The following is a 139259-nucleotide window of genomic DNA, read 5'->3' as shown; positions in this document are numbered from 1 at the left end:
TATTTCTACTGGATAGTAAAGCACAAACCGCGGAAATAACTAAGCAAAGAAGCTGAAATGACATTTTTGAGGTTATGTTTGACTTTAAAGCTGTTTTTAACCTCAAAAACTTAATCAATCTGAAGTTTTTCACACACAAATTCTCAACTGTGTCAAGGAAAAGAGAAATATTCCCAATTTAAATACAATTTTGAGGGTTATTTGAACACCAAAATCTGTCTTAAATCAAACACATAACCTAGAAAAGTAGAAGATTTAATTAGAAATTTTTTCTATTTGTTGCATTCTTTCTAAACTCTCTGCTTCTTCAGATACAAATTGCACCTCATCTCGCCCAAACCATTGCTCACGGTGTAGAGTTGAGGAAGTGAAGGCTTTGTAGCTGTTGTTTTGCCTCATTCGGAATGCGCCATCCCCAGGATGAGGGATGCACGGACGCGGGGAGGCGCGAATCTGTACCGAGAGAGCAAAGGCTGGAGAAGAGGAAGTTGGAAAAAGCACAATATGAATAAGAGGCAGCAAATGGCAATTTATCAGGGGAGAAAATTTCCATCCAATTCATTAGCATATTATTCTAATGCCAAATCTTTCTCCCAATGTCTTGTGTACTGAATTAAGTGCGGTGGCTGTGGAGATGCTGATGGGCTGAAAAGGTGTCAATGGCCCAGGTCGATTGATTGCGATTGATCTGTTTTACTTTGCCTCTTGACGCGACCGAGTCGCGCGGCGCATTATCATATGCTGATCGCGCATGAGTTGGCCGCGCGCGCGAGTGGCTGTGTTGTGGTTGAGATGCTGGAGCTGCATTTAGAGTCCCTCCCGCATGTCTTCCTGCGCATTCAAGGCGAGGTCGTCGAACATCGCGCGTATTGTAGGCGTCGCGAGTCTGGAGGAGCGACCTCAATTATCATCTCGCTTGGGCCGATATCTGCCATGCAAATAAATTCAAATGGGAGAGAAATTGCTATTCAGCGAAATACTTGTCGTCTCTTCTGCTTGAAATTTCAAATGCAATCAAATTTAGACTCGCGCGCACACAACACAGATATCAATTTCGATGGCTTTGGGGGATTTACGCTGTTATCAGTTCCCTCAGAAACTCAAAACTTTCCCACAGGGCACTTCTGCTAGCCCAACACTTTCCCACGCACCACCACAATGCGTCGGTTTGTCCGTCACCCCAACTTCTTGTGCAAATTCCATCCAATCCGCGAATTCCCACACACTCAATCCCCGCGGCATTCCGTCATCCAGGCCCGCCAGATTGCCTCTATTGGCCTCTCTCGCCCTGGCAAACACTGCGCGCCGCGAGAAAAACTCACCCTAAATCAACAATTCGCCCGATGAATACGTCGCGGAGACAACGATCGACTGATAAGGGCCACTTTCAGTGCCACTCTTTTTCTCACGCGCCATTCGCGCTCCCTCGCGAACGCTGAGACTCTGGATTAAGACTCCCTTCGCGATGGCCACACCTTTGCCATTTGCCAAAATCGGCGCGCATGGGAAAATCTTGGCGCGAACGACATGACAAGCGCCGCTTCTTTATACACTCCACTGAATTATGTTATGCTCTTTCGATGGACCATAAAGTCTCTTGAGTATAATTGCGTTCGGATCAGGTTTCTTTACTTAACAAGACTCCAAAATCTCTCCTCCAGTGCCAAACTGTTGGTGTGAAGTAAGATATTTTGAAAAAAAATGAGAAGCAATTTTTATCAAGTATTGCCCAAAATGGCGGAATCTGAGAAATTAGAATGTCAAGACATTATTGATAACTGAGCTTGAGAAGTTTCCAATTGTCAAGGGCATTTTTGAGTCACAATTACACATTGAGTATTTTCCCATCAAAAACCGTAGTATTTGCATTTGTCAATCATTCCATATCGCCGACTGTGGAGTTTGATATCAAAACAACGATAAACTTTTGAAGTGCATTTTATCACATAATATCGCACATTCGCGCCAGTGAGTTTTATCAGCGCAACACCGCAATTGGTGAACACGTGATGAGACATGGAATAATGCTTCCTTGGTTGTGCTTCCAATGGAAATTTCATACATGTAAAGTGACGGATTTCAGTGGGCAAATGTGGCAATAAATTATTCGCTCAACAAATATGTTTGACGTGAAAATTGAACAAAAATCATAAATTGTACAGCCGGAGAGGTGACTTTGCTTGGGATGTTAAATGCTTTTTGTGTCACAGTCTGGAGGAGAAGGGATCCGATGGGATCTTGAGCCTCTCCGGATCGCCTCCGACTCGTGGCACAAAGAATGGGAAAAGGAAGAAGGCATTTGAGCACGTGGCAAGATGTTTTCATTGTTAAATCGCGCCCACGATACAAATTGCACACACATTAGAGATTTGCACGGTGAGAAATGGGAAGGAGAGGAGAATTTCTGTGCCTTCCACGGGATTTGTGCGAAGAAATATCTTATACTCCACACGCTGGGCAATTTATGATCATTTCTAACTGTGTCGGGCAAAGAGAAGAATCTCCGCCAACAACAGCATATGGCGTTTGAGCGTCTTATAGAGGTACAAATTTACCAAACATCTTTCTCACCTTTTCCCTCCCCTTTGATTTCTTAGTCTTCCACACCAGAAAGATATTTCCCTCTTGTGCTCCTTCGTATATGAAATCTCTTTCTTGTCAGCTTTTTTGCACCATTCCTCCGGTATGTTGGCGCATTCGGGGCCCTTTAAATCATTTCGTTAAACCGCAAAATATTACGGTTGTTTATGTTGAACATGCCTCCCGGAATTGTGAGGTACAAATAGCACCACTGCACATTATATAATGAACGACAATAGAGGACAGATTCAGTTACTGTTGGCAAAGCCATTTATCGAGTGATGAATGAAACATCCAGCTGGGCATTTTAAATTGTCTCTGCAGCTCAATGCAAACATTCGAGGGGCTCCGAGGGCAAGAAAGAGCATAATACGATTGAAAAAAACGCGTGATTGAGGGTGAGTGGAGGGAATTGTGTTAGAATTCAGTCTGCACGGCGTGTTAAAAAGACATAACATTTTCAATTAAGGTGATGTGAATGCTTAATAACCTTGCGCGTAGAACAAAATGCCTGGTGAAAATTGATGTGATTCCTCTTAATATGCTCAAATGGCCTCACCACAGAGCTCCATTATCGGCGTCCCGTGGCATTGCGTGTGTTCCTTTTGTTGAGACGTGAAAACACACACCACGACTGTGTATATCAATGGAGTTATGTCGGCCGTTTGTCACCCCATAAATTTCGATATCGTCCACCCAGTCACCTCCCAATGCAATAAGCATCTCCTCAGAGGTGACTTATTGAACGGTTTAATCACTGGCGGATGGTTCGACATGATTTTCGTGGGCGTGCGATGTGACTCTCAAAGTTTGTTTTACATTACACACTCCACCGCGAGTCGCACAAATGGCTCTTAATGTCACGATAGGTGAGTTCACGCTATAAAATACCAAACTGACTTATTCGACGGAGGTGGCTCTCTTACACTCAGCACTTTGATAAATTCCATCATCCATAATTCACCAGCCGAGCATTCTTGGTCGGCGTTCCTTCCGTCCTTCCTGGGAACCCATTTCCAGGTTCCTCGCTTGCGTCATTCAAGTCTTTCGATTTCACACGCCCTGCCCAGCGAGATTATCGCCGAAACTGTTACGACAATCTCTTTAGAATGAGGGAATTTGATGGATTTTTAAACTGAAAGTGACTTAATATTTGTCTCACACAATTCTTCCACACGTGTAATCACTTAATCTTAAGTCTTTGCGGCCGTCCTCAGAGTGTGGTCTATGCTTCACAGTGACATCAACCTTTCTGAACCTCATCAAAGCTATGAAGGCTTTTTTTTAGAAACGATTTTTTGGGAAATGTGTCTTAAAATTTGCAAGAGATTTTCTAAGCCAAATATTTTATATTTTCTGATAAATAATCTAATAATTTTTCTAAAAATAATAATCCTCACACACAAAGTTTATTGAATTATAATCAAATATAGTTCAGATCTGAATTTTTAAGAAATTGCATGAGTTTCTTGTTCAAGTTTCGTTTCCGTTTTTGTTTTTTTTTTTTTCAAATTAATAAGATATTCTTTAATATATTTAGTTTGTCCTGTTCTTAATCGTGCCTCGTTTGGAAATCTGACAGTTTCCATTTATGTAATATTTTTCCAAGCTTCTTGCAAGTCAATGAACTTTTTTAATTCTTTAACGCAATTTACGTTTTTTCTATTTAGGTCTGGTTTAAGCGTTGGTTTTAAAATCAAGTTTATTTTTATTTTTCTACAAGTGTTTTGGTATATTAAAAAAAATGAATTTTGAGAAAATCTGATGAATTATTTTCAATAAATTTTGATGTATTGAAAAATAATTTAAAGAAATAAATCAACACAGCTTTTTCTCTGATAAAATTTAGAAGCTTGTTCAATTTTCACCCCAAAATTTTGACCCAGAAATGTATTTTTCTGGCATAATAATTACTCTCTAATCGCTTTTCTAAAAATATTCATATCAAGTGCAATCTTGAGCACACATTGTCCAACTGATAACATTCCGAAGAGGTCGCTTTGGTGTTCTAGAATGTCATCGCGCGAGAAGTGCAAATTCCACATAATTTCACTCACTGTGTCATCAATCGTCCGTCTGGGCACGGATTTGTCTCTCTGTGGCCCTCAATATATCAAACAATCACAAACTCATTATTTGCATAAACACATGTTTAACAAACAATGCTATTCAAATATACACATAGAAGAACACCTAAAGAGTCCCACAAAGTCGCACAGAACCTTTTTTATCGCCTTGCCACTAAAATATAGTGGTGTATTTGACAACCAGTGAAGGCATGAGTGAGCTGAAAAAATAATTCCGGTTGAGATGAAGAAGGTGAGAGAGAGAGAATTTGTATGAACCTCCCACGATTCCTTTCAGTCTCTTTTTCCAACCTCTCGACTTCTCTCTCCACATGCGAAGACAATCCACGGCCGAATGCAATATTGTACGCGCGGGAGAAGCGACTTTTCTCCAAGATAGAGAACCGTTCAAATATTTTACTGTCAACAGCAAATATTTACAAATATTTAAATACTTTCCACACATTAGCTGAGGCGATTTGTTTGTTGTACTACTCGGACGTTGGAGGATTGAAAATTATTATTTAGTTGATGTTTGTAAACAAATTCAAAGATTGATGGCATACCAGCGGTGGTCGCGAGATCACCATCATTGCTTGGTGGACGATAAATTGAAAAGAGCCAATTTTCCACCAATTATCGCGCGATGGTGAAATGTTCATGGCGAAAATGGACACTTTGGTGTCAATTTGAGGTGCGAGTGAGTGTTATGGGAAATTGAGGGGCAATTTTGGGTTCGATCGCGAAAGAATGATTCAACAGTATAATGTGGATTTTTGTGAAAGTACCAATTTGATCTTCTCACGAGATTTTTCACGCAATTCTCGATGGCGTGCAGATGGTGAAAAAAAGGCACTAAATCATTTCATGGGCAGAGATGAAAAACAACAGTGAGACACTCTAATCTGTTTCTACCAGCACCAGTCATCAAATTACCACGGCGAGAGATCATAAAAAATTGCTGCCGCGATGAGTCTCAAAAGAGAGAGATTTTGGGTGGACGCGTCACGAGAATGGCTTCGGAGATGAGCCTGAAAGAGGAAGGTGAAACAGGTGAATGTGGAGGAGTGGCTTTTATATTGTATAATATGGCTTCATTGTTGTGGATAAAAATGTTAAGAAACTCTTTCCAAGATATTTGGTGAGGAGACGCGGGGAAAAAATTCGACAACTCAATTTATTAAAACAAGGCATCAAGTGCTCGCGAGCATCAATATAAAACCATATATACGAGAAGAGAAGATCGACCATTTTTATGGGCATCCCGAGAAATATTCTTTTCTCGAAATCGTGTAAAAAGATACAATTTCCTGCTTAGTTTTTTGATATATCGACAGAGAGAAATTGAGCATGCGGGCTCGCATGGGAGAATGAGAATTTCTTGGATCGCCGCAACAAGAAGTGATCTTGGAGGTGAAAAAGTCACTCGAGCGATCAACAATTGCGACAAAAACACGTCACACGGCAATTTAGGGGGGAAAATTTATTGACTCTGCGCAGCCTTAATCTTGTTCTCCAAATAGAAATCGTGTGAAAATATATCAGAAAAGTTTTTAGATTGCTCACGTCGCGATCTTCTGCAAACCATCCCGACGAAATTGATGTGTGAAGACTGGAAAGCCCCCAAAAATCATGATTGTATCCAGTAGTGTGCCTAATCATCTCTTCAACACTGTAAAAATGCGCCGTTCGCTGCAAAAAAAGAATCTATCATGCCACTGAAGATGGCAAAAATCTATTTATGAAAGTGATGTGAAGAAAGTGGAAGACTTACCTTGAGATCGGCCGAAATTTTCGATGTGGGCAAAAAAGAGCATCTCTGATGGCTCCATTTCATCATTTTCCACAGAGCCTGGCATGCGATCACTTCATGATTAATATGTTCATATATTTCTGGGCGGAGAGCTTAAGGTGCAAAAATCGTCAACATTAAAACCATTTCATAACACAACGACGAGTGAATGTGAAGAAAAAGCCATTGGCCAGTGAAGGGTTCCTCCATTTCCTGGACTTTTTGCCGTGCGGCGCTTTTTCGAAGAGGGGAAAAATACGGGTGTCCTTGTAGAGACACTCGCGATGGTGTTTATTGCAATCATTCCGACATATATAATTAGAAGAAGCCATAACACAGCGAACACTATTTAATTTTAATGAAGTGAGAAACCGAAGAGGACAATTGACCTGCGCCAGTTTCACACAGATGCTTTCGAGGCCCAGAAACTGTTAGAGAGTTATTCCACTGCTTCTTGTCACGTCTGTCACGTTGAAGTTATTGAAATGATCGACACTTATCGATACGAATTACGTGCAATTTCCTTATTTTCAGACAATTTTAGGCAGGAAAAAGGCTGACAACGAATAATCAATCTTCAAACTGTGGATTTTTACTATTATTTCCCTGAAACTGTCTAAAAAACCAAACTTGCAAGTAGTTCTTGTCGATAAGTGTCGATATGTTCAACCACTTTAATTTCAAGTGGGACAAACGACTTGAGTTAAATATCAAAGGCATCGTAACAAGCATCATATTATTTCATCGCGTAAAAGCGCTTCTTCTTCGATACATTTGTCTGCATTTGTCTTATGAGAGGCAGATCAATTGTCGCCCTCTGTGTCCGAGTGTATTGTTGGAAAAAAGCCCAAGTTCGGGAGGGAGAAGATGTGCTATTGTGGAAAAAGAACCACCGAAACTCCCCAAAGCCCCAAAGTGATTTGGGTGAAGAAACCTCAGCAGCGCTTTGTTTCTTGTGGCGCATCTGAGACGAGGCGAGACCATAAGTTAAATATATGGGATGGAAAAGGAAAAAGCGTGTGTGAGGGCCGAAAAAAGCGCGATCGAAATGTACATCGTGACTCGGGGCGATCTTTTGGTTGAAAATGTGGAATTGGCGTATCGCTGAGGAACTGGTGCGCCACAAGAGGGCAATTTAGGGATCTCCAGCCCATTCCATCATCTCGCGGACGCTCATTTGGGCATCACAGCATCCCTGCGAGTGCAGGCGAGAGATACCATGCAATGCTGGGAGATGAAGCGTCCCGTGTGATGGCGATATTATGGAATTATTACAATATTGTGGTGGTCTTTTTGCTCCTGACGCCCCATTTATCTTGGCTGTTGCACCAACGGCAGCCGCAGAAGCTGCAGCCGAAGTAGCCAAAGTAGCAGCAGAAGGGAAATAATAATCATCATCTTCTCTCCTTGATGTTCTTCTTCCTCTCATTTCAGCCGTGTGGTGCACATGAAGAATTTCAATACACCTTCGCAAGTGGATGGGATTTAATGAAACCTCCATCACTCGGCGACCTCAGCGGCGTCCGGGCGGAGGGAATCCATCTCTGGCAACATTTAAGGTGTAATGATCAGGTTGCCAAGATCGCTCGTCCTAGAGAGTCATCTTTCATGTGCTGCTCGAGCATTTACTCCCCCGAGGGCATTTCTGGCCTCATTCATGCGTCTCTCGGCCGCGTCTCTCCTCCGCGCGGACTCCTTGGCCGCTCGCCCACCACTCGCTCTCCACCCGGCAGCGACCCACGCGATCTCGCAGCCGCCAATTTGGTGTGCGTGCTCGAGAGCAGCTTCCAGGGTGGAAAACACGCAAATGCGGGAAAATTATCGGAAATGCTCTGAGCGATGTATTTACGGTTTCCCATTCTCCACATCCACGGTCAGTCATGAAAGACTTCAATGCCGAATTCAAATATGCTCGAAATGTGCAACAAAGAAGTTGAGTTTCCCCAAGGGGGAGATAATATGCCTTGAATCTGTACACCACTTCATAACACTTCCTCAGCCTCTGTGCAGAATCTTTAACACTTCAGTCACTTCTGGACGACTTTAAATGCATTTTCTATCGCTTTTTAGACTTCTTCAACTGATTCTTTTATCTATTTCTGACTTATCACAAATCTAATCCGGGTTTTACCTTTTCAAGAGGGTTAGGCTCTTCAAATGCTTGGATTAAAGATCGGTTGAACTGACCTTAATGCCTCGCATTTTGTTCATGAAAAAATTCTGCCTTGATTTCCTAGTTTTGTCTTCGAAAAATGCTTAGAAAAAATTTGACCAAATTATGAGGTTATGAAAACTGGATTTAAATCATTCTTGGATTAATTCTAATCGTACCTTGGATATGAATGAATATAGCGAATTTCCCAATGCTTTCACTGAATAATAAATACAATTTTGACGATTTTTAGGGTTATTTTAACACCAAAATCTGTCTTAAATCAATCACATAACCTATAAAAACAATAAAATTGATTTTTCTAAGCTAAATAATTTACAAAATGCCACAATTTGTTGAAACAGAAGCTTTTGCACTGCAAATATTCTAAATATTTTAACACTTCCATTTCCTAACACTTCCGTGAAGTTGTACGCCATTTTCAACCAGAATATCTGCCCCTTGCGTTTCCCCATGTCTCACCTTTTCTGGACAGAAAGTCATGTTTCTGAAGTGAATTCTGCCCTTAATAGTATCATTACTTTCAGTTATTCGTCATTTTCGAAATGCAGCTCAACTCATTTGCATAGCGCTTTCGCGGAGGGGTTGGGATGTGTCATGAGGAGAGGTAAAATGGACAAAGGCGGATAGGCAGATATCTCTGGTCGCGAGCAATTTCGTATCACTTTGATTGATGAGGATATAAATGGCGGGAAAAATTGGGAGTCTGCTCAGCATGTTTGATGGGCGAAAAAAGCCGCCCCACCGCCAAGACGGCCGAAGCCATGCAACAAATTCAGTGAATGAGTGCTGCAGATATAATTGATTCCAGTCCATCTAGAGAGACGCGCACGGCTCAAGATGACTGCGGGGAAAAAATTAAATGGCCAATCGAGGAAATTACAGCGCCAGAAGTGAGAGAGACGAGCTTCGGATGGACTTTTACTTCTGAAAAGTGCCAGCAGCTAGAGACGATGCGGATCGCCTGCTCTCCTCCGCAATTAAGCCAGGGGAAAAGGACATAGGATTTCATTGATAGACGCGCTGCAACATGTTGGAGGAAATGGAAAAAGGGCCCACAAAATTGGAACTGCAGAAACAATGATGATGGGGCTTCGATTGTGATCTCCGCCCAGTCTAAACGTTTTCGCTCTGGACTCTTGAGCCTCGGCGTGCTATTAAAGTGTGATTAGAGGTAGACCCAAATCTCTCTATTCCTTGAGGATGTGACGCTCGAGTTCCTCCTTCGAAGCCCCAATACGATGAAATGACCCAAAATTATCAGACTCTCTCTCCCACTTTTTTGGCATCTCGCACGCGATTGAAGCCACGCATCGCCGAAAATTCCATCAAGATGCACCTCTCAGATGGTGGCTGAAAAAAGCCGTGCATCTCACCGGAATGCTCCGGGTGTCTCGTTCCCTCTGCAATCGCAAGATGATTGCCAGTGACACGAAATTAAGTTTGTCAATTAGCGCACAGCAGAATCATGCAGCCGCCGAGAATGTTTATAATTCTTGCCCATGCCGAAGAATGGCATGGACTTCCGGTGGCCTGTCGCTGGACGTCTCCGCGAGGCGCTAATTGAGCGACCGTCTCTGGCAATTTAGCCTTATCTCACTTCACGCTCTCTGGACAGCTTTCGAGTGCCAGCAGCCTAAATAGGTCATGATAGAGACGATTAAGAGTGTCTCGCGGGGAGGCAAATCTCCGCGAAATGCCAAGCGAAGCAGCAGCGTCACTCGCAGCACTTGTTCGCCCCTTTGGAAGTGATCAGAATGCATAAGAATATCTTCCATGAATGAATGCCTCTAGGCTAAAATCAAAGACACTCGGAAGAGATGATGAGAATTGAGAAAAAGCCACTGAATTTTTGTATATCAAATCGATTCAATTTCCTCTGAAGTCGAGATAAAAAGCGACTGGAAAGATTCCCCGGGGAAGTTGAGAACCTCCGAAATCTGTGGCGGTTCTTGTCTGTCTATGTGGCGTCTCTGGGCATGCCAATATGTACAGGTGTTGTGTGCTTCACAAAGGCTCGAGTGGCTGTGAAAAAAAATCAAACTTGCGGCTCACGGGGACAATTTGCATAAATTTTAATTCATCGATGTCATTATATGCAAAATGAGGGGCAGAGGCTCCAAATTGATAGCGCTTTGGCGTCCCACACTCCGTCAGGAGGTCACCACCACGCGTTCGGGGCAGGCAAATCCGAGAAAGGTGGGCGACCGGAGGTCAACCGAATTGATTGGGCGTCGAGCAGATGTTGTAATTTCCAGTTCGTGGGACACTTTTTTACCCATTTCACGGCATTTCTTTTCCTCCTGTGCGCGCGCAACCCTCGAAGACAGGGCGCAAGGCCATTTCCGTTGTGGCAGCGCGGCTCATCCATCCGCTCTTGAAGTCTCATAAGTCCACTGGAGGAACCGTCGCAACACAAAAGGAGGGTGCGCAATTTCAACAATGCCATCAGAATTCCGATGCTTCAATCCGATTCCAAACTTTATTCGCCCAGACGCACAAAGGCTGAGATTGAGTGAAAAAAAATACAACGAGGCAAGGAGGGGTGAAATTTATGCAAAAGAAGGGTGGCTAAAAAATCAGAGGGTGAGCCGTACAATTGAGGCCCATCTAAAGTTTATCTGTTGCGTCAACGGAACCATCCGACTGTCTTAATATCGCAATTTCATCGCATTTGCCACTATGTGGACGGATTCGGGGAGGGATGATTCCCAAGGAACATCCGAGAACACACACCTGGATCGCAAGGGCGTCGGACAAAGGCGGCGGAGGGACTCGAAGGGTGGCTTTGAGAAGTGAAATTGTAGATGACAATGAGAACGAAGAAATGATATTGTGTAAAAACACGATGATTGATTCAGTTTTGCACAGTCTTAAGCTGAATGCGAACCAACGGAAACAGATAAATTGATACACGCTTATGTAATGCAAGAAATGAAGATCAAAATCAAGATGTCAATGTCTAAAATCTTGATATTCAAAGGACCAATGAGATAATTTTGACGATATTATTTCCCCAAAATTGAAATATCCGAGTAAACGTGATATTTTCTTGAATTTGATTGCTTCTAATTGTCAGTAAGTTACTGAACTTACTTAAAAAGCACTTCCAAAGCGCCATCCAAAGTTCATGTGTGATAAATCCGTTAAAGAAGAGTAGAAAATGAAAATCATTAGTTAATTTCCTGTATGAATATTTCAGAAACAATTGTAAAGTAAAATAATTAGGTTTATCTCTGTTGCAAGTGAAACAAGACTTGAGACTCTTTTAGTGCCACTTATTCTCTTAAAAATTTAATCTCAAAATCAAGTGATTGTGGCTGAGGTTGACCAATTACGCCGAAGGTGAGTAATTGGGCGTTTTCTCAGAGTCTTCCACAGGCAAACTGATGGATCTGGAGAAGAAACTGATTAAATTTTTGGCTAATCGGCATTCCATCGAACGGAAAAGAGAAGCAAGTGATCCAAGACGATGAACAGTATCGCTCCACGGTCGAGTCAATTTCTCCATCCATCATCTCTTATTCGTTTGCTGTTTCTAAGTCACTTCCAATCGGCCGCAATTAGAATATTTTTCCCACGAGTGAATTTGGGTTTCCACACTGCACATCAAAACGTGAAAGACATCGATTTGTGTGTGGCGGTGGAAAAAAACAATTGTTTGTGCGTTACACTTTGTAAAATCAATATAAATTTGTATGTGGAAACTGAGTGGCGGCAAAAAGTGCTACTCATTGGAAATGTTGGAAATCATTGATGGATTTCGGAAGAGGCGCACAAATTCACAGGGGTTTTATCCATAAAATTCTCAATTTGCGCCGATATCTCTCCAATTCTCCCACTTGCTCTTCCACGGCTTTTCTTTTTTCCATCGCGTCTTTCGGTCGGAATTTTTGGGTGAGTTCTCTTTTTTTCTTCGTCGGAGCCTCGAGAGTCGCGCTCTTGTTTTTCAAGAGGTCATCCTATTGACGCGAGATGATGGTAGCCCGAGAGGTGAATTACTTACGTGGTGGTGTACTAGAAAATGGGTGGAAAGAATGGTGGAGAAGGAAAAAAAAGATGATTTATAGCTCATTGTGGAGGCTCCAACTCACGACAGGAGAGTGGTTTCAGATGATTTCCATTGAAATTGCTCCACTTGAGACTTCTCCCGCTCCTCACAAGTAATCGCCCTCCAAATCCATGCCTTCCTTCTCAATTAATTGATTTTTGTCTTCTCGATTGAGATTCTCACGGCAATGTCTCATTAAGCAAGTCTCCTTTTCTCCATCGATCGCTCAAGTGTGAAATTTCTTGGCTTATCATGGGCGAGAGACTCTTGTGTGCGCAGCAAATCCTGCACAGATCGTCTTAGAGAGACAATTTCCGAATGATTTACAGCACTTTGATTGCACTTCCGAGCGGGAACTTGATGAAATTCCATCTCTTGTGGCCCAGAATATCGGCATATTAATGATTTTATGGGCAAACGTGGAGGAATTGTATACCTGGGCGAACAAGAGGAAATCCGGAGTCGGTTGAAAACGATTTTCAAATCCATTTTAACACTGCGGTGATGCTTATACAGAAAAATAACAATCAAGGTGAATTAGCATATAAATTCACGTCTCACGTGTTGTCTTCGTCTTTTTTCCGCTCTGCAGCCAAAAAGGAGCGTCTCGAGTATCGGGATTATTAACTCCCTGATGTGCGCTTCCTTGGAAGACGCTCTCGATAGCACGTGCGAATTTCTGTGTAAGAAACTCTTCTTTTCTTCTGCCATCGTACGTTTTATCCATACGCCAAACATATGGCACAGCCGATTCACTCAAAATGTTCCAAAGAAGACATGAAAGAAGTCGATCCACGCGAGAGATCACAAGTGTGAAGATGCAGGAGAGCGTCTTATGATAGAGTCACCCTCGATCGAGAGTGAAATTTTATCGCAAAAGAAGTACTTCTTTTTTTACCAATTGAGAGGGTGAAGAATCTCATCCGTTACGAAGGCAGCTGGAATGCTTTCTTTGCCTCTGGCCAAGGAGAGCACAATGGGCTCCCATTACGATGAGATCCCGAGGATTTGAAGCTCACTTCAAGGATGACACGGTTCATTAAGTACCCACCCAGATTTCATGAGAAGAAAATCCATCTTCCACCCCGAAGAACCGGCTTTCCACCCCATGTTTCTGCCACCGAGGAAGACACTCACTCTCTTCCTAGTGGAGATTATAAATATTTCCGAGGCAGATGTTCAAAGCACTTTGGGATTGCGTCACATCAAAATTCCCTCGCTCACCACCACCCCACCCAAAGTTCCGCTCTTCTCACCCTCGGCCGAAGACCAACAATTGCCGCAAATACGCACCTCAATGGAAGGGTGCAATTTTCTCACGGTGAACGCCACCGTCTTCCCTCCCGGAGGAAAAACCTCTTGCGAGACATTGCAGAATCCAGCAGAGAATGCCGGAGAATAGAAATCACGGTGCAACAATGGATGGAATTGTTAATTTATTACACGGCAGAGTCATTGAATAGGTGGAATCGCCACCCCATTCCCGTGATTATTCCCCTCGACGTCTCTAACAATATCCAACTCTCTTTCTCACCAGCGCGCTGGGATTTACAAAGACGGAGAGATTGAGGACTGTGTTTACGTCGTTTACGTGAGTGCATGGAACAAATTCATGCGGTGACAAGGAGCACCCAGCTGGACAAATACTATAACTTCTGCACGATACAGTGCAAGTTGCGCGATGTTGTATTCAATTAGGGGAGAGAAGGGGAGAATGGGAGAGGGTTGAGAGGCCAAGGAATGAAACCACTGAGCGATCAAAGGTCTCTAAAGGCTACATTAGCACAGATATTATAGAATGTCTTGAAGGCATATAATAATTTCTTACACACTTAGCGCAAAAGTTGTACGGTTCTTGTGGATCTCTTTCGATCATGTCTTTCACTACGAGTGGGGCAGCTTCAAACCTACAGATAATTGAACTTAAGTCAAGTATTTTCACTACTTTCAATTATATAGCACTAATAAAGTTTAAAACCTTGAAAATGAAAATGAAAATCCTTATGTTTTCCCTCCATTAGATTATCCATTGGTTATGAAATAATATTCTTCAATCCTCTAAAGGCTTTCTTTATAATTTCTTCAGGATTTGACTATAAAAATAACTGGAAAATTGTCCGAAATCCTTGCATTTTCTGACCCTAAAACTAAGCAGGGTTTTTTGAAGCTCATAACTAAGAGAATTCAGAAGACCAAATAAAATTTCCTTCAGTGGAAAATGCATCGAAAGTCTGCACTAAAATTTTCGCCCCGCTCTCCCCTACTTTTGCACCTAAATTGGGTGCAGTTGTTCAGTTGGGTCCTCAAGGAAATCTGATGGATTCGCAAGAGCCCTTGGTAGGAGGGATGGCTGAATTTGTTAGTTCTCCATTGTCCCGCGCTCTCCCTCTTGCTTCACGTGCAAAAGGCGTCCCGAAGTAAATTGCGTCTCGTTGTGTAATTGCGCCTCTGCGTCCCCCTGAAGGCATTCTTGACAGTGTGTGGGAAAGCAGTGGACAATTTTCTGAGACTCTCTTGGCGCGCTGTTTTCCCCTGCACAAATCAGCGGCTCTGTGGCCAGTCGATGGAAGAGAGGAAGAAGGGAAAGAGTGTGGATATATATGGTGAAAAAGTTCCCACACCTACAACAAAAGCTTTTGGTTCAACAACCGAAAATGTGTATCTCAAGAAAAAAATATCTCCAGCAACAATCAATTTGATCTGTCTAGATTTCATTCTGTTTCATTTTGTGTCTTTCTCTGTGGATCTCCTTTTTTCCCGCGGATGCTTCATCTGCTAAACTTGTTTGGTGTATAATCACCACGTTGTCGCCTGCAGAGAAGAATTGACTGTGGTCGATCGAGAGATGGCCACTTGACTGATGAATTCTCTCCCATTTCATTTTCCCTCGATAATTTCTCAAGTCAGCGCAGATGAAATACAAAAATTCCACTCGTGTTTTGTCTTCATTTCCAAAATGCAGCCATCCAAGAATTTGGTGAAAAACCCATGACTAGCGCGAGAATCTCTGCTACCCAGAAACACTACACAGCTTATGGTAATCATACTTTGCTTCCTCCTCCACGAATCTCTCTTTTTTCCGCGTCAAAATCCATCTTCATGATGGTTAGGCACAATTTGGTTCTTCACCATCGCCAATGTTCAATTCATTGCCCGACTTTATAAGTAGCCACTATACGGGCTTCCTCCTTTTTCTGCCTCTTGTATTCACTCTCACTGACTTCTCGAGAGGAATCACAAGACGAAGACGGAGACCGAGAAGAAGAGGAGATCTTATCTCCACCGCAAATTGCTGCTGCATCTAAATTATACCGTAGCTCAAGAATAAAAGTTGGAGGAGCTGCGGATGGAGGGAAAAAAACGACGACAAGCTCCTATTGGGGGATGGTGATTGTTGAAACTACCAGAGAGACGATGAAATTACCATAAATTAAGGATTTGCTGCGCGTCAAGAAGGCAAATTATTGTCCTTTCCGGGACACTCGCGCACACACACTTTCGATATCGAGTGAAGAATGCGAAAATTCACCGTAATTCCAGTTGCATTTTCTATTTTATTATATATTTTAAAGTATGTCGGAATGCCAAAGCAATATATATATAGGTAGGCGCTCTCTGGTCACATTTTATGGGCGTCTCGAGAGTCGCGGACAGAAAAATCCCCGCACAAGAGAAGAAGCGCGTCGTGGAATTAGCAAACAATTGAACAATTCCAATCGAATTTAAAATGCAATTTTACCACACAATTTGCAATTTCTCCGATACCTTTAAGACTCCACTCGTCTTTTTTATGCTTCACTTCTTGGTCAATTTCTAACACGCATGATAAATTATAGACCAGCAATTGTGAGAAACTTCCCACAAAATTACCGCCAGTCAAGCAGCAGTGCCAAATCCAATAAAATCCACCACTGATATCAGATTTACGTTACCTTTTTTCTGCATAATTCTAAAAATAATCAAAAAATCAAGATCTTCAAGCCCAACAAGAGCCAATAACCCAAGTTAAGAGCTCACCTTTTTCCAATATCTCGCGCTCCTCACAATCAGATAATCCCCAAAACTATGTTCAGCTCCTCTTCCTATTAATTAATAGCACATTCATCTTTTGGCCGAAGAAATTTGTGGCCTTTTTTTCTTCACTCATCCACGCCATTTTTATGGTCGGTGGACAGTTTCGCGTGAATCTGGTGGTGGGCCTGCAAAAAAATCAATTAGTATCTTTATTGTCTGAAATAAATTGCCCTCGAAATGGTTTGTAGAGTGTCTCTCGTTAGTTTCTGGGCGGAAGATGGCATAGCGATAAAACCCATGCAGATAGCAATTAACATAAAAATTCGCTTTCTTAATTAATCAGCAATGAAAGTTTATTCCTTGGAGGCTTGCCACAACCTTGCTCAACTCCTTTCGTTACTCCCTCAATTTTTTTCTGCCTGGCAAATTAAATCCAAGAAGTGCGTTTTCGGTTTTTGTTGAATATCTCATGGTTAACTCTTTACAGCAAATTCTGCGCAAATTTGAACTTGTGCAAAACATCGACTTTGACGTAGTAACATCTTGAAGATTCATTCAAATTTTGACTCATTTGGGATCATGGGTGGCAAATATTTAGTTGTTTTTTTAATAGAGACAGTTTTTCTGCCATCATTCCAGGGCAAAGATGTATGACTAGTTGTTAGAAATGAATTTACGCATTTATTCACGTATTTTTGCGCAGTTCATAGCAAACCTTTCGTACTTAATTTGAATTCTTTATCTCACTGACGAAGAGAGTGCATTTTTGGGAGAGAGAGTTGCTCTCTCCCTCCCACACTCTTGGGACAACGTGCATCTTCCCTCTCGCTTTGCCAAGGCGGCGAGTGCGCGAGTGCAAAGCGTGCGACCCTATGTGACTCTGGGTTCTCTCATTCCCACCCTCGCCGTGGAGTTTGACGCTCTTCAAGTGGCTCTGGCCTGCGCGTTACGTAATTACGCGAGTGTTCGTGGGGGTAGAGGCCATCTCGCTCCCCCACAGTCACCGCCAGAGTGAGATGGTGAGAGATTTGGCACATGGCGAGGCGCCTCGCGGCCATGAGAGGGACAGAGAGAGGGTGGGACACCTCAATTCGCAAAACCCGCCACGCACTCTCTCACTCGCGAGAGTGGCTCTCCCAGTGCGAGTGTGTTGGCACTGAGATTGAGCGAGTGTGCGGCCTCTCTCACGAACACTGTTGCGCGAGAGAAAGAGAGAAAGAGCGGACGAAGAGAGAGAAGAGATAAGCGCACTCCTCGTGCTCGTCATTGGGAGAATGTGAAAGAATGAGAAGTGCCGTGTTGGATTGCGAGAGTCGCGACACAACATCGGGCAAGTCAGTGTCGGTTTGGACGCCGACTAGAACCTTTAGTTTATTTCTCACCCGAAACTCGTCTCTATTGTCGCCTTCGTATCGATGCGGTGCGGGTCATTTCTTGTTATTTGCCAAACAATATCGCAATACTTTTATCACAACACAGCACACAGTTGTCCCTGAACTGCAGCCACCGACACAGTTTTCACTCCGCCGCAGCGCGAACAAGTGGTGGGAAAAAGAACATTCGGAGCGCAGGAAGTTTGGCGGAAAAGTGTGTGACTTCCGGCAAAACCACCCCCCCAAAGTAAGAGAAGAACCCAACAAAGATTTCCAACGTCCAGGGACTGCAAACCACGCCGATTGTGGGCAGATAAATCATCTGTTGGAAGTCAACAATTAACGGTTTTGCTTTTATTACGACCGATAAATAAACATTTGTATCAATCCGAATGGCAAGTCTCGCGAGAGTGAGTGTGGAAAGCACGGAAAATGTGACAAATCAGCAATAAGTTATGTTGGCTCATATGAATCGAAAAATACGTTGTGATAGTGACAGAGTGTTATGCGATCCACCCCCGAAAAAGCCACAAATCCGAGTGATTAATCTCATGTGATTGAACTAAAACTTGACACTGGTATTTGCGACACGACTTGGCGAAATACTCGAAAGGATTCATCTCTTAATATTTTACGAAATAACGCCCTCAATTGCTGACCAACTGATATAAGCTCCTAAATATATATTTCTGATAACAATCAATCTATGAATAACTGTGTAAAGTCGAGACTATCTTCCTTCCCAAAGTTATAATACTTTTTAAAACTAAACAAGAATACGCTAAAGTGCAGTGCTTGAGAACACTTCAACAATAAGATTATACGAAGAAAAAAAAAGTTTGAAAGTACCTCAATTTAATGCTTAAATAGCACAAATTACTCTTACGAAAAGAAGCGGAAAAACGTGGAAAACTTTAATACAATTAACCACACGATATTCTTCCATGCAAAACTTTGGTGAATAGCAACGAGATATATTTATCGCAACAGCCAAATAATCAATTTTGACAACATTATAAGCAATATATTGGAAATATCTTATGAAATTAACGATATTCGTTAACTTCGCTCGTTCAATTTCCCGTCAAAAGCGTCCATGCGTTGATGACGCAGCGGAGATTTCGACGTGAAGCAGAAATTAAAACAGCAGCAACAAAGTGTCTTAAGAAATTGGTGATATAAGAAGAGGAAGACAAAAAAAAACACACACGAGAAGAAGAGATGAAAATACAGAAACACATAAGTTTAAAGTAAAAAAGGAATCCCTATTAAGTCTCCTCAAGTGCGAGTGAAATTCCCAAATGTGCTAAACACGTTAATATAATTAAAACTTGATAATTGTTTTAGTAAGAAGTAAAACATATATATATATATTTGATAGGCTAGAGAGACGACAGAGTCGCGCGTTTTTACACATGATGCGAAGTAAGATGTCACAAGTTGTAAACCATGAAAATTTATTCGTAGCCGAGAAGACTGAGTGTTGATTGCTGGATTCACCGACATTTAGTGCATTTTCTTGAGAGTGCTTCTGGGCATCTTTGTGTGCATTGCACGTGGACCAAAAGGCTGTCCATCATCGGGCGAAAAGGTCCTGCTCGCCAGCGCGCGCCATCCAAGAAAAGTTGTATGCAGATACAGACCAAACAGTGCGGAACGGATAAATTCCTGCAGGAGCCGAACACTCCCGTTGCAGTGGTGAGTACATTGAGCATATCAAATGGCCTTCCACAGACACTTTTTTTCTACATCTCGAGAGACTTCCTTGGCACACTGGGGTCGGATTATTGCAATTCCCACATAATGAGGGTGGAGACTAATTAGCTCAGGGCAATAAAACTTTACCGTCGCCCCGAAAATTTCACCAACACTCGGTGTCGTCGCCTCCGGTCGAAATGCTGCGAATGTTTCCTGACTCGTTTTACCTGTGACAACTTCGCCCACAATTTACCTGTCCGGTCATTACTGGGGCGTCTCGGAAAATTCCTAATGCACTCAATGGCTTTCCAATGAATAATAGCTGAGGAGTGATTTGGCTCCCCCTTGAGAGAGCCAATCGGGGCATTATGTGAAGTTGCAACAATAAATTAATAAACTCTCAATTCCACCTTCTCGATTGGAATTCAATTGTAACCGCATTTTGTAACAGTATCTGTCAAGCAGCAAGTTAATTTAAGAATTTTTGAAAAATCGCCTGACACTATCAACACATTGAGTGAACCGTTTTCTTAATTTGAATACCACCCAGGGCTTCTTTTCGGCAAAACTGCATACTTAATATGCGCTTTTTTGTCTCGAGCAACGAATTAAGCCATAAGACTTTGGCCCGTATCTGTGCATCGTGAGCGAATGTGGGTGGACTGAAAGAGTCGCTCGGGAGCCCCCAAAATTTCAATCAATCATCGCCCAAGCCTGACACAATTGGCATGGTTAATTGACGCCTCAACCTGCGTCTCGAAGTTGCATGCAATTAATTGCAGGTAACGCGTGCGAGAGTGTGTTTCTATTGTTAAGCACAGACCTCTTAATGGGTCACCAGTGGTAATTTGTCAAGAAATTCTTTCGTCTACTTTGCCTTTTCACGTTTTATGAATTGATTTTCGATGACAGTGCATGGGAGAAGTGTAGACGCGGGGGCGATTTCACAATTCTGTGTGACTTTAGAGGCACTTTGTTGACGCAGCAAACACAAGAGTGGCTTTTTAGATATGAATTCCGTAAAAAAGAAGAAGTTCATACTAAAACATATTGAAGAAATCCATCTCGTTGAAACATTCCCGAAATGCGTGAAATAATATTTGCTCTATTGTCTCTTCTTCACTCTCAATTATCAATACACACCATTTCTTCTGGGCAAAAATTTATATAGCTTGAAGATCCCACGATTTTTCCATCATTTGTCACTCTATTTAATGAGTGACATCACAATCATTGGAAAAATCAGTCAATAATTTCAATAATTAAAGAGCATGGACGCCTGAGTCAGCATGATTTTTATTCTTTCCACAGCCATTTTTTTCCTCCTTATTTACCTATCTTCACATAAAAATTAATTCCGATTAATTTTATATGTTGGCCTGTTGTGTGTGGCTTGAAAAAGTTGTGAGCCGGCGGGTGGCTCTCTTTCATATTCATTCTCTCGCTCAAGTCTTTCACAGTGTATGAATTGAAAATAAATTTTCGCTGACTCTTGTGGCCTGTCTCTCAAGGCGCACACAGCGCTCGCGTCTCAGCCGAATCGTCATATTCACATCAAAAACCACCCGCATATTTGTTTACCACCTTCTTTGTCCGGAGCCGGAATGCCATAGCCAATTGTTGGGCAACAGCCGGAGATGACACACAAATAATTCTGCGCTAAATGGCCATCGGCGGAGAGTCATACATGAATATGCTCATTTTGATGCTCACGAACTGGGCGATGTTGATGAAAATCGCATTTTCAATCAATACTCATTATTTACAACGCACAAATTTGCGGTTGGCAATATTATTTCTGCACTGCGACAACTTTTTTCGTCACTTCTATTATTCACTCTCTCTCTCACTGTTCAAAATTGACCCACACTGCAACCGGTCAGTTGGAAAAAAGTATGCAACATTAGTGCGAGTGTGAATTGTTGGGCAATTAGTGAACAAATTAGATTTAGTCGGAGGGGAGAGATTAACCTGGGGAATGTGCGGAGGAAACGGTGCGGAAAATGAAGGGATCATGTGAAAGATTGCGTGTTGCTTGAAGACTGCGCGATTGTCAATGATGTACAGTTGTTTTAAAAGCTTTTGCAGAGTTGGACAGAAAACGCACAGAAATAATTTCCGCAAAATTTGAACATTAAAAGAAGTCTTATTTCTGCATCAGAAATATTACCTAGAAAACTTGCGATCTTTGCTAAAATTCTTCAAAATAACTGCGATGAATACAAGCCACGCACGCTGACTTCACACACAAAACGTCGAAGCGCATGAAAAAGGGATTCGCGATACGCAAGATGTGTGTATCCTCAAGCCTTCTAGTTTATTGCCTTCCTTGCCACCTTTTCTGCCTTGGCGAAATATGCAACAGAAGCCACCAATTTTCCACCCAACGGCGCAACTCGACCCGTGCAGGGTTTTATGTTCCTCCACGGCGATTGTTAATTGGCACTCAATTGTACAGGAGTGCAATTAATTCACGATTTATGGGTGTAGCAATCGTTCGTGAGTGCGTGCGCGGAACTTTCGCGAATTGACCGCAAAAGTGTCAAAAGTATTATGTTCTGGGCGAGCGCTGGCAAGTGCATAAAGGGCATGGGTGAGTGAGAGAGAGGTGGATCAGGAGTGATGCTTGTTTATTGAGCACCGCATTTTACACATTAAATTTTTAACACTCAATATTCAATAAACACCTGAGCACAGGTGAGAGAGAGTGAGAAAGAGCGCTCAAATTGACTTTTATTGTGAGATTGCGTGCCTGATTTATTTGTGTAGAGAGAGAAATAAATATATAAAGTCGATTTTGTATGTATAAAATATAAAATTATAAAGCGTCGCTCTTTTTGTCTTTTACACTCATATCTCTTACTCTCTGTGGCGTTGCTTGGCCATCATCAAAGCTTCCTTCGGCATATCACTTTTCTTCCCGCCGTTGGGCGCTGCGGTGCAAATGAGGAGAAAGGGTTAAAGGGTTTCCCATTGCGTGCCTTATGATTAACAACCTCACACAGCGCACACGGTCATATTCAAACACCTCTACTCTCCTGCGGACTCGCCGGGGAAAATTGCTGTGCACACGAAAATGCCGTTGCTCAGGTGTTAAATTTGAAATTAAGAAAGAAACCAAAACCTTCTTTGTCGTGCTCTCGCGCGCGAGAGAGAGAGAGAGAGAAAGGAAACTGGGGAGAAAACACACAGAATCTCATGCTCTTGGCACAAGATGTGTGTGCTCAAGATACGGGATGAGTGAGAGGTGATCAGAAGAAAGAATTCTCCTCCTTTTTTTGCACCTCCACGAAACCCGCTGCGGTTCTTGGGCTCTCTTGGTATGTCTTGTGTCACGCATCCGGTGTGGGTGCTGCATTCCACAGAAAAACCACTCGCTCTCTCTCGCGCGCCGGGGAAAAAGGCCTTCCATGTCTCCTATAATACACCAGCGCACATTTAGCAACTAATGTAAAATTACCCAGCACGATTAAAAGCGCTCTCACCGGACTTTCCGCACGCCAAATTGCCCCGAAGCCAAACACTGTCGTGTTTCTCGGATCGATGTGAAAAATTTCGAAAAATTTCTATGTCCCTCCGCAAGCTCATTCTTAATTGCTAAACACACCGGCTAAAATTCTTGTCCGCTTTTTGTGTCTCAACCACTTTTATGACCTTATACAGTTGGGGCGATGTTTATTGATTCACTGGGCTTTTCCAATATATGACTCGATTTGTGTGCGCGCTCAATTCATCCCACAAGTGCCATTTGTCCGGAACGGTTAATTGAACCCATTCTTCACCCTCTGCCGAAGGTGAAACAACCTTCTTATGCCTCTTTAGAGACACGTGAATGCTTCCTCGCCCAAGAACCTCTCTTCATCTCTAATCGCACCTCTATAGACGTCTTCCGAAAAAGTTCTATAGGATGATTAGAAGATGTTGAGTGACCAGCAAAAAATGCGATAAAAACGACGTGCTGGAGTCCGTTAAATTGGAATGCTGGAAAAAATCTCAGTCTGTTTCCATTTGAATATGATTAAGATGCTATAATTCACAATTATTAATACTTTTCCCGCTCATTCGCGCGCGCATCTTCCCTTTTATTTCGCACTCCATCTGCCAAAATGTAACGGCGCGGCGAATTTTCGGCTCAAGTCAATCGTAAAAATGCTCAATGAGATGATTTCAATGGAAACGCCCTCGCAGATCTTTCCACACACCAAGATCCATGGGAAAAATGTGAAGAAGCTGCGCGCGGAAAGCGAGCTTGTCCATTTTGTCAGTATGGAATTAGTCTGTGAGAATCTCTCCATGACAATTTGCCGCCACAATTAATTATGCCAAACATTTTTATTAATAATATATTCAGGCGTGTATGCCTTTTGCCCAAATGGCACCGTCTCGAGCAGTTTTCTCCCTCTCTCTGTCGCTCTGGCGCGGATGAGAAAAGTCCATTAAGAAAGCTCTTACTGCGAGTTGTGCTTTGTGTGAACGGTGACGGAAATGAGATGGAAGATCACAATTTGTAGATCAATAATTAAATTCGAGTCAATGATTAGTTGGAAGATGTTTTTCTTGTGTTCCTCTCCACTCTATTTCACTGTTATCTCTCCCTTTTGCCCCCAAGCCAGCTTCGCAAGATGTGCGACTGAGACAGTGTGCTCTCTCGGCTATCACATGGAATATTTGAAACATTTTGTCTCTGCGTCATACCCGAGAGGCTGCCTCTAGTTGTCCCACTCCTGCCCGTATTGTTGTTAAATATGTAGTGTTGTGGGAAAGATCAGCGGGAATATACAATGATATGAAAAAAAGGCTGAAAAAGAAAATTGAGAGGAATATACAGCAACAGAAAAAAGATCAAACTGCCCGGCACGGAAGATGGAAGAAGTAGCAACCGGAGAAACGATCGTCGATGGATCGATTATTCGATTGCTGGTGTTTCATTTTTTTTAACTGTACGTACATCTGTGATGCACGCGAAAAAACCGGGGAATCGAAAGTGCGATTGTCTTTCCATGGGATCTCTTAGAATAACATGTTAGGAAGTTACTAAAGATATCATTTGTGATGAATTTTGTCCAGAAACACGAACCAGTTGCGCTAATTAAGGTCACCAAGGGGAAGATAGTACGGCTCAAATCTGTACACCACTCTCTGTCACATTTCAGAACTTCAGACTTTATGCATTGTTTGTAACAAGATTAAAATCAACTGCTAACTTACTGAAATCTAACCGAATTCTGACAGTTTTATAACTCTAATTTTTAGGCTTTCCTTAATTAGAATCTTTCTGGCTCAAAATTTGGTAGTTTGAAGTGAAAAATTGAGGTTATGTTTAATACTTACTACTCAGTTTCCAGAATTGCGATTTGCATTGAGTGAAAATGCTCAATTCTACTAATTAAATGAGAAATAATTTCGTGTTTCATGCAAGAATTTAAAGATTAAACTCTCTTTTTGTTTCTAAAAAATCACATAACCTAGAAAATATATCTCAAAGTTGAATAATGAAAGCTATGAGCCAAACTTCTGACCATATTATCTCCCCCTTGAATGTCACTAATGTCTATTCTGTTTTTCTATTTGATTAATTATTCCTCTTTACTAATGTTTAAATTAAATTCCGAACTCATAACTATTTAATGCTTGATCACAATCTCGATTTCCGCTCGCGGTTCACATTCCAAATGTTGATTTTTCACAGTGTACAATTCAAATGAACTGTGATGGTCTTCATCTCCTCCCGCATATTTCCCACTTAATTCCCTCGTCTTGGCCACTCTTCGTTCCACCATCTCCGTGCTGAACGGGAGGGAGGTAAGAGAGAGAAAAAAATCCCGTCGTATAATAAATAGCCAATTACAAAATACATTTCAATACATTTATACAAAACATTTCTTGCTGCGCGGTGTCCGCGCGTAATTGGTGTGAGGGAGATCGAGCGACTGGGGTATGGAAATATCCGATTCAGACATAAAAAAGGGGAACACAGCGCCAAACAGCAATAACCCGAAAAGAAGAGATGATGATGGTTCGGGAAAAAAGGAGAATTAACCATCCTCTCGCCGGTGAGAGCGCGCGAGACTCGGCAGAGGCGCGCAGACAAAAAGTCCCAAGAGACATGAAACAAGTAAAAGAAATCCACCTCCAATTTGAGTACAAATACAAGGAGAGCCAGAAGCCGAAGCCAAGAAGCATTAAATTCTCCTAAGAGGGAGATCATCAAGAGTGGCGCGCGGAGTTGAAGATCTTTTTCAGCAGTAAAATGGGGAATAATGATGAAAAATACTGGACGACGCCGATGGTGAACAATGATGGAAACAAGTGCATAAATCCGTGATACTAATTTTATTGGGAGAAGCAGGTGTCAAGATTGGGTATCTCAGCAGTGTCTCACTCAGAATCGCGAGAGAGAGACAGACACACACTCATCGAATCGTGGGAAATTGTCAGGCATCTTTCGTGGATCAATTTGAGTGGATTACTGTGGCAATAAATGCTCGAACAGTGCGATTTCGCGTATCGATTAATCCACTCTCACATAAGATCTCAAGTCGAGGGGCGAACAAATGGTGAGATTTCTGCTCAATTGACTGAGAAATCTGTTCAAATCGTCGCCTAATTGGGCGCTTCGCGGGTTGTTTATTATTTTATGACGCCAATGTCGCGTCTAGAGCGCGAGTTGCTCGCCCCTCGGCTGCCTCCCGTCCAGATGACCCTGGGAAATCTTTTTTCGCACTCACAGCGAGAGAATTGATCACAATCAATAATTTATCTTTCCGTTGGGTCCACGGTGGATTTCGAGCAAAAGGCGGAGGGGGAGAAAAGCTCACTTAACGGCAAAAGAAGCGGGAGAAAGATGGAAGAGAGGCGAAGAAGTCCATTGGTAGCATAAATTTGGCCCGCCAGATCTGTCCAACATAGCCAGTGTTGGACCTCAATCGGTCTCAAATTCACCTCAACTTGCACTTAATGCGTGTGTGTTTTGAGTGATGCTCTCTCTCCCTCTCTCGTCGCGAGATAGTGAATGACGATCGTCCAGTAAATAAATTTTTATGTGCAATGAAACACATTATACGATCAGTCAACGATTGCGCGCGGCTATTTTTTGCCTTTTCTTTCATTTTATTTTAATCGCCTCTCGTTGAGTGTTTTGTATTTACGCGAGCGAATTGATAATGAGCGATTCCGTAGAGAGAGAGGAATTGGTGTTTAGAAAAAGAGTAGGACAGAGAGGAGAAACGAGAATGAGGAGATAAACATGAGGTGCACAAAAGGACATTACAAATAGGCAATACGACCATTGTCTTCAAAAGCCACGACATATCTTTTTATCTTTCTCCAAGAATTTCACTGCATCTTTTTTCACCGCCGTGCACTTCTTATTTCGCTGCAAAGTGTCTGGGCGCGTACAGTGGGTGGCGACAGATTAGCGACAGTCATTGATGTTGTGCTGGGAAATCTTGCAATTTTTCCTCTGCGCTGATCGTGAAATTCTGCCACAGACTGTTAGACATCGTGTTGCATTCTTCTTCCTCAGAAATCATGCGGGAAAAACTAAGTGTGTATGACGCCGAGTTTCTAAGATTGTTGGAGGTTGTTGGGAAAATGACTGAAGATTCCGCGACGCAAATCGAGAAGGGGGAAATTATCAATATAGTTTGTGTGACAAAGCACTTGATAAGGCCACTCTGACACACTTCACAGAATTTCCTCCCGCAAAGACGCGCGCGCGGGCTTTTGTGTGCGAGTGTGTTTGTGTGTGGTTTTCTGGGAAGAACATTTATTCTGTTCCTTTTGAAATATCTGCGGTTTTCCCTTCATGCGAGGAGGAGATGAAGAGAGGCGAAGAGGCGGATTGAAGTGTGAAATATTTCATACTGAAAACAAGCCAAACAATGACACAAATTTTTCCTTTCTTTCCACTTGCTGGATGATTGCGTGAATGTGCGGTTTTTCGTAGTGGAAAGCCGCGGAGAAGTGGACAAAAGCACGCAGATATGTCTGAGGCAATGTCGAAGCTTGGCGAGTTTAAATGTGATATTATAAATAATTTATGTTCCCATTTTGATCGTTGACAATGCAACAAATAAAACAAGGCAACAGCAATAACAATAATGGCCAACAATAATAATATAAACATTAAGAAGTTCCCCAACATGATGTTTGTGAGTGAGAAGGTGAAGAAGTGAAGATAAATAAGAGGAATGTCGGGATGGCGGTGGAGGTGAAAAAAAAAATCATAATAAAGGGGAACCTGTTTGTATTCATTCTTCCTCCCGCCGCCGATGTCCCGTTCCGCTGCGCCGCGGCCAATGCCTCGAGGGCCGCGCGACGCCCCTGTCCCTTTTTCGCCCCACCTCATTGGCATCATTCACAAATTTTTCACCCAACTTGTACCCCAACTCGCCGCGCCAACATTTCCACATGCCACACAGCGCACTCATTTCCACTGAATAGCTGTTGATCGTCCATCCGTCCAAACGGCTATTTAGCAATTCAATCTGTCGACAATATATTAATTATTCATTGAAATGTGCAATTCGATAAATAAATCAGCCAGCACAAGGAGCACCACCACAAGTGTATGTTGGCCGAGAGGCAAATATTGTGGGGCAGTAGAAGAATCTTCGCCGATGGCCACGAGACGAGAGATTTAAAGACAAAGGCGCACAAGGAGAAAATGTCACCCGGTTTGGCAACTTTATTGTCGCACAGCTCAAAAGAACGGCGACACTGCCACAGAATTGCTAAATGCAACCATCACGTGGACCCCAAATGGGCTTTTGGGAGCACGAGAGATGAGATATTTAGAACCGGAAGAGTGCAAACTTGACCACAATCTGGGCTATCGAGAACAATAGTTAATATGTTGGATGCAATGCTGTGTATTGAATTATCTGATTTAACCATTTTCCTACATACAACAAATGATCGTCATGTTTGGACGTCAGGTGTTTAATGCTCTCTCTCTCTCTGTGAGCATAAACTTGCAATCAGACACAAATCTGTGCTCAAATACAAAAGATGTTGCCATTACGAGTACAAGGAAACCTCTAAAAATCAGCAAGAATTTGTTTTTACCCTTGTTAAGGGAATTGCTTAGATTTGCATGAATATGGATCAATTCTTAGTAAGACACTGGAAGTTTAACATTCAAAATGCTCATGGAAAAATAAGCTTAGTATTCTCACTAAAACAGTGTGTTACTGTAAAGAAGTTTTGAGCGATTCCACATTGTGTAAAAGCAGGAAAATTGTGAAATTTGCCAAAGTTATTAAAAACTCAAGAAAATAATCAGTAAATTTGTGATAAAAAGGATTTGTTGCAAATATATTTCATGTTAATGCTTCAAAATTAGAGCCACAATCACAGATATTGATCCATCTTTGGAAGTCAGTTTAAAATAACACATTCAGATGGATCATTTAAAGTTTTAAAACTGTTTTAAACTAATATAACACATTTTTATCATCTCTTGTTTGAGTGACAATCGCGCTATAAATTAAATTATTGATCATTCAAATATCAAACTTTTTGCATATCATAAGACCAAAGTTTCGTCTCTATTTTCAACAGTCACAAGAGTGTTTTGGGAAAGAAATTCGGCAAAATCAAGAACGCAATCAATTATCACAAAATTTCCCATGCGTTGTCCGTTAATATTGAAATTTATTGATACGAAGCAGTGGGGAAAATCGTTTTTTGCCGCTTTTCCGTAAATAAATAAATAAGTCTCGAATAATGTATTCAAACATATGAATTTAACATTAATTCTAATCAAATTGGATACAATATTGAATTTATTTCAGTGTGAATGAGTGCTTCTAGATTTGAATCGCGACTTGATGCAGAATTAAGTGATAAACATCGGGAGAATTGAATTTATTGAATTTATCTATTTACATCGCGCGAGAGTTGCGGTCAAAGTGGCTGAGAGAGTGAGAGAGAGAGGAGAGAGAAAGAGAGGGAGAGTGAGAGAATTCAGTGTCTGGATGAAATGAGAATAAGCACAGACACTTGTTATTTAATCCTATGAAATCCTGCTTTTCACCTTGGCTTTTTCGTTAGTCTTCATGGACAATTCCGACTCCCACGATATTTCTTCGGTCATATTTATCAGCGCACGAGAGTGAGAACGTCTCCAGCGACTATCTTATCGCTTGCTTTTCTTCTCACTCCAACAGTCTCTCGATGAAATGTGATCTGTTGATCATTATTTCTCTCCTCTTCGTCGTTTTTTTTTTGTTCATCCATCGTCTGTATAATTAACAAAAACTCGAGGTTTCTCTTATTTCACATACACCCTCAATTCATTCTCTCTCTCTCTCTCGCGCGCGCTGGATAAATTCATATACATTGGAAATTTTGAGAGAGACTTTTCAGCACGATCGCATGAAAAAAGTTATTTCTCAAGATCGCATCATTATGCTCTTGAGAGAGTCCGCCTTATTTATTATCAGTAGAAATTTTTATAAATAATATCCCTCGACATCGGTAAATTCTCATACAGACACCGATTGGAATTATAAATTCATGATCATCAATCGACAAGAGATATAAACCACTGTTTTTTAATGTCTTCTCCTCCATTTATTTCTTTTCTTCTCTTGGGCTTCTCATCGATGTTCGACATATTCTGTGTGGCGAAAGAGTTGAAAGTTCAATTGGGAGTTTGGGAAATAGAAGCGGTTGGAAATCTGCATAAAAATGGTGAGAAGCACAGCTGGTGCTAAATGCTTGATTTTTTAAGCAAATATCTTCCCCGAAAAACTACTCAAAAGTCTACGTTCGAGCATTAATTAATTCACAATCAATTCGACAGAGACGCCAAAGACAAGCGCGCGCGAGTCGAGTTGAGTTGATCTGAAGAAGATTCCCAGCGAGCACAGAATGCTAAGATCTCAATGTTATGATTCAAAAAGCTAATTGTTTGGCTTTATTTCGCTAAGAACTTAGCCATTCGATTGATGCACTAGCGAACGTAGCGGCGATCAGTTAAAGTACTGATGCGCACTTAAATTTCTAGATGTCGCATCATGGAAAACCTTGCCATTTCAATAATATACTTCGTTATTACAACACTCAAGTTAATTGTATTAATAACGCCATGCAAATAACCTCAAAATTGAGAGATTTAAAGGCTCCGGATGAAGGAAAGTCCATCTAATTTGGACTTCCATTTTTCCTGCTAATTTCTTATCACAGAAAAGCAAAGAATTTAGCACAATATTTAATGAAAATAAGCAGAGATTTCAAAAATTTTGAAATATTGCTAAGAAAATTTATGAAAAATTAGCTAACTAAAGCAAAAAAAAATATTGTAGCGCTTTTGAGTTTCCTCCATCGTTCCCTGTGATCGCTGATTGGTTCCATTTCAATACTTCGGCTTAGAATTTCTCGTTCTGGAGATGCTAAAATTTTAGCTCAGTAAACTTGACACTTTTCAGCTAAATTAGCTGCCTTTTTTTTAGCTTTTTTAGTTCGCTGGGAAGCTTTGCCGCGCAAGTTCAAATGACGACCATTTAGAGTATTATTAGCAAATTGAAAAGCTCATGGCAAATATTATGGGCAATAATATAGGAGTGAATTTTATGAGCATTTCGATACATTTGCCAGTAAATCAGGCATTTGAGAAATGAATGTAGGTGTTCTGTTGGCATTTCGCGTTTCACCTACATACCATAAATCATGACATGAGATACAACCACGTTTCGGGTGCAAAATTCCAACTGAAAATTATTAGCGAAAATTATTTTTTAATTGCACAGCATTCACTTCCAAGCCAGGTGCCTCTCTCGCCCCATGTAATTGTGTCACGAACTATTTAGTGCCAAAATTACTCTGCACACCTTATTTGCCAGTGCCGCCGTGGGAGTATTTAAGTCGGGCCGGCAAGAAATACGATGCAGGATGCGAGGAGGGACAGCTGGAGTTGCACACCAGACCAGAGAGGGTCTTGAGAAAGCCTCCCTGAGAAATCACACGCCTCGGCGTGAATTGTGGGCTCGATTAAGTAATGATATGTAATTACGGCAAATGCTTCTAATATGTTGGACAAAAGGTCTTTCAAGGTGCGCAAATGGCTTACAAAACAGTAGCAATTCACAGACTTGCCTCTCGAATCGCCCTAATGACGCTTCCACATCACGCTTATTGGTTCAAAATTGCAGCTTTCGCATCAGTTTTTCGAGAAAGACATCATTGGGAAGATAAAAGGATGTCACAGTGTGATTCTGAAATTCAGATCATATGCGAATCGAGCGCCTTTTGAGCATATCTCTTAGACAATCAATATCATAACTCTACATTCTCTCTCTCTCTCTCTCTCTCTCTTTCTCTCACTTCTAATTGAGCCAAACAAGCTCATCTCTTCAACCAGTTTCTTATGAAGCGAAATCTTTGCTCCAGTTGAGAAATTAGGCGCCACTTGAATGGCGCGATCGGTCAGAAAATGAGCCGCGGACGGAAATCACAATTGACTTCTTGCTGAAGTTGTCTGTGGGGAAAAATCTCAATTACGTGATAATTTCGCCAGAGCAGAAAATGGGCTTTTGAAGATGCCCGAAGGTGGATATAATGCTATTTCTCTCCACTCGCGCGATCGTTTCAATTTGCTCAGGTTCGTCTTTTTTGCGCTCCGCCGCCACCTTGTGAAGGTGTGAGATGACGATGAGGATTGGAAAAAGTGCTCTGAAAGAAATTGAAAGACTCTCATCTCGCGTAGCGCCAATTTGGAGCTTCTATTGAGCCGGAGAAACTCTGGATGTCTTAAATCTCACCACAGTTCGATGATGACTTTAACGATGAATTTACCGTAATTGATTGATCGTTACTCATTTTAATAATTTAACTGTTTTGTTTTCTCCAACAATCAAAAACCCGTCAAGTGATTTTTCTCCTTGGTTTTTTTTCCTTCTACTGAGCACCGCAAGTTTGCTCAAATGCGGCTATCGTGAGAAATTTGCCAATTCTGCCTGATTTCATCAAATAGTTTCTTGGCTTCTACACCTGTTGAAATTCTCTCGGGCTCAGCAATAAAAGTAGATTTTAGGAGCGCACGAGAGATTGGACGGGAACGAGCGACAAAGTGTTCAATACTCCTCTATGAGAATGACTCTTGATCACGGTAAAGTGACACCCACGCGAGATCTCGAGAGACTTTGAGTGCCAAGACGGCAATCGTTCACCTGCTTCGACCAATTTGGTCCCTATGCTTCGCGTGCACCTCTCGCTCAGCATAGCCACTCGATTAATGCCATTTTATCGGAGCCTCTCCATGTCCAGAGCCATAAATACTGAAAATATGATGTCATTGTCTCTCAAATCTCGCGATCTCGCTCGCACTCGCGCCAGTGTCTCTCCCCGAAGATGTCGGCTCCGTTATGTCTGGGTCCGTGGAGTTAATATTATTTAGCAACAGCAGGAGGAATGCTGTTTGGTCTCACTTAAAAGCATTAATATTTGGCCTTTTTCGGGGCCAAAAATCAATATTAATGGCGGGACTGCCGCTCTTCGTTTCGTCTCTTTGCATAAAATGTTAATCAAAGCGCGTCGCAACGTGAGATATTCGAGTGATTTTCAAATAAATAACATCCACCCAGTGACATAAACTTTAAATAACTATTCAATGATCATTGTCAATTGACTCAGCGCGTATTGAGTAATGGTAAACAGTGTTTGATTTATATTGTGATGATGAGAGATATTCAAATTCCGCCTTCAACTTCTTGTACGCGCACCGATGGAAGATCTAGAACGATTTTGGTGGCAGTAAAAATCAATAAATGGCCAAGAGAAGAGCGGAAATTGAAGCTTCGACCTCGCTTACACTCGATCGCAGTTTCACAAATTGGTCCACTGACCATAAAGAGCTGAAATGCGGACGAGCATTTCGGCATTGTTTGGAGAATTGAACAGTCGATGGCAAAAAATTCAAGTCACAAGAACTGTTCATCTTTCGTGGAATTTTTGCAAAACCCTTGAGGATGAGGCGTTCCTACTTCGCTGTCGCGCACTGTATCCGCGGTATCTGACGTCACCCACTCAAGTCCACCCGCCAAAAGCCCAGCGAACGCGTGAGAGCGAGAGAATGTTAATTAGTGGAATGGATATAAGCTGGACGGTGACCATCACGGGTGATATTTATTCACATGCGATGTCGATGGCGAGAGCGGGAAGGCGATTGTGGATGATGTTGCCAATTTGTGGCCGGCAATAGAGCGAGAGGGAATTGGAGGAAACTGGCGGCACCTGCGAAGTCACAGTGGAAAGCCCTGCCATCGATTGCCATTGACTTTTGATGAGGACTGAAGAAGTCACAGCGTCAAGAATGACGAGATGACGGGCTGAGATGGAGTGTGAGAAAGTTGGCTGAATAATATCAGACGAAAAATTTCAATGAGATTCATGCCACACATCCGTCTGACTAATAGTTTTCAGATAATAATAGCGCGATTAATTACAGTTACACCTTCCAATCCGATGGTCAGCGGTGTGATCGATGCTCGCGTTTTCGCGTGGCCAGCTGGGCAGAGAGAGAGGTGTTGGACTTATCGTGTTTTTCGAGAGCGACATCGCGGCTCAATTGAGAGCCTCACCATTAAATAGAGCCCCAAGTTGGTCGGCCGGGGTGATTAAATTATTAGCGGCTAAGTGCTTCTTCTGTAGTCATTCCTCTTCTCGCACTTTATCGGAACCTCTGCCAAGCTCCATATAATTGGAAATGTGTGAGGATGAATCTGGTGAGAACCCATCCATTCTCCCCACCCAGCTGCTGAAGATACTGGGAAGGTGTTAAATTATTAAAATTTATTTCCTCATCTTCCTCGCCTTTTCACCTCTTAAAGACACACATTTTCCCCTCGGCCAGTTTAGTCAATTTTCAATTTTATTCAATTTGTCCATCTCAATTCTCTCGCACTTGTGGCACGGCGCGGTGGAAAAAACGGCAGCGCCAAAGAGAACTTCCCCATTAGCGGGAGAACGAGAAGAATGGCTTTAATGAAATTTCCCTAATCGATGGCTATTATAATACAAATTTGGTTTTGGGATGCAACAAAAAACGACACAACTCGCATGATCACATAAATCTTTCTACAAATTCGTCTCAATTATTGTCTTCTACAAACCGTGGAAGAGGAGCAAAAACGGCAAGTCGAGTCTCATTTTCGAATTTGGAGAAATACACCTGAAAACTGGCACCCATTAGTGGCCATGCCGCGAAGGGGAGGCCAAGTGCTGTGTTTGGCTGCCCTCGGTTGCATCGCGCGCGCATAAAGCTGGGTTATGACGTCTGAATTGAAGGGGAGTGATGGTGTCTCGTTAATGCTGAGCGAATTATTCGCGCAGCCAGAGGACATCGTAAAAGTGATGCGATTGAATGAGGGCATGGCATGACTGAGCCGAAGACATGGTCAACGGTGATTGCGCGCACTCCCACCTCCGGGTACCGACTTTAATCATCCGGGGCGAGACTGGGCAAGAAGAAAATGCTCCACCGAATTAGGCAATGTACATCTCCTGTGCCTCATTAAGTTCATTGCTCACACCGTTAAACATGCCTCATTTGAGCTCAAGAATCACCATCGAAAATATAAAGCGAGCCATATAATACAATTAACACGAAACGCCATAAAATTTGCACACTTCTCATATAAAAGACCATTTTATGCCATTTGCTGCGCATTCTCGATCAAAAACCATTGAATTGGCTGTCGTGCCGATTGTCTCTGGATTCACGTGGCTTTCCTTCGGGTGGAAATTTCTTCGGATAAAGGAGGGAAAATTGTGGTGAAAGGTGAAGCAGAAAAAACATCCAACCTCAATGCTAACACATCCATTTCACCAATTTGGTTAATGGAAAATGCGGCAAAGCGTTTTGCTTTACGGCGCGCGCTTAAGAGCAAAAAGCCCTCCGACATTCAACTAAATTAATTGGGATGGCCAATCAATATGGAAGAAGTCACCATGAGGAAGCCAAAGTGCTTCATCTTTCTACCTTTTGTGATCAATTCACGTCCAATTTATGCCCAGTGATTCACAATGTGATGCGATTAGCAAATCCCTGGGATTTGTGTCTTAAACTGTGGGCCAATTGAGCCTCATCGATTAGGTTTTGGGTGGGTTTTCGGTGTCGTCTCCACCGAGAGAGCGCCCTCGAGATGTAAATCTCTGACAGAGAGAGAGAGAGTCTCTGGGATTGCCGGAGAAGGGGATTAATTAGCTCTGGCTATCTTGGCAATTAATGAAGTCATAAAATTGATCAGATACCCTCCAGATCTCCCACCTCTTCGCCAGCAGGTGGAATATAATCGATTGATTTGGGTATTTGTGGGCATCGTTAAAAGTGATTGGTGTACCTTCTTCATGGTCTCTTATTAAATTAATATTTTCCATATGGAAATCAACAAGTTTGCCCATAATGATATCGCGCGAGAAATCTCTGGAGGTTAAAGTTCTCCCCCAGAAATATTTAAGGAATCTCAGCTCAAATAAATCCAACACGATCATCAGTCTTATCAAGACACTTTGCGACACTCCAGTGTGTGTCTCAAGTGCGTGCGGAATGGAAGAGGTGTTAGATATTAGAGAGCAATAATTGTCAAGTCACATACTTCAAATTAACGCATATTTGCGCACAATTCACACATTTCGGTTGGAGATCTCGTGCATGGCTCAGGGAATCGCCCACGATCTTGTGGATATCTTCGCCACTCGGAGAGCCTGGGCAAGAGGAGAAACCTGACACGCTCTTCTGTGCCAGATCAATTTGTTTAACAAGCTATAAATCAAATTGGATCGCCTTCTTGCAGAGAGAGAGATGGTGGCGGTGGTTGGGCTGTGATGGATTGTCTTGGGTGGAAAGACCACGGCGACCGTGGCTTCGGACTCACGGTGGTGGTTTACTGACTCACGCTGGGGTCCAATAACAATTATACTGTGGAGGAGATCAAAAAGCGCACAATTCCACCTGAAATCTCTCGCTCCTCTCCGCTGCGCCGTGATTTCTCATGAGCATTGGCAATTGATGTGCACGATAGTATGGCACGGAGTAATGTATGCATCATTTGACGGAGGAGGAGGTGGAATAGAGTGGAAAAAAAGGAGAGGAAGGGAAGCCACATGGCGCGAGAGACTGACCGAAGGAAAGGGTGTATCGAGATGATTAATTGATTTCAATTATGGGAAAGGAACGCGTTATTTGTTTACGGATACCTCATTGTGTTGTACCTTCATTAAGACTTTTCTCTCTGCTGTTTCTGTCAGACTTCCTCTATTTCAATCGCCTGCGTGAATTATCTCGAGAGATGGGTGAAACGTGCCAACAGAGATTCCTGGGGCCGTTGATGGATGGGTTGGTGCTGAGAAATTGATTATCGCTTTCCATATTCACTGGCGGACTGAGGGTGGGCATTCACCGCATCACTCTCCGCAATTCCCATCTCTCTCTGAATCCTTGATGGAGGTTAAGAAAGAAATCCTCAAGGGTTGATGAAGAAGACGTGTGCAAATAATGAGGAGGAAGCTCTTCTTCCATACCAGAGAAATTGTCAGAAGAACAATTAAGCGCAAGTAAAGCAATTAATTTAACAAATCTGCATGAGTTAATTGCACAACAAGGCAAACAAATGGCTACCAAGTGTGTGCTTATGCACTTAAACTTGGGCGCGCACGCATCTCTCGACTCCGACCACCGCGAAGATCGCGCGCTGATGAAAATTCGCCTCAATGGGATTTTGCAAAATGAAAATTGTCAGACGAAAAAAGACGCGATGAGGCCATAAATCACATCGCTGAGCGCGCGGCGGTGATGCAATTGATCGATGTCTAGTCGATGCACGAGCTTCGAAATCGCGAGTATTAAATAATTGCCCATGCTGAATTTTATATACTCTCGATTGCTGATCAATGAGGGAGATTTTCACTAATTCGATTGACACCGTTTCGCAGGTGAAAGAAGTCAGCACACGTGTGAGATTGAGGATCAATCAGATTTCTTGTCATCCTTCCGATTAAGACACTCCATTTTGGGGGGTTTTATGGTTGAACTAGAAAATTTAAACAAGACAATAAACGCCAAGTCTGAAATGAATGATTTATGGGTTTAATCTTTTGGACTCTCTCTAAAAAGAATTTCGCCAAACAATTTTGTCATATTTGTCTTGGGTAGGAACCTGAGCTATGCACCTATAAATACACTCCTAACACTTTGGAGTTTATGACCGCGCCACGTTAAATCTGCACTCTAATCGAAAAAGCCGCTGACCTTAAATCCAATCAGGTCACAAAATCCATGAATCCCCAGAGTCAAAAGCTGCGGACAAGGCGCAAGAGCTTGAGAGGCATTAAATGTCACGTGGAAAGTTCTCAAAATTTATTAATATGATTATTAGAAGCATAGATAAAGTCTCATGGGAGGATGAAAAGAGGCTAATTGAAATAATTGAAATAGAGTCGTCATTTGTAATATTTCACTCACAATGGTTTCTTTTTCTCTCGTTACAGATCTCTTAGATGGTGGTAAGTCATAACTCGATCATATTTAACGTCTCTATCGAACTCTTTCGCTCCACGATCTTCTCAACACTCAAAATGTGTGCTGGTGGCGCGGCAGCTGGCTCATTGTGGCTCCTCGCGGTACATCTAGATTTGAATAAATCAACTGCGCACTCACACGAATGGCCACCTCAATCGTGGGGAATAATTATTTTCAATTCAAGTAGCTAACCAGCAAAACGGAGAGCGCGGGGGCAAAACGCAAAGGTGCAAAGGAGGTGCGCACAAAGTGATACTCTTGATGGCGTAGGTAAGAAGTGTGGCGATGCCATGAGAGAAATGGCAATTGTGTGAGAAATCCTACAAGAAATCAACCACAATCTGTCAGTTGGGCGTCTCATCGAGACGCTGAACGCCGGAAAAATGCATAGAAGGCAAATGAGGCAATAGTCCGGGCGTGTTGATGCCTTGAAGAACATCATCTCGCGCGATGTTCTCCCCATGGCAGCCTATATGCAAATCGGCCCAATAATTCAGCATCTCGCGCGCGAGATCGTCTCTCTCGGGCAAAACAGCGCACAGCTTCTTGGCTGGGGCTTCTGCCACTCCAATTCACAATTTAATACAGCACTTCGTGATCTAATTTAGATTTGATGGCGATTTTACAATCGACCAAGCATTTGACTACCTTTTTTTCCTTAAACTCTCCCACCCAAATCACCACCATCACGCCGCGCGATGAGAATGTGTATCGCGCATCTCGTCGTGAAATTTATGTTGGAAACACTAAAATACTGAAATGATTATTTTTCTACTTTTATTTCTCCTGTTCCCACCGGTGAAAATGAATTCCACCATCCATTTCTCTCGCTGGATCCATTCTCGACAGTGTCTTCCCCTGTATTCTTATCATAAACTACCAAAAGAGACATTTATTATCATGCTACTAATGCGTATTGAAAATGTTATTTAAGACTCTTATCTAACTCCTTCGGTTTCTTGTCTTGCCTTCACCTCCCAAAACTCTTCTCTCTCTCAGCATCTTCGGCCAGAGCTATCCGGAGAATACAAATTTTTTTCATTAAAATTTCTCATCGAGAGGCGCCAAAGTCCGAGTCTTTCGTGATGATTGGAGATATTTTATGGAAAATCTCACTAGATTAATTCTACTTTGATTTTCATCGACTTTCCATGCGACTTCTTCCTTCTTATCTTACACTGACGCACAGAAGTGTTGAGTCTCAGTCTAGGTCATGATCTCTCCTCTTGTTTATTTATTAGGGAGTCAAATCAATTTGAATTTTAAGTAAACGATATGAATTGCAAAATCCCATTTCAAACTATTTACTTGGTATACAAATATGGCTCAATATGCTAACTTAACCAAGATTTGCATCAATTTTGTCGGCAAATTGGGGGAAAAATGTCAAATGAAATTTGTCTGGTGTTAATTTTACGCGATTAAATTGTGCATAATTGCTTATCTTGATTTCATTTTGTCAGAAATCTCGTGATAGTTGAATTTTGCAATAGAGAAATTATCCAATTTGTCAATCATTGTGATGAGATTCCTTCAAATTTCCGCCTGATCCTTGTCTTTTAAGTTATTCAGCGCCATAAATTACTGACTTATGTGGGGAATAGATAATTCTGAGCAGTGGCAATTGGAAGTCATTGTGCGGTTCGCCACAATTTCCTCCCGATAGACCGGATGGTATGAATTATTTTTTCATTTGCTCCACTCAAATTGCAATTATTTGCTCAAACAGATCACAGAGCGTGTAAAATCTGTCAATTGAACATTTCTCAAGTATTTCCACCCATTCCACACAACTCAGTGTGTGCGTTTTTCTCGCTTGGCGGCAAGAACACCTTCTGCAATGCATAGAAGTCTCTCTCTCTTTGAAGAAGCCAAGAAAAGGAGGCAAAAAGACTCCCAAGTGAAACAAGTTCTTTAGTTAATCTCAGGCACTTTTTTATCCCTCTGTGTGTCTCTCACAAGCATTCAATTTATTAACAAAAATGGTGATATGCCAGCATTTAGTCACTGAACTGGACAGTGAAGATGGGAGGGAGAATTGTTGAGCCTTTCTAAGAGTGAATGGTGTATTTGCCACATTGGTATGTGCCAAAGTCTTGTCTCTTTGATGCAATTTTTCCATATTACACATTATTAACTTTTTCTCGGCAGTCTCTCAATGCACTATTGGGAGCTGATGGCGTGTCGTTTTTGCCATAATTGCGTGGAAAAACTATTCCGAGGCTGGCGAATGCGAGACCGGGCAAAATGACCAAATGTGGCTTCTCGGCATGTCGCACGCGCGTTCGCAATTGCAATCACATATATTGATGATGACCCATCAGTGGAGTGCGAGCCGAAATGGCGGGACGAGGATGAGCGTCAGCGCTGGACAAATTGTCTGGCCTCCTCGGGAGGATCAGTGGGCATTTGTGGGTCACCTTCGTGCCGCCGTGGCGACTCTCACAACTCGCGCGCAGGATGGATCAATTTACCGCGTAACGAATTTTAATTGAAAAATTTTGAGCGATACCGATCGAAATGAGAGTGTCGAGCGGCGCGGAGAAAATTCATAAATTTTCACACGGTCTGCCTCAATGTCACTGCGAGGAAGAGAGGAATTCATAATTGGCGACTGTTACATGCAGATTTAATTAATTCATGATTAATGAGGTGAGCAGTCGATAGTTAGATACATTTCCAATTTACACCTTCCAACATCGATGATCGTTGCATGAATGTGGCGTGAAGTCTCTCTCTCTCTCTATTGCACCTTATCTCGTGTCTGTCGATCTTCCTTGTGGGTCTCTTGCAGCGTCTTTTGCTGATTGTCTAATTTTCGCTCAGCTGCAACTCCACAGAGCCTCGCGGAATGCCGAAAATGACCATTCGACGCGACCTGGTGAGATTTTTTTGCATCTAAATTTGGCCGCAACAAGTCACTACGTGGTGACCATTTCTGGATGCAATATGAGCCGTTTGGGGCGAAATCAAAATAAAAACATTCTCGCGCGTCTCACGCAACAGCACAACACACACTCTCCGAAAGAAATTCAATATCCGCGCATGGTTCGTGTGATTGAGAGACATAGAAGATGCTGCGAAGAATCATAAATTGTCAGATTAATTGCTAAAATTCAATAGTTAGAATTCGTGCTGATTTGTTTGCAATAAAATTACGATAATATTATTCTCATCTCTGGCGACCATCACAAATTAACTCTTCCCAATGCGACTTTTAATGATTTGTATTATTTCTCCTCTTTTGTAATTAACAATAAGAGATGTGAGCGAGAGATGGGAAAGCTCGGTTGGAATTTGACATAGATTCTATTGATATGATTATTCAAATTCAGTGGCAATGGCCATCTTCTCTTAATTCTTCACACGTGGAAGCGCTGTGATCTTACATTTTCATGCATCTTCTAGAGTAGAAACTCCATTTTGTGCGATTTCTAGGAAGTTATGAAGTTAAATAGAGTAAAATCTTTACCTTTGAGCGTCTGTTTGGGACGATATTTAAACGATTCGCATTATAATTGCAGTCCAAAGTCTAGAATAATCCTAGTTTACAGATTGCCGATGATCGTTCAGGAGAAGTGTCAGAGTTGGTAATTTTCAAGATGACAAGGACAACACAGCAATTTCTGCCTTGTTAGATACTCATCTTAAATTATAGCGTGAAGAGACATGTTCTTGCCCGATAAAATGATATCCCTTTCGAAAATTCCCCTTTGATTCATGTGAAAAGGGAACTTGTACGCTGAGACAGATGATTTTGATGCCAAATTCCATAAATACACTTACATTGTCCGCATATTGTAATTTGCCTTGTTGCCTAAGCCCCTCGCATTCCGCCCCGCGCTCGGGACGGCCGACAAAATTGCAGTGCAAGAGGCCGAAAAAGACGGGGAGAGCAACTCCTCCGAAGATGATTATCAATCACACGCATCATTCTCGTGTGTACAAGAGGTAGAACACAAGAAGTTGTGTCGGATAAATTGTGTGGCTTCGGTAAGTGATCTTCTGCAGTGAAATTACATGAGGCACGCAGATGAGTCCCCGAGGGCATCCGCTCCCCGCGACCCCGGCATCTGGGGGGCTGGCGAGGGGCTCGCCGGGCCGCGGTGGGTGAGCGCGCGGCGTAGATCGAGCGCGCGCGTCTATGGAGTGTGGGCCCCACTTAGGAGCCGTGCCAATGGTGTGGGGGAGCCACTGAGCAAACTCCCCCCACCCACACCCAGCGCGAGCGCCAATAGACGCCTCCGATTGACGAACAGGTGCAACTCTTGCCATTTGCGCGCCACGCCGAATGTGAGCCACCTTGTTTGCTCACCAACACTTCTTCGGCGCGCCAGAGCGGGACGGCCTGTGGTGACTGTGCGCGCGATCTGGCCAGGGAGAGATCGTGACCTGAGAGTCTCGCCACATCGGCCGAGAGATGTGTGTGCGGTGATCTACGCGTCTCTGGCAATTAAGGTCTCAATTCGGGCGGACATCTGGATGCCGTCGCGTGATCGCGAACCATAATGGCCCAGGCGCGACATTGCAACGCCGAAAAACCATCACACACGCTCCAGATTCCGGGCTGCGCTGCAGATCACGATCGCTCCCGGCGGCGTCGATCATTCAGCAAACACTCACCTCGGAATGAGGGGTTGATCGGCTGATTGAGGAAGGAGCAATTACTCACTACCCTCTGATTACCATCACTTCACCAACGGCGATGTGATCGTAAAAGTGTAGATCACAATCGGATGCGGGATTTAAATAAACATTCTATACTTGCAATCACCTGCAATTACCACTAATAATTTTCTCATTTCTTGCTTCTTCGCCACCATAAAAAGCTTTACAGCCTCTCGCGCTGTGATCATCAGAATCAGTTATCATTTAATATTTCCCATCGCACACTCAATTAGTCTCCCTCGCAAGGGGGAATTTCTCTTCCTCGCGCAGCCTTCAGATTAGGGCTCATAAATGTCACTTCGAGAAGAAACCATTTTTTCCCCCGGAACAGGAGAACCTAATAAGACATCATCACTTGGCTTCTCTCTGAATCTCGGCACTTTCAGTTACGCGATCTCAATCGGGAGGCATAAAAATTCATCAATCGGGCGGATTTATGTTGGTACCACCATAAAATGATGATTAAAATTGGTAACGCCAGTGAATGTGGGAAATGAGTGGAATTTCCTATGAATATTCCTCCCGCAATAAAAATGAAGAAAGGAGAAATATCAATTTGAGATGCCAATCGATTTGGAGTCAATTCCATGTGAGATTGAAGCTGAGACCTCGTAAAGTTTCCGTTCATGCAGAGAGAGAGATAAAAAGAGGGAGATATTTTGATTGGCCGTGATGAGATTCTAGCCAACAATAATTTTAGTGTTTGACTCTCATCCAGGAATATGCTAATTTTCCACACTTTGCCGTAGTGGAAAGACAAATTCCAGTCGTCTTGTCGCAGCGAATGCCGCAACGGAGAGAGAGAAGATGGATGAGAATGTTGAGCAAAGTAAAGCACAGTTCGTCAATTCATCGATAGAATAAGCATTCTGCAGCTGTAATTACATGTTGAGTGCGCCTCTGACAAAGGCAAGTGGGAGAGAAAGAGTTTGAGATTGTGAGCTGAGATGACGAGGAGCTTCAGCATGGCTTAAGTGGCGATTACATCAAACAGCAGCCAATATAGGATTTTCCCTTCATACTATAAGTTTATTAGCCTTGTCTCTCTTTATAATCAACTTGATGGGAGATCCACGATAACGGGGCGGTAGCTGTATATCGCTGAAAATGATTTGGAGAACAAGAGCTGACAGCAATTTGGTAGCTCTTCAACATGACATCCAAGGCGAAGTCTCAGCCACTGATTTCTCACAGAATTATTCACAAGACGAGCGCAGAGGGACTTTTTGGCAGTGTGTTATCTTCTCGTGGCATCATTTCTACTCACTTGAAAAATTAATAAATATTGCAAATTCTTCTCCTCTTCCGCCAAAAAAGACACCAAAAACCATTTTGCTATTTATGCTAATTTCTGGTGACCACTTGCAATTCACAGTGTCTGGAATTTGGACACAGAGAGAGAGAGAGAGATCTGAAGGAAGGCGACGTCAAATGAGATGGATTGGAGGTGAAGTGGAAAATTCTTTGGCAGGAAAGTTGCGAGAAAAATATATTCTTAAGCGCGGAAGCTGCTAAAACGAACAGCAAACTGTGGAGACAATCAATCTCAAAATGGGTAGAAAAATACATGATATTGCCACCAGCTGCAGCATCGTCTGAATTATTCATACATTCCACCCTCACACTCCCGCCCGGTGTTGGGTATTTGTTGGCATCTCGTGAAATAAATATCCAATTCCCCAAAACCACGGGAAACGAGGACAAAAATCGCATCTTAAATTTATAATAGCATCAGTTAGACTTGTATGCCGTGTTGCCGAAGACGACTCACTCCCTTTTCTGCCCTCCGCTGTATTTTTTATGCCACCACCTTCTCTGCATGGCTTTTGCCACCCCCAATCCACATGGGCAATAATTTATAAGCATATTGTGAAACATTTGTGCTATCCACCCGCCCTATAACCTGATCCACCCGCATATGTGGTGCCTCGAGGCATGGCCAGGAGGACAAACAGGAGGCGAGAAGTTGCCACAATCGCGCCAAAAGATGAACAAGTGCAGCCACATCCCCAGCATCGAAAAAGAAGGAATTCCGGATGAGACAGAACGAAGCCAAGGGACAAATATCTGCGGAAAGGTCAAAATCAGATGCAAATCACAAAAATGAGAGTGATCAATAGCGTTCAAAGAATGACGTGAGTGAAAATAGAGCGACCATAAGTGGGGAAATAGCTCAGAACAGTGCGGACTTTTGGCCATATCTTCCGAATACGACTCTTCTGAATCTTCGTCGTGGTTTATTATTGTTCTTCCTCCATCCTAAAAAATCATAAAGTGGAATTGTCCAGATAAATCGCCCTTGGTGCTCAAGGAGTGAACATGTAGCGAAGAAATTTCTTGGAACACCCTCGATGTCTTGCAATGCTGGGGCGCGGAGGCGAAATGGGAGCAGAGGATCTTTTTAGAGTGCATCGAAAGGTTGCCAGGAATAAATTGCACTGCTCATTGTACACTTTTCCTTTTTCCCAGGCAGTCTTTTTTTCTCACACTCCTCAACACTCTTCCCCATTCTCGCCACCCCCCCAGAATCCACTGGGCCCCATTGTCTTCTTGGCATTGGGAAAATCCAAATGAATTTCAACGAAGCGGCGTGGTTTCACATGTTACGTGACCAAAAAGACTTTGCCCAAGACCACCCCCATGTATCACTCTCGGAAAGGCGTGTGGAGGAAGGATTTCTTGTTCTTGAGACTATGGCTAATTTTTTTCTCATCCTCCCGCCCTTTCTCACTCGCCAGCAGGCGCGTCCGAGGAATCGATTTCACCGCCTTGTCTTCCTCCACTTCCGGACATGGTGGGTGAAAAGTCAGTGAATTTGCTCACTCGAAACAATGTTAGGAGGAAGAGAAAAATTCATGAACTTCCTTTCCACCCCTTCCGATCGCCGTCGCTCTTGGCCAAATGGCGGGGCCTCTGGGAGGGTTGCTGTTGAGCTTGGGCGGAGAGAGACTTCTAGTTAAACTAATTTGAACTTGGCTACTTGGCAATTCTCAGATATTTCTTGCTGAGGATTATTTAGTTTGGAATTGTGTCAGTTGAAATGTTTCACGGAATAGAATTTTGAATACTATAAACTGATGGTTTGCAGGCCATTAAGCATTGGTGCGAGGCTGTTTGGTAAGAGCACGAAATCCAATAGCAGGTCCTAAGATAAAGAATGGGAAAATTGTTACGATAAATCATCTGCAGTGTCCATTTTTTCCCACATGCTCTTTTTGCTCCTCTCCTCTCGGACGCGGGGAAATATATGACTTTGGGCAAATTGAATTATCACTTTTCTTGCGGGTATCTTTAGTCGTTTTGTCGCTCTCCTCGAAATTGAGCCATTAGCCTCGGATGCGATGTGGAGAAGTGAATTTAGTGCAATTAAAGCTTAAAACTGTCCGGTAAATATGAGAGAAACACCTGCAAAGATGTGGCATTTTATGCATATATGCACATAGATATGTGAGAAATCTCGTGACAAATAAAATATCACGAATATCTATTCTTATTGCTCACACCATACAGCAAAAGGCTCTCTCACATCTCCTCAGTGCCGAGGCTATAAATTTGTAATTTTTATAGCTTCATTTATGTCCCACGCAAGAGTGCACTAGAAATGAAGAGCCTCGTGTGTCTTTATTTCATTGCAGTAACGAGTTGGAGGGTCGGTGGGCTGGCGAGTGGCACAGCGAAGTGGAGAAGCATGGAGACACAGTGCCAGAGGGGCTCGGGGGGCGGCGGCGCGCCCTCTTGTAAAAATTCCAATTTACTGCAGTTTGGTAATATTGCCTGAATCCAAAATGCTCTAGTAATTTCAAACTGACTGGAGCGAATTTGGAGGAAATTAATGGCAATTTGCTGTCTTTGCTCCCGCGCGCGTCAAGAGCTTTTTCGTCACTCATAAGAAGTGACTTCCGTCACTCTGGACACAAGCGCGGCGAGTGTGAGAAGATTGGCGCAAAAAAGGCGACGAACCTCGTCAATGGTGGCAACGATAAAACAATGAGCATGGTTAAATTAAATGAGACAAATGGGCGGCAACGGCAAGGGTGGCGAAACGGGGGCCCGCGCGTTCGGGGCAAAAAAATGGAACATGAGAAAAGCCATTTGAAAAGTGGATACATAAAAGTCTAACTTACTACATAGCCCATAGTGTATTTTTTGGCAGAGCTGAGCCAACCGGAGCCGGACACCATTCCAAGTCCACATTTCGTGTGTGTATTTTTATTGAAAAATCTCTCCGCCTTTCGCTCAACTTTTCACCACACTCTCTCTCTCTCTCCACCCTCTTGTGCACCCCCTCAGCCACTCAATTTGCCATTGCATCAAATCCCCACGATGAAATTCCGATAAGTCTCTCACACTTTTTTCCATCCACTTCGCAGCCACTAATTTATCACGGCACTTGGCGCACTCCAAGAGTCTGAATTGCCTGAATTAATTAGGTGCCTCCGCCACCCAGAATCAACTGGTACTGCATTACCAGGAGATTTAGCTCAATGAGCTCCGGAGATTTATTTCTACACATGTCTTTTTAACGATTCACCCACAACAGAGCTTCACTGTGGCTCGGGCGGCAATAAAGTCAAGTGTGTGTTCAAGAACAGACGAAAGTGTTGAGGATTATTGAGATTTATGTTGAGGCAGTTCCTAGAATTTGTACTAGGCGACAGCGAAAGAGCTTTAGAACGAGGGTATTTTAAATCAGTGCATCTAGTGCTGGAAGTTAAATCTTTGTGGAGGTTTTAAGCAAAGTATTGATAAGAATCAAGGACAAATTCCCTAATCCTTCCCCCAATCTTACCTTGAATTTAATCAACGGAAATATGTTTGAACTCATTAGGAAATTTTAATTGGTTACTTGTTCACGAAACATGCTTTTTTTCTCACCACTCGCCGCCTAATGAGTCCCTGAAAATAGTGGCAATGCAGTGCAAATCTGTTAACTGACGCCCAAGAGTGCAACATTCCCTCTTCAGATGGACGTGGCATTGAAGTGAAGAAGTTCATGGCTTTGCTGCTATTTTTTCACACCACTTGTGAGTCTCGATGGTGTTAAGAAAAAGCCCCGGCAATAAAAGAGTGTGCAGAATTGTTTCAGTGGGTGGGCCTCGGGCGGAGGAATTTAAGCTGTGGGGTGGTGTGAGGGAATAAATTCCCATGATGATCCTCTCCGTGGCGGCGGTGGCGTCGACGAGTGGTGCATTGGGCGCCGCATATCATTAATTTCCATTTCAACAAACTAATTGCGCCATTAAAAATTTTTTTCCACCATCCAATTCCGGCTCTAAAGTACTCTTACGCCGTGCCACCTCATCCCCGGCTTGGGCGCTGCGGCGCGGGGCCAGAAATCAGAAGTGGGCCGGCCGGGACGAGGGTGGACGTGAAAATTGGGCAGTGAAAATGTCGGGGTGGAATGCAAAAATGTGGGCGCGCAGCGAAGGAAGAAAAAAACGTTGATGCGATGGAGACTATAAATTCATCCCACTTCTCGGGGGCAAGTGTGGGGTGGCCGAGGGTGTCATTATGTATTCATAGAGTCGCGACGATGACGATTTTCCTTGTGGGTGTTCTCCTTTTTTTCTGGTCTCCGGCCCAGCAGTGCATTTGTTGGCCTTTTTGCATCGCAGCGGGATGGATAAACAATAAAAATTGCAGGCGGCGGTGGGGTGGCTCCTTTGTGGGTGGGCGGTGGAAAATGGTCTCCCCGCACTGCACCGGGTGGGGTGGCGCTGGGACGGGTGGCCGAAAATGTCCCCTGCAGTATTTTCCCAGCTATCTCTCCGTCTCTTTGGGAAACTATCGCACCGACACTACATAGATAGCGGCCTGCAGCATATATGATCGTGTACATTTTCTCCACTGCGATGGTCGTTGTCTGGAATGGCTGAGGATGGGCCAGTGGGACAGCGAGTGAATACACCCCATTGTCCACCAAGAGCACCCACTTGCCCAAGTCCGTTGTCACTGGGTGTCTCATTCTTCTCCACGCCGCCCAGAGCCGCCCTGGCGGAGTGGAGAGCATGGCCCAGTGTTGCAGCATCAATTTCACGATGAAGGGGTGGGCGCCCCGGCAGAATGCGTATAGGAAGAGGACAGAGAAATTTTTCAAAATGAAATACATAAATACAATTCAGGCGGAAGACGCCTGAAAAATGGATAATTTTTGGCTAAAGTCAACGCCAAAGCACAGAGGGTGGTGAATGGTGTCCTTCTCCCGCTCCCCTCGGCCTCTGGCTGTCGCCTAGAAACTGGGCGAGAGATATGGTGAAGCGAAAAATTTTCTTGGTCATGAAAATTTGTGTCCAGTTGGGAAAAATTACAGAGGGTGGGGGAGTGAGATACAAGAAATTCATCTCTCGTCGCCTCTCATAAAGCACACTCTTAATTTATATATATCGTAAAATATGCGACTGCTGCAATTCTTGGCTTTGTGCTTGGAAGGACCCGGTCTTGGGTCAGTGAAGGTAGCCAGTAAATCACTTGAGTCCCTCCGGTTTAGCCTGTGTGTTCTAGCCCAACTTCTAATCCTGTCTTCGTCTCTGCTTCGTTCGCAGGCCGAACCCTGGAGCCAGCCACGACAACACGAGACATCTGCTCTCTGATCGATCTACTCGAGCGGTAGTAGATCGACAGGTGGGGAGGAGGAGGTGAAGATTGATTTAATTGTCGAGGAGCGAAACGCCACCATCAATCCGGACCCCATGACGATGGCGGAGGGCAGTGACCCCATGGGGCCCAGTCCGCATCACCATCCGCCACCCTATCAAACGACGACGCAGCAGCAGACGGGCCCGGCCAAGTCGCCGTCGGCGCAGCCCGTGAACAACAACCATCCGCTGATCTCCAACCAGAATGTGCCGTGGAAGCAGAGGAAGAGGAAACGACTGAGCGCGGTGCTGGACAAGCTGCACAACAACAACATCATCAGCCTGCACAACAACAACCAGGGTGAGTCCAGCTTCAAGGTGAAGTGCACGGACAACAGTCGCTCGAGCGAGGAGGATCAGGAGTCCGATGTCTTCTCCACGGCCGACAGTCCGCGCATCAGCGTGAGTCCGCTGCGGCTGGCCGATGTGGAGGCGCTGCGCGTGCAGGTGAAGCAGGAGCCGCTCCCCAGTCCGCACGATCGCTACTTCCCGATGCCGTCACCCTTGTTTGGGTACTACTTGCAAGCCAAATACCTGCCTGATCTCTTCCGGCGGCGCAGCCACTCCGACTCAGATCTGCAGACCACGCCGGAGATGATGCTGATGGCGCAGCAGCCGCAGGAGTATCCGCTGGATCTGTCCATGAAGTCGTGCAAGCAGCCGCCGAGTCTCACCGAGTCCATGTTCATGACACGCACACTGGGCGCCATGAGCGCTCTCAGCAGTATCCTGCCGCCGGGCGCCGTGGGCGTGCCCGTGGTGAAGGGCGACGTGGCGTCGCCCACAACGAAGGAGTCCGTGGCGTCGCGCTACAACCTAGACGTGTCGCCGGTGGTGGAGGAGATGCCGCCGGGCTCGGATGTGGCGTACGTGTGCCCCGTGTGCGGACAGATGTTCTCCCTGCACGATCGCCTGGCCAAGCACATGGCCAGCCGCCACAAGAACCGCACTTCCAGCGCCGACATCACGAAGGCGTACGTGTGCGAAGTGTGTCATCGCTCGTTCGCGCGCTCGGACATGCTCACGCGCCACATGCGTCTGCACACGGGCGTGAAGCCGTACACGTGCAAAGTGTGCGGCCAGGTGTTCTCGCGCTCCGACCACCTCAGCACGCACCAGCGCACGCACACGGGCGAGAAGCCGTACAAGTGCCCGCAGTGCCCTTACGCCGCGTGCCGGCGCGACATGATCACGCGCCACATGCGCACGCACGCGCGCTACGACGCCCAGCGGCCGAGTGCCGCCGTCGCGGCGCCCATCAAGCTCGACACGCCGCCACTCACGATGGTGAAGATGGAGCCGCCGCAGCTGGCGATCGTGAAGACGGAGAGCGCCTAGGCTGACCCGAAGACTGACTCAAACTCTTCAGCAGAGCCATCCTTCCCCCCTGCACGCACACCCACTGGAGAGGTATTGACGCGCAAGTCACAAAACTCTTAACTTATCCATTCCCATTCTTCCTTAGATCAAGGTTGTGAGCATTTTTCTAGCGATTAGTTTAGTTAATAGGTTGACTCGATAATTACAATAATTGTATGGTTTTCTCTTCAATGAGGCCTCCGCAGTGCATCTCTCACGGGAATTCACGCCTTTGTGGAATTTCTCAACTCGATTGACAGAGAAATTCCAGGCAATTAACAATGGAAAACTGTCATTATATCCTCACAAAAAAAAAATATGCTTCGAATTTCTTACTAGAAAATTAGAATGACGATGAATTGCATCGGATGTTTGGACAAAAATAGGCTCAACCACTCTTTTCTGCACTTAAATCTCACGTGTGACCACGCCTTAACAATATACGTAACATTTAGCGGTATTTGTGTGACAAAGGCCATGAGAGGGTGCGAGGAGGCCCATGAAGAAATGTAATGAAGCACTTTTTTCGTGTGTAGCAAAGATGTGAGAGGGAATTCTGAGAAATTAAGTGTCTTTTGCCGGCGACAATGGGAGGAGAAGAAAAAACTGTGAGAAAAGCACTAAGCTGAATTAGATTTTCTTTTTATTGTAATAACATACAGGACGTTTTTTTTTTAACTTTAAGGCCGACACAGAGTTGGAGTTGAAATTTGTGTGTGTGTTGATAGTGATCTACTTCTTTTTCCTGGTGAATTTTTCAAGCGGAAGTGTTGCGAAGGAGGCACAGTATCAGAGAGACACATAAAAGTCTCACAGAGATTTCCACCAAGTTGTTAAATATTAAAGCCAGAGGCAGGAAGAATCGAGGATGGGCTGGAGCGATGGGGGTTGAGCGAGAGTGTGGAGCATTCTATATTTGATGATGGGGCGTCTTGGCTCCGCAGAGTGGAGTTAATCAATTGATTTTGTGGGATCAGGAAGAAGGCAGGGAGAGCTTTTTTCTGGTCTGAGGAAATAATTTATCAGGATTAGCAACAGATTATCCATTTAGGCAGAGCAACAGTTTGAAAACGGCTTTGAACAGTGTGAATAATGCATGGAATTTTTCCTTTTTGCGTGAAAGTTCCGCAAAGTCCACCTCTGGGCGACCCTTCGAGGACAGCCCCGATGTCGTCAGAGCCCAGCCATAAATCATGGGGCATAAATTAGCGATTGGCCGGCCCGGGGGAGGCGGGGAAACGTGAGTGGAGACAGCAAATTGAACGCCAAAGGTGATACATCGATAACATGTGACGGGGGAGAGTATCGCATTTCACGATCGCATCATAATCGAAATGGAGTTCCGCCACCCACCCCCCACCCCCTCCCAAATTCACTGCACACAGGCGACAGAATATGCAGTAGATGGCATCGATAATTCATTCTCCCCGGGGGACCATCCCGGATTCAAGTCACATGGAGACTTCTTCAGTGCACCAGAGTCGCATCCAATTTATTATTCAGACTTTTTCCAGCCCCTCTTCTTCTCATCTTTTTCGAACGCCCGCTTGACAATTTTCCCACTTAAATATCACCTTCAATTTACTCCTTAAAGCCACTGGCGTGATGTTTCTCCAGGGAGGAATTCCCTGAAAGACTTTTCACCAAGGGCTTTAACGTGGCGATGTGAAAAAGCGAAATCCCTCGCAATATTGTGCACCCAAATCTCCACTATGACACGCTCTCTATATTGCGAAAAGGGAGTACTTTAAAGGCAGATACACTTGTGCTGCCGGGACCCCATTTCTCCTTATAGTTCAATGTGTTATTCGTGAAAAATACCAGCTATGTTCGAGTCAATCACGACATGCATGCATTCGATATACGTTGCAATTACGGAAATTTGAAGATTTTCGCAGATTTGCTGGCATTTTTTCATCCGAGAAATCGTGAAATATTCTGTCCGTCGCTGCGTTTGCACTTAATTTAGCAACTCCACAATGCGGCAAAGTCTCTTAACTCTGGCCCAAGGTCTTTTTTCACCCTGTCTCACTTTTGCATGGTGGCAAACTTGAGCGACACACAGTGTGGGCTGGAGTGGGGCCATCGTGCGCGGCAGAGAGGAAATGACTGCGACCAACCCGGCCACCCACTCGCCCGAGCTCCGACTGCAGCGGGTGCAATGCGGGTTGCGGCTAATGCTGACCCTGTTTCCTACATTCCGTGCGAGGGCGGCCCCGCGTCTTGAGGTGTGCATGCGGGTGGGTGCTCTGAATCAATATGCATGGGGGGAAAACTGTTGCTCCATCTCACCGCTGGCAAATCAATCTTTTCCTCGTTCGATCGACGCCAGTTCACCCTCTCATTTGCAATTGAAATTCAAACCACTTTGCAACACCACTCAACAGTCCCCCGCCAAATGTCGAAGCGGGGCGCCGGCGGGGGAGGAAGCGGAAAGCCACCCCGCCGCACGCCATGCCTTTAAGACATGAGATGCCCCGCGTGGCAAGAAATACCGTCGCGTTTCGCATAGTTTGCAAGCGCGAAGGGAAATTCAGAGTGAAGGGTTGGCAAGTGGTAGCAAAATGCCAAATGACAAGTCAATAAAGCGTCACTCATCAGCCCCTATATGAACTCCACCCATTTCGCTCGGTGTCTTGAATTGCTTCTCTCCGGCTTATGAATCTTCATTCTTCTCGCGACATTTCGCAATCTACGAATTAACACGTTTGTTACACTGCAATTTACGTTCATTGCAACGACGATCAAGTGCCAAAATTACACTTTGCCAAAGGCAAGACGGGGGACAAGAAATAAATGTTACAAATAGAGGAAATTGCGAGCACACTCGAGATAAGTAAACAAGGAGCAAAAAAAAGCTAAGCTTAAACAGAAAATAAGCGACATATAGACATAGAAAGAGGCAACAATAATCCCATGAATAGCGCGCGCGAAGAAGGAGCTGCAAGACAATTGGACGAATTGCAGAGGCACAATTGAATTTTGCAATTAAAAAGTAAGCAGAAGAAATTGAAAAAGACGTGGCCAGTTTTTATCTCTCCTCTATTTTTTCCCCCTTTCCCTTTAAAAAGCTGAAGACATTAAATATAACTTTTAAATGACATTAAAAGACTCTGATAAATCTCATGCAAGAAATCAACTCGAATATTTTTACGTAGCATCTTTCCAAAATGTGTAAAATATATTATGTAATTTTGTACTTTTACAGGATTTTACTTAAAAACTTAGCGGATTAAATAAATGAAATTGATCATTTGTGAATGTATTTCCAAATATTGATATATATATAAAAACGCTCTCCCCCAAATTTTGCGAGTGAAAATAAAGAAAAAGAAACCTTATGTACCTTGCTAATATTCTTCCTTCTTTTGTGAATTTGAAATAAGTGCGAAAAATACGTTGGAAAAGCGCAGTTAAGAAAATGTGTTAAAAAAAAGGTACTTTTAAAAAGTGTTAGGACAAAAAGGACATTTTGTTAAATTGAGGCTCTCTCAAGAGATGTGAAAGAAAGAAAAAAAAACAAAGGAAATCAATGAAAATGCTTTTATGAGAAAAAGTTCATATACTCAAGAAATGAAGAGGAAAGTAATGATAAAAATTGAGAAATCAGCTCTTTTTGACATCTTATGTAATTTATAACTAGGATAATAATTGAAAGGACATTATATTTATTTATTATTTAATCTTAGTAATGATATTTTTGCATTTTATTACTAGTTTTGTATGAAGTTGACTTGTTACTTGAATTTCGTTTTTTCCGCATTCTTACATCATTCATCCCAACATATTTCCTTTAGACTCTTTTTTTTCCATTAAATACTTGTTAAGGGAAATACAATTTTAAGAATGAAGAATAAAGATACTAGACTTAGTGATCCAATTTTAGAAATTTAAGTTTTTTTCTTAAATTATTGACTTTTTTCCCTTATGTGAAAATAAAAAATGTTTTGTGAGTACAAAATGACAAATTTCTTTTATTAGTTCTACATTTTATTTTTACAATATTTTCTCTCATTTTTTTTAAATTATTTTGCGCAAGTGCACTTTTCGTCAAATAAAGTTCACAATGTGAAATTTGCTCAATTTCATGTGTTTTCTTTTTTCTCACCTTTCAGTTGGTATTTTTTCTTCCTTCCTTTTGATCCTTTTTAATTTTGCAGATTTTTCAGTTTTGCAGCAAATTATCCGTCATTTAGCAGTGCCTTCGATTGTATATGACAGACAAAGTCTTAAGTAACATGAGAAAAAAATATTAATTGTAAAATTGTAAAGGACAAGAAACAACTTATGAGCAGTTTATTACAATTTCCTAAATAGTAAAGCGAATGAAAATATATGTAGATTCTTACTGGAAAAAATTCCCTGTAACTACAATAGTAGATGACTAACATTAAACTCCGTTCAAATTTTCACATTAACTGCATTATAGTGGCAGAAATACTGCAATATTTCGCTTTCCCAAGTAAAAAAAAGTAAAAAATAAAACATGAGAATTGCATGAAACGCAATGATGAAAACAATTAAAGTAATAATTTTGAGAAAAAAAAGAAACATATCAAAGTGTCTTAAAAAGGGCACATTTCTTGACTCCTTCATTTTATTTTTTCTACGAACTAAGATTAGAATGCTGAATGCAAAGAAACTTCAAAATTTTATCAAAGAATACAAATTTCGGATATTTTCTTAATCACATTATACATCATATAAATAATGAAAAAAAATAATAATACTAACCTTAAATAAAAAATTTCAGGGCTTCATACTAACTAACTGAAAAAAGCGCATTTAAAGGAAATTGCTCAAATTACCAGCAAGAAAAAAAACACCTTAAGACACTAAACAGTTGAATATTTTTAAATGAATTGTACATAGAAATTCAATAAATTAAAAAAAAAATATTACCAATTATACGGAGCTAAATGATAGAAGAAACTCGACAATTGTTAAATGAAATTGATACCATTATGAACTGATTTTTTGCTATACATTGTAGATCTTATTGAAAGAACAGAATAACAATTTTATCTATTAATTTGAAATAAAATTTATGAAAACATTTTCAAAGCATAAATTCCGCTCGTGTGTTTCTTATGTGACTCCTCCTGGTGCGTTTTTTGATGCTTCTCTTGTGCGAATTGAGGAATTTATAGGTGAGAAGGAACAGTGAATAACTCTCAAGGGGGTCAATTTGACCAACAATAAAATATTCCAGGAGCGTCAGGAGTAGTCACTCTAACCCATTGACCTCTCCCCGAAGAACTTAACACACACTCCTCGCATCAGGGGATCCTTCGGCTGTCTCTTTCGCTCCCTTTCGAGCTCCGGTCGCGCCGATCAAGTATTTCCCGAGGGGCGACCAATTCGCAGAATCGCGTGCCATGGAGGAATTGAACGTGAATTGGAAAAATTTATCATGCTGAAATTTGCTTTTTCCAAGTAGAAAATCAATCAAACAGCTCTTAAAATAGACAATTTTCTATCCTGAAATAGTATTTTAGAGGTTCTGATCAATCTTAGCGTAACTAACACAGTTTATTAACAGATAAAACTTGTCATTTTCAACAGATTTCATTATTATAGTGCCGGTAGACGCAAGAATTGAAGATTTCTGTTGTTATTTTCTCCAATTTCTGTGTTAATTCCTTTTGAAGGTAACTTTTGAACGCACTTCCAAATATTTCTACTGAGCTGCAGACCACTTCTCGCCATATTATTTCCCCCCTGCTATAAAATACTGAAACAGAAGAGAAGAAGAGAAGATTAGGAATTGGAAAAGTGCCAGTTGTCCGCCCCCTGACAGGGCCGTGGAAAAATGACGAAACACGGAATCCGTGGTGTCCGAGTGGCGAGGAAGTTTGTCACAGGAGAGTCTCATGCGGCGGCAGGACCGAAGGCCGCAGAGGACAGATATGCAGAAGACATGTCGAGAGAAACAGGAGGTAAGTAGCCGCTCGGCCACTCTGGCGTGAGTGGATGCAAAGCAGCCACGAGAGATGGGAAATAATTTGAGCGTCTAGCAGGCACGACAGACAATTCCCATGGCAGGGAATTTGCGCAAGTGGAGTCTTTGGGGACAATTAGAAAACATGTGACCACGTCGGACACTGCTGGGTCCGCTTTGGAGCACACCCAAGTCAAGTGGACAGCGATTATAAGACATCCCAACGCCTCTCTCGGAGTGGTGCAAAAAAGGCAACATGCAACATTGGCCGATAGTTAAACGTGTTTCATATGAATTATGACCTCGCGAATGGTGGTGGCTCGTTTGTCTGTTTGTTCTATACGTCTCATCTCCTCCGTCCGCGGCTCACACACTCTCGCGTGTGTCCAGCTCAGGTGGTGAGACGAGTCTCCGGGGAAGTCAGGTGCGGTGGCGGCAGTGACTAAGTACTCTTCCCAGTTTCCTGCCTCCAATATCAACCAGACAGACGCTGCAGCACATTAAAATATATCATTTTCGTGCGTGAGACTTTCCTCCGCGATGCCCTGCCATCGCTCCACATCTTCCCACCAGCGGAAAGGCGCTCTCCGTGGACCGCGAGCGCACACACACTCTCGGTGGAAACATTTTAATTAATCTCCTTCTTGTCTTATGCGTGGATTTTATTGCTCTCACAATTTCCGCCCCGCCGTATGGGTTCAATTAAAAAATTAACAAAATACCTGGCATTTGTCGACGTGGCACTGTCGCAAATCTCGTGGGACGCTTATTGAGAGATCTGAGGCAGAATTCGCGCTGCCTCCACAGCGAGTTCTCGAGGGATTCTGCCACTTTTCAATGGCTTTCGTGGCTCTCAAGAGCCGAAGAATTTATTCTATATAGAACTCAATATCCATCAAATCCGCCTCATCTCCCAACTTCCGTACAAGTCACAAAAGTGCTCGAAGCTCTAAGCAGAGCCCAAACTAGACGTGGAGGAAGAAAATTAAGTGTGACTGCAAAAAACTCGTCAGAAAAGCCAGGTTTCCGCCGCGGAGGTGCAAAAAGTCAATAATTAAACGTGTCAAAATTAGAAACTGTGGGAAATTTCTTCCGTCGACGTTTCAAATTCAATATTGCCGAGGAGTTTCTCGATCTGGCACATAAGAGTGCCTTTTTGCCAAATCGCATCTGCAAAAGTGACGCGAGAAAAGTTTCTCTCCCACGATCTTAGAAGTTTCCTTCGACTTCGGAGCGCAGCACAAAAAAAGCCACATTCTTTCCTTTGCCCGTTTCTTTGCCCATTCTCGCGGCCAGATGTTCAAAAATCATTCACCATGCTAATACGTCTGTTTTTTTCCCCGCTCGCCTCGCCATCGATGGATTTTCATATATACATAAGTAATGGTGATTTGGCCAGAAGACGGTTCTGTGGAGATGCCGAGATTGCGTGCGGGTTTCGGGAAATCATCCACCCGCGGCATTTTCATGGAATTCACCTGCTAATTAAGTGCGGCTCAGCGTCTCTTGCAGTATCGCGGCGAGGTCGATTTTCTATCGGGAATCTCAGTGGCGGAGGAATTTCAATTAAACGGAATATCCGTGGAGATTGTGAAAAGTGGCATTTTTCTGCCCAAAAATTCTCTCAAGCTGGACTTCCATTTATTATCTGCCGTCAAACATCTTTCTCTTCTCATTACTGCCTCATTCTTAAATCACTCTTTCTCACTCGCCCGCTTTTTCGGGTGGGGGGGGCCTTAGCACCCAAAGCCATGAGGTTCTGTAGAATGGAAGCGATTAAATTTGACATGGTTTTATTTCTCGAGGATGGCGCGAGATTTTTTCCCCGCCACGGATGATTCTGCACACTGTACGGATGATAATTCTCTGGCCTGTGAAAGAACTGACCGGATGATGATGATGCAGTGTGTATCACAGGTGGAATCGACGACCAGTTCCATCAGCATTTATGTTTTGTTGAGTTTCTAAGCTCTCCCCATCTCGCCTCCAGCCTCACTTCGCTTTCCACCGTGGCTTCTGTCTCTCTCTCTTCATCCCAGCAGCGAATTCTCAGCTCAAGTGCTTTTGGACACTGAGAGAAGTTCCCCGGACAAGCCGAAGCGAGAAATTTTCAAACATGAACTTATAACAATATATTTAACACATCTTTTATGCATGCTGGATGATAAATACAAAGTCTCATCTCGCGTTCATAGGATTTTCTATACAAATGATTTTCCTCAGTGTTCTCTCGCTTGAGCAGATAATGGAGCTGAAGCTCACATAAATGTACTTTGTAATAAGAAATCCACAGAGAATATTTCATCCTCTCCACCATGCAGCATCCCACGCACTGTGGCAATAAATCAGAATTGGATACAAACACACAAATTTCAACCACAAAACTCCCCATCGAATCATCAATAATTCAAAATTGCAATTCGCATTTTATGCTGTTGTTGATTCTGTGCAAATACTCACTTTCCCACTGATTTTCTCAGCCACCCTTTCCCGGGCACACTGGCCACCACATTGACACGAGGAATATAAAACAATATTCCCACATTGTCCTGTCACTCTCCCATCACCGTTCATCATCATCGCATTGAGTCCCTTGGCAGATTCCTTCTCCCGCCCGACGCTTTGCTGCCCTTCTGCTTCGCGCGGCTCGCCAATGCTGACAAATGGCTGTCATTTCACAACTAATCGATCTCAACTGTGATACTTTTGCACAACAAATCACACAGACGCGCCATTCCAACTAATGATGAATAAAATTCAACCCCGTTTCGCTGATCGCGCGGGCAGAAGTGTTCAACTCCGTCGGGAGGCGCACACGAAAACCGAGACGATCATCAATATTGATGGCAAGATGAGACATTCATTTCAATTTGCGATACTAATTGGACTACTGATGGATTAGTCAATGGCTTTATTATCACCTGTTGATTGATGGAGAGCAAATATTGTGTCTTCGTCTCTCCGATTCGCTCCACTCAAGTGGTCCATTGAACCACAATTGAGCCGTTCTGCTCCAGAAATGCATACAACGGCCAATTTCGGGTCTCTACGTTTGGGATTTTCCCCGAATTTGTTCAAAAAGTAGTACTCCTACATCGTGATAAATGCCTCTAAGCCCCTCGAACCACGACCAGGACTATCAATCTTGTGCCAAAAGTCTTGAAATGTCGAGAAGCATCATCCCACCGGCGATCGCCAGAGCCAATCTGCAAATGCTACTTGAACGCCGGGAAAACTGGCTCGAGATAAACTGTCATCTCATGTGCGTAATTTGTTTAATCTTGTGCATTAAGAGACTACATGATCTGCATTTTAGGCGATAAAGCAAACAAATAAATCGCAACGCCTCTACTTCACTGTCGCTCGAGTGATCTTGCTGATGCCAAGAAGAGATCGCGCGTTCGATGAATGAACGATCTCGGCGAGAGCAATTTGGAGATAATTTCGCCACCAATACTCGTGCTTCCCGTCCATCAGCCACATGTCCGCTCGCCACCACAAATCACCGCGCACAAATGGCAATGCAAGAGCCCTCATGAGACTCGACAGTGAGTGCAATTCCAGCAAAATTATAGATCGCGAGCGAGAGACGCGGAGATTAAGGGGAGACATTACTCAGGTGTACACGTGAAGGAGATGGTGAGCCACCACAGATAATGCTATGCATATAAAATTGTTGTTTTTTGCTGCGCGCGATCGCGAAAAACTGTGGCAAGAGTGAGACAGTGAACGATGCCAGCCTACACCTGAAATACCTCAAAGCGCTACTCGATTTCACCTGAACCCTCGCGATCGTGCTGACCAGAGAGAGAGAGAGCGAGAGCGAGATGGACGATACGCGCTCGGAGTTGTTTAGTTCTTTTGCACGTCGCTCTGGTGGTTCATTCATAAAATCAATTTTCTTCTGCTCTTATTTTTCACCTTCCGATTCATTCTCTCGACTTTTCCACCCATTCATTTGCTGTGAGGCCCAAGAAGTGCCTCGCTGGCCACCAGACGATGGCCATCAAGGCGCACTTCGATTGATAAAGAAGTCGCTGAGGAAGTGATTCCGCGATGCACTCGTGATATCTTTAATTTCTGCCCATTGAAGACCATTAAGGCATTCGAGTTTCTGGGCATCCGCGCGCCGGTGCAAGACAATGAATTAAAATTGCAACACTAGAGGCGAAAAAGCGGTCCACAGTCGACTTTCCACTGTCGAACGGGCTCGAAAGGCGCGGAGAATGTTCTGAAAATTGAGATACACGAAAGAAACCAATTTGGAGGTGGCCTCCGAGGGCCTCCAGTGAATATTAGGTCTTTCATACGGACCATTGATTCAGAAGTCGAAAAGGGGACAATCATCGAACAGAATAAGGGACAATAAGTAGACTGAGATCCTCTTCGATTGGGGAATAAATTTCTGGAAACTTTTCACTGATTACATTGGATGTTGTTTTGTTGTTAGTCCTTGTAGATGAGGATTTAGTAATTGAGCGAATTAGAAGATCATTAAAACGATAAAAACTTTGATTTAGGCGGCTTTTCTTAAATTACGTTGTTACGTTTACGCATTTATGTTGGTTTAAAGTCTTATTACTCAAAGATAAGCACTTAATTTGTTTAATTTCAGTTGTCATTTGTTTTTCTTTCTGAAGGACATCTTCAGAATGAAAATTTACGTCTCTAGTAATTCAACTTTAGGTTCAATTGTGACATTTCTTGATTCTCACAACCATTTGAAGACTGTTGAGCAATCTCATTCCAAATGAACAATATTAATTCGGCTGCGATCTAGTACAGCTTCCGTCGGTCTGCTTCGCCTCTATGGGAGTCAAGGAGGTGGAGGAAGAATGCGCAGGGAAAAAACGAAGAAACAATCACGCATGCAATTCCACCTTCTGCCTGAGGCTCGCCCACTTGATGTACGCGCAACGCAACAATTACGGCGATGCCCAGAAATGCACTGGGCTCAGCATAAAAATCTTGCATACATAAATAATGGCCCAGGATGCACCCACTGAATTTGCCACTGAACACCGAAATTTGTCCGGCGATCGGGTGGCGCGATAACGAACAGGAGGAGATTCTCCGTTGACGGCGCGGATGAGGAATGGCGGAGGATCCGGGGAGATGTAATTGTTGGCAGAAACTTGCGCTTCCAGACACGCATGCAATTTTCCTTAGCATGTGTTTTGATTTTTTTTCTCTCCACTCGCTCTTGAACAATTTTGCTTTATGATCCCACCTCCAGAAGACAATTACGGGTGATTTTTTCCGCAGTGCCGCGCGGACGGCAGATTCATCAATGGAGAGCACATCGGCCCAGGTACAACCGAGCGTAATTGATTGAGCGCGCGCGGGGAGAGCGGCCAAGGGGCCCGCATAGGCCAACAAGAGTGGAGAGAAAAATTGCAATGATCAATTGGAAATTTTTCGGATGGCAGAGAAACACCGTCATTTTCTTGCCCGTTTGCCGAATGCAATGGCCAAAAGAGCCCTGCGAGTCGTCCAATAATAATGCAAGTGGCGTCGGTGTGATAATAAATTGCTATGAAGCGCGAGGAGAAAACAATCATCTTTGGCCAGGAGTTGGGTGTGAGCGCGGCCGAGAATGTGAAATGAAAATTAAAACACTGGGAGAAGCAGACACAATTGATGGTTTCGGATGCAATAAATGAATTATTGGGCATCTGGCTTTAAGCATTTCCTCCCGACCTGAAATCGAATAATTCTCAATTAAGCTACCGCGAAAAAGACGACGTGATTGTAATTAGGTTGAAACGTACACGAGAGGCGATCGTAAAATTGTTTTGCATCCTCCTTCCATCCTGTTTTCGGGCACATCTTGTTCTTGTTTCCGAGGGAAGCTCGCCACTCATTCACAAAGTGCTGCATTTCAAATCATGAAGAGCAGAGAGATTTTTACAAATAAAATATTCATAGGCAATAAAATTTCACACATTATTATTTAGCAGTAAAAGTATGTGAAGTCAATCCTGAAAATTGAGCATGATAGAACAATTTAGAGAGAGAGATTCTCGATGTGAATCATGCTCTTGCGTGCGGAAATTTCTCTGAGTGTCATGAGTGTTTTTGTCTAATTTCCTGACACTTCTTTCCATGTTTTTCCCTGTCCTCCACGTCGATGTGAACACGCGGGAACGCGTGTTGGGTGTTGTGAGCGACAAGGAGTGAATCTCAGGCCGATTACCGCGATCTTCTCACTTTGGGCGAAGATACACGCAGCGTCTCACGTGACAGAAGTGGGTGATGTATCGCATTGGGAGAGGTCCGATAAATAAATAAATATGCGATATAGGTATTTTTGCACAATAAATCCATCAGCGCCACCCACATGCAGTCTGAGCATCTCTGTCTCATGCGCTCCAGAATTATTCACGTTCTCCCGATATTTTATCCACTGAATGTCTTCTAAAATATGTACACAGACACAACACATAATTTACTGATCAGTTGCACTTCATTTATTTTCCTTATGATCTCGATCGTGTTATACGCGAGATGCTCTTTTTGCTCTGCGAGCCGCGTTGGTTTTTCCCTGTGCGACTGTGCGCGGCTTTGGGTGAGAGAAAAAGACGCGCACGACGTGCAGAATTTGTAAGAGTCGCGCTCCGTTGGGGAAAATAAAAAGAATTTGCAATCAGTGACTAATTTGTTGGTTTTAGAGCCTCATCTCTCCTGTATCACAAAACACCCCAGAGATGCTAATCTATGACAAACAAGAAATAATTTCACTTACTTTTCAATTTATACCTGTTGCATGCAACCTGACTTTAATCACTCTCTAATACAGATGACGATGATGCTAATGGCATTCCCGCGGTGGCTCTATAGATTGCATCGTGCGATAATTAAGTCATTCCTAACGGCAGTCTTAGTGCTGTATTAGTGCTGACTCTCGCAGCCTTGCTGTCGCGTGTCTTGGGGCATTTCTTCCCGCGATGCCTCGGCGTCTCGACGGGCTGTGACGCAGGACGAGAAAATACCGCCTCTCCTCCTCCCCCAGAGATCCTTCGGGTGAGATTGAGAGCCGAGAGGAGTGAGTCTGCGCGGCTCTGAGTGGCCGTCTCAGAGTGATTAGATGTGTGTCCCTGGCGATCCGCCAGACGAGTGTCGTATTGAATGAGTTGTCGGATGTTGAGGGAAAAGTCTGTCAGAAATGTCGAATTCCGTGGGTGCCACTCTCATGTTCTTGCGATTCAATCGCTTCGCCATTATAAAATCAGCGCCAAACTAATTATATACAGCAATCTTCGCTCTCACAGAAGACACAACATAAGACGCTGGAGGACTGATGGCACCCACTTGCAACCTATTTTGTCACATCACAAACACTTTTTATGCAAGTCACTGTCGCAGATTCTGATGGTGCAGACTTTTGATTCATGCGATTTTCATTTGATGATTCAGTGCAACAGTTATAATTATAATAATTATAGGAAAACTGTAAAAAAATGAGTATATTTTGAAGTAAGTTCGCAGACAAAGTTGGGCGGCATAAATGGAGGTTAACACGGAGAAAAAATGAAATTTTTCCACACAAATGGACATAAGAATAATTTCATCTGATCAAAGCAACATTGAACACAAAACACAGATTGTTGGGGCAGTTCAGTGTTTCGCGACAAAAACGTCAAACATAATTACGCTTCTCGCGATATACATAGACATAAACACATATATATGAAATCTGTCTATAAAAGCTCAGAAGAATAAGAGTTTTATTAGATGTATTTTGATGTGGATTTCACAAATATCCTCAACAATCAAGTGAATCTTTTCATACCTTTTAAAACCATACTGAAAATGTCTCTATATTCACAAAAGAATTCTCAGAAGAGTTAAAAGCTACAGAAATCTTTGACCTCTGGCTCGATATGAGGCGAGATATGTAGTTTTTATGTTTATGAGAGAAATTCCGAAAAAAACTGATTTAAGAATAAAATCTTGGAAGAGAAGAGAAATATACCTGTAATTTATGGTCACTGATAGTGACCGGGTGAGCTCTTTCGTTTTATATCATTTTCGTGTGTGGAAACGAATCGGAGAGTTGTGGGTGAGAAAGAGTATCATAAATTCCGAGGCGATCGCCATATGATCACACACACACAAGGCACAATAATTAATCAGAGTGGAATCTTTTAAATAATAATTTATTTATAAACACCAGACGCATCGCCGAAGGAGTTGCAGGGCATGAGATGAAGTTGCGGAGTGCGAAATGGCTCATTTACCGCAGAGATCTCTTCGGGAATTGCTGAATAAATCTCGCATATGTAGTGCGAATATCATATTCATAGAGGCATAATTTATATTGCTAATTTATTAGACGCCTCATTACACTTCTTTCTCCTTTCACTGCCATCGCTCGTGGGATGGTAAAACCTCCCGCAAGCCCGTGTCTGTGCGACATGTTTTATGACAATGGCAAATTCCAAATTTACGTACGCACAGTCGCGGAATTATTTTGATCGACACTCTCGAAGGCACCAACCAAGAATAGACAGATTCTGCGAGTGGAATCAAGGCAAAAAAGGACGAGTGGCTAACAATTATTTTGTATACGGAAAATTTGCTCGACTCTTGGGCGGAGGGATGAGATGAAATGCGGCTCATTTGAGGAGGAGAGAAGACTGTCTTGAAATCTGCACCGAGAGCTCCGAGGATGACGAAGAAAGCGACAGCTGCTCAACTCTTGAAGCACTTTAGCACCATAGAGAGACAGTCACATCGTCAAAATGCAGGGATAAATAAAATACGAGGGAATTGTCTCTTGTCACCACATTTCACTGGCATTTTTTCCTCCTTTTTCCCATGCTTTCTCACTGGGTGTGGAGAAAGCACAGAAATTGATCCAGGAAGACAAGCGAGTTGCGGGACGTTATTTCAAGAGCGGGCGCAATTGCGCGAATCACAGGCAGGTTCTTGGGAAGAGAATCAGTCAAAATCTCTTTCCCATGTTGTCCCGGTGAAACTTTGACCATCGTCACCTTAGCCCCGCGCTTGATGCCATACTTTTCCGCGTGCCCGAGACGATGCGGGCACATTATAGTGTCGTAAAAATTCTATATAAATTCCACGAAAAAGACGCTTACATGTGATGTGAGGATTTATTCTCTTACCTTCACTCTAGTTTAATTTTTTCATAGGAAAAAGAAGCGCTGAACAGAGCTTCTTCACTTTTCCAGTGAACAGTAAAACATCTAATTTCCTCATCCTACAAGAATCTTACCTGTTCTGGATGTCATGGTCAGGTGTGAAGCTCTTGGGCTCTTTATCATTACTACAGTTACTGCAAATTAAGCACAATGCAGCGACTGAGTTGCCTTTAAAGCTGCTTAAGAGCTGAATAAAAGGGATTTTCGCACCCATTTTGCTGAGAATATTCCCACTGACTTCATGTCTTCGTGAAATTAGTGACGAAACATTGTCATATTTGTTACGGTGAAGAAAGCCACTTCCACAGAGTTGATACAATCCAGTTTGGACGGCGTGTTAGCGAGAAAAAGTGACCCGAATGTGGCAAGTGCGATAGGAATCAGTGTTGAGTTGGAGAGAAATACATATTTAGCGACACCCCCACGGCGGATCGTCCCACGGTGGGTCGTCAAATAAAATTTGATCCATTCCACGGTAAATCTTGGCCATGTGACAGACTCCGCTGGACCATTTCGCGCCAATAGATTTTCTCAAGCAGTGCGTGTCTGGCGCGAGGAATAAGATCACGGCGCGGCGGCACAATAAAACAGGGGAAATATGTATAGCAATAATAATGATAAAATATAGTGAGTGAGGCGAGTGCAATATTTTACAATTGCACAAAACTTCTATGGGTATTGGCCTCGAGAATGGCTGGCTGTGTTTTGTTCTTGTGGCTGCATTGAACATGAGAAATAATACACCAAATTGCAACCTGTTCCTTTCTCCATCACACATTGTACATTCTGCTGGGCATACGGGGCCTCAAAATGCCGCGCCGCCACCGCCGCCGTCAGTTGTGCATCCGAAAGAGAAAGAAATCCACCCAGCAAATTTATTCGCGCATTGTCTCGATGAAAAATTTATTTCATCTCACCACCATCCGGGAGTACTTTATATCTCCTCCTCCACCATTCCTACGCCATCCAGAGGCCCTGCGCATCCCGCCGGCCCGCGTCGCCCCCTCCCAGATCCCCAGGCCCGGCTCTATTGAGCGCGCCTCAACTGCCATTCGCCGCTGCCCGTCACACGATGCTGAGAATCAGGGGCAAAACACTCTTTTATCGGCGAAGGAGAGCACCGTCACTTTAAATGCCGAAACACACTCTGGAGACCTCCGCGATTTCCGGTCAATTTACAAAACATCCCGAGACTTGTGAGACGGAAAAAGAGCGGAAATAAATATGCACATTAACGAGAGAAGCACGCAGAGGCGAGAAAGAGGCCCGAATGCGAGCTTGACAAGTCATTTGCAATTTGTACCACACACAAAAATTTATTAAATCCGATTCACATAAAAATACTCTTTCTCCCGTCAACACGCTCTCTGTTCTCTCCCACGGATGAACTGAGGCTGAAAATTGATGATCATGGACTCAATCATAACTCGAGAATGCCTTCATGACAAATATCTCCGACACATTATTTCATGCCTGTCAAGACGGAGGCGACAAAAAAAGCTCCTTGGTCATTTTTCTTAATTAATTAACACCCCTGTTAATTGGCACATTTATTTCTTTGTGTGTCAAAACAGTGGATTTCGCTGCAAAACATTTTGTCTCGCGGGGTTGACAAGTCGGCAAACAGCGCGCAGACACATGACTGAAAATAAGAATGTGGGTTTCTGATGTAGATGCGCTTGTCCTTTCCGGAGACGAAAGGTAGGTCAGCCCAAGACTCTCTACAGTATGATCGATGAAATTCAATGTGCAGGAATTTGTCAGGTGAGTCTTGACTTTGAGCAAATAGCCAGCCGTGTCTGCACAAGATGAATGTGAAGTTGACTGTTGAGCGATGTTGAAAAATCATGTTTTTCGGCTGAACAAATTAATTCGACGTTGCATAGGCTGTTGGCCGTCTCCTTCTGGGCAAACACCTGAAGACCTCCGCTCATTATACCATCTCCCGAGCACACCATCTCCTCTCATCATCATCAGTAGCATGGGCAGTGTGTGCAAGGGAATCACCAAACACGAAAACCCCCAATTATGTCCAATCCACCATTTACGGGGGGAGTAATTCATGCACATATTTATGTACGATTAGTTCAATCTCATATGGACAATGGGAGGGAGGAGGCGGATGCCGGACACGCGGGGAAAATACAACACCGACAACAATCTCAGGAGAAGCTGACCGCCACTCCTTGAGCTCCCCACTGGCACCCAGAGCATTTTCTTCTCTCACACTCCCAAGCTCCAGAGGAGCCCCAACTGAATGACTAACGACAATGGCAGATCATTTGCTGTTGAATTTACTGTTGCCGGTAATTACAATTGGCCACTATTATATGTTTACGATACAATAATAATTCCCTCGTCTCATTGAATACCATCAGCCGCATTACACTTGCTCCTGCTCCATGCATTCTCTACATCTCCACATGCACATTACATATGCAACGCACACTCAATAGATATGAGCATAAGCACAATGTATTAAGTTCTGTTCGGAAACACCCCAAAGGTATTCTCCTCATGAGAGAAATTGGAGATAGTGCTTGTAAATGCCACTATGGATATTATGCCTATTAACAAGGACCCACCAGTTGGGGTGGTTTCCGAACTTTCCCACCGCATTTCCACCGAACGGTCAGCTTCGCGCTGATGCTTGGGCCTCTAGCAAGCACTCCAATCTTATGATTTCGAGTGTCAATGTTTTAAAATAGCCTCTTGTGTACTTTTAGCCTAAAACAGCCAAAGAGACAAATATCTGGGAAGTTTTACTACCGTAAACAAGAGGGAGATAATATGGTCAGAAGTGGTGTACAGATTAGTAGAAGTTTAAGGAAGTGAATATCTGATTCACAACCTTGATTTTCTGTTAATTATTTTACATTATTTTAAATTGAAAGTATTTTCATATATTTTCTCAATGAAAATCGTAATTTTTATGAATCAATGCTAAACTGAAACATAACCTCAATTTTTTTAATAAACTGTTGCGATTTTGAGCTAGAAACAAAATAAGGAAATTTAATTAAAGGATTATGATCAAGATAAATACATCATCGTAAATCATTAATTATTGTACGTGAGTTTTCAAGTTGTCAGTTAGTTTTCGGTTAGATTTCAGTTAGATTATGGTTAGATTGTTATCCATGAAATCTGAAGTCCTGGAAAATGTTAAGAATTTTTCATGCAAATTGTGGTGTACAGATTTTAGCCACATTATCGTCCCCTTGACCATAAACTTCCATCCACTTTCTACGCTTTAACAGATTTTATCATGCGTTGATGTTCATGCCATAAGAAGTCATGGTGGAAAACACAATGCAGCAATGAATGTGGAAGTGTTGGAGATATTTTCCCCTTTGAAAAATTCAAATTTACTCATCATTATTGTGCGTATGCAGAAGCAGGTAAATATTTTGCCTCGTCAGTAAATTCTGGAATCAAACGACCATAGAATTTGTCCGTCAGGATCATCGATTCCATAGAGTCCATCGATTTGCAATAAATTGTATTAAAATTCCGAGACAACAATTGGGCATTAAGGTTATAATATGGCAATGGCCAGAGCCGCGGGAGATTCTCGTGTGGCAAGAATTTCGTCATGATGCCTCGTTGGTGCATTACATGCGATGTATTTGAATAAATTACAATACAAAGTATTTCTAGTAAATTTAATTAGAATTTAGGACCGAGGAGGAAATTCATGTGAGACAACGATGAGGCTTGAATTTATTCGCTCGCCACGGGCAAATGTGACAAACAGGCGAACGTCTTCGGCTGGATTCTTCACGCGAGACGCGGACTTGGCTTATTTGCAAACAAATTGTGCTTGTGAGGAGATCTGAAATGAGAAATACTCCCACAGTGCATTATCCCGTGATCATCGTATCAAGTGTTGAGTCAGAGATTGATTGAAAGAGTGCAACCGTGTGAAATGGTTTCTGCTTGTGCATAAAGAGCCAAGATATAAGAGGTACAATGTTGTGTGACGGTAAAAAGTGAGATGAAGAATTTGCAAGAAAAACCTCTCCCCAATGTACAACATTGTATATATACATCATAGAGATATAACAGAAGGCGACAGGTGAATTATTGTAGAATTGTGGTGAAATTGTATGATTTCCCTCCTTGAACACACGCGAAAGTTATAATAATTCTCAGGCGGTGATCTTCGTCAGTCGTTTGCGCATTAGATTGGGTTCTAATGGCTGTAACTATGTCCAAATTACAATGTTAATTTCTCATTCTCGGTGCTCAGACCCACATAAGTGTATAAAAGGCGCGATAGAAGTGCCTTTGAATAAGATTACCAATTACTGCAATTATATTCCTTCGCTGATGGACGCTCTTTTTCTCCTTCATGCTGCTTCTTTACATAGAGAATCTCTTTTACACCTTAATGGCCATTTGATTTTCACCATTCATACAACATCCACGGCACCGTCATTTGCTTAGAAATTCCCCCAACAACCATCGGCACAGTGGCGATGGTAGAAGCACAAGCCAATTAATCCTTCCAGGAGAGAATAAAGCTTCATTTCCAGCACAAAAATCTCACACATTCTTTTTGTGCAATGTGTTCTTTTCTTCCTCAATGAGCGCAGGCGAATTTAGAAAGCACACGAAACTTTCGTTTTGAATTAAACACCCTTCATCGCCAAAACCTCTCTCTCTCTTTGCATACAGCGGAGAGTTTGTTGAAAGTCAGGTGAATGCCTTAATGCTGACAGAGTGGTCGATGTGATAATGCGCACTTGCGGAAATTTGGATAAGCAATAAAATGCCTCAATATCAAATAATGCACAAGTGTGGCAATTGTGCAAAAGTGCACCACATCAAATTCATTCATTCAGATGATTCGTCTCATTCAAAAATGAAATGATACTATACAACCAAATTAATGACCCCATGCAGAAGTCACAAGAGATTAAAAGAAGGACGTACAGCACTAATTGCCACATTTGTTTCATGCCAAATCGCCCCAGAACGTTTTATTCTTTCTCACTCGTGCTAACCCGAAAATTGTAAATCAAAATATCCCCTTTTCTTGTGCCACGCACACAAGAATGGAGGCAACTTCGGCGACGAAGCGTGAAAAGTCTCTCGCACAATTCATGTATTATTTTATTATTATATGCGCGCCTTGCTGAGCTGCTGCGGCGCGGGACGCGGAGCGCGATTCGACCCATGAGAGCATCTGAAGAAGCCAATTCAATTTGCTGCAAGTGAATGGAATTGTCTCATTTCACTTTCTCGCTCCTCTTCGCAGTTTGACCGTGTTGATGATGATGATGATATGCGAATGTCGACCAGGCTAAGACACCACATTAATCAAGTGGATGTCGGGTGAATGATGTCGCTTGATTCCATATCAAAATTCGCTGTGCGCGCTTCACCCTCGAAGGCAACCCCGCGCGCCATCTTACACTCAATCTCGTACAATTTATTTGCGCACTCTTGTCGCCTTAATTACGTCAAATTCCATGCAACTGGTCGTGTTCGACTTTTATTGTTGTTGTCATTTGGCGACACAAGAGTGTGGCTCCTTTTCGCCTCTGCCCGCGCGGGCATTCCGCGCGTCGCCCAATCGAGCCCACGAGGAAGTCTCTCAGTGTCTCGCGGTGTGTCTTCTCCCTCAGCGGAGATCTCATTAAAATGACTCAAAGACACCCAGAGGATCGTCCACTCTTCATCCATTTTCCCACCTCGGCACCGGCCATCAGCCGCGAATCCCTGTTGCGAGCGGGATGACTATTTTCGTGTTGTTTAAATAAATCGCGTCCACTGTGCACATGTGTCATGTTTCCGTCAGACCTCAACATTTGCTCAATCCCTCAATGATGAGACACATTGTTCATCTCCTTTCCTTCTCTGTCCTCCTGCCACTGTGCCGGCCGCGTGGACAGCCGCGATCCTCGATGCATCATGCAGTGGCATCGCAGACTCACCTTGCCCTGGTCACACACACACACTCGGAAAAAAGCGGCCCTCCACTGCGAATTCCCATTCTCACTGCGACAGAGGCTAGTTTTAGCCCGACGGACAGTGAGTTTAGTTACCTGGTTTAATTGAACTTCTAAGAGAAAACTCTTTTGTCGCTAAAATCCTTGATAGAATGCGAAGAATACCTGAGAATTGTCCCGAGTGTATGGTGAGAAAAGCTTTCTACCCGCAAGAAATGACACATTTTCCGTTGAATGGCGAAGAATTGATGTGCAGAATGAACATAAAACTGCGCATTCGATCGCTGTGCCTCTCCCGCACCTGCCAATCTCCCTCCTTTGATTTCAATCTCTACCTGTCTTGACTCATGTGCGCCTCACAAATGCGCTCGAAAGCCTTCGATATGCCCAGGAAGTTGGAATTCCATCGTGTGGCGAGATGCAGAAGAGGGAAATTCAAATGGTGGAAAATTGACGAGGTTGAGATCAATAAAATTACGCAAATAAATGACTTTTCGCCTACATGCTCACCATAAATTACATGTTTGCCGGCAATAAATTGTCCGCATCTCGCTTCAATTTCTGATAACATCATCACCATATTCGGGATTCAAGTGCCACCGCCACCCGGCTTATCTGTCACCCGCGCGCGCTCAAGCTTTTGTGTGCTAAATCTGCACTGCCCTCTCATATGTCTCCTCCTGTTCTTTCTCTCCCACCGCCTCGTTCTCCTGTGCTATGTATGTACATAATCTACGGATCCCACAGGCAATTTCGCCACAGAAACTCACAGACGACACTTGACTGCGCGTCCTGATATCAATCGCGTGCATTTGATTTCACTCCAGGCCCAGCGTTTGGGATCCAACACCCCTGAACACCGGCCTTTTTTGCCCGGCCGCGGCTCCCCACAAAACCTCCACTGCGGCGCACTTTTTGCCCACAATTTTCGCATTGCAATTCCTAATTCCAATTGATTTGCCGATTGTTCCACGTCCGCTTCCCAAGCAATAATTCCACATTCATTCCTCCTCTTTCCACTTGTTTATTGTGCCTTGAAATTCAATGTGACACTCATTACTCCCGGAGAATCAATTCACCTGGCTTGAGGCCCTCGCGGCGCGCCAAACCCCTTCGCCGTCACACACAAATTCGATCAAAACAGAATAATTATGGGTGATCAGCATCAATTAATGATTTTCCCTGCCGCGACATTTTATTTTTGACATCAATTAATGCCTAATTGTGCGCTGCACTCAAGCAATTTGCATAAGTCACAATAAAATCGTCCTAAAGACAAGTCGAGAGAGAGAATGAATAATGGCAGAGAATCATCTTTGGCGGCGAAACAACCCAGCGGAATGATATTTGAAAATCACACCAGAAGCGAGGCTGAGAAGATTCGCATCCAGAAAGAGTCCCTGCATCGGCCCACATCTGCTCCATCGCGTCCTCCGCCCTCTGTCAGTCGCTCAGGAGTGCAGCAGAGTCAGAAGACAGTTGCATCCCGCACAATTCTGCACAAGACGCTAAAGTGCAGTCGCTTCGATCAGGGCGTTTGTCAACACTCAATTCGCCTCCAAGTCTTGTGGCATTGTTCGGCGGATTTCAGGGATGGAATTCGCGCTGATTCCCTGACACGTCTCTGACATCGCCTTTTTCATTTATCCAGATAGCCTCTTTTTGTGGTCGGCATTTCGGTCGCCGAATTGTCGCTGATGAAAATAACTCCTACGAAATGATTCAAACGAAGAATGAGTGTCTTCCCAGGCGATCTCACCAGGCATTCTTCGTACTTTTGGAGCGCGCGATGTCAAACAAATAGAGGCGAGCTACCAATTGTACGGAATGTACTTTGGCGGTGAGGAAAAAGTTCTTTTGTGGCCAAGCCATTGTGGTGACTTCTTTTGTGATGCTGCGAGTGAAAGCCACGGATGGAGGCACTTTGTGAGGTAGCAAGTGGCAGAAGCCACACTTTGACCATCGCACACTCCATCATAAGGCAACTGCCGGAAAGCACAATTTAATTGTTTGACATCAAAAGGAGATTTACAAGTGTCGCATTAGGCCAGGCCAGCGCTCGCGATAGATGGGATTTTCAGAAATACCTCTGGCATTGGCCAACACTGACCCAAGTCAGATTTCATTATGCTTATCGCGCACAGAATTCCTCCTGACTCCCCAACGCTATGCCCAGGCATGCTCAGCGGCAGCGTGCCGCGGAAAAGAATCGCCTATTAGCTCATGAGCCACATAATGCACGGCTGTGGAGTCTAAGCAAATGAGACTCTGCCGAGTGTCTGTGCGTGAGTGAGTGCGAGATATGTGAGGTGGTGTCTCGTAAAATTGAACCAGTCGCCAGGTGCAAACGCATCAATTGTTTAAGATAATCGCAAAATAATTACACCGCATGAGTGACATTTTTATGGATGTGCGTGGTTTACAATACAAACGAGGAGTGATCTCTTCCACTCTTAATTCTCTGATCACCTTCTCCTCACCAGTTGAGAAGTTCAATGAATTATGCTATGGCAATTATTCACTTTTCCAGACACTTGCACCTCAGCTCCGATCGCGCTGGGATTCCCACGAGAGAAGCCCTCTCTCTCTCTCTGATCTCGAATTGCTGGAAATAGAGACAATCGTGAGTCATACGGTGTGACCAATAAAAACGCCCTCTGAGTTACCTCCCACAACCGCCCAATATTCATCATACAGCAACTACTTGTGCGCCTCTATTTGCCTCCAGCGCGACGATCGTGACGGCGACAGCAATTGGACGCGCCTCTGACTTCCATTTGGCATGACTTCTCATGATGTGCTGCATGGCAGAGCAAAGTTGAGCAGCATTAATTGAGATGAACACCTCATAACGAAAAACTACTTAAATCCATCGATTGCCATCGATATTGTGTGTAACAATGGATCTAAACGTGCAACACAATCATTTTCGTGTAATCTACACTTGCTGAGACATTTTTCTAAACAACAGAAATCTGGAATCTATCGAAAACTTGCTAGAAACTGCAAAAGCTTCAAAAGGACCAATAGATTTGCATCAGGCCTATCCTTAAGTCTTGTAAAATACATCGATCTCATTATTATTCCAGTCCAATCTATCAAACTTCGAACAATATAATGCAGATTATTTTCTATGTATAAATCCTTATAAAAGTCTTTCATCACTCTGAGCGGTCTCTAAACCAATTACACCCACTGTAGATGATCTCTCTGGTTCAATACCACCTCACCACATAAGCACGGTCAATCTGGCGATTTGATCGTGCTGTTTTTTGCCGCACACGGCAAAAAACACCTGAGTCTTCCACCCGCTTCTCACAAAGGCAGCACAAGAGGCGATCCGCGGCGGAGGGAGTATCAAGTGAAAGAGATCAGCTTCCAGCAACACCACTTTGTTCTGATCGCTGTTGTTTCTCATCGTGTCGATCTTGCGCTCCTCTTCGTCGCATTCTTTGGAGCACAATAAATGCGCGGCATGATTATTGTTCCTCCGGGGCCAGCGGTGGAGGATCGCACGGATGACATTGAATCGCTCTCGTGTTCAATTAATGATTTCTCGTTGAGGTGAAAAATTGATTCGCGGGAGGAAAATTCCAGGGCCGAGGCTGACTTTGGGGCTGCACTTCGCCCCCCCTTCAGCTCCCCGACCCCCGGCCAAAGGGAGGGCGCACAAGGGCGAAACAATAGCGCCGCGCGCAGGGATCTTGAATTGTGCGCGGTCTCCTCCTCCACAGCCCGCCGCTTCTGATGCTGCCTCCGCCGCGCCACAACACCGATCTTGTGGCCCCGCGAGCCTTTGTCATCGACGCTGAACACCGCGCTGCCGTATTCATAAGTTGAGAGCGAGCGCAGAGTCACGAGGAGTTTGGTTATATTTTATTTATACACCGGGGAGATCGCGCGCGCACATGGACAATGGGATGAATATCGAGAGGAAGGGACCCCATTCTTAGAAGATTAATTGCCATCTGGGGAGGAGAGAGACGCGAATCTGTTGTGTTTTGCCGCCAAAGTCCAAATACTATAACTTTACACTCACATTTCCATATAATATCACCATCATTGGCCAGCCACACAAGAGGCCACCAATGTCCCATTCGATGGCATGAAAGGAGAGTATTAAAATACACCTTGTAAAACTAATTCTTCTGACGCCCAATTAAATTATTCCTCTTCTGTGACTCGCATTTCGCACGATCTCTTCCCCAATCCTACCTCAAGAGGCTCCACTTTTTCCCCTGTCACATGAGCGCCTCTGGAGAGGAGGAAAAAACCCAGAATTCTTTGAGACATACCATACGACATAAAGACACTTTTCCGCGAAATCTTAATTCCAATCTCATTCGCCGTGATCTTACTTTCCTACCGGGAGAGTTATCTGAGATATGAGGTCCGCAAAAGACACCAACTGTTAAACTGTGGATTTTGAATTAACAAAGGACACAATCAGGAGAATCTAAGTTTGATACAATCCTGCTTCCGGTATGAATGAAATACAGGTGATTAGCAAATCTCCCTTGCGAAAACAACACTTCAAAAACCCCATGTGAATAGCCCCTCGCGAGCTGAGGAGCACAATGAAGATTAAAAGCTCTTTCATCAACTGACAGTCTCTCGGGAGTGACCTGTCTCTTGACCCATCATCATGTCAACAGATCCCCAAAGAAGTGATTCTCTTCTTTTTTCGGCGTGTCCAAAAAAGATGAGTCCACTCCGAAAATCCCTGAAGGGAATTTGACTGGCGAAATGCACTTCTGTGGTGGCCTTATCGCAGCATCGCCGCGAGATGCCCATGTATAGAAACAGGGAGTATTAAATTTGATTGCAAGTTCAGGGAGAGAAGAAGACAAGGAAGGGGAATTACTGTGCAAAAGATCTCATGAATATAAGGCACAATTATTAAGTAATGATAAAAATGTGATAATAAAACATCGTCCCAAGGCACATTCATCAAGAGCTTGGGCAGGTAGAGAGCGTCCGCGCGGAGACAGTGCGCTCCGAGCAATATGACAATGATGGTAGTCGTTTAAGGGTCAAGATAATCCATTGTGACATAAATAGACCACCATGAATCTCACCATGAAATTCTCAGTAATCATCCTGCCCGCTCTCGTCCCCGCCAACCCAATTATAAATCTCTTACTTTTATGTGAAAGACACTCCACTTCTTCGCCACGAACGTGATGAGCAGCAACTCACATTCGGACTTTATTCGTGAGGGGCCTATATTGCAAAATCGCCGGACAGGCACAAAGAGGAGAGATTGCAATGCCACATTAGGCATACAAGGCACCGTCCCGATGCTCGTGTGAATCTGTCGGTATTATAACTTCTGTTAACTTGGAAATTCTCTATTAAATCCCTGATAACGCAGCTGCAATTGCATCGCAATCGTTGGGAAAATGACAATTACATTAGAGAAAACGCATTCAGTGAATGCAAAATTAAGAGCAGCAGTAAATTGGTTTAATGAATTGCCTCGAAGGGAGAGATTATTTTTCTTATAAGGATCTGCAGTTAATGATTCACGGAGTCAACGCTGTTGGACTGTCTCATGTGTCAACACTATGATTATGAGTAGCACAGCGATCTGTGTAATTGAGTATAAATGTTATACTTAAAAAATTATGAACTTTGCTCCAAGACGATCGTCAAAGTCTTGGCAAAGTGTTGTGAACAGTGAAGCTCTACAAACACAGCTGCTTATTAATTCAGGTAATTCTCAATTTTCGAAACGAAAACTATGTTGTTTTCCTCTCAGTGTACAATCTCTCTAAAAGTATGGCTAATCGCTATTTCCCCTGAGGTCATCAGAGTTATTAGGGGTCCTCGGTTGAATTTGATTTCGCAGAATTTCGTAGGGCACTTCAGCTGTATTCGCGGCTCGAAATTTTTCTTCCTGGAAAAATTCGCACTGAAGATCGTGGCGATGGAATGCCAGCCCGAGGGGGAGGGCGTTTAAAGGTGTCTGAATAATAATGAAAGTTTCGCTGCAGCGCTGGTGGAACATTGTGGCGAAATCCCTCCCACAATTTTTGCATATCAATCAGATGGAAGAAGGGCACGGGAAGTTCTTAAAATTCCACACGTGCTCACGGGACTGGCGGGCGGCGGGACAGGGAAAAGCGGATACAAGGCAAGAAACAAGTGTACAAGCTCCATGTTGCGAAGTGAAATGTTTTATTGACTAACGCAAATTAATTGGATGATTCAGAGTGAAGAGCGAGAGAGGATAAGTTGAGCGCGCAATAAAATTGAATTAAGTTGAACAACAATCTAATGAAGGGACGAGTGAGGAATTATGAGATAGTCGGAGGAATACCCATCTTTTTTCTCTCACTCTCCTCGTCATTCCTCCAGCTCCTGTTGCTGGCCTTTGTTATTCCAATGACAGTTTAAACAAGTGCATAGTGGTGTTGTATGACGGATGGACAGCGGCAATAATAATGAAACCCGTTTCCAGACTCACTTTTATGTGCATTTCATTTGGTTATTTAATACACGATGTGCATACATATGCGCTTTTTATCATCGCATCCACTACGGGCTGTTGTGTGGACGCAATTCGGGATGTTGGAGGATGGTGGGAAGGTGCCTTGTAAACAATCACGATTGCAGAAGCCGGGAAAGGTATCCAGCTACCTGTTCGATAAGTGTTAGAGTGAGAGAAACTCCTCTTTGGCCAGAGAATGGGTGGATGGAGAGTCAAATAGAAGTTAATTGCTGTCCTGGAGGCAACTCTCTGAAATCTATTTTGTGCACACAAGGAAAGCCCGCAGAAGGATCATCATTGCGGTGATCTCTCGGGCGATCGAGGAGGTGGGGAAGCTCGGTTGTATCTGGAGAAAGAGAGAGAGGCGGTAACTTTGGGGTGTGATTTATGGTGAGTACTTCTGCTGGCCATGACCAACGATCCCACTGAAGCACTTGTGTTATGCTCTGACTTAAATCCCGTGAAATGTCTCTCTTGGTCAACTAATGCACGATCATGTGCGCTAGGCTGCAGAGGTGCAATTTCGCGGATATTGTCAGCCTTATGGAGTGTCCCACGGTTCCCACAATGTTGTAGAAATGCCCCAAGCATGAACGGAAGGGAGAAAAACTGATGAAAATGTCTCTCATCTCTATATATCTCGCTGCATTGAAAATGCCAGCGGAGAGAAGAAAAAAAATTGAGTGGACATGAGAAGAGAGGGAGTGAGACACACGCAGCATCATTGATTGTTGGCATTTAACTAAATGATTGCTCTCTTGTGAGTTAATCAAAACAATGCCATTTATAGCATTTCAAACAACTCTCTGGTTTGATGTTTGCCTTTTTATGTCAGACATTGAGTGAATGAGAGGGAGAGACGAGAAATTGACTTTATATCAGTGCATGTAACAAGAATTATTTTCTCTGATTGCGAAAAAAGCAGGGTGGTATTTGTGTTTGCCATCATGCTCACGACAGTGGCGTAGTGCTTGAGGAAGTGGAGTTGATCTCGCACTTCTCTTGGATGGCAAAGAGTTAAGATAATCGCTGCGCCACTGACTTAGAGATTCCCTCTCGTGAGAAGGATGGTTTTCAATTTCACAAGATCACAAGAATTCATCCAGACATTTCTGTTTTTCACTAAACTCTTCCTCAGTGTCGACATTTTCTCTGTATAGTTACCAATCAGTTGAAATATTCATCTCATTGGATGGGTGAGTTAGGGCAGAGGAGGAGGACACTTTACAAGACAAAGTCATCGCAAAGAACAAGAAAATCCAGTTGATTTGCGAAATTATTCCACACTTTCGTCTCTCTGGTTGAGCTCTTCAACCATCGTCCAGAACATCGGAGATATTCATAAAATCCTCCTTTAACATTAATTGATCCATTCGACCCAGGGAAAAGAAACACACTTTTGCGAAGGAGTTCAAAATCTCATGAGATTCCCATCGAGAGAACGGTAAAGAGTCGGGTGAAATAAGGAAGTTTCTTCAGCAAATGAACATGTTGCTTATTCCCTTCAGCAGTTCCTTATTGTTCACCGGGCTGAAATTGCACCTCGGCGAAAGCAGAGGAGTTGAGAGAAATGACCTGTGAAAGATTGATAGGAATTGTTGGTGTGGTATTTACACGTGAATAAATTAATAAATTAATAAATTGGCATTGTGTGGAAAAGGCCGTGCGCGGTGGTCGGAAAATGAGGTGAGCCAGGTTCCGGATGCCGAATGGCAGGAGGAGAGAGAGAGAGGGATGAAAGAGTGGAAGAGATGGTAACTTTGTAGCTCGCTAATGCGTCTTCACGTGAAATTTATTGAATGGGTTTTAATGGTAAAAATGGCGAGAGTGAGAGAAATCCCGCGCGCGTTTCATGGGATGCCAGGGTGCAATGCAATATTTTCTGGTCGCGACTCAATGAATGTGTGAGATGGTCGCAAGAGAACCAGTCCATCATGGACGGCAATTGACTATCGGAGAAACCGCAGATGATCATGAAATTGTCTCCTCAGCCGTGCACATTTTATACTTTTGCACAATGGATCAAAACGCGCGGCGACGCCGAGGGAAAATTGTGGGCAACTGGAAATCCCATTAGGACTGACGTATTATCCTTTATTTGCCTCTCGCCAAGTTGCCCTCGCTCTCCTCTGCGAAATGTGACAAGACCATAAATAAAATTCTTTCGACTCTCCTCATCCAATTTCAATTGGACTATAAAAATTCCTCCAGTCTAAATTTATATTAAAACACAAAATCCACGTCGACTGATGATCTCTTCCCCCGTCATTCGGCGTGCGGAGGCAAAATGTTGGAGCTTAATTAAATATAGAAAATGGCATCCCATCAGGACAACGACGCGACGAGACACTTTGAGTGCGGCTGTGCTGCACAAGAGACAGTTGAATTGCACAAGAGAATGAACAATTTATGGCAAATGAGACCATTCCCGCATTGACCCCATCGTGCGTGGATACTTCTCTCCTTCACTCCGGCAGACAACTTAAAACTACAAAAGACACCGTTTGACGTGAACATCCCTTTGATTTCCCCTCAACACATATCTACGCTCTCCTATTTCATCCTCCCAAACTGTCGATGATGATCAAAGGCGAGGAGAGCATCTCGAGGGTAGCTGAGCGTCCAGAGACAACATGGTCAAGCGCTCATCCATCAGGCTGTATTTATAGAAACTTCTAGCACCGCCAACACCATTCTTATCCAGTCCCAATTTAGACTTTCTCATTGGGGAAGAAATGACAATAATTTCGTTAATTGAAAATTCAGTGAGAACAATAAAAGCGACAATTAAAACAGCTTGTAAAAATGACAGCCAAGAGCGATTAAAGTTATATTAGGGCATTTTATCACTGTTCAAGAGAGTGAATGAGGCTATTTTTGATTCAGGTGCAAAATTTATTCAGTTCACACAAGAAGGTTTTCATTGAATTTGGAAAGATATAATTATTTGCACTTTAAAATTGTTGATATGAAATTTTCTGACGACACGACGAATTAAGAAAAAGAACTCCTTATTTCTTTACTTCAACATCCTATATTCTAGTGAATGGAGTGTTTATCTGGCGTGCAGTGTGCAAATTTCGTGTAAAGTCGTAAAACGGCAATAAAAGTATTTCTGAATTATTGGTGAAATGTGATCAAGCGGAAGAGTTCAAAGGATTATCGCTACCTAAGCAGTGACTTCCCAACTAATCTCACGCGTGATCTAAAGCGAAGTGAGTGGCTGAGGATCGCAGCAGGTGGGATTCAGGATCTCTGGGGCGCGCAGGTGAAAGAATGGCGAGGGTAGAGGACGTGGAGACACCGGCGAGGGCGCCGGAAGGGTGAACTGATTTCAGAAAATGTCAATTCACGGTGAATTTATGTGAGGTTGAACCGAAATCGAGACTGAGACACTTGATGACCTTTTTTACGGGGACATCGCAGCGCCACTCCCCCTCAGCGAGGTCACGCTGCCACCACTTGAGGAAGGCTCTGGTGTACCTGAGCAACTACCTGTTCGATTCCAGCCGAGAGAATGTGTGCCGAATTGAGAAGGTTCCTCTCGGCACCACCTGTTGCATTCCTGGGGTGTTTTTCTAGTTCTCTCACTCACTCCGCGAGGCCGCATTTGCTCTCTCGACAAACAAAAGACCAACTCGAAGATGCACGTGAAGAGGAACACAAGAGAGACAGAGGATCGAGGACTAATTGAGGGGAACTGAAAGACACTCTCGCACACACACACACATCTCAGAGAAAGAGAGAACATCTTCGAGTGTGGGTGGACACAAATATCCATTTCCATTGCATAAATTGCCATCTCACGGATAGGTTTCACCTGTTTTTACCCAGCACAATGGAGACAAATCGCAAAAAGGATGTCCAACAAGCACAGGAACAGGAATATGGCAATTGGGAAAGGGTGCAAAAAAGGAGCCTCACTTCCCAGTGTCCGAATAGCAACAAGTGGGTGAGATTCCCTCTCTCCATCATCAACTCCGTCCAAATAACAAACATTGCGGAGGAAGTGGAATAGGAAAAGGTCGTAAAATGACAATAAATTATTGGTATTAATATTTTCGATTGTATATAATTTCCAAGCAGAAAAAACAAGCATGATTAGAGCCGAACTTTAATATTTTTTCCTCTCGCTTCTTCTTCTGTCTCATTTCCAATGCAGAAATTAATTACCACGAACGTGAAAAACAGCAATTCACTTAATTAATTGGCAGATATTCGATGATGACACTTTCTTTGCCACTCTTTGATTCATTCTTGATTTACAAATTCAAGGAGACTTTTTCAGTGTCAATTTGATTTCAAACCGCAACCGTTACAGCAACATGATGGAATTCGTCTCTTCGTTCTTGCAACTGCACAAAAGAATTTCAAAATACCCCGCACAATTTATGACCACGAGACGCTCTTTAGTAAATTGCCAAGAGTGCATTGCGGCTTCTGCTGAATCTCTCCACCTTCGACCAGGAATTTTTCCGGATCGAAGCTGGGAGATAAGTGGCACATATAGATCTACTTTATGACGAGAAGAACCTCCCCCAAGGCCATTCATTAACTTAATTATAGCTCACTGTCTGGCGCGGTGTGTCTTCCTTTTTGTCCGCCATGTACACAACAATTTGGTGCAGTCACCGTGAAGCTGCATCGCCGCCACCGCAACGACATCGCGCGCCCAAAAAAAAGACGAATCACGAGAAAATCTTCGCGATTTCTCAATTCCACATGCTCTGTCACTGAATATCTGCGAAAAGTGCGTACACAGATGCTGTGAAACCCAGCTGAGATCCGCCGCGTGAGTCGCATTGGGAAACCGCGCCATATGCAGTGCTACATTATTACGGGATTCCACTCGTCCTGCTCAGTGCTTTCACTTCAGCCTTCAAGGCGGACAGCGAATGCAAATCGTCTTTGAAGAATCTTAGAGAATTTAATAATTTCAAAAGGTTCTCTAGAGTACATTAGCCTCAACTTTACTGAGGATGTTTAAATTGAGGATTTGGCATTGACGCATGACAAACCTCCAGGAGATTCTCTCAACGAACCCAACATCTAACATTCGAATCCGCGCACTGTGTTTATCAAGCACTCTGCGAGGTCTCATCTCCCTCGATTCGCGACCTTTTTCCTCCTTTTTCATGTCACAAAACACATTTTGTGTCTCGCTTATGCATTGAAACACCCAAAGCAAATGCAAATGGATGTAATTTTAGAAAATTTGCATTTATCCCCCCGCACATCGCCCAGCATTCTCTCAGTGTGCATGGCATTTGGAGATGGTGTCTCATTTGAGAAGAATTGGAGGCTGCTGCACGTGCGTGGGCGGTGTGACGGCTAGACTCAATCTCTATATGCCGACAGTGATCTTCTTATTTTGCACACACACCATCGGCACGAGGGCCGCGGGGAAAGTCACCAGCAGACAGAATCAGCGGGAGTAACAAACACAAGATGCCAAAAAGGATGAAAAGGAGAGGGAGGGCGCACCAAGAAGAAAATGTCTCTCTCCGCGACGACGGGAGACTCACGCCAGTCGCGCAACTGTTGATAATTATAATTAGTATTCATAAATCATTCGTCGTTCTCGTTTCTTGCCTCTTGTTGTTCACATTGCATTTCACATCTATGTATGCAAAATAAAATAGCGCTCACAAAAACATATTCTCACACAACAAATTGGAATTCACACCTGTCGCCTAGAATTTTTGGTCGGGCGGAATCAGGAATTTTCATCGGCGCAAGCATTAATTTTTGCGCCAAGAAAGCCAGAGTTTGCTCGGAAACTTTTAAGTGTATTTCTATCGCCTAAGCTTAGAAAATTCAGTGGACAGTGGTCACACTGCTAAAAGAGTAACAAAGCAAGATTGACTTTTCAGGGTTGTTTCGACAAAATTTCGGCTCGAAATCTATCAAACGTCTGACAATTCTAATATTACTTTTCACTTCAAGCCGAGAGAAGACTCTTTGTGATTTTTATTCAAATTTTCAACATATTCCACACAATTTTCAATCATTTTCTATATATTCAATCATGATTTAAATATAATTAAATATTTGTCACAGTTTAGAAGCATGTAGAACTTATGGTTGTATTTCCCAAAGGCAAGTTTGGCTTATAGCATTTGGGAAATATGATTGGAACTTCTACATACCTTTCCAATTTAATCAACTTTAAGTTGATGATGAATTTGGGTTTTTTTTTCTATGTGAAAAGTTTTATTTTCACGCTCAAATTCTCTTCTCCCGTGGCCAAAATTACGCCAGGAAGACAAAGAGAGGAAATAACTTATTTTACCAACATTTTAATCTATGATTGTGCCTTGTGCTCTCAACTTCTTCTGCAGAACTAGAAATTTGACTCTTCGAGCCGGATACAGTGACATTTCTTTGTCCCTTGAAGGGAAACTCTGGACGCACAATGCTCAAGTGCCAACGAAGATGGCAATGATCGAGGTGCATAATCGCACGAAGGAATTATTAAAGTGGTCAACGACAGCGATGGATGATGATATAGAGATGATGATGGAAAATTGCCGATTGATCCGGGGAAGCTTCTGTTCTCTCCTCAGCCGCCCTTTTTTTTACCACCGCCAAGAGCGCAACACTTTGCGCGCGGCTCGGAAACAAGCGACATTCGAACACGCATCTGGCGCACCTCGAAAAGTGGGAGCGAGGTCATTTTCAGTAGAAAATTGCGATAAATCTTTTTATGGAGTTGCGCCGAGAGACTTTAAGAAAAAAATTAGACATCGTCTGAGGAGATGTGCGAGAATTTTTGGGCGACAAACTCCATCGGGAATGTTCTCTTGTCTTCCTCTGCTCTTTGTCGCTTTTTTCCCGCAGCCTCGCAACCTTTTGAACAGTGCCGCCATAATAATTGACCCCAAAAAATCTCTCACGACAAAGTGGGTGTACATCTTCGAGGGCTATAAAAGTGACTCTCTGGAGGCAGATATCTCCGTTCGGATCACCTTTTCATGCATTCTTCGGATTTGTGGGAGGAAGATCTATGCATTCGGCTTCTGAATCTCAACTCCAGCATTGACATTCGACACATTCAGTGCTGCAGAAGCAGTAAAAGACGAGATTCAAGCTTATTTTCGTCCACTCTGCATCACACGGACGTTCAGCGAAAGGGAATGCACCTTTTGAGTCTCACGTGCATTTGGGATCACAATCAAATGTGATATTAATTGGAAAGACACACTTCATAATACGCTCATAAGTTACACGCCGTAAATGTCTCGGAAGCATGAATGGGTGATTTTTAGTGTTTATGAAGATGATGTGTACTTGAGAAGGTATTGTTTACTAATTAAATTAAACTGTGCATAATGTTACGACCGGATGCTGTAAATGTTTGTTTATAGAAATGATGAGGATGGCTATTATTTGCGGATAATTTAACTTTTCGCGTGAAACTCTTTGCATATAAATCAATCCAAATTCGACAGACTGCAACATAGTTTTTTTTTTATCTCTCATAATTTCCACCTCTCATTGACCAACAACCGCCCATCGATCTGTCTTTTCCACTGGTGCTGAAGCAAATCGAGAAACAGACAAAATGCAAATCTCTCAATTTCAGTCTCCAATGAGAATTAATTTTGCACTTTATTTCATCGCTCTCAGGACAGTTTAGAGGTGCAAAAGCAGAGAGGAGAGAGAAAAAAAATCGACCAGCAAATTGACAACAAATTTTCAGTAGACATTTCCACATTCGCCCGCCACAGAGTATGAATTTATTGCGATATATAGTGCGCTAAGTGCGAAGAAGAGGGAGTGAAATTGTGCAATTTCATCAGCATTTTCGCACTCATGTTGTGTGTCACATTTGCCATGTAGGAGGCGTAATAAGTTTTGATTTGATTATCCAATAAACACTATAATAATTTGCATAATATCTCACGTCATTACACTATGCGGTGAACTCTGGGTGAGAGCAGAAATGTCGCCGGCCGGTGATGGAGAAGCACGTGCTCAGCGTGACACTCTTGCACTTCCCATGCGTGAACTATTCTCGTCTCACCTCTCCATTTCACATCACAAATTGGCAACACTTCGAAAACAGTTCTCCCCATAGGAAAATAGCAAATTAAGTGACAGATTGTGTCGTTATGCAAGTGTCAATTTGAGTTTGAAACATTTTATAATGATCCACATTTTTTTTTAACAAATGACTGTAGCAAAAATAGATGTTAAAAATCACATGTCCAGAACACAGCTTCGCTCTTTCTTCACGGTGCTTTTTCATCAGAAAGCCATATGAAAGCAGGAACAAGAGAGAGAGAAACACTGACCGAAACAGAGAAACATAAATAACAGTTTAGTCGTATATTTAAATATGATAAGCCTTCCGATTGCGCGCCCAGCGGACGGTACTGTGCCTTCAACCTGACTTTCATTCCTCCTCCATTCACGTGATTGATTTCCTCTCGCTTGTTAAGTGAATTAAACGAATGCAATAAGTCTGGAGTCGGCGTGAAAGAACACGAAAAGGCCCCCTCCTCATCAATTGATACATCCACCTAGTGAGATAAGGCGCATGGGTGAAAAAAGTCACTTACAATCACTTAAGTTTCACTCAGCACTGCGCGAAGAGGCCCTCGAATTCCCCAATCTCGCGCTGGGCATCTCACAATTCCCTCCGATCGTCCACCAGTGGAATCGTTCTATTGATTATTGATGATTGTCTCTTGTCTGGTGCTGTAAATCAATTTGAAGCAATATATAAAATTTATACTCTTCCTCTCTCTCCATCTTCTTCGGCATCAGCGCGTCGATGGTCCGTGTGAGTCGGTGAAACATGTCGATCTGTCTTGTTGGGCTTTTTGGCAATTCTGTCTGGGGGTAAATTGAGATGATACATCAAGAAATGGCTGTTAATGTGAAGTAGGAGAAGGGAAATCAATTAAACTGTTTCCCATTCAATCTCCACGCTGTATTTGACAAATAAGACACCATTTCACGAAGATTGAAGGCGCGAGAAGTTGGTGGAAAAACTCCCACAAGCCGATGGAATGCACGCAAGTCACTGTTAAATCAACCTCTTCAGCATATGGTAATCAAAAACGAAGATCAACTATCATTCTCCACGCTTTTGACATCGATTGACCTCAATCAAATTGCTGAATACATTTTTCTCCTTCTTATTTTCACATCTCCGCCGCATGCCTTCTTCGGTGCCTTTCTTCACACCAATCGCCATTGCGCGGAGCGCGAGGAGAGATTCTTAACGCACTTCGCTCATTGGGGAGAGAAAAAAAAGTCGTCAAATTGTCACTGCAATTAAAGATCTTGTCGCTGAGACAAGAGCGAAATGCTGTGAGACAAACAGATCGAGTGGCTAAATTATTCAACGAGTGTCCTCGTCATTTCACGCCAATCAATCTTCATCCACCCGCTCAAACACGCAATCAAATTGGTTTATCAAAATTCTCTCCTCTCTTGCGACATCTAGCTTATATTTATGCTATTCAACTCAACACTCATTTGAATTTTACGGGTCAGAGCTGAATTTTACAAACTAAAAGTTCTGCCCATTTTGACTTAAAGCAATGTCAAGAGCAGAGTTTAATTTCAAAGCAAACGATCTATAATCTTGTCTTTAATAGAAACATCTTCAATAAAGTAATGCTCGCTGCATTGAAAATGTTCGGCAATAATCATTCCAAAAAACCATAATAAAATCCACACAATTACAACGAAAATTATAGCAATTAAATAGTCGTATTATATTTATAATTTAATTGCCACCGCAATTTAATTCCTGCCTATCGCCAGATACGCGAACGCCGCAGTTTGACGATTTACACCATAAATTTACTTATACTTCATTTAAATGTAAGTTTAAATACCCAGCCTGGGGAAGATCATCACGAGCTCGCCTTCCTCTCGCCTTCTCACTCTCGCCATTCGGGGCCCCGCATAGTGGCAGTAAAGTGGCCATCAAAGCGCGTTTAGAGAGTCATAGAGAGTGACTAAATTTCTTTATTATTCCCTCAAATACACACACGCGTGCGCATTTTAATTTACGATTATTTATTTTTATTATTGCAAGTCCTCCTCCAGAATATCAACAGTCAACAGCATCCAAAGACAAGCTCCATCTCAGCACTCTTTTTTTCTCAGCTCCTCTCAACTCGCAGTCCGAATGTGTTAAATGATAATTAAAGTGCCTTCTTTTTGCTCTTTTGTGCTCAACCAGCGACATTTCTCAATTTAACGACCACAGGACAAAATAAACACGCGTGTTGAAACATTTTGAATTATAAATTTTTGAGGGTGGCTTCCTTTGCTTCGCTTTGGCATTGCAGTTGCGCGCTGAGATTTGTATCATGAGCGTTTATTCTTCGGTTGTGAATTACACAAGTTGGACGTTTTATTAGCAACTTTTCAAACAATATATTAAACCGGCAGCGAGACGCAGAATTAACGTGCTCGTTTTCCATCAGTAAAATGACTCTTGTTGAGGCAATAAATGACTTCAGCTCCTGTATATAATTTTCAACAAACCATCAGATGCATTGATTTTTCATAAAATCCAGAAATTCACTTGCATTCAGTTAATGAATCTGAATGCGACACTGATTTTATGCCTTTTTATGCAACACAGTTGATAAATAAAATCTATTTAGCATTTGTAATCTTTATATGCACACGATAATATCGTGTTTTGAGCGATTTACAAAGATATTCAGTTCTTTTTTCTTCATTCTGTATGAAATTCTTAGTTATTTTGATAAAAGTGTTGAAGCTCATGTGAGCAGAATTTCACCTGATTGCCTTATAGCGTATAAAAATGATCCGCAGACTTCGGAATGGGCAGCATTTGATGGACACACTGAGGAGTGGAAGACGAGTGCAAAGTGGGGGAAAAGTTATTAGAATCTGTGGTGATCTCTCTTGTCTCCGCCACCGCCGCAATGCCCAGATTGTCCAGCGCGGATAAATTGAGCGAGAATAGAAGAAATTGATCCATAAAATAATGAGAGAACATGTAAGTGCCATTAAGAAGGTGATTTTATAGCGAAACAGATGTGTTACACTTTGCACTCTCACGCATCCGGTACACTTTGAAATCCGGGCTCTCCGAGCGCAGGGATGGCAGCAAATCCGTGGCACATCCGAGGGTAGGATGAATGCCACGGCATCTCGCGCACACATAATTTGGCGCGCGCGTGAAATATGATCTCGCGCATCTCTCTACAATAATTCATTCTCTTCCGAGCACCGCCGTCGCCCCTCGCATGAATGTGTCCACTTGATTATGACGATCGCCTTCTGCCCACTTGGACCGCTTAATGATGATCGCGGCGGAGCAATTTGCGATCATCGTGCAGAGATTCTCTGCGCCCATCCGCGCAGATGGGCGCAGAGGAGTGCAACTCTCTTGCCAATAATTGACAAATTGGAGCGACAAGGATGTGAGTCGCGCGTTCTTTTCCGCCATCGCATCTGCGCTATCGCTCGGCATCGGCAACAAATTAACACGCCACCAACATCTCTCTCGTTGCCCTTTTTCCCACCTTGCGCACATCCTGGCGACGCCGCGGTCAGGTTTTTATTGCCCTCAGCCTAATTAGACACTCGCGCATCATCCGAGCCGGTCGCCACGGAATGCTGCAGGGGGAGAAAATGATGACCATCAGGTGTGTGGGAGCCGGCAGACGACATTTTCTCAGAAACACATCTCCGAGTGCTGCGGCGATTTCATGCTCTCCTCCTCACTCAACGCCCCTTCGCGCCGCGCATTTGCATTGCGTCGGCTCGCCAATACCAAAAGTCTCACGCAATCCAATTGCTATAACTCGCAAATTCGTGTCTCCCTTTAATAAGATCCCACTATAAGGCCGACAGATCGTCATTTTGCAGAAGAATCTCACAAACACTACGTGGGATTTTATTCACTTTTGGCCCGATATTAATAGCGCGGCTCTGCTGCATTTGCAAGATTTGCAACAAATGCACCTTTGGCTCGTTATCCACGAATTTTCATATCTCCATCGAACGTTGCAGAGGCAGAAGGCCAAAAATTACAGACTGAGTCAAGGGACAGATATTACGCTCCGAAGTGGTGTACAGCTTTGTGGAAGTGTTAGGAATTAGAAGTGGTGAAATATCTAGAATATTTGCAATGTAATAGCTTCTGTTTCAACAAATTGAGGCATTTTCTCTATTATTTTACTTAGAAAAATACATTTTATTGCTTTTCTAGGTTATGCGATTTATATAAAACAGATTTCATCATTTTCATAACCCTTAAAGTCATCAAATTTGTGTTTAAGCTGCAAATATTTCTCTTTTCCTGGACAGAATTAGGCATTTTTAATCGAAAAAAAACTTCTTATTTACTGAGAAAAAGCTTTAAAGTCAATCATAACCTCAAAAAATCTACTTTTAATCTAAAAGAATGTTTCTTTGTTTAGTTATTTCCACGGTTTTCTCTCATTATCTAGTAGACATATTCAGAGATTTACTATATTTACTCATTTACAGATTTGGTAGAATTAAGATTTGTCCTAAAAGGATTTTTTAAGTCGATTTCATAACTTCACAATTAATTCAGAATTTTTCAAAGCATTTTCTGAAAACAAAACTTAGAAATAATTATGATAAGTCAGAATTGAGTGTGAAAAACAGTTGAAGGGGTCGAAGAAGCGATGGAAAATGCCTTAAAAAACGCTCAGAAGTATCAGGAAATGATGTACATATTTGAGGCAATTATCATCCCCTTGGAATGAACAAATTTTAGAACTCTTTCCCAGTCTCTAAACGCAATCAACTTGTTTTCGCATTCAATTATATGCAAAAATTGTTACTATGTTGCTGAACTACAAAGTGAATCATTTCAGAGTAAAATCTAGTGAGAAATCCACTAAAAACCTATTGGCAGTTTATTGAATTGGTATGTACATTTAGAACACCTGAAGTGAAGACCTTTGAACGCAGTAAAATGCACTGTTTCGTGAGACAGAAAGTATTTAGATTGCGGGAAGAAAGCTGAACAACGAAAATGATTACAAGTGAATGGCAGAAAATTGTTTAATTACAGTGAATTGCGATTGTCAATGAAATAGAAATAAACATTTTGAATGTAGTGAATTGAAATTTTGTGCACTTAATGAAGAATTTAGAATTATTAATCGACGTGGGAATATTTATTTCCAGAATTTTGCCATAACTGAATCCTTCTTCTCCAGCATATTCTGTCGATTTCGCATGGTCGCTTGGCTGAATCCTGAAAACAAAAAGAAAAACAGGACATTGAGACTCTTCAATTTGGCTCAAAGAATGAATATTCTTCTACCTTTAACAGGTGCAATTGGTTTCCTGACCATCTTGGGACTTTTCTTGCTGCGATATGGTGACATCCTCTTGTTCTCGTTGTTCACCTTGTTGAAGCGCTTCGGAGATGACTTCATCTTGAGATTCACACCATTCGGACCACTTGTTTGCGCCGTGACATTGCGCTTCTGATCCGTCAACACGGTTGACACACGGAAGGTGTGATTCATCTCCGGCTCGTGCGGTGGATCCTCCCCAAGAGGCTCAACTCCACTGAGAATATTTGCACCACTGGAGCTCGCCGGGGCAAAAAGTGGCACCGGAGGCACAGTTCCATCCATGATGAGGCGCTTCCGCTTCGCCGGATTGCGAAAGATGGCATCATCCGCCTCCTGCAACCTCTTCCCACCGGCCACGCCACCAACAAAATCCAGAACACGAACTCTGCTCAGCGCCTCGAAGGAGTCATTCTGATCCTCATCGGCAAACTTAATGCTCGCCTTGCCGTCGATCAGCTTCTGCAGTCGCTGCAGCTTTCGCTTCAGATTCACATCCATGGTATTGTTGTTGGCCCGCATCAGGAGGAACATCTGTTGCACAAGTTCACATCCCACCAGCAAAGCACTCTTCGCATTTTCCCACTCATTCCTCATCACCGAAATCATTTTCTCCATGTGCAGCAATTGCTGATCCTGCGACACGATCTTCTGCTCCAGATCCTTGTTCCTCATGTGCACCACCAGTATCTCGTGGTCATTGCTCTCCTGCACCTCCTTGCGCATCACCTGCAGCTCATCCCACAGCGTCTTATACTTGTCCATCAGCTCGCTCATTATTCCATTCTGTTCGTCCATTTGGCGCGAATACTTGTCCATAGAAGCCTCCAAGCGGGAAATGTCCTGCACAAAAGGATGAAAAGCGTCAGTTAGCATTGAAGGGTTAAGCATTTAAACAGTTGTTGTTATTTGAATTCTAGAGAAACTCTTCAAAGTCCAGCGAGATTAACAATGAGGTTATATAACATCACAGTGACAATCAACACACCGGCAAACGAGATTCCAAAACATCCCCATTTCACCCTGACAAGATGTTCAGCTCAATCCGTCACATAGCCAGGATGTATCCTGGTCTCAGGCAGACGTTGCTGCTGCAGAAGAGCACGGAAATCCCCATTGCGTACACTTCCACGAGAGCGCTCAGCCTCAGCCAGAGACGCCTCAAGAGCAAGGACAAGAAGAAGGACCACAAGAAGCCGACAAAGGTGGAGATCAACGAGGATCTCCTGCGGGAGCACATCAAGTACGACACTCTGATGGATCACATGCAGAAGGCCATCGTGAATCTCAAGGAAGAGTACATCCGGAACATCTCCCTGCGCTCCACCACAGGCGCCTTGGAGGAACTGAAGGTGAAGGTGGACGGAAAGGAGCACAAGCTGCAGGAGTTGGGACAGATTATCCGGAAAAATCCACAAGTTGTGGTGATAAATCTGAGTGGTTTTCCCCAAACAATTCCCGCAGTTTTGACCACACTGCAGAAGAGTGGCATGAATTTGAATCCCCAACAAGACGGAACCACTCTGTTCATCACTGTCCCTCCCGTGACGAAGGAGCACCGTGAAAATCTGGCAAAAGGGGCGAAGGCGCTCTTCATCAAGTGCCGCGACACCATCCGGACAACCCAGAACGACACCGTGAAGAAGATCAAGCGATCAGACAGCGTGAGTGAAGACATTGGCTACAACATTCAACACCAAATCGTGGCCATTGGGGACAAATTTGTGGCTGAGGCGGAGAAAATCCACGAGACGAAGCACAAAGAACTCTTGGGAGACAAGAAGTAGGGAGAAATAAAGACTTTTTCGCATGTTCAGTACTCACCGAAGTGTCCTGAACGCCATCCAAAGTGAGTATCTTGCGCTGTTCTTCGGTGTTCTTCTTGAATTTGGCCTTCAGAATCATCATATTCTGATTCCTCTTGATCTTAATCAGTGTGTTTGTAACACTACTGATCTCCTGATACAGCCGATCGATCTTCTGATTGTCCAGCGAAGCACTCTTGATCACCACAGTCGCTTCTTCCTGCACAACATGAGCGGCTTTCGTCGCTTCCAGCCTCTTAATTTCACTCGCCTGGGCGGCGATCTTCTCCTCTTGCTGCTGTATGATCTTCTTCAGGCGCTGGATCTCCTCCTCCTGACACGCTGTTTTCTTCGCATAGAACTCCACTGGCAAATTGGATCTGAGAATGTTCTGGCGACACGTCGTGCGGATCTTCTTGGCACGACTGGCGTACTTCAGCGTGTTGTACGTGTCGTCGTACATGAGAGACGAAGGAGACACATTGGCGATCATCACGGTCTGGCAGTTGCCGCCCAGGCTGTCCTTCAGGATCCTCGTGAGATTGGAGTCCCTGCAGAAAGAGCGCTGATTAGAATGCTGTCGGCTAAATCATCGATTCCACACGAAAGACTCACCGATACGGGATGTGATCCAGACCGTCTGCCAGCTTGTTGATGCAATTGCCGAGGGCCAGGAGTGACTTGTTGATGCTGGCGCCTTCCTTAAAGCGCACCCCGATGCCCTTGGTGCTGGAGGCCCTCTCACTGCCCGCCAGATCGATCATAGACAGCTTCACTGTGCGCTTCTGGCTCGTCTTCAAGTCCTCCATGCGAATGTGCACCTGGAAGATTGCGTGACTCCTGCTGCTCTCCGCATTCGCGTCCGTCGGATGCTGCGTGCGGTTCTGGTTGCCCTGCGAGAGAAGCGCGATGAGCTCCTTGGCGTCGTAGATTGGCTTCAGACTGAGCCCGGACACCACAACGCCCGATGAGTCTTCCCTCAGCTTCAGCGGTCCCGCCTTCGTGAGCAGATTCATCACCTGCTCGTTGTACACCTCCAAATAGGACACACCGATGGCGAACTTGCGCTCCTGCTGCAGCTCGCCCATCTGCCGGAACAGCTCCTGGATCGTGAGATAAGTGATGCCAGGCGTGCCTTCCTTGCCCAGCATCGTGAACGTCTTCCCGGCACCTGTGGCGCCGTACACAAACACCGAGCAGTTGAAGCCTTCCATCACGGAGGCGATCAGAGGCTCCATGCACGTCGCATAGATGTCCGCATTAACGGCCTCCGCCCCAAACACGTAATCGTACTCCATCGGCATCTTCTTCCGGACGCGTTTCGTCACGTCGCGGTGCTTCACCTTGGAGCCGTGGAAGAAGAACTCATCGTCATCATCCTCCGGATCGAACAGTAGATTCTGTCCGTCCATAACGCGGACAATTGTCCTCTGATTGGCCTCCAATTCCTGTCGACTGAAGGGCCTCACCCGGACAGCCACACGCATCTTTCCTTCCTTCCGAGCCATCTCTCACCTCAAAAACCAAATCCACGCACCACAGAGCCACTCACACGCTTATCTTCACCAGACTTTGTCTATTTTCCACACTTCCTATTTCTTTCTGGAGAATTTTACATGAAAACTTCACAAAACGCTTTTGTTGCCTCAAAAACCGTTTGTTTTCCCTTCCGTTTGGGCGTCTCTGATGCGACAGCAACGCCACTTAATCGCTTTCAAGCAGTCCATAACTGCTAGAAAGCGACATTCGAATGTAACGGCTGTTCGACTAGCCGAGACACAGGCCACAATTCGGCTGCCTCGGACTTTTCGCCTGAGTTCAGCACCTTTCTGGGAAGTTCCATCCCAAGATTTTCCATTTTCTATTCAACCTGCGCGGGAACGAGATTTTTCGAGATTTGACACCCGTTTGACAAGTCAATGTGCGCAGCACATAACCTCATATTGTAGAGCAACACCAAAACAATAGTCTCTTCTTGGTGGAATTATCCCGAATTTCCCTGATCAGAGTGAATCCTCGTGGCGACAATGAAGCTCATCACATATAATTTTCTCACATCAAAATTCATCCGCGGCGTAAAAGTTGGTTATCCGCTGAAATTGAACGTAAGTTGTTTGGCGACATCCCTCAAGGAAGAGCCTTTCTCAGTCAATTTTCTCATTTCCAGGTTGTCCAGAAGGAGATCAAGAATTCCGAATACAATCCAGAATTTATCACACGCATGATCCCGAGATTAGACTGGTCTGGCGTCTGCTTTGCCGCTGAACAGGTAATTAAGTTGATGGATTTCCCCTGTTAAGACTTGCTGACAATTCTCTCATCCCTCCTTCCAGGTGGGCTGTGGGGGTGATTTGCCCAAGGAGTTCAATGATCAGATCACAGGTGACACGGAAATCCTCCAGCGGTTGCACCACATCCTTCTGGAGATCGACATCATCGAGGGGAATCTACAATGTCCGGAAACTGGCCGTGTGTTTCCCATATCGAACGGCATTCCCAACATGTTGCTCAACGAAGAAGAGGTTTAGCTTCCTCGACAGATATATTTCTCTAGACAACAAATGCAAAAAAATAAAAACCCATATAAACAAATCTTCCTGTGTGGAATTCCCGTGGAGACTCAGAGAAGGAACTTCAGATTCTGGTCTGTGCGAGTGCGTCTGAGTACTTCCTTCAGTGCTCGGCTCGTGTCGAGGCCCCACTGGTCGATGGGCACCCGGTCGATGACGGCGGATCGGCCACCGGAGAGTGAGTGGAGGAACTTCCAGTAGCTGGGCCGCAAGTTGAGCGGCTCCACCATGGCGGCGTGGAAGAGAGTGGCCGTGAAGGTGCAGTAGAGAAAGATAGTGGCGCCAGGCACTCGCGGCAGGATCTTCCGCTCGATGCCCAACTTGTACGTAATCTGCAGCATCTTCCACATGATATAGAGGCAGACACTGGTGTCTGGATACTGGGAAAACATCGTGCTGGCCAGCAATCCCGCCGGCACTGCGTGGAAAGGCGAATCCCGGCCGATCAGGTGACGCAAGGAGCATGAAGTGGCGCGAAAGAGGGCCGAAAAGCCGCCCAGGAAGAGAGCAATCTTCACCACATCGCGACTTCTCAGGATGCGCTTAATTGTGCCGGGATTCCTGATGATCTTGCCCATCTGGAAGACTAGTGACAGCGTCAATTGCAATCCCAGGCCCACGCAGAAGAGCTTCGAGCCACCGTGGAGTGTGTACGAGGCGCAGGAGCCACGGTGGGGACATGAGAAGTGCCTCGGAAGGGTTCTCAGGAAGTTTATCACCCTCTCGCGAATGCCCCTGAGACTGTCGCCCAGGGGAAAGCTCGGTCGAGGGCGCGGTGGTTCGGCTGCTGCTTCCTCAGGCGGCTGGGCTTCCTCGCTCTTGCCCACCACGAAGCGAATGATGTCAAACAGGCCATCATTCTGAGTCTTATGCAGGCCTGAGCGATAGTAGAAGAGCAGAAGAGTGGCGCTCAGACCGAATATCATCACTCGTCCATGCTTCACGGGATGCACAAGTCCGCGGGATTCCAGCATTCGCCAGTACGTTTCTGTGGCCACATTGGCGACGTACAGACATAGCAAGCCGCGCCTCGAGGGACGCTCCACGAGGATGGCGAAGAAACTGGCCAGCCACGATGGCACAAATGCCACTGTGAGGAAGTAAAGCTTGCCCAGCCAGCGCCGCAGGAGGCACACGAACATGGAGAAGGTGAAGGCATTTGTGGTGAGGAATGCCGTGGACTGAAGCATGCCCTGAATCGTCCGCTTGATGTCCTTGCGTGTGGGAATCTTCCCTCGCATAACCAGAGAGAGCTGCGAAGAGTGAAAGTTTGAGAAACCAGCTCTGCAAGTGCTCATAAAATTGACGCATTTTACCAAGTACACAGCGGAATATATCCGGAGGGACTCCTTGCACGACTGCAGCAGTAGCCCAGCAGTGGCATTCACACAGTGATCCGTCCAGGGATGCATGTACTCAATGCAGGTGCTGGGAATGCCCGCCAATTTGCTCATGTGTGTCATTGTGGCGACCGTGACGACGTTCCAATTGTCCTGGCCACTTGACTTTTCTGCCCTCTCCTCGCGATTAGATAGTGTCACTGAGTGGCCTGCAGACCCTCTCGCGAAGACTGATTTATGACTCTCTATGCCTATCAGACGCACAAATCCCTGCAAGAAGCGCCCACAGTGTGAGAACTTTGGCCTTTGACCCTCAACCAAACAACGCCTCACATGTATTACCTCACGGTCATCACTAGCCAAATCGACTTCTTAATCATTTCTCCCTGATTTTTACGTATTCAATCGAAGCTCTATTTATTTTGTACTCCACTTTCAAGCACTTTTCCTCCACTTGTCTTTCTCTCTCTCTTGTTTCTTCGCGTTCTCCACACTTTCGCACACACGAATGACAAAAAACAGCTGACGGGGGGCGCCGACAGCGCCACCCGTGACTGGTGGAGGAGCTGACGCGGCGCGCAATTTTCAGATTCCGAAGTCTTTAACCCTTCAACGATTTCCCTTCAAATAAATGATAAATGTTGATTTATTTGGGTTGTAGCCGTTGTAGGATGAATCATACGTAAACCGATAACTTTGTCGCTGTGAAAGAGAAAGCAAAACTTCCAAGAAAGCTTCGCGCTTCAGTGAAAATATTACATGAATAGCTTCGATTTTCATTGAATGATGAATTATAGAAGTTTACCTTGAATTTCTGATGGCACAACGTTGATTTCCCACAAGAAAAGAAAAAGAAAAAGAAAGAGCATCGAAATTTAATTGTGACTTCCTTACCAAGAAAATTCTTTATTATCGTTATAGTAGATAATATTCAGTAATTACATTACAGTTACACTTCTCATGCTTCATGTTCTTGTTCCATTTTACATCTACGAATGCCTAATATTGAGAGAAAGAGAAACAGTTTTGACAAAAATTGTATCTTTCTTGTTTATAAAATAAGAATTGGACTCTTCTATTGGCTATTCTTCTCCCCTTTTCTCCACTTATTCTACAATATTCAACTACACATTAAAGTATTTGCGTACACAACAAAGTCATTCTTGACCGAATGTTGGGATGATTTAAGCAAGAGAAAACAAAGAGTGGATTCTTTTCTTTTTTGGTTTAATTTGCAACACCTTCGGCAAACTTCTTCTCATCAGCCAAGTAAGTAAGATTATTGTGAGTACAATTGCGCCCCGGTTGGATGAACTTGAGGAGTGTGTTGGAGTGTGTTGGAGTGGAAGAAGCCCAAAAGATTCACTTTGAATGTTTACAACTTCTTATCATCTTCAAATTGTCTCTCTCTCTAAATCGCCATCAAGTCGAGAAGAAAAAAATGAAAGAAAACATCTCGAATTAAAAAGACATTTAATTTTTTTTTGTTGCATTTTCTAGTATTTTTCTCACCACTTTCATCATCAATATTTTTAACTTTACTTTCATCATCGAATCTCTACATTTAATTACTTTTAAAACTCTTAGTCAAACATCACAAAAAAGTTGTATTATATGTTCATTAATCAGCTTATCTTCATTTTACTCTTTATCTTCTCTTTTTTTCTTCTTCTTCTTCCTCTTCTTTATATCTCAAAAATATAAACATTTTCCCGCGATGGTTTTTTTTCTCTCTAAAATCTTCATTTCTATTACTAAAATTTTTATTTTTCTTCCAACTTGTTTTTTATCATGACTTTCTTCGCAATATATAATCCGGAAAATCTCTGGAGGGAAATCATAATTTTGTATTAAATCACTTTTTCTTGTTGTTTGTTCTCTGTTGTGTGGAAAAATTTAATGCCAACTTCACGATTGTTCTTGTTATATATATTTTTTAATCTGTGCAAGGGTTTTTCTTTTTCATCATAAAACTTTTTTTTATATCATCATTTAGAAAATGGCACGGTTTTGGTGAAAAGACAAAGAAAACAAGAAAAAAACATCGTGAAAATTAAGTTTTCGTCTATCGAACGAGTCAACACAAAAATATTCAATTTCTATTCAATAGCAACAGAAATATAATGTATAGATAATTAAAAAGAGGTTGTGAATAAAAAAAATTACTCAATGATCGTCAAATATTAAATATATTACACTTCAAAAATGTTTATTTCTCACTATTCATCATCATTCTTGTGTAATCCATTAATATAGACACTACGTTAAGTTAATTGTAGTTTTCATTTTCTCATAATAATCGTTAATGTTTCCTTCTCTCTCCTCTCTCTCTCTCTATTTCTTCCTCTCTTCCTCCGCCATCTCAAAACGCGTCTCTTTCCGTTTGCAATCGCTTCTTGGGTACACTTTTTCTTCAATATATCAACAGTATATTATGATTTTTGTCAATTTCCATCATATAAATATTATTAATTTTATATTTAATATTATCATAGTAATAATTAATCGTGTGCACAGAAAGTCGCTGTTATAACTCCATGTCTTGCGCCTCATCCTCACTAAATTCAGACATACTCGATTCACTGTCGGAACTCTCCACATGCTCCTGGTCACGGAGAGCTTCTTCTGTGGCGAATCTCTTCACGTAATCTTTTCAGGGAAAGAAAGAGAGTCAAAATCCACAACAAAATCAATCAGCGAGCAACAGAAAAAAAACAAAACTCACCTGATACTTTCTTTTTATACTCCTCCGGCTTGTGAAGATACATGGCGGCCGCATCTCCGTTGAGAGGATCCACAGGATTCGGATATGTGAGTAGCTGCGGCAGAAAGGATTCGAAAATGTTGCTCAGATCTGCAAAAGAGAAGGAAAAAGTGTCAATTTTCGACAATATTCAAGGGAAAGAAAGGACTTCTTGTGCAATTTTCCAGACCATAAAGAGCAGTCCACGCTTGATTGATGACATCTAAGCACACCGTTCCAGACACCTCGTCAATATTGGGATGATACACTTTGTTCATGAACCCGATGCTCGGTGACTTGAAAGGATAGTGCTCAGGCAGATGGACGCGCACCTTCCACACGCCTCCCTCATAAGGAGCTGTTGAGGAAAACAAGACAGAATAATTTACTCACACCATTGCATACACATTAGCCCGTATTCCTCTATGATAGTGATTTTTCTTTCTTCAATTTAATCAAATTCAGTTACAACAACTGCCGATGGAACTCACGAACTGCACGCAATTTCAAGTGGAATAATAGTGAAATAGCGATACAGATTGCATATATGTCTTGTTTCACATTTCTATGCAACTCAGTGAATTTTATTTAGCTTTCATATAATAAAAAAATCCTCAGTAAATATATTTCCCAGCATAATATCAAAAGGTTTCAATTACTGCATGACATATTTTCTCTCTCATAAAAAACAGAAAGAGAAAAAGCCACATTCCTCACATTCTAGCATCATGTTTCATTATTTTTTTTCTCTTTTCAGCATAATCTCAACAAAATGATTCTAATTCACAAATAAATTATTAAACTCACTTCCTCGTGGTCCGAAGAATTTCACGCAAAATTCATTGAGTCCGCCTAAAATCGTCACTTCGTGCTTACTCTCGATTCTGGAAAGGACAAATCACCGACAGTGAAAGCAATTCTACATTCACTAAATAATCTCCTTACAATTTAATCACATCTGTGTCCATGCGACGCTTTCCCGCACTCGGAGACGACATCCTTCCTTATGTCTTCTCTTCCTGCGTCGAAGGGCTCAAGGGGAAAAATTCTTTCCTTTTCTTTTGACTATTTGTTCTTTTCGCTTATGGTTTCTTTCTTCGAGTATGGCGAAAAAAAGGGAAAATGCGAAAATAAAGAGAAATTTCGAAGGGATTTATCTAGCGAAGCATAAAGTGCTCTCTCTGTCTCTTCTCGTCTGCTTGAATCCCTTCGTCTTCTTTGCCTCCGCACGACTTTCGACCTCCTTTGTCGTCGCCCTTCAGCACAAGATGAGAAATCGTCTTGTGCTCTTCCTTGCCCTCGCCAAACTCCTGAAGAATCCACTGTCACTGTAGAACAATCTGCAAAGAAACAAGCAGAAAGTGAGTGATTAATAATAAAATTATTGGTTTCACTCCTGTTTTTGCCATTTCCCCACCGTCCGCAATGGGATAAACAGCGAGAGGCAAAGAGTAAATCTTCAAAAGTGATCCATTTAAATTAGAAGAGGTGCGCCTCATTGTGAAGACAATTTTGCTTCCACCAGAGAGCTCTCATGTACGCCCCAGACAATGATGGGTTGTTCCTCTGTGTGGCATTCGGAGCACGATATGAGCTCCACAATAAATTCATCTCACGATTGAGTTAATTCTTAATTAGAGATTCTCCCTTTCTGTATTGTCTATTCAACATCTATTATTGTGTAAATTGTAAATCATGTCAGCTTCAGCCTTGGTGATCTCTCTCTCTCTCACTCCTCTGTATGTTTTTTTCCTCTCCAATCCCACCGAAGGTGCTCTTCTTGCCCCAATACCTCCCATACACTCTCACCACAGCAAAAATCTCTCGATAAAACATAATAAATTTCGTCTGAGAGCATAAAAATACCATCTCTTTCACCGACAGTCTCTCCACTTCCACTCTTTTGCCATTTCACACAACTTTTCCTCGTTGTCCAGGTTAAAATGATTTTTTTTCTTCAGTCTCACAAGTTTAAAAAATAAACATTATAGTGGCCAAAAACATCGACCAATTACTTGTGCTTTACATTCACATCTTGAGCAATCAACAAACTCCCACTGAAAATAATGTATTAGGAAAATACACAACAAGAAATAAATAAATTGGCTTTGTCTCTCTATTTTTTTACATCTCCTCACTTGACGCTCTTGTGTCTTATGTTTTGGATTCAATACACAAAAAGACAGAGAACAAATACAGCGAAGAAGCAGAAAACTAGCAACAATATGTGAGATAATTTTTTAAATATATCTAATTTTTTCCTATGCAGTAAATGTTAGTTTTGCCATCATTGTCAATATTCACACTCAATTTTTATTATAATTGTCCAATAAACGGTGCCAATTTTTATATAACACGTGAATGAAGACGAAATACAATGAATTAAATTCCTCCAAACATTGCTAATTATTGATAAACATATGCTGACCTAATGAATCTAATTTAAATCTTATATACTCGCCTTCTCAACCAATCGTGTATCTTCGCACACAATGTCTAAGAAAAGCCAAATGCGATTTATAGAGTCAACTATTGTAATTCACCATAAATCAATCTGCATGCATGAGCTTTGCGATATCTATCAGAATGTATATAGAGAGGCAGTGCAACTCCCCACTTTGGCCTCCCACTGCTCCACACCACTGACATTTGGTGATTTTACTGCCGTTGAAATATTTCTAGATGCCCTTCATTATTATTATTATTGCTCTGTGCCGTTTTAAATTGCTTTCGTCATTTCTGCCTTTAGCAAACACAAAATATTCCCACCTTTTCTACCATCTCTGCATGATTCTTTTTCTCTCATGCACATCAAGTCACATTTTCCTATGTTAAGAGTTAATATTTTGGACTGAAACTGTGAACTAAAGATCATCATCATGAAGAACATTATTCAATCAGTGAAACTGTCAACATGACGCTACTGAACAAATGTCTGGAACATTTTACGCTTCTCCCTATTTTATACGCAATCACTGCCTGATGTAATATGTTCAAGTACAGCGTGAATAATAAAAAAAAATCTACTATTCTAATATAAGCTGTTTCCAGGGGCATTTCACTCGAGTTCACGTGTTTTTTTCTTCCTTTCTTCAACATAAAGTTGATAAGATATTTTTTACAAATACAACAATTCATTTTAGTGGAGTGAAAATTATTGAATTCCAGATCATCCCAGACTTGTAGGAGTTCACAGGGAGATGGTGGATGAGCGGAGGTGGAGCCATTGCACCGATGTTGATGGAGAGAAAACACAGAGAAGAAAAACATCCAGTTCACTCTCTCACTGAAAAGAGCGCATGTTCATGTATCGATCAGCTGTTTTGGCTGTCATTGCTCAAATTGCCTCTCTCTATCCATCGCATTGCTGCTCTTCGCACTGTCCTCTTCCATCATCAATATATTACATTGTGTGTTTGATTTCATTGCACGCTCCTCTTCTCTCTCACTCGCACTTTGTTGACACGACATAATGATGATGACAACATCAACGAGTTGCCCCGTTACGTCTCCACTTTGGAGAGCGCCTCTTCGTCCCCTCCACTCCTCCCCTGTGACCTAAACCCTCGTCCATCGACTTCTCTCTCTCTCTCTCGCGCGCGCCCTGTTTTCCTCCCTCGCCTTTTTGGAGCACCCGAAAATGCGCCCCAGCTAGGAGACCACAAATTTACACCTAACATCTTTCCTTCAAACGAACAGCCCTTCTTCTCTCCCTCTCTAAAGTGCCCTCTTCTCCGTCTGTCGCGCTCGGAACAAAGAAACAACGCAAAACCCCTTTCTCTCCATATTACTTAACCAGCTCTCTTTGCACCCTTAATAAAGAACCTCTTCTTGATGCAATATCATTACTTTTTATTGCAATTTTTCTCACCTTTCACACCACGATTGAATATCACTCCTTATCACACAATAGTCATTTTATCAGAATACATCTTTGTCTCTCCTTCTTCATTATGATGCTTCGTTTCTCCTATTTTCGTTTTTGCACTATTTTATTATAGGGATTCTTCTCTATCAGATGTGCATCTAAATTTGCATTGAAATTCAGTTGCACACCTAATAAAACATGCCTATATATTCTCAATAATAATTTTCCCTAACATACACTGCTCTTCCTTCCTTTTTTCAAATTACAAACGAGTCACTTTATTTATAGCTCCACTGTTTTTTCTCCTTCTCACTCGCTTTTTTTCATCAATTTTCTTTCAAGCTTCGACGAATTCACGATTTTTATGGCATGGTGTAGATGTGATAAAAATACAAATGGCTCTCCCTTATTGATTGCAAAAAGAAGAAGGAAAAAAAACCAGTAGTTGTGGACAAAAGCACTCTTTCGACAACTCAAGTTGCCATTCAGAATTCAGAAAGCAGAATATTGCAATATTACAGTGTATAAACACCCAAAAAAATAAAATACCATGAATTTATATGTCTCTTAATTCTCTCAATTCTCTCTCTTTCTCTCGCTTTATCTGATTTATATCACTGCGTATTTTATTTTACAACAAACTTTTCTTTTCGCCTCTTCTTCACAAAGTTTGTATTGAATTCTTTGCGTCTTTTTATGCAATTCGCGCAATTAAATGAAATTTTGGCAATTCCTCTCTATCATCTCTTTGCACTCAAACACTAAAGACCCATGAATATTCCCTCTTTGTTCAGGCCACAGACTTTTGCTTCGTGAGCCAAGAGACAAATGCCAACTCTACTGGTATCTTCAGTCGTTTCCTATGGATTGGGTAAAGTGCGTAATGAGTCTCGCTTCGTGTGTGCGTAATATTTTCGACAGGCTGATTTGCGGGGTCAAGTGGGGAGAGACGACTCCGAAGGTTTCCACACACACACACCAGAAACTTAATCAATAAATTCAAAGCTGGGATTATCATAAAAAAGAAATCTGGGAAATAGGGAGACTTTCATTGTCTCCTGCAGAGAAGAGTCAGCCTTTTTATACATATCATATCATTTTATTCCTCATCTGACGGAACACAGAATCAGACAAAAAAAACCCAGCGAAGCGGGGGAGAGATAAAAGACCTCCACATAGAATGTTTTCCGCGAGACAAAATAAACAAGATGTGTGTCCTGATAACGTGATAACCATGGAGAGTCGTTGTGAGCAAGAGAGCAGAGAAGTGACACCTCTGCAGAAACGTCTTAATCAATTAATGCAAGCTGAATATGCGGATTAATTGAAACACTGAGAGAGATTGCCTGTAACTTATCTCTCATCCTCTTCTAACCAACCTAGGAAAATCACGCAACACTGCCACGAGTGCGAGCGAGACAGAGAGATTGAGAAACACAAGAGTGGCAACAGCGCACTTTCTATTCCAATATCAACATTATGTAGTTGGTGTTATTTTTTCTCTCTCTATTACAATTTATATATAAATGTACATATATATATATATAGCACATACAACTTCTTCTTCACTTCTTCTCAATTGGAGCCCCCACAAAATGTTCCACCACGACTCGCGATGATGACGCGAGAGCGGATTGTGCTTGACTGACGCGCAACTTTTCAAGTCAGCAGACCTTGGGGTCTGCGATGCTTTTCTAGGTTCCTCTCTCTCACATTTAGGCACCCATTGCCGTCTCTCTCCCACCCTGTATTTCCTCAACTGACCACCTAATCTGAAGTTTACCCAATTTTATCACAAACGCTGCTGCGATCCTACACTTTCATTTTTTCGCCATGCCATCTCGCTCTCTCACAAACCCCGAAAAAGGCATATTTAGCCATAAACCATAAAGAGTCATCCTCTCTCTCTCTCTCTCCTTCTACCCACAATAATCATTTGGCAACAATGATAAATATATACTCGTCTCTTTCCTATCAGCAAAAACAACATCATGGCTACCAACGATATTTATGTATATTTCTATGCAATTTTCAATTTCAATACACTTCCTCAATATCGTTATTTCCCAAATATCGCATTCAACCCAAGGAAGAAAGAAAAAAAAACCATTCCGAATTTTCACTGTTCATCGTTACGGAAAATGCAAATAAGCAATTAAGAAGTCCTCATTTAATTATATTTTAATGGCTTTTATAAGTTTTCCATGACAATTTCTTCACACACTGTGATTTTCAGCGATATAAAGTATAATGTGACCTTCACCACCCCATCGAGCCCACATGTTTTATGCATCATTCTCATATGGCACATTTGCTGAATTTCTCAGGCATCAGAAATAGTAAAAAAAAAAAATACCTTAATAATAAAGTCTATTAACATGATTTCCAATGAAATTTTGCAATGGAAATTAATGCCAAAAATATGCTCTAAAACATAGTAGTTAAGAGAGTATATTATTTATGACCTTTGAATTGATTTAAGTAATCTGATTTGAAATCTAAAGTATTCTAAAGTATCCATATAGATTTCTTGCATGATAACTCGATAAAAAGTAGCAACAATTTCCTCAAATGTTCATGTTAAAGTTTAAATCTCGGCCCTGATAATCGCTAATTGAGCTGATAATTTGTGATGGTCGAATTTAGAGAACAGATCCTAATCACAGTGTTTGCAGAGAAATCTCAGTGCACAAAAACCTGAGTCAGAGAAGGCTTATCTTGTATTTTCTCCACACAACCACGAACACACACTAGGTGAGAAATGCGAAAGAGACCAACATATACTTTCCCTGGCTGATTTAGGTGGCAGAAAGGCACCGAGAGAGATATGATAAAGAGGCCCGTGTCAGCAGACTGTCTCCGTCTCTCTTCCCAGTGACTGAGAGAGTGCTGGAGTGCGCAAAGAGGCCCCCAGGGATTCTCCACATTGAGCCCCCCATGCGCGCCTTGGCGCGATCGAGTCTCTCTCTTTCTCTCTCTCCAGCCAGAGGGAAATTAATGGGGCACAGCTGTTGGTGGCGATGCCATTTTCCATTCCCATCACTGCACTTCTCTGATCCCACTTCTGAAGTGTGTGTCTTGAGCGCAAAAAAAGTGGGCATCTTTAGCATAATCCACAAGATATTGAGCACACTCTGTTGTGATAAGACAACCAAGCCAAAACCCACAGTCAAACCGAGAAATATGCCTCGATATCGTCTCCTTTGCGTGCTCAGGCACAAGGGCATGATTTGACGATAGAATAAAACACGAGACAATGCAAAAGAGTGAGATAAAAGGTGCTATGAGGAATTCTCTGGCTGTTATGTTGTCTTTCCTCTCCACTTCTCTCTCGTGTGTGTGCCTTCTTAGAAGGGCAAATATTTGTATGAAAAATTAGATTTAGGCTCTGTGAATGCATTCTCTTGTGCGCTTTTCCCTCCACAAACACCAATAATTTACATGGGAAAAGAGAATCAGACATTTTCACTTCCGTTTCTTTTCTCCTCCACCTCTTCTGCTAATCAATAAGTTCACTCACCACGTCTGCTGTCCACTTGCCCCTGGCTAGACTTTGGGGCATCGCCCAGGAGCCACTTGAGCTTCACTTTTGGGCGGAAAACAGCGAGGAAAAGCTAAAACCATCAAGCACAACCTTTGATATCACCTGAGGGCAAATACCCCAAAAAGCCCCTTTGCCCAGCCTATGGGGCCCCCCGAGGGCAATGCATGATAAATATACGGGATTTATCGCAATGTGCGACGCAATTTCAATAAACAGCACGGAACATTCGCGAGTGGAGCAGAAAAAGTGTTATAAATGCGTTCATTTCTGGTGAGACAGAAGAAAAGTGAGACAAAGAAGAGGCAGGAAAAACACATTTACACCCTACATATAAAGGAGATAATACCGTAATTTGACTACTGAGATGTTAACTTACCCCTAGCATATCAAATTATCGCACCCAATCACTTGAAAATGGAAGGAAAAGCAATTATTCGCAGCAATTGTATTGATTTGTCCTCTTCTCTGAATTTTCACGACAAAAATTGATGACAGCTGACAATGACAGTGGAGTTGCCATGCGTGTGCAATTTTGGGGGTGTCCGAGTGTGTGATTCTGTTTTGATTCGCATGCAGTGGCGGATTGTTTATTTTGCATAATTTCCCTGCTTTGCAGTATTGTTGGCAGTTTTAGAATATTGCAATAGACGGATAAGAACTCAATAATCCCTATCTAAGTGATAGATTTAGCACATAAAGTGCATTTCGAGGGGAAAAGTGAATAGAAAATCAGTTGCAAACTAACCTCACTATGCAGATGTTCCGGAAGTTTGCCTCATGCAGGATTTTCTCAAGGAATTTAACTCCAGTCGTGAGGACAACACTCAGACTCAGTTCTTCAGCTGCCAATGACTTCCCCAAGCCAGCAGTGGATGTGGAGAAGCTGGAAGAGGACCTATTTGGCCGGGAGGTAGGACAGGCTTGGACAGAGAGGAAGAATAAGCGCTATCCAAATCGACCAAAGCGATCTAGATCGTCTAATTCAACTGATAACAACACGAAAAAAGTTGAGCTGAAAATCGACAAAGACACAGATTTAGCTTATGCTGATCTCCACCACAAAGATCCAATAATCAGGTTAGCAAAACAGACAACAAGTCAAAATGATTTTTATTAATTGAATGCGTATCTCTCAGGGATGCAATGATGCTCCTCAGATCAGGGAAGAAGCTGAAGAAGGGTGGTCTGCTTCTGCTAGAGGGACGTCGCCTTATTGAGGATGCGCTCAAATGTAACGTTCGCATGAGGAAGCTGTTTTTCAGTCGTCCGGAAGATCTTCAAGATCTGGCTGAGCAAATCAAAATGAGCCCCACAAAAACTGAACTCTACAGAATAACATATAAAGACTTGACCCTGTGGTCACAATTGACCACTTCTCCAGGACTCATGGCTATTTTTGACCGCCCAGTTGTTGCTCACTCAGAAACGGAGAATATTTTGCCTATATCGGTGATCTGTGACAACATCCGAGAGCCTAGCAATCTCGGGAGTGTGATCAGAATGTGCGCAGCTCTGCCGTGTCGAGAGGTGCTGGTTATGAAAGGCTGCACTGATCCTTTCGAGCCGAAGTGTCTCCGAGGCGGAGCTGGAGCGCAATTCCATGTTCCAGTGAAGTATCCAGTTGCATGGGAGGAGCTGGAAGAGATCCTGCCGAAGGAGAACTCAGTCTTTGTGGCAGAAAGCAACCCGAAGAAGGCGCAAATGCTCACAAATGAATTTCCCGTGGACGTTGCTGAATATTGTCTTCCTAGCCAAGGAGATGAGCACCATATGACTGTCATTATAGGTGGCGAGACGCATGGCATATCCGAAGAGGGATATGGGTAAGGGATATTAGGGGAAATTAGGGCGATTTTCACATATTTTGCCTTTACAGATTGATGAAACTGTACGCAAACAGTGCTTGTCTTCATATTCCCGTGTCAGGAGGTGTGGAGAGCCTCAACACAGCGTCTGCCTTGGCGGTGATTCTCTTTGAGCTCCGCAGGAAGATCAACCAGAGGAAAATAGTGGAAAATGTGGAAAATTCTGAAGATATACAATAAAACGTTACACATTCGTAGCATTTGAAAGTATTTCATAGAAATGACGTTTAGAATTCTGAACATCGCGAGGCGAGGACATAGCAAAAACATGGCGTCGCTGTCAGTGCGGTGAAGAAAATCTCCAGAGATTTTTTTGAGAAGAAAATGCGTTCTAAATAATATCTAAGCCACAATGAAATATCTCGCAAAAGTGTGAATAAATTGTGATTTAGTCATTTCCACAAGAATTAGGCGTGTAAAGTGAGAAGTTTTTATGATATTTGGCGGGTGAAGTTTTCCGGCGTTTGGCGACAGGAAAACGTTTTGCAGGGTGAAAAATTAGTCAGAGAAACTCTAACTCATATCATTGTTGGTGAGGATGTACAATGGCATTGGGCTCACGACGCCCCGGGGCTCCGGGACGAATGGGCACGTGCAGAGGAATTGGGCGTTTGTGCGTCCGGGCAAGAAGGACTCAGCGTCCGTGACGTACAAGACAGACGATGATCTGGCCAAGTTGGACGCTCAGGCCAGCAAGGGACCCAATCAGGACATCCTCGATCACGAGCGGAAGCGCAAAATTGAGGTGAAGTGTGCAGAACTGGAAGAGATCCTTGAGAAGCAGGGGTAAGAATTGTGTTTGGCGTGCTACTCTCGAGCAAATCCTTATGACTCTCTTCCTTTCCCTGTGTTCGCAGGTATCCGCTGAATGAGATCATGGACAAGGTCGATGCCTACCGGCTGAAGTTGCTGAATCAGGGCCGTGAGGATGTGCCACGCGACGAATTCGGGCGGATCCAGTGAGTATATTTATCGATAAAACGGATGTTGTATGTTGCGAAAAAGTGGGCTGCGCCACTCCCCCAAGAGTTCTGGGGACATGCCAATTGATGAGCCCAAAATTGCATTCCCCCTGCGTCTGGCAGTCCACGGGAAGTGGCTCGCAATTTATTGCTTTGCGGAGTATCGATTCCCCACGTCACTCTGCCGCTTGTGGGCAAAATGGCGAAGGATGCGCACAGCATCCCTGCTCATCTCAGCGCCTCCACCCATTTTGCCGGCCATGGGACGGATCCAGCCGCAAAGTGTCCCTCAAACATCCACTGTCCAGTGGTGTGTTATCAATAAGAAATGGCTTTCACTTTGCGCGCATGGAGTGAGATAAGGAAATTCGTAAAGAGACATAAATAAATATGGTTATTCTTAGCCACATCCTATGTGTTTAGTTGAAGGAATATCACTGACCTTTAACACTCTCTCAGTGAGTCATTTTCAATAAGTTGCTATTCTGTCTAGATGGTTGAAGTTTGTAGTGGGAAAATGCTGAAAAATCCTTTATTTACTTGCATTCAATCTTATTTTATTCACTTTTGTGCCTCAGGCCGAGCGCCTGAGATTTACGCTTCCTAAATACACCCCTGGGATGCTGATGCAGGATATTTTGTCATCTCTTTTCGCCCTTTTCCGAGTGGCGCAGGACAGTTCGCATCATGGCGTCCTCAAAAAGGTGTATTCGTGAAAATTCATCCGTGATAATAGACTTCCTCAAGTGTTATACACACTTTCCTTTCTGCAAAAGACAAAAGGCCTTCCCTCTAATTGCCACTAAACAATGAGGTGTATTTAAATGTTTCTAGTCTTGTGCATTCTGTGGTGTGGCAAAGAAAGGAAATTTATGATTTTTCGTGCAATTTTCACTGTTACAAAAGAGACACGAGGCAAAGAAATCGATAAAAGAGCGAAAAGAGCGCTTCTCTGTGGAAAATTCTGACGAAGGGAAAAGTGAAGAAATGTAATCCTTATTTAATGGGAGAAAAAGAAGCTTTGCTTTCAATATGTCTTCTTTATTTAAAATACAAATTGACTCCTCACCCTTGGCACAGGATGGGGTGTGCAAATGGTTGCGTAAGTGATTTTCGCATCACAGAGTCAGTCCGATGCTCGTCACCCCTTGAAAATGTGTGAAAACTGATTGAAAACGATGAGGTGAAAGTGTGAAATGGGGACAAAAAGCAGCATGAGGAGAGGCGTTATGTAAAATCACAAAAATAAACTTGCGAGAAAATCACAAAAGTCTTCCAAGGAGGTTTTTCTCCAATACATATATAATCAATTCATCTTTCGTCAAGGGATTCAGTTTTAGTTGAGATCCCAGGGATGAATCAAGTGTTATTCTGTGAGAGTTTCTAAATAAATGTAGTAAAAGAAGTCTTCCATGAAAATTTTTGCTATAAATAAATAAAGATAAGAAGTAAATGTATTTAAGAAGAAAGTGAGAATTCTTGAGTATAAATTCATAGTCTTCCAAAAATAATAATAATAATAAGTAAAAAAAAAGAGAAAATATGGAAAACGGAAAAGAAGTGTGGAGTGAAACGGTGGCAACGATAAAGAATGGCAGTGTCTTGGCATGTCACATTGAGACGACGGAACATTGTCAGAAGATTGGAAGGAAGTTCACGCCAAAAGCCTTCCGCAGACTCAGAGCGAAGAGGCCCAAGAATTTCTTCGAGCATGACAATCGCTTGCTCTCCCAGAATCATCATCCGAGGAAATTCTTCCCTCTGGACGACAGTGAAGACTCAGAATCGCCGGTTCCGGTGAAGTCTTTCGTGTCGCATGACTTTCCCAATGCAAAGATCACATTTCGGCCCAAAGGTGGTCAGAAGAAGTTGATGCAAATGAACAGCAAAATGCGGCGCGTGGTGCAATACAGGCAGAACAGGATGAAGAGGAAGGCGGGCGTCCAGAATGCACGCTGCTGCTGCCACTGCGCATGCTTCAAGAAGCCCGCCGTGGCGAAGAAGTGCAACGCCAAGGCGGCGGGAGCTCATGCAGTCAGGGGAAGGAATGCCAGAGGGATGAATCGCTCGAAGCGTGGCAAATTCAACGGGTGCAAGTCTGTTAGGTATTTGTGGTTCTTCTCAACTAATCCTTATTCGGTTTCTTCACACATCAAAAGTGTATTACTGAAGTCGCTTTCCATACCAGAATTATCGTCCTGAGGTTGGATTAGTGGTGAAAAGAGAGTTCAGAAGCGAAGTGGTGGAAATAAAACAAGTGTTTTTTTAATATTTACACTCAGTTAAGCAAGATTTGAGACTGTTTCGAATGTGTAAATTGCGTTGTTTTGCTTGGAAGTTAATTGTGACGTTTCCAATCTAACTTGTTATCATTAACAATTTTTTGTGCAGCTTAATTTGTCCTTGCAGGATTGCTTAGTTAGTGTTAAAACAAGAATTGAATATAAATCTACATTTGAAATATGAATTTGGGTTGAAAAGAATACAAGGATGACGCGCGATGATTGAAGAAAATGTGATTTCTGTCTATAAATATAAGATTTAGGTTATTTTCGAGATACAATTTATGAATATGAATTCTATGAAGTTTTTATGAGCTTTTGAGTGTGATTTATTTATTTTTCCTCATTGAATTTGTGTCTTCCAGAGTCCGCGAGACTCATCAAGTTGCCGCGGCGCAGCAGGAGAAGAATGCAAGGCTGAGGGAGGCTTTTGGCATTTCGGAGTACTTCATGGAGGGCACAAGTCTGGATCCTGAGCGCAAAGCCAAGGAGGATCTGGCCAAAAGCATGGCTCTCCAGGCTGAATTGATGGCGCAGAAGGAGGCGGACAGGCTGAGGAACAAAAAGTACACGCTGGTGAAGACGCCGTCGCCGGAAAAGGAGGAGCCGAAGGAGAAGAAGAAAAAGAAGAAAAAGACGCGCGATGTGTAAGTTTTTTGGATTTACAGGAAATTATAGCAAATACTTCATGAATTGGTGTAATTTTTTTTTCACTAAACACACACAGATCATCCAGTCCAGAGCGGAAGAAGGAGAAAAAGTCAAAGAAGTCAAAGAAGAAGAAGGAAAAGTAAGTAATTATTAATATAATTGTAACATTCAGAAAATATTCACTATAGTTTTTCTCTGTTTGGTTTCAAAGTTTGTAACTCAATCTTATTACTTTGGACAAATGTTCTTTTTTTATTCCTTTACCTCCTCTTGGCTTATTCACATGAACGAACACACAATGTTCATAAATATTAGTTTTAGCCATTTCTCATAAGGGTAAGTAACATTCTGTTGAATTTAATCCATTAGCGATGACAAATCCTTTAAGATAGTAAGATAACAAGTAACTGAAATGTAAATTGAGAAAAAAAATGGTTTTTCTTTTTTCGTTCCAATTTGCATGCTTCCAGAGTGAATAAAAATACCAATCTTTTCGATAAGGATATTTTGTCTTTTTGTTTCTTTAAATTTTTTGTGGTTTGATTAAAAGTGCAAGATCCAAAGCAAGATTTGATGGGGGTGAAGAGATAATCCATAAATAAGAAAAAAACACACTTTTCCCTTTAACTCAACTTTATTCACGAAAATCTCTATTTTTTCTAAAGACAGACCATTATTGATGAAAACGTAATGAAGGTAAAATAAAACAAAAGTAAATAAATTGTATGGAAAAAAAGAATGTAAAATGAGAGAAAGAGAGAAAGACATGATGGAAATCATGTTCCGATGTGCTGCCCTTATTTTATATATCATCCCTTTTGTGAACAGATCATTTTGTTATATATTTATCCTGTTTTGTGGAATTGTGCTGATGTTTTTTTGAGAGATCTTGTATGATCAGTTGGAAGTTTTCATTTTTCTTTCTTTATTTTTTGTTTGGAGGAGTTGAAATTGAGAAAATATTTAGGAAAAGAAAAAAAAATTACTTATTTTTCAAACCCTTTTTTCATTGACATTTTTATGAATTGTGTATGGTTGTATTTTATGTTGTGTTCTGTTTTCTCCATTTTTGCAAACAGATCGAAAAAGCGGAAGAGCTCAAAGAAGGCAAAAGCTGACTCGGGCAGTGACTCATCGGGCGATTCGTCGGATTCTGACGATTCGGATAGTGAGGATGATCGCAAGAGGAAGAGATCCTCGAAGAAAGACAAGGTGATTTTGTAGTTGATCGCAAGCAACAATGTTTTTTTGTGTGTGGTTTTTCTCTCTCTTTCAGGCCATTTATTTCTGAACCCCTCAACCGATGCTTTTCCGTCGGTGGAGGGGGGAAAAGAAAGAAGAAAGAACAGCAATATAATCATTTTCTTTCTCTTATGTTTGAAAAAAAAAACTTTAACGATCGCGATCTTCAAGAATGTGTAAATAATACTTTTACACGTAGAGTAATATAACATGATCTCTGCTGAGCTGTACAAAGGAAAATACATTTGCATCCTATGTTTACTTTCCTTTCATTCATCCTACTTTCTTTTCATTCTTTTTCTGTACTCATATTTGATGTGAGCGTGAAGTGTGAAGAAGATCCAATTTTGGGTGAATTTAGCAATGTGTGACTGAGAGAGAAGCGTTAGAATTAATTTATATATCGAGTGCAATTCTTGCCTCGCGGTTAGCATAATAAAAGAAATGTTAAGAGCTTTTTTGATCCACGAAATTGATTCAGAGATATTATTGTGATTTATATGCGATTTATGAGAAAAAAAATTAGTTCATTTAGAATTTTCAAAGAAAAAAGTCTGGACAACTTTTTCCTGAATATTCTTCTTTTTGCCATTATTTTTTTTGTCTCTCAAATGAACCACAACAGAAGAGGTGAAAAAATGTGAACAATTATTGTTTTGTTTGACTCTGATTGCTTCATTAAATAGGATAGCTCTCAAGGCAGATCCTTAATAAGTTGCTGTAAGTATTTTGACAATAAAATTCTCGTGCGCGTTAAATAAAACCAATTAAAAAAAACAGACCCATTATAAGAAATATAACAGTGAAGAAGATTTAAGTACAAAGATCACCTTCAAAACGTCTTTGTCCCCTTTTATCTGACAAATATGTATATTTGTTTGTTTTTCTTATCTGTTTCACTACCTGTGCAATATCTATATATTTTGTCTGTCTCTTTTACATGTGATTGTGATTAATTAACATCAAACATCTTTCCATAGTCTTAATATACAATATATAAATATATATGCAAATTTCTAGATGTAAACATTTGTTGGAAAAGTCAATGAGTAATTTCGATTACAAGCATTTTCACATTAGGTGGTTGATTTTATACTGGCAATTCATAGCTTCTTTTTGTTTTCTTTTCTTTTCTTCTCTAAAATGCTGCTGAAACATCATTTTACAGTAAAACAATTTTTGATGCTGATTTTTTTTATTCTTGTGATTGTTTTTCAGTATAATTTTTTTTTTGAATTACACGTTGAAAAAGTGTGGAAATGGTTTATCTAACTGTGCTATTTTTATCTCATTTCGCAGAAAAAGAAATCCAAGAAGAAGAAACGCTCAGAATCAGAAAAATCCAGAAGCAGGTGAGTCTGAATTCAAATCGTATCTACTAACTTATCATTTATCTGTATGTCTTATTGTGTCTTTCGTAGCTCTCCTGAGGTCAGCAAGAAACGCTCGTCGAAGCATCAGGACAAGCGACGACGCGAGGAAGTGGAGAAGAAGAGTGATCGTCGGGAGAAGCATGAGAGTCGTCGAAAGGATCGCGAAGATTCGCGTGAGAAGAAGAAGTCATCGCCACGTCGAGCAGCGTCACCGCGATCGCGGAAGAAGAGTCCATCGCCAAAGCGCTCCAAGTACAGTCAGAAGTCCTCGAGTCCGGCGAGAGATCATCGCCAGCGATCGGGATCTGATGAGCGACGGCGAAAGGGACGTCGTCGCAGTGTGACGCCGGCAAAGGAGAGCCGCAGGAGGGCTTCGAGATCGCGCTCGGCACAGAGATCACGGTCGCCAAGGCGTAACAGGTCGCGTGAGCGTAAGAATCGCACGCCCAGTCCGAGGGTGACAAAGAGGAAGCCACAGGAAGAGTCTCGTGAGAGTAAATCGCCATCGCGCAAGCGAAGTCGCGTATCAGGAGAGCGAAAGAAGAGATCGCCATCGGTTGAGACTGGGAAAATGAGGCGAAAGCCAGCTGAAGATCCCAGACCGACGACTTCCAGGAGTGGCAGGGATGAGGATGTCAAGAGAGTGAGTTCTAAGCGTAGATCACGGTCGGGATCGAGTAACTCATCAGCGCTGAGTTATTCGCCGGCACGACGTAATCCTGAACGATACAAGGAAATTCTACAACGAAAGGCAGATGAGAAGAAGGTGCAGAGCAAGACGCCGCCGAGGAAGAGACAGCCAAGTCGTGGCAGGACGCCATCGCCGCCCAAGAGGAGTGTTGACAAGTCGAGTGTTAAGTCACGATCGCGCTCGAGGGAGAGGAAGCGCGCACCTCTGAAGCCTGTCGTGCGCGTGCAGACGCTGGCCGAGAGGGAGGAGAGTGCTGACAGTACAGAGGAGGCGCGTGGAGCCAGAGACTATCCGGAAGCTGATCTGTTTATGAAGCGAATTGACTTGGAACCGAAGGATCTCGACTTGCTGATTGCGCTGAAAAGTGGCCTGGCGGCAAAGGCGAAGGAGACAATTGAGAAGAAGCGCACGAATGAGTCCACAACACCTCAGGCTCATTCCTCGCGTATCCCGATCAGTGTGCCACTGTCTCTGCCCCAGGTGGCAATGGCGGCGTCCAGTGGGGAGAAGTTGGTGGAGTTTCAGCAACGAACGTCATCGTCTTCCTCCTCTTCGGCGTCCTCATCATCAGGCTCTTCGTCATCCGACTCAGATGACGAGAGTCCGCGAAAGCCGGAGAAAGCGAAGATCATGATCACGCCGTTTAAGATCAACGAGCGCGCCTCGCCCAAGAGGAAGCCAGACGAGAAGGTGGACACTCCGCCAAGCAAGCCGGCGAAGCCAAGTCCGCATCCTGTGCAGAACTCACCGAAGCCCAAGATAGATTCAACGTCGGGAAATGCTCAGAATCAGGGGAGGAAGTCGAGAAGTCGATCAAGATCGTCTAAAAGGTTGGGAAAGAAGAGTGAGGATTTTATCCATAAGATTGTGGCTGAATTAATTGATTTTGCAGATCTCGCTACTCTTCATCGTCGAGTGGCTCAAGCACTGGCAGTTCAGCTTCCAGGAGTCACTCGTCGCGCTCCAGCCGCTCGGGCAGCAGGAGCAGCAGCTCTGGGAGTTCCTCAGCATCCTCCAGGCGGTCACGATCGCGCTCTACTGATCGCTCACGATCACCATCGATTCCACGTCGACGAGGATCACCAAGCTTCCTGGATCGGCGCCGGATCACGAGGTGAGTCAGTCACTATCACTCCGGATCACGCTAGTTTGCACGGTTATTTTATGTTTATTCCATTTTTATGTTTCTCTTTTTTTATTTTCTAGTAAAGAGAGATCCCATTATCGCCGATAATTTGATGTGGTTTTCTTTAGTGAGAGAATTATTATTATTATTTTGGATTTTTATTTCAACCGAACAATGACGATTTATAGAGACACACTGGCAATTGTTTTCAGTTGAGAGTGAGAGACTTTATTTCCATCCCACAATCACACGTTTGAGGATATGATTTATTGAGGAATTTCATTGAGTTGGAATGCTATTTGAGTTTCTGCATTAAATACAAATTTGTAAAGACTTTTGACACACACTTTTTTTCTTTGATTTCCTCCAGCTTTAGCGATGATTTGTTGTTTTTGCATCTCTCCTGCATGTAGTTTTGTCACTTGTGTGTTGTGTATTAACCAAATTAACACTGATTAACACCGTTCAAGCGCACGGAAGCGGCCGATTCCCTATCATCGACCGACGCCCTCGAGTCCGTCGAGTGGCAGCAGCTACAGCTCTGCATTCAGTCGCGTCGGCTCCAGAAGCAAGAGTCGCACGGCGTCGCCGCACTAGATGACTAACAGAAATGCCATCGTAATCTAACAGCAATCAGCAATTTAATGTGTTTAGGATTGAATGTATCCACTAGTGGACTGTCCTCTCACTCCCCCTCAAATCCAACATTCCCATCTTCACACACTCACGCACCCCTGAAGAATCTAGTCTAGAGTTGTTTTCTAACGCTTGTTTTTCGTGCAATTTCCTCTTAATCACACACGCTCAAAGTGTCTCATGATTTTTTTTTCCCTTTTTCAAAAACTAATTTATTTCCAATGCATGATATTTTGTAACAAACACCATAAAAATGCTCCAAAAGCTACTCGCCCAGCAGTAAAAGAATATATAAAAAGTATGGAATATATCGAAAAATCAAACAATTAAAAATGCCTCTCTTTCGAGTTTCCCCAAAAAAATTACTCCGTCTTCTTGGCCACTTGGCGTCGCTTGTTGGCTAGGAAGATGATCCAGAAGAAGCCAATGATGTTGGCCGTGAAGACGCGCAAGAAGGGTGGCAGGAATGTGATGTTGATGAAGGCAAAGAGCGAGAGGTACTTCCAGTTGGCCTGCAACACTGGCCAGTAGAGTCTGTAGAGGTTCGCGAAGGCCACCTGATGGCTGTTGCCCTCGAAGCGCGACAGGAAGTAGAGTGAGCACAGCTGGAAGAGGGGCGTGAATGTGAGGCGCTCCAGCAGAAATTGGTAGAATTTGCGGAATCTCAGCTCGTCAGACACAATGCGATCCAAGAACAGGTAGAAGTAGTGAGGCAGTGTTCCGCCGAAGAGTAATCTGTGGACAGCAAAATTGATCATTTATGGTGAAAACACAGCATTTGTCTGGCGAAAATTGATCGAGTTCATCTCTTTCTTCACCACGCGTGTCGTGTATTTTCCTCGCGTGGTGAAGAAAGAGATGAACTCGATCAATTTTCGCCAGACAAATGCTGTGTTTTCACCATAAGATCCTTTGGCGTTCTTCCCGTATTTGCCTTTGAAATACAGCTGGATAGACAATTAAGTAATATATTAATAAAACCCAAATCTAAAGAAAGTTTTATAAGCCATATAGATATTTTCTTTAGTGCTTAATTCAATAAAAAGGTCAGAATATTAAATTCTTTGTTTGCTACAATTAAACTTGTGTGCAATTGATGCAATTGAACCATTTCGTAGTTTTCAACAAGGATTCCTGAGACTTTTCTCTCGAAGGGAATTCACGCTGAAAAGCAACTATGAGAATAAGACGTTGACTTTGTAATCATCTCAATGTTTTTCGCTGAGTACAGCAATTACAAGTTATCAAAAACTGATATGGGATTTGCGTGAGCTCCGAGTTGAGCTCCTGATAAGATTCTCTACTCGCGTATTCTCTACACAGACTCCTGCGCGATCCTCGACCGCTCGCTATCTCTCACCCAAACAATCCATAGGCGCCGGCGCTGTGCGGATTGATCTCCTTGCTGCCGGAAATCTTCTGGGACACGACATTACCCGCGGTGGCGATGACACAGCTGGAAAGGTGAGGAGATGAATTAGTAATTTGGGTCGCCGCGAAACTCTGCGCTTACCTTGTGAGTGATTTAGTCCTGATTGGGTGATTGAACAATTGCTCAAAGTATGCGCCGATTAAATTGTAAATTGGCTTCGAAAGCGACATTTTTACCCTCCTTTTTTCACTGCAAATTCTCTGTCGCTAGCAAATTCAAGTACTCAAATAAATTATGTACGAATGGAGAGGTGAGAGTGAGATAAGGCGCTCTCTTCTGTTTTCCCCGGATTAATCTCACTGTACTCTGGATTGGGTCGAAGGTTAAGGGAGATTTTACAAATTTCACACGTTGGTGTGACTTTTCTGTAGTTTTAAAAGAATTAAAGGGTATTCTGAAGGGTATTTTCTTGGGATTTTCACTAATTGTTTACAAAACTCGCGATCAGCTGCACTCTTTCATCGCGATCCACTAATGAAAGTCACTTATTGGAATTCCGACGGAATTGTCCGATGTTGCCACAAATTTTGACGTTACCAATAATCGTTAATTTCGTACAATTTGCGCATTTTTGGCACATCTAATCGCCGAAATATAATACAATTTTTCATAATTTGGATTTTATTTCAAAATTATTAATCACCATTATCCTACAAGGAATAAAATGTCTTTTTTGGAAAACCGCCAAAAAACAGCGCCATTCTTCTCAGCGCCACCAGCGCGACTAGACGGCTGGAAACGCAAACATAACTGACAGCACGTCCGTGGTTTTTGTGCGACTGAAAAATTGTGTAAAGAAAATCCGCATTTTCCGCAGTTTTATCACTCCCTGGACTTTCTCAAGTGTTCCACAAGCATTTCCATCAACTCCTGAATCTCGATCATTACAAAAATACCACCGTTCAACTGAGGAGAAGCCGCAAAAATGTGAGTAAAGTGTGTTGATGCAATCCGTGGTTTGTGAGGAAAAAATCATTGAGTGTAAATCAATGACGCAAATGACATTTTCTCTATTGAGAATATTTTCTCAATCCAAATATCTTGCATATTTTATTGATTTCCCACCGTTTGATTACTGAATCCACATGGAGTCTTGCATCAGCTTGGAATATGTCTATTTGTAATTTTCCGACACGTCGTCATCGCCTTGGCCTACTTAGCCTCCGCCCGGAGCCCCAAATTGCCCCTCAACATCCGCTCTCCTCATTTTGCTCACTTCCCGGACTCCCAAATTGCCCCGTGAGTCTGGAACGCTGACGTGTCGCTGGAGCGGAAAAAAGATGAGGGAATCGTATGATCCACTCAAGGTCTTCCCAAGTTCTTGTTTTTTTCCCCGCGCTGACAAATGAGATAAAATTTGCCCAATAAACAACATCACGGCAGGTGCAAAAGAACCAGAAGAACAGCCTGAGATTCGAAGCGCTCTTCCTGGAGTGACTAGAAATTGGGGAAATTCCGGATATTCATTCGGCCGGATGTGAAGTGTTGAACTTGCTTTGTGCATAAATTTTAGAGAAATGCCTTTGCAAACTAGGAGTTTTGTGCGTATTCTGTGACCTTTTGAACCATTTGGAAAGTTTTTCAGAGAATATGGCTTCATTGGCAGAAATAATAATAGGATTACTCACGAAATAGAGAAAAAAAACTATTCATGAATATTCGGCGATCTTTTTCTGTCGCTTTTTGTATTTCCCGCTAGATTTATTTTTTTACTTGTAAACACAATTATCATTAACCCTTCCAAGATCATGCAGTTTCTTGCTGAGCGGCAGAAATTGCTGTGAAGAAATCGTATTCCTTGACTATGACGCTGTCTGATGGTTGCAGAAGCGACATGGCATCCACATCCACACGCCCAGAGCCCACGGCGCCGCCGTGCGAGGAGGAGGAGCCTTCGGCGTCCACGTCGCAGGCCAGAGACGCGTCGGAGGAGGAGAAGAACGCCGCTGGGGCGTTTGAGTGCAACATCTGCCTGGACACTGCCAAGGATGCCGTGGTGAGCATGTGCGGCCACCTGTTCTGCTGGCCTTGTCTGCACCAGTGGCTGGAGACGCGGCCCACGCGGCAGTTGTGTCCTGTGTGCAAGGCAGCCATCAGCCAGGAGAAGGTGATCCCACTGTATGGGCGCAGCAGCGAGCAGAAGGATCCGCGCACCAAGGTGCCGCCGCGACCTGCGGGGCAACGCACGGAGCCGGAGCAGGCGCCCGGCTTTCAGGGATTCGGCTTCGGTGACGGCGGCTTCCACATGTCCTTCGGCATTGGCGCCTTTCCCTTTGGCTTCTTCACGTCCTCCTTCAACTTTGGCGATCCTAGGCCCAGTGCAGGTGATTCTCTTCTCTTCCTCTCTTAGTTGCCTTCCTAGCTGACCTTTGTGTTTGTGTGTGTATCTTTTACAGCTCCACGGGGAACAATGCAGTTCGAGGAGGAGCAGTTTCTGTCGAAAGTATTCCTCTGGGTGGCGATCCTGTTCCTCGCGTGGCTCCTCTTGGCGTAGCACTGCTGAAGCACGATCAACACACTGATATCCTATCTATCTATCTATATTATGTCGCCTGCGACCCTTGTATTTCACCAGAAGAATCCTCAATTTGGCGTGAATTGGGCGGCAAATTTATCGTTGAAAAATCGCAAAACAACGCCGAAAAGTGTTGAGAAATAGAAAGAAGAAAAAAATAACTCCTCTAGTCACATAAAAGATGAGCACATTGTGTGTTTTTCTGTACGTCTTTTTTGTTCAAATCAAATCTGTTGTGTGCGTAAATATGGGAGAGTATCAAAAATTGTTTCAAACAGATTTCAAAGAAAATGAAAGCCACGATTTTTTATATGGTCAGCATTCCAAAAGAAATAATAATTGAGAAATATTTGTTTGCAAGATGTCTGCATAAATGGACTCATTTCGGCAACTGATGATAATGTTATCGTTCAATTGCGAGAGAGAGTGAGATTGATGGAAAAGTGGAGGAAATAAAGCGTTGTTCTTTCTTTTTTTCTATAGTGAATATGATGTGAAAAGGAGATAAAATGAAGGTGGAAAAAAATTATCAAGATTGTACATTTTTAATTATTATTATTTTATTTGAAACTTACTGTATATTGGAAATAAATTAACATTTATAAGGGTAAAGAAATCAGACAGTTTTTTTTTTAGATATTTTTCACATGACGCATAATCCTCACTCATTTACATTTTGCACCCATTTCTTCACTAAGACTTTGTGTGCATTTAGAAAAACCTTCTTACAATTTGCAATCTTCTTCACTATTGACACTCATTCGCGACTCAATGGAGTGTATTTTGATTGATTCCACAAGACAATAGAAAAATTCAAACAATACCACTTCTATGATAATTCAAAGAACACGTGATGAAACTACTCCAAATACTTCAATGTCTTCATGATTTCCAGCTCTCTCTCTTTTCATTGCAACAGTCCCTGATCTTCCATGCTCATCTCCAGCATCTGTCCCTCCTTTTCCCCCTTGAAATTCACATCCGTGGGCAGAATGATGATTTGTGTTATGTCCTGTGACAATGACGCCGGAACAATGAGTGATGGACAGGAAGTCTCCACGACAATGGGATTGACGTGAGTGTCGAGATGTCTTCCTAACTCCTCAGCATCCAAATACAATTTGCCACACTGCGGACACCCAATCTGCTTCCCACACTGATCACCGTGCTTCTGCAGATGCTTCTTCAACCCCGTCTTATTGATGTACGTCCGCCGACAGACGCTGCACTTGTACTCCTGCCGCTTCACTTGTGGCTGAACACCACCTCGTCGCCTGGACAGAGATCCCGGAATGTGTGTGCTGGCATGCCGGGTGAGCTGATACTTCTGCACAAACACCTTCCCACACAATTCACAGTCGAATGTCTTCACGGCGCTGTCACCATGCTTGACCAGGTGTCGTCTGAGTCCCGTGGGATCAGTGTAGGTGTTCCCACAGTATCGGCACACGTGCTTCCGGATGCCAAAGTGTCGATCAAGGTGATTCTTCATAATTGACGACGAGTGGAATGATTTGGGACACACTGTGCACTTGTACGGACGCACATTGCTGTGGAAGCGCAGATGCAGCTTCAGATCCGCCATCCGGATGAACGCCTTGGCGCACACTTCACACTGAAACAGTCGCTCACGCGTCGCCCGCACGCGTGCCACTTCCTCCAACTGCACCTTCGGCGCCGGCATCTTGGCGCGCTCGTGCATCCGCAAGTGCTTGTAGAATGTGCTCGAGTGTCCAAAGGCCTTCCCACAAGTCTCACAGTGGAAGTTCTTCTCCTTCGTGTGCGTTATCATGTGCGATCTCAGACTGGCCATTCGGTTCACTTTGAAGCCACACATCTTGCAACTGAACGGCTTATCATCGCTGTGGCGTGCAATTGAGTGCGCCATGAGCAAGCCCACGCGAGGGAATCCCTTCAGGCAGATCTCACACTTGAATTTATCGCCCATGTGTGTCCTCTCGATGTGATGCTGCAGCGATTGCAGTCTGCACAGACGCTTGTGGCAGATCTCACACTCGAACCTGTACTTGTCCTCCGCATGCATCGTCTTGTGCCTCTGGCGATCGTGCAGGGACATCACCATCTCACCACACACGTTACACTTCTCCTGCGCGTGCACTTTCTCCCGATGGAAGCGCAGTTCGCATGACTTGTCGAACTGCATGTCGCAGGATTTACAAGGAAACGGTTTCTCCTTCTCCGTGTGATACACAAGATGTCGATCCAGGAATTTCTGTGCTGAATACGACAATCGACAGAAGGTGCATTTGAAAGGACCACCACGCTTCTGCGGCGTCGTTCTTTTCAACTGCTTAGGCTTCGGACCGCGCTTCTTCTGCGGCTTTGGTACTTCTTCAGCTTCTTCTTCCTCACTCCCTTCCACAATGTCCTGCTCTAAGGACTCTTCAGCATCATTAGTTTCTGCATTGTCTTCCATTTCAACAGATTTCAGCTTCGCATCCTCTTCATGAGTCTCATTTTCACCATCAATTTGGCTGAAATAAAGCGAAGAAAGTACAAATAAGAATTTGTTCCAATATTTATGAATTAACAGTAATAATTTTCGTTATTTTAACCATCATTTCAGATATTCCATGCTCAGTTTCTCGCTTCCACATCACGGAACCCTAATATTTTCCCTAATTATCCGCCTTATAGGATAAGATTGTCGTGCATCATCAATAATTCTGAGTGTCAAGCATTTATTCCACCTCCAATGTGCCCAATAAAACTCACCTAATGACTGTATTCTCATCATTATCCTGCGAAGAATCCTCCAGTGAAGCATGCCTCCTCAAATTGTGCTTCTGTAGCTTCTTCTCGGTGGAAAATTGCTTGCTGCAAACACTGCAATTGAACCACTTTGTCCTCCTCTCGCCGGTGTGCTTCCGGAAGTGTCGCCGAAGACGACTTGGCCGCGGATAAGCCTTCTCACATATTGCACATAAATACTCCTTCTCTCCCGTTTGAGTTGTCCTGACTAAACTCGTTAGAAACTTCTGCTTCTGACCATCGTCTGACCTAGAAAAAACGAAAGGATTTACCGCACATTAATCTTGCAAATCTCCCTTTTTCACTTTATATTCATAATCTTACTTGTCCTGAATGTTGATAAATTCGATTTCTTCATCACTGCTTCCCGCCTGGACACTCTCCTGGCCCTCCTGGCCATTGTTGTGAACAGTCTGGATGTGTTTCTTGAGACGCCTCTCAAGTTTGTACTTTTTTCCACAATGCTCGCAACTCTTTTCCGTTTTATCGCTCTTATCCTTCTTCATTCTGCCACTCCTGCCTTGACTCTGTGCCTTCAGAACTGCTCTAGCATAGCATTGTCTTCAAATTACTATTTTACACCCTCATCAATTATTCAGGACATCTCCTTCAGGTGTAATTGAAGGTGTCTTTAGAGCTGAGAAAGGATGTATTGTCTGTAGGAAAAAATGTAAATAAACTAAAGCGCTCTCAATTTTAAGTGCTATTTCTTCGAAAAACTTACCTCCTGCAGTCTCGTTATCATTCCCTCACCATCTGGATTCATTTTTACCACACATTTTCACCGGAGAATACCCATTTCCACTCCAATTTACAATTTTATTTATTGTTGAAAGAATTTCGCGAGAGAATCCACGAAGAAAAATGTCAAATCTCCCCGCCGTCGTGCGCGCCATCTGTCAATCGGCAATGCAGTTTTTTACTCTGTTCGATTCGTGCGCTTCCTCTTCGGTCTGGCCGGCCAGGCGTCATCAGGAGTATTCCTGTGCTCGTTCAAGTGCTTCACCAGCTTCTGCTTCTTCATAAATCTCTGATCGCACAGAGCACACCAGAAATACTTGGCGTGATTGACGTGCGTCAGCAGATGCTCCTCACGATCCTTCTTCAGCTTGAATTCCATATTGCAATCCTCACATCTGTGCTTCTTCACGTCGCCCAAATGGTGCTTCTCGTGGGCACGCCGTCGCGCGGACGACGGAAATGTCCTTCCGCATATCCGACAACCATACGGTCGATCATTTGTGTGGACACGCATGTGAACTCTGGCGCCTTCGGGACGCGGAAAGCCTTGTCCACACTCGTCACACTTGAACGGCAACTCATCCGTGTGCGTGGATTTGTGCTGCTTCAGAGAAGGTGCCGAGGAGAAGACCTTATCGCAGAATTCACATTGGTACTTCTTGCAGTATCGCCTCATGTGTCTGTGCACATTGCTGTTGGTGGCGAAGTATTTGCCGCACTTGTCACACCTGAACTTGGTCACCTTGTTCTCCTCGTGATCCTTCATGTGATCCATCAAATCCCTGTCGAGCCGGAAGAGCTTCATGCAGTCCAGACAGCGATAGGGGAACTCATTGAGATGTGTTCTCATGTGAATTGATTGATAGTAGATTTTGTTCGTGCTGAAGCTGCAGAAGTCACAGCGGAATGGCTTCGGATCTTCGTGATACTCAGTCGCGTGAATGATGAAGAAGCGCGAATTGGAGAATGTCATTGGACAGTTGGCGCACTTGAAGTGACCCGTGCCGTGCGTCTCCTCCACGTGCTGACTCAGCAATTGCTTCAGCGTGAATCGCTCTTCGCACATATCACACGAATACTTGTACCGAATGCGCTTCGAGTGCAATCTCTGGTGCTTCAGGAAAGCCCTCAGATTGCCCGTCTCCTCGTCACACACTTCACACCTGGCCCTCAAGTGGCTGCTCTCAATGTGATAGTGGAGAGTGCCTTGCGTGAGGAATTCCTCATCGCACTGCTCACACGGGAACGGCTTGTCCTTCTTCGTATGATAATCAATGTGATCCAGATAATTCTCGCGCACCACGAAGGTCTTCGGGCAGTACGTGCACTTGTACACTCGTGTCTTCTGATTCGGATCAAAGTCCTCATCTTCCTCATCAGGCAAGGGACTCAGAGATTCGATTTCTATGTCCTCCATGAAATCACTGCAAGTGAAAAGAAGATAATACAATCCTGTAGACTTTAAAGAGCATTCAACTCACATTTCATCTCTGCCAAGTGGAGACAGATCCACAATCTCCGAATCGGTGAAATCAAAGTCAGGAAGAATTGGAATCCTATCATCTGTGAAGGGATCCACTGGTTTAGAAGCCCTTGGCTTTGTGGCACTAATCTTGGGCGTTGATTTCGGCTCCTCCTCCCCAAAATCATCATAATTGTCTGCAAAGTGATCGCCAAAGTGATCAAAATCACCCTCAACACTGTCCTCATCATCCCTTCGCTCCCGCTTCACAGCATCCAAAGTGTTCACTTCCACTTTAGGACACACCGAAGGAATATCCTCTTCGTACTCATCGTAGAAGTTCTCCATCTTCACCTGCACCAACTCTGGCTTTATCTCCACCTCCTCATCGTTGAACATACTATCATCCATGGAGTTCTGGGCAGCCTGAGCAGCCGCAGCCTGAGCAGCTGCCGCCTCAGCTGACGCCACTTCATCTCTCACCGCGACGGCATCGAAGAGATTCAACTTCTCCTTGTGACGCCTCAGCAGATGCTTCTCCAGCTTCGGATCCGTGGAAAACTGCTTGTGGCAAATGTTGCAGTTGTACCAGCGCACTCGTACGTCTCCCGTGTGCTTCCGGTAGTGTCGCCTGAGTCTACTGGGCCTGGCGTAGGTTTTGGGGCATTTGCTGCACTGATACACTGTTATCAATCCGTCCTGCTTCACGATGTGCGGAACATGGGAAATCTTCGGAGCCGGAGGAACAGGCTCTGTATTTTTGGGTTTCTTCTTCGGCATCACTGGTTTCTTCACTTCTTCCTCCTCTTCATCTTCGTCTGAATCGTCATCCGAATCCTCTTCTTTCACCTCAATTCTGTTAACAACACACAACGCATAAGTTTATACAATATTAAGGCATATTCTGGACATGAAGACTCACTTATCGATGTTGATGAACTCAATGACATCACCACCATTCTTGTCTTTCGACGGACTAGCCGGCGATTCCTCATCTTCGCTGTCCTTTTTCATCTTCTTAAGGGCCGTCAGAGGAATTTCCTCCTCCATATCCTCATCTTCCTCGTCATTTGCTCTTCCCATGTTTCCCCCATACCGAATTATAGGCTTCTCATCGTCACTGGAGTCATTATCCGGCATGCTATCCAGTGCCTTCGGAGACTCTCTGCCTCGGACTTTTCGTGTTCTCCCTGCAAACACAACCCATTAAACAGCATGATCCACACCAATACCCAAAGCTTCTTACTTGATTTGGGTGCCGGAGCTTCATCCTCTTCGCTAGCATCTGCAAAAGAACACCAAAACTGCATGAGACTTTCGATGACAAGAGAGGCTCAAGACGACAGGTTAGAGACACACTCACCTGGATTATTTCTCTTCCTGGCAGATTTTGCAAGCATTCGTCGTGCTTGTTCTTGTCGCATTAGCTTCAGCTTAGTGGGTTTCATCTTCAGCAACTACGAAAGACTACTTTTCGTGGGTATTTCCTCTGAATTTTCACTAAAATCGAAACATTTTGTCACCGACTCCACGATCAAAACAACATTTTTTCACCTCTGACGTGCCATAAAATGAGTTGCCATATGGCAATCGACACGTAATCTCATAAATTTCACGGTGAAAATTTCAATTGAAATTGAATTTATAGAGAAATTTGCTAGAAGAAAATATGTAGTTTCTGTAGTATATATTTGAATACACTTTGGAAGAAATTATCGAGGAAATTTATGTATATTTCAAGAGCTCTTGAAACTTTCGAAGCCTCTTGACACGTCAAAATATTATAGCACAAACCTGCGAGAATTGTTGGGCACTTTCTATGTGCTTTCATCGTGGAATTTAGTGGAGAAAATCGTGCTTAATATGATTAGAGACTACCTGATAGTTGCATGTATCCTGAGTTGTATCGCAGCCCCCGCCAATGCGTACTTTGTCACAGTTGACGCGCACTCGGAGGAGTGCTTCTTCGATCGCGTGGAGGCCGGAACGAAGATGGGTGAGTATTGCTGAGAGACTCCTTTCTCATATTGCACACGGGCCACGTCACAAGTGCCTTGTCTTCCCGGCCGGCAGGGCTGATCTTCGAGACGGTGGAGGGTGGATTTCTGGACATTGACGTGCGCATCACGGATCCGGAGGGGAAAATCATCTACCATGGCGTTCGGGAGTCTTCCGGGAAGTACACCTTCGCCGCTCACGTTAGCGGCAATTACAATTACTGCTTCAGCAACCAAATGTCCACGATGACCCCCAAAGTGGTGATGTTCTCGATGGACATCGGCGAGACACCCAAGACGAACGGCAGCCAGGGCGGGGCGCCCGAGGGAGACGCCGACACAAGCCATACAAAGCTCGACGATATGATCAAGGAATTGTCGGGCACACTCACCAGTATCAAGCACGAGCAGGAGTACATGCATGTGAGCACCAAGAGGATCTTCAGCATTCCACATGCAGAAAATAATTGGTGTTTTCCTCCTTTGCAGATGCGCGACAGAATTCACAGGAACATCAACGACAGCACGAACTTCCGCGTCGTCATGTGGTCAACATTTGAGGCGCTGGTCCTCATTGTGATGACCCTCGGGCAAATCTACTACTTAAAGCGATTCTTCGAGGTGAGGCGCGTTGTGTAAGCCAGACGATCATCTTCTTTGGGTATTTAATTTAAAACAGAGGAAATGTGTGAAGAAATGTTTCTACACTCTCAACTCCTTGTTTGTCACACTCAATCCATTCTCATCAGCATAGAGGACCACTTTTCCCGCCAGCACAGCTTGGTTCTTGTCTACGAGGAGGCGATAGAGTCCCTGGAGGGACTCCTCACTGGGCAGCCCTTCAATCTGATGACGACTCTCGTCGATCATCTTGAAGATCTTCGCGGCTCTGTCGACATCTTTGGCCTCACACACGATTGTGAGGATGTAACTGAGATGCTGGGCTTTCCACTTGAACACATGTCTCTTGGTCTCCATATTCTCCTCCACAACATCCCAGATCTCCACTGCAATCTTGGCCAGCTCTTCATCGCCACTGTTGACGATAATGCGGCAGAGTTGGTTGATCAGATTGTCCCTGGTTGTGTGCTCGAAGAGTTTGATGTGCGCCCAGAGGAGCGGCACCTGATCAGTGGCACTGTTCAGCTCCACCGTCTTCAGGATGGACTCCAACACGGAGGGCTCTGGCACGTACACAGACGGCACGTAAGTGTGATAGACGTCCATGAATGTGTCCAGAGGCTCAACGAGGCAAATCAACTGGAAGAAGTTGCGATAGTAGACGGATTCCTTCACGGAATCGCCAATGAAGACACCATTTCCAGAGCTCTTCAGCAGATCATTGATCCGATAGGCCAGCTGAATGCTTTGGAATTGATTTGTGGCGATATTCATGGCTGTAACGAAGAAGTGTGAGTCCTTGGCATCGCATATTTCCAAGTCCTGCTTCTCAATCTCATCCAGAATGTCCACGAGAACGCCACTCATGGGGCTTCGCTCGCGATAGAAGATGTTGAGGATGTGATACCACGACGCCAGTGATGGACGGATGCCTAGGTTCTTGAATTCAGCAAGAACAGCCATTGAGAATTGTCTGGCATCTTTCCAGCCAAATATCGAGCCAGCCAACTCCAACACTGTGTTCATTGTTACGATGTTGGGCTTGATGTTGTGACTCGCCATCATTTGAAGCGTTTCCTCCACGACTTTCCACTTGGCTTCAGCTGTGTCGGGATTCAGGAGGAGAACAATTTGGAGGATATTGTTGAATGTCTCCAGATACACCGGGATGCCATCGGTCAGTGCTTTCTGGTAGAGACTCCACGCGTCAGACACTTGATAGGTCCGGCAGAATGTCCTTATCATGGTATTGCACGCTCTGGGATCATCTGGCGGGAATTCCTTGTACAGCTTGTCCACTTCCTCATTCCGTGTTGCATTTAGCACCTTCTGTCTCACTGATGGAGACACAAATCTGTCTGTGGCATTCGTCTGGCAACTGAGAAAGCACACCAGCTCAAAATATGCCTGCTTGAAGTCAGCATCGCGGCTGTCTTTAATCTGGCTCAATCCCTGCGTGATCTCTTCAAGATCTATCTGGGACTCCATCAGGCGGCACAAATCCTCCACCGTCTGGACATTCTCAAAGGCTTCCGGTCCTCTGCCAGCGACATACGCCTCAATCATAGGTTCTCCCTTGGAGTACTGCAGAAACAGGGAAGAGCTCAGAACTTGCCGGACATCGCATGCATTTTGCCACTCACCTTGAAGAGATCAGCGTACTTCTTGTGCAGCCACTTGGCGGCACTTCTGCCGGACTCCTCGGAGAGCGCATAGACCTTCCGGCGCTGATTCGAGTACGGAATCATGTATCTGTCGTCGTGATACTGATAGTGAACAGAGGTTATGTCGGTGGTCTGGAGAGCCGCGAGGGCTTTCAGCACATCATCTGGCTTCCTCTTGATTCTCTGAGGAATGTCGATGACTACCTTCGGTGCCGGCGAAGACACTGACTGAAGTCTCGCGAAATTCGTGACGAATTTCCTCGTATTCACGTGAATCACGTTCATTTTTCTGCAGACCTCAAGAAACTCTGTGAAGACAATAATGGAAATTTCAGGTATGAATGTTTCATGAAATTTTACTCACTTAACCCTTAGACGACATTCAACAGAAAAAAATTTCGCTAAGACTTCAAAGATTTTAATGAATGATTAAACTGTCTTTTTAGCATCTCTTTAAACTCCACATCTTCGACAGTCTTACTTGAAATCATTGTTCTGCCATCACTTTAATGTTTCTTTGTGCATGAATCATGTTGCCAGAAACTTTCAGTTCCCGCGATGGTTTCCGTGAAATTTTACGGCATTATTACTCACATCACGGCCATGACAGGTATGGCAGAAAAAATGGATCTGTCGTGAGTGAGGAGAAAAGTGTAATAAAACCCTTCTGAACTGTGATAGAATTGTAAATATTAGTGGAAAATGAGCACAAGATTGAGGTACAGTATTTCGCGATGCAGAATTTCCCATCCTGCCGCAGATTCCTTGACATTTCTCCCACTTTTGCATTTCGCCCACAGACAAGACGTCAAATCTGTGTTTGAATTCTGGTGTGAAATTGTGCCGCAGTGGAACAACAATGTGGAGAAGACCAGCAACTGTGCACGCATCATTGAGTGCTATCCTGAGGCAGCGGTGGACGAGAAGGTCCTCAATGATATCACGCAATTCGTGTTTCCATATCAAATCAAGAGGTGAGAATGACGATGATTCATTATGTTGATCCGCGCATTGTTGCTCACAGTTCTCTGTCTCATCCGCAGCACCAGCAACCAAGTCCAGACCTACTCCTTTGTACTCACGAACGCTGACTCCAAGTGGAGCTTCGGATTCTGCCGCCACGAGCCCAACTCCGAAGTGGCCACCGTGATATTCTCCTACCTTCCCTGGCACGATGTGTTCCTCAAGCTGATCAATGTGTGCGCGGATCTCAAGAAGGAGAGCGGCGCTGAGCTCCGGAAGTTCCTGCGCAGCATCCACACCAATGGCATTCCCGAGCCCGGAGCTGCAGTGAACATCCCCTATGGCCGAGGATCAACCGTGAGTTCCCGGCGCGCGCAGAGACAGCCCACAAACTAACCACAGTCATCTAATTTTAGGTCTTCCAACTCCGGGCGCCCACGCTCTTCTCACTCCCGAGCATTCCTGAAAATGTGAGCACGACAAATCATCACCTGTCACACTCAATTTATCACAATCCAACCACTTCTGTGTCTCTCTCTCTCTCTCTCTGCAGCACAACATGAATATGTACTACAACTTCGTACATCCGGAGAGCATGATTGAGATTTTCGCGGCGATGCTGACAGAGCGGCGGATCATCTTCATGTCGCGCCAGCTCGACGCCTTGACGTCCTGCGTTCAGGCCGCCAAAGACTTCATCTATCCCATGATTTGGCAGCATCTCTTCATACCTATTCTGCCACTCAAGATGAAAGACTTCCTGATGGCGCCCATGCCCTACTTAATTGGCATCCCCGAGGCTATTTGGAAATATGTGAGTTACTGAATTTATACACGACTTTTCTTCACCCACTGAAGCACAGCGCGAAGCTAGAAAACCAGCAAAAAAACTAAGTAATTAATAAGGCGACAATCGGTCATGTTGCAGATTGTGTACAAGATTACCAAGATAGCGTCAAAGAAAGATAAAAAGAAATGCCAATGCATAGAAGAATGAACAAATTGTCTCGATTTCAGCAATTGTCCTAACAAATTGATCTTTTATCGTAATTTTTATTCAACTCCGTTTGACTATTATTGAAGGTTAAAGAAAAGGATTAGTAATTATGTCAGCTTATTTGCTTTTGATGCTACATAACTAGCAATGTATGTGAGGACACTCAGTTTCAGGATGTGGATCAGCTTGCACCGATTCTGAAAGGTCACAATATTATTAATTTTATTGTCTACTTCCTAATTTCCAAAGTATGTTGTGAACTTACGGGCAGCGGCAATGATCAGGAGAAGAACAAGTCCGTAAAGAAACTTCATTGTTAGACTTTGCAAGGCAGTTTAAGGATAACTGAGTTTTCAAGTAAACTTTCTTCGTTTATATACTACACGAGCTGATAATGGAATTGTTGTGCTGGGAGTTAATCTTAATTGTATTTAATGGTCAGTTAATTTGTATAATTACTCCCCTGCATATTTGGTTATATTCATTATAATATAATAATTTGTTAAAAATACGAATAGAACAATTGCTGAATTCATCGACGAAGTGATAATTATGCTTTCGCACTTTCCCTTTTCACAGATAAGACAAGATGAACTTGGCGAAGTGGTTATCTACAATTGCGATACGAAAGTCTTCGAAGCAACGTACAATGACACAAAGAGTCTTCCACACGAACTGGTGTCTGGCCTGAAGAAGAAGTTGGAGAAGAAAAATCTCCGCGGTGATGACCTGAGCAAAGCCTTCCTCGGTGTCATTGTGCAGCTGATCGGGAGTTACAGGGATGCGGTGAAGTTCAGCCAGTCGGCGCAGGGGAGGAAAATCATCTGGGATGCCGAGGCGTTTGTGGAGTCGCGCCCAATGGCGCTGCGGCCATTTCTGCGGAAGATGCTGCAGCTGCAGATCTTCCAGCAGTTCATCGAGGACAAACTCGAGGCACTGAACACGGGCCTCGGGTATTCGGATGAATTTGAGCTGGAGACGCTGCGCTATGCGGAAAAGTCGACAAAGGCGCAACAGTACAAAGATTTCTTGAAGAATATGAAGGACAAAGTGAAGGGAGGCGGAAAGGGTGTGAAGAATGCTTATCAGAACATCAAGACCAAGTACCAGATGACCTACCCGTCGAATTTCTATCACCACAAGACGCACAACTCAACGGAATCCGTGGATTTCTCGCCATATGAGACACTGTCTCTGTCGCCAGGATCACGGAGTCACTCGAATGCCTTCTCGCCAAGCCTTACGCGATCGGACAGCGACTATTGCAATCGGAATAAGACAACAAACTCCTCATCATCAGCCTCATCGTCAGACATGAATCTCCTGCAGGAGTTGCAGGATCACGCATTCTTTAAGGCCACCGGCTCGAGGCGGGAATCATCAAGCACTGATTTGCTCCATCTCAACGACGATGATCAGACAACGGTGGTGAGCAGAAATCACAGGAGCGCCAACAATGACTTAGACTTCCTGCTCTCGACAGATGACAGATCTGTGGCCGAGACATCATCATCCGTGTCGGGATTTGCGAATCCACTTTACCCATATTTTATACCAAAATCATCCGATTCACCCCAACAAGCGTCACCGTCGCACACGACGGAGGAATTGGAACTGCTGAGGCAGTATGGCCTCGATAAATTCTCCTAGATTAGGTATATGCAATGCTTAGGGAAGAAAAATGATTAAAGACTCGCTTCTCTTTGTCCCTTTTTTTTTGAAACACTTATCGGAAAAATATATTTCTCTAAAATTTCCTCATTACAATTTTTTATCCATCTTTATATAGTTGTAACACTTCCACAAAAAAACATGCAGTCATAAATAGTCTGATCGACAAAATGCTAAAAAAAATTGGTCATTTTCTGCTAACAACAAACAGTTTTTTGAATATTGTCCAAAGAGTTATCATAATGTTTTACGGTGCTACTTTCAATGAATATCTCTCTCTCTCTCAAGATTACCAAAAAAAAACATAAAAGGAATTACAACAAATCTTATACAGAATCGATTTAAGTACATTCGCTTAGACAGCACCAAATTTATGCATGTAATTTATCAATATATTCCGAATAGTGTATTCAGAAATTCATTGTTGCCATTTACAAATTGCAATATATACAAAAAAAATAATAATAGTGAAGAATTCGTATGCGATTTGACTCCCAGAGTTTACTATTTGCGAATGCGCATCAACTCTTTATCGTGGCAATAGATTTTTTTTCTTTCTTTCTTTCAGAATTGTATTTTTAAAAAAAGTGTATTTATTTGTAAAGAGTATCGTCGATAAAAAGAAATTGCGTGTATATTTATTTAATATATAATCCCCAAAAAAAAAGAAAAGACAAGTATCCAATCCTAGTGAAAAAATACTTTAAGGCATTGATTGTAACAGAAAAAGAAATAAAGTTTTGGCCAATAAAATTTCTAAAATGTAAAAAAAGACACAAGTTTGAGAGAAATATTCAAGGGCGAAAGGAGTACCTTTAAGTCCCGGATTCAGGTCCCAGTATTCGTTTGCAAGTGTGTCCCTAAACATGTGATTCACTCCTCTTTGTCAGGAAAGGCCGTGACGAAGAGGATCTGCGACAGTCTCTCCACCATTTTGCTCGCCTTGGTGAGCCACTGTGGCTTCTGCTGCCAAAAGATGCAGAGATAGTAGATGGGGATGCCCGAGAGGATGAGTGCGATGCCGAGGAGGAAGTCCCAGAACTCCGTGACGAGCGGAATGAAGACGAGGAAGCAGCAGAAGGCGAAGAAGACGATGGGAATGGCCAGATTCACGCGGATTGGACGGTGCATGGATGGTTGTGTTCTGCGCAGCCAGAACAGCGCCGCGATGCACGCCGTGATGCACAGCCAATAGGCATTGCTGGAGATGTTGATGAGGAAGAAGATGTCCCGCCAGAAGAGCATTATCAGGGCCAGGAGGCAGGAGATGATGAGCGACGGCACGGGCGATTTCTTGCTGATGTGCACCAGCGCAAAAATCGATGGCAAGTGGTGCTCTTCTGCGCCGATGGCGTACAAACGAGCCGACGTGAGGATGACCCCATTGATGCTCCCGAAGGTGCTCAGAGCCACGAAGATGGGAATTATCCAGGCCACGGAGGCGAACATCTTGTTGCCGAACAGCACGGCCGTCGCGAGCGAGCTGAGAATTTCTTGCTTCGTGAGCACGACAAAGTAGGCCGCGTTCACGAGGACGTAGACAATTGTTACAATTGGCACGGCGATCCAGATGGCTCGCGGGAGGTTTCTGCAAATAGAAGATGCTATGATTAGATTGGATTTTCGTTTAGATTACTTGATTGGATAGCAAAGTCATGACCATGAGTGTCTTTATGGCTAATACAATCAGAGGATTTTTTCTTTTCTCCATCTGCAAACACACTGAACTGAAAAGATTCATTATCACGGCCTCAATTGACTGTATAATTTTTGAAAAATTTAATATTTAAGGGATGTTAAATCAACTTTTTTTTAAGCAATCTTACTAGAAAAACCTTTTTTCCTCAGTTTTCGGTTTGAAATGCACGACAAAAAGGCTCTGTGGTGTGATTGGCGGCAGATGAAAGGGATTGAATGGCGGAAAAGTCTCACCGATAAGGATCCTGGAGCTCCTCCGTCACCATGTTGAGAATATTCCATCCGCCGAATGAGTAGAGGCCGGAATAGGCCGCCAAGCTGATTGATTGCACGCTGTAGGAGCCTGTCCACATGTCCTCGAAGTTGTCCACCCCCTCGGTGGCCATGGAGTAGAGCCCGAAGGCGATAATCACTGCCAGAGCGAAGAGCTTGGCCGCCGTGAAGATGTTCTGCACGCGCAGAGCCCAATTCACGGAGATGCAGTTCACGGCGGTGATGAAGCAGAGACAGAGCGCGGCCAGGAGGCGCACGGCGTCGTCCGGCGGCTCGCAGTCGGGGAAGAAGGGCTTGATGGCGTAGGTGGAGAAGGTGATGGCCGAGATGGCCAGGATCGTGGGTCGGCCGATCACCAGCGTGATCCAGAGGCAGAGGAAGGCGGCGAGCGGCCCAAAGGCCACCAGCAAGTATGCGTAGTCGCCGCCAGATCGGGTGATAAGGGTGCCCAATTCGGCATAGCACAGCGCGCCCAGGGCCGACACGAAGCCACTGAGTGCCCAAATGAGCAGAGACGCTCCGATTGATCTGTAACATTGGAAGCGGAAAATTTTCTTACGCCGCTGCTTGGCCAGAGTGTTTAGTGTTTGTGGGGGCAAAACTTACTCAGCATAAACAAACACTCCGGTCGGCGATATGAAGATGCCAGAGCCGATGATTGTGCCCACGATAATCGCCACACCACTCACAAGGGTGATTTTCCGCTCAATCACCACCTTTTCCACCGACATTCTTGCCTGATGTCCTTGCAGAGCTATCTTTAGCCTGGCGATCGCGATTGCGAAATGCGGCCGGGGGGATGAGACTCACACGGCGCGACAAGCCCCAAATATTCCACGCCAAGAGCACGCTAATATGACACACACCGTGACTTCGGCAGACTGACTCGCTGGCGAAATGTGCGAAGGAAGCGGCGTCGGTTTGTGCATATGGGAGAGACCGAAGACGCGGAAGAATGCAACAGAAGTATGCGAGAGTGGGCAAAAGGAAGAAAGAGAGGAGATATTGTATTTCTGGTTTCGGGGCATGCGCGCGCCTTTTTCGCCATATCGCCATCGCACTCGCACGCATAGCGCTTCTCGCCAGGGCGAAGAGAACTTGTTGAGGCCACCTCATCCTCCGCATCAACCACCCCATGTCACGCACATTCGTCAGCATCGCCACAATTTCAAGGACAGACCCGGAGGAGCAATTGAATTGCAAATTCCCACCGTGATTCTTCACTCGCTGCCACACAGAGATACGCTCCTCTTCGGCGCGCCCGCAGCCTCACAATAAAAGCCACACAACAATTAATTTAATGGACCGACAAGTGGTCGAGATTGCGACAAGAGGAGTTATATTGCCTAATCTTCAGCTTCACATTACATTGTAAACCTGCTGAACGGAGAGCCTAGAACTGAAGGATTCCGGAATTTCTGTAATTTTAATGATTATATAGAGTTAAAAAGATGGGAAATTCTACCCTAATTGCAGCATTTTCTCTTGTATTTCGCTAACGTGATTTTTCCTTAGCGAAGCTAATAAAATGCTGTGAAATACTTTTCCGTCATTGCGCACTGCTTCGCATCAAAACTTTTCATAAAATACACACTTGATGCTTTTCTAGGAATTTGGATATCACATCTAAGAAAAACTCAGAAATTGAGCGTTCTGTTTTGAGTAATAATTTACCCTCCAAAGAATTCGGTTGAATTCAATTTTATTTATCACTTATTTTGCATCACTAGCAATATGGCGTGTTACATCCAGGGCAACCAGCGAATGGTTTTGCGCGTGCTTGCACTGAATCTAAACCAAAAAAAATATTACACAAAGGTTAGAAAATATCAATTCTTAATATCCCAAAAGCGTTCTGAAATTACGGGCAGCAATAATGAGCAAGAAAGCAGCAAATCCATAAAGGAACTTCATTGTAAAACTGTTCA

General features: G+C 43.4%; 15 protein-coding genes across 18 annotated transcripts; 8 read left to right on the top strand and 7 right to left on the bottom strand.

The window, feature by feature from the left end:
- The first annotated feature begins 18242 nt into the window (after positions 1-18242).
- LOC132259500 (zinc finger protein 236) lies at positions 18243-53052 on the top strand. 2 transcript variants are annotated; one of them, XM_059757164.1, is made up of 4 exons: positions 18243-18263; positions 19431-19747; positions 38240-38254; positions 49481-53052. In XM_059757164.1, exon 4 carries the CDS (start codon positions 49628-49630, stop codon positions 50909-50911), a length of 1284 nt encoding a protein of 427 aa, XP_059613147.1. In that variant the 5' UTR covers positions 18243-18263; positions 19431-19747; positions 38240-38254; positions 49481-49627; the 3' UTR covers positions 50912-53052. The 2 variants fall into 2 exon arrangements, with proteins under 2 accessions (XP_059613147.1, XP_059613146.1); XM_059757163.1 differs by lacking the exon at positions 18243-18263 and adding an exon at positions 18287-18296.
- A 38504-nt stretch (positions 53053-91556) lies between these two features.
- Positions 91557-95429, bottom strand: LOC132259637 (kinesin-like protein KIF18A). Its single transcript, XM_059757351.1, has 4 exons — positions 94248-95429; positions 93652-94183; positions 91794-92670; positions 91557-91724 (listed from the first exon to the last, which is right to left on the bottom strand). Exons 1-4 carry the CDS (start codon positions 95138-95140, stop codon positions 91645-91647), a joined length of 2382 nt encoding a protein of 793 aa, XP_059613334.1. The 5' UTR covers positions 95141-95429; the 3' UTR covers positions 91557-91644.
- On the top strand, positions 92801-93651 carry LOC132259655 (ribosome-recycling factor, mitochondrial). Its single transcript, XM_059757380.1, has one exon. The coding sequence runs from the start codon at positions 92859-92861 to the stop codon at positions 93612-93614; it is 756 nt and encodes a 251-aa protein (XP_059613363.1). The 5' UTR covers positions 92801-92858; the 3' UTR covers positions 93615-93651.
- Positions 95430-95561: 132 nt separating the features above from the next.
- On the top strand, positions 95562-96224 carry LOC132259662 (multifunctional methyltransferase subunit TRM112-like protein). Its single transcript, XM_059757386.1, has 3 exons — positions 95562-95737; positions 95800-95901; positions 95966-96224. The coding sequence occupies exons 1-3, from the start codon at positions 95660-95662 to the stop codon at positions 96158-96160; spliced, it is 375 nt and encodes a 124-aa protein (XP_059613369.1). The 5' UTR covers positions 95562-95659; the 3' UTR covers positions 96161-96224.
- Positions 96225-96249: 25 nt separating this feature from the next.
- Positions 96250-98394, bottom strand: LOC132259647 (transmembrane protein 135-like). The gene is made up of 3 exons (XM_059757363.1): positions 97885-98394; positions 97519-97812; positions 96250-97455 (listed from the first exon to the last, which is right to left on the bottom strand). Exons 2-3 carry the CDS (start codon positions 97663-97665, stop codon positions 96253-96255), a joined length of 1350 nt encoding a protein of 449 aa, XP_059613346.1. The 5' UTR covers positions 97666-97812; positions 97885-98394; the 3' UTR covers positions 96250-96252.
- Positions 98395-99064: 670 nt separating this feature from the next.
- On the bottom strand, positions 99065-104558 carry LOC132259660 (ubiquitin-conjugating enzyme E2 H). The gene is made up of 6 exons (XM_059757384.1): positions 104157-104558; positions 101231-101625; positions 101093-101169; positions 100476-100643; positions 100268-100396; positions 99065-100191 (listed from the first exon to the last, which is right to left on the bottom strand). The coding sequence occupies exons 2-6, from the start codon at positions 101281-101283 to the stop codon at positions 100070-100072; spliced, it is 549 nt and encodes a 182-aa protein (XP_059613367.1). The 5' UTR covers positions 101284-101625; positions 104157-104558; the 3' UTR covers positions 99065-100069.
- A 3652-nt stretch (positions 104559-108210) lies between these two features.
- On the top strand, positions 108211-109755 carry LOC132259651 (rRNA methyltransferase 3, mitochondrial). Its single transcript, XM_059757374.1, has 3 exons — positions 108211-108774; positions 108834-109520; positions 109574-109755. Exons 1-3 carry the CDS (start codon positions 108449-108451, stop codon positions 109740-109742), a joined length of 1182 nt encoding a protein of 393 aa, XP_059613357.1. The 5' UTR covers positions 108211-108448; the 3' UTR covers positions 109743-109755.
- A 61-nt stretch (positions 109756-109816) lies between these two features.
- Positions 109817-118857, top strand: LOC132259636 (serine/arginine repetitive matrix protein 2). Of its 3 annotated transcripts, XM_059757349.1 has the most exons (9): positions 109817-110348; positions 110420-110521; positions 113172-113453; positions 113534-113596; positions 114537-114669; positions 115999-116051; positions 116121-117593; positions 117656-117877; positions 118360-118854. In XM_059757349.1, the coding sequence occupies exons 1-9, from the start codon at positions 110101-110103 to the stop codon at positions 118484-118486; spliced, it is 2703 nt and encodes a 900-aa protein (XP_059613332.1). In that variant the 5' UTR covers positions 109817-110100; the 3' UTR covers positions 118487-118854. The 3 variants fall into 3 exon arrangements, with proteins under 3 accessions (XP_059613332.1, XP_059613330.1, XP_059613331.1); XM_059757347.1 differs by lacking the exons at positions 109817-110348; positions 110420-110521 and adding an exon at positions 111298-112629 and having other exon boundaries at positions 118360-118857; XM_059757348.1 differs by lacking the exons at positions 109817-110348; positions 110420-110521; positions 118360-118854 and adding exons at positions 111300-112629; positions 117970-118250.
- Positions 118730-120428, bottom strand: LOC132259658 (peroxisomal membrane protein 2). Its single transcript, XM_059757383.1, has 3 exons — positions 120039-120428; positions 119886-119981; positions 118730-119260 (listed from the first exon to the last, which is right to left on the bottom strand). Exons 1-3 carry the CDS (start codon positions 120125-120127, stop codon positions 118888-118890), a joined length of 558 nt encoding a protein of 185 aa, XP_059613366.1. The 5' UTR covers positions 120128-120428; the 3' UTR covers positions 118730-118887.
- A 261-nt stretch (positions 120429-120689) lies between these two features.
- LOC132259657 (E3 ubiquitin-protein ligase RNF185-like) lies at positions 120690-122467 on the top strand. The gene is made up of 3 exons (XM_059757382.1): positions 120690-120884; positions 121785-122281; positions 122354-122467. Exons 2-3 carry the CDS (start codon positions 121792-121794, stop codon positions 122449-122451), a joined length of 588 nt encoding a protein of 195 aa, XP_059613365.1. The 5' UTR covers positions 120690-120884; positions 121785-121791; the 3' UTR covers positions 122452-122467.
- An 897-nt stretch (positions 122468-123364) lies between these two features.
- On the bottom strand, positions 123365-129011 carry LOC132261026 (zinc finger protein 91-like). Its single transcript, XM_059759515.1, has 9 exons — positions 128811-129011; positions 128694-128732; positions 128370-128637; positions 127467-128303; positions 126166-127409; positions 126030-126048; positions 125569-125805; positions 125209-125493; positions 123365-124967 (listed from the first exon to the last, which is right to left on the bottom strand). Exons 1-9 carry the CDS (start codon positions 128893-128895, stop codon positions 123380-123382), a joined length of 4602 nt encoding a protein of 1533 aa, XP_059615498.1. The 5' UTR covers positions 128896-129011; the 3' UTR covers positions 123365-123379.
- Positions 129012-129198: 187 nt separating this feature from the next.
- LOC132259656 (transmembrane emp24 domain-containing protein 2) lies at positions 129199-130158 on the top strand. The gene is made up of 3 exons (XM_059757381.1): positions 129199-129443; positions 129521-129867; positions 129934-130158. The coding sequence occupies exons 1-3, from the start codon at positions 129311-129313 to the stop codon at positions 130081-130083; spliced, it is 630 nt and encodes a 209-aa protein (XP_059613364.1). The 5' UTR covers positions 129199-129310; the 3' UTR covers positions 130084-130158.
- LOC132259639 (small ribosomal subunit protein mS39) lies at positions 130096-132061 on the bottom strand. The gene is made up of 2 exons (XM_059757353.1): positions 131709-132061; positions 130096-131649 (listed from the first exon to the last, which is right to left on the bottom strand). Exons 1-2 carry the CDS (start codon positions 132012-132014, stop codon positions 130147-130149), a joined length of 1809 nt encoding a protein of 602 aa, XP_059613336.1. The 5' UTR covers positions 132015-132061; the 3' UTR covers positions 130096-130146.
- A 242-nt stretch (positions 132062-132303) lies between these two features.
- Positions 132304-135647, top strand: LOC132259638 (DENN domain-containing protein 1A). Its single transcript, XM_059757352.1, has 6 exons — positions 132304-132448; positions 132530-132703; positions 132773-133049; positions 133109-133162; positions 133246-133506; positions 134269-135647. Exons 1-6 carry the CDS (start codon positions 132432-132434, stop codon positions 135337-135339), a joined length of 1854 nt encoding a protein of 617 aa, XP_059613335.1. The 5' UTR covers positions 132304-132431; the 3' UTR covers positions 135340-135647.
- Positions 135648-135761: 114 nt separating this feature from the next.
- LOC132259645 (large neutral amino acids transporter small subunit 1) lies at positions 135762-138374 on the bottom strand. Its single transcript, XM_059757360.1, has 3 exons — positions 137938-138374; positions 137293-137859; positions 135762-136948 (listed from the first exon to the last, which is right to left on the bottom strand). The coding sequence occupies exons 1-3, from the start codon at positions 138060-138062 to the stop codon at positions 136234-136236; spliced, it is 1407 nt and encodes a 468-aa protein (XP_059613343.1). The 5' UTR covers positions 138063-138374; the 3' UTR covers positions 135762-136233.
- Between the last annotated feature and the right edge of the window lie 885 nt (positions 138375-139259).

This window comes from Phlebotomus argentipes, unplaced genomic scaffold, assembly GCF_947086385.1.
Source record: "Phlebotomus argentipes unplaced genomic scaffold, Phlebotomus argentipes genome assembly scaffold_18, whole genome shotgun sequence".
NCBI lineage: Eukaryota > Metazoa > Arthropoda > Insecta > Diptera > Psychodidae > Phlebotomus > Phlebotomus argentipes.
This window is presented reverse-complemented; position numbering and strand designations above follow the sequence as displayed.

What these genes read in the sequence shown, in the direction of transcription:
- LOC132259500 (XM_059757164.1), top strand. Translation starts at nt 49,628, where the DNA reads ATGACGATGGCGGAGGGCAGTGACCCCATGGGGCCCAGTCCGCATCAC.
- LOC132259655 (XM_059757380.1), top strand. Translation starts at nt 92,859, where the DNA reads ATGTTCAGCTCAATCCGTCACATAGCCAGGATGTATCCTGGTCTCAGG.
- LOC132259637 (XM_059757351.1), bottom strand. Translation starts at nt 95,140, where the DNA reads ATGGCTCGGAAGGAAGGAAAGATGCGTGTGGCTGTCCGGGTGAGGCCC. An exon ending in CTGGATCACATCCCGTATCG is followed by an intron (nt 94,184 to 94,247) that starts GTGAGTCTTTCG and finishes CTCTTTCTGCAG; the next exon opens with GGACTCCAATCTCACGAGGA. An exon ending in ATGGCGTTCAGGACACTTCG is followed by an intron (nt 92,671 to 93,651) that starts GTGAGTACTGAA and finishes CCTTTTGTGCAG; the next exon opens with GACATTTCCCGCTTGGAGGC.
- LOC132259662 (XM_059757386.1), top strand. Translation starts at nt 95,660, where the DNA reads ATGAAGCTCATCACATATAATTTTCTCACATCAAAATTCATCCGCGGC. An exon ending in GTTATCCGCTGAAATTGAAC is followed by an intron (nt 95,738 to 95,799) that starts GTAAGTTGTTTG and finishes TCTCATTTCCAG; the next exon opens with GTTGTCCAGAAGGAGATCAA. An exon ending in TCTGCTTTGCCGCTGAACAG is followed by an intron (nt 95,902 to 95,965) that starts GTAATTAAGTTG and finishes CCCTCCTTCCAG; the next exon opens with GTGGGCTGTGGGGGTGATTT.
- LOC132259647 (XM_059757363.1), bottom strand. Translation starts at nt 97,665, where the DNA reads ATGACACACATGAGCAAATTGGCGGGCATTCCCAGCACCTGCATTGAG. An exon ending in TATATTCCGCTGTGTACTTG is followed by an intron (nt 97,456 to 97,518) that starts GTAAAATGCGTC and finishes CACTCTTCGCAG; the next exon opens with CTCTCTCTGGTTATGCGAGG.
- LOC132259660 (XM_059757384.1), bottom strand. Translation starts at nt 101,283, where the DNA reads ATGTCGTCTCCGAGTGCGGGAAAGCGTCGCATGGACACAGATGTGATT. An exon ending in GACACAGATGTGATTAAATT is followed by an intron (nt 101,170 to 101,230) that starts GTAAGGAGATTA and finishes TGTCCTTTCCAG; the next exon opens with AATCGAGAGTAAGCACGAAG. An exon ending in ATTCTTCGGACCACGAGGAA is followed by an intron (nt 100,644 to 101,092) that starts GTGAGTTTAATA and finishes TTTCCTCAACAG; the next exon opens with CTCCTTATGAGGGAGGCGTG.
- LOC132259651 (XM_059757374.1), top strand. Translation starts at nt 108,449, where the DNA reads ATGCAGATGTTCCGGAAGTTTGCCTCATGCAGGATTTTCTCAAGGAAT. An exon ending in CACAAAGATCCAATAATCAG is followed by an intron (nt 108,775 to 108,833) that starts GTTAGCAAAACA and finishes CGTATCTCTCAG; the next exon opens with GGATGCAATGATGCTCCTCA. An exon ending in ATATCCGAAGAGGGATATGG is followed by an intron (nt 109,521 to 109,573) that starts GTAAGGGATATT and finishes TTGCCTTTACAG; the next exon opens with ATTGATGAAACTGTACGCAA.
- LOC132259636 (XM_059757347.1), top strand. Translation starts at nt 112,067, where the DNA reads ATGGAAAACGGAAAAGAAGTGTGGAGTGAAACGGTGGCAACGATAAAG. An exon ending in AAGAAAAAGACGCGCGATGT is followed by an intron (nt 113,454 to 113,533) that starts GTAAGTTTTTTG and finishes AAACACACACAG; the next exon opens with ATCATCCAGTCCAGAGCGGA. An exon ending in CGATCAAGATCGTCTAAAAG is followed by an intron (nt 117,594 to 117,655) that starts GTTGGGAAAGAA and finishes TTGATTTTGCAG; the next exon opens with ATCTCGCTACTCTTCATCGT.
- LOC132259658 (XM_059757383.1), bottom strand. Translation starts at nt 120,127, where the DNA reads ATGTCGCTTTCGAAGCCAATTTACAATTTAATCGGCGCATACTTTGAG. An exon ending in AGGACTAAATCACTCACAAG is followed by an intron (nt 119,982 to 120,038) that starts GTAAGCGCAGAG and finishes TCACCTTTCCAG; the next exon opens with CTGTGTCATCGCCACCGCGG. An exon ending in GGCGCCTATGGATTGTTTGG is followed by an intron (nt 119,261 to 119,885) that starts GTGAGAGATAGC and finishes TGCTGTCCACAG; the next exon opens with ATTACTCTTCGGCGGAACAC.
- LOC132259657 (XM_059757382.1), top strand. Translation starts at nt 121,792, where the DNA reads ATGGCATCCACATCCACACGCCCAGAGCCCACGGCGCCGCCGTGCGAG. An exon ending in CGATCCTAGGCCCAGTGCAG is followed by an intron (nt 122,282 to 122,353) that starts GTGATTCTCTTC and finishes TATCTTTTACAG; the next exon opens with CTCCACGGGGAACAATGCAG.
- LOC132261026 (XM_059759515.1), bottom strand. Translation starts at nt 128,895, where the DNA reads ATGAAACCCACTAAGCTGAAGCTAATGCGACAAGAACAAGCACGACGA. An exon ending in CAGGAAGAGAAATAATCCAG is followed by an intron (nt 128,733 to 128,810) that starts GTGAGTGTGTCT and finishes GTTCTTTTGCAG; the next exon opens with ATGCTAGCGAAGAGGATGAA. An exon ending in AGCTCCGGCACCCAAATCAA is followed by an intron (nt 128,638 to 128,693) that starts GTAAGAAGCTTT and finishes TTGTGTTTGCAG; the next exon opens with GGAGAACACGAAAAGTCCGA.
- LOC132259656 (XM_059757381.1), top strand. Translation starts at nt 129,311, where the DNA reads ATGATTAGAGACTACCTGATAGTTGCATGTATCCTGAGTTGTATCGCA. An exon ending in GGAGGCCGGAACGAAGATGG is followed by an intron (nt 129,444 to 129,520) that starts GTGAGTATTGCT and finishes CCCGGCCGGCAG; the next exon opens with GGCTGATCTTCGAGACGGTG. An exon ending in ACGAGCAGGAGTACATGCAT is followed by an intron (nt 129,868 to 129,933) that starts GTGAGCACCAAG and finishes CCTCCTTTGCAG; the next exon opens with ATGCGCGACAGAATTCACAG.
- LOC132259639 (XM_059757353.1), bottom strand. Translation starts at nt 132,014, where the DNA reads ATGAACGTGATTCACGTGAATACGAGGAAATTCGTCACGAATTTCGCG. An exon ending in AGTACGCTGATCTCTTCAAG is followed by an intron (nt 131,650 to 131,708) that starts GTGAGTGGCAAA and finishes CTGTTTCTGCAG; the next exon opens with TACTCCAAGGGAGAACCTAT.
- LOC132259638 (XM_059757352.1), top strand. An exon ending in CCTATGGCCGAGGATCAACC is followed by an intron (nt 133,050 to 133,108) that starts GTGAGTTCCCGG and finishes ATCTAATTTTAG; the next exon opens with GTCTTCCAACTCCGGGCGCC. An exon ending in TCCCGAGCATTCCTGAAAAT is followed by an intron (nt 133,163 to 133,245) that starts GTGAGCACGACA and finishes CTCTCTCTGCAG; the next exon opens with CACAACATGAATATGTACTA.
- LOC132259645 (XM_059757360.1), bottom strand. Translation starts at nt 138,062, where the DNA reads ATGTCGGTGGAAAAGGTGGTGATTGAGCGGAAAATCACCCTTGTGAGT. An exon ending in GGAGTGTTTGTTTATGCTGA is followed by an intron (nt 137,860 to 137,937) that starts GTAAGTTTTGCC and finishes CCAATGTTACAG; the next exon opens with ATCAATCGGAGCGTCTCTGC. An exon ending in GAGCTCCAGGATCCTTATCG is followed by an intron (nt 136,949 to 137,292) that starts GTGAGACTTTTC and finishes TTCTATTTGCAG; the next exon opens with AAACCTCCCGCGAGCCATCT.